Raw genomic sequence first — 114,381 nt, 5'->3', positions numbered from 1 at the left:
ATGGGGAACAGAAATGTCCTTTGCTTAGAGAAAGCACTACCTAGCAACAGGCAAAACATCAGTGTGTTATCAGTGTTATTGTCATACAGAATCCAAACCCCAGCACTATGCCAGCTACTGAGAAGAAAATGAACTCTATTCCAGCTGAAACCAGGACAATGACGTAACATTCTGTAGCTTGTACCAAGTTAAACACTTGGTATACACAGCTTAGTTTCTGTGGTTTCTAAAGGGGTGCCTGTATGAGAGCGTTACTCTCTCTGAAAACAGAACAGGAACAGCAGCCCAAACCAAAAACGTCTGCTTAAATTTGCACTGCTAAATTTATCAGAGGACATCTGGGCAGCTCCAAGGAGGACTATGCTGCTTCTAAAAACCTGATTTGGGGAGTTCACGGCACAGACACTGCAGTTTGATCTTTCAGGAGGCTGCCAATAGCAGCCCTCCTGCACCTCGGCAGGGAAGATAAAACCCATCATTCAGTCAGAAGCTGAACTCAGGTGCTTGTCTTTAGGCAAAGCAGTGGGACAAGTACCCCCAAAAAACATGCAAAAGAATTCAGTTGTGCTTGCAAAATCATTCTTGCTAAGCTGAAATGCTGGACTGGGGTGTCTAAACTCCAACAGCAACCGAAGATGTTTCAGGTGCCACTTCATGGCATCAGCCCATCTTGTGCACAACAGCCTGGGATTTAAACAACTGCCTGCCCCCCACTTCTCTAAATTACAGAATACAAGACAATATAAGTAAAAATCTCCTTCAGTTCCATTGGTAGTCAATGTGTGTTCCCTTAACCGTGAATCCAGTGGTTTGACTAATCTAAATAACCGGCATGGTTTGTATGACTTCTAACACTCTGCTGTGACCAGCTTTGGATTTCAGTGGGATCTGAAAGAGCTGCTGCCATGTTGGATAGTTTGTGAATTTTGAGAGGGTTTGTTTTCACAGCAACACATAAAAGGTAGCACTACATTTTACAGTTCCCCTGCTGGAAAATCCCTATAAATAAGCTCCGATTCAGGCCTGTAACCAATCTTGTGAACTGCACACAGAAAATTTAAAGTGTTTACATAGCAAGTTTTAAACATAAAAGCCCCTCTGTTAAAATACCACAGGCAAAGAACCAGCAGGGTATTTCTGCTTTGTCCAGCTGTAGAAGACTCAACATCACTTGGAATTCCCAGGGCATTTTCTAAATCCAAGCCAGTAGCAGAGCCTGGGTTTGATTTTGAAATGAGAAATACTCTCAGACTCAACATATCATAGGGAGATTCAAACAAGCTCTACACTGTACTGGCTGTAACAGTCCAGCTGGAGATCATCCTTATTATTTCTACTATTAGAAACTAGACCTACAGAAAGCAGTGGCACATTCAGCATGCATTGCCATCCACTGCCAGGCATTGTGGTTCCTTTTGCTAGAATGTGACATTTGGGGGCTTATTATCTGATTAGGAAACTGGAAACAGCATACCTGCTTGTACTCTTCAAAGAAGGAAAGACACAGATTGGTAATATTAGGAACATTATAAAGAAAATATGGTACTTTTCATTATCAGAAAACAACTTTCTTCTTACATCTGTGTTGCTGTTTATTCACTACACTGGGCTAGCAGATAAGAATTTTTATGTCATAATCCATGTACCTGCTTTTAATTATTAAAAAATTTCCTTATACTCTCGTACACTGCTATGACTTGGCAATTCAGCTTTGTAATGTTACTATTAATTTGGTAGATGTTCTACTCACTGGCTCATTTCGTGTCTTGCTCACTTCTCCAGTGCTGAGTGGGCCAAGCAGTATTTTCAAGTCTGTCAGCTGCCAGGTTCTTAATGCACAGGATGAGTGGTTTCTGAAACAAACACACAGTAATTGTACCCTTGTATCTTGCTCCAGTTTTACAAAATATTTTTTCCAGCTGAACTGACCTTACTTGGCAAGAATAGAAGCACAGCTGTCCTGGTAAGAAGATGGTCAGCTATTACCATGGAATCAAAGAATGGTTTGGGCTGCAAGGGATCTTAAAGATCATCTATTTCCAAATCCCCTGCCATGGACAGGGACATCTTCCACTAGAGCAGGTTGTTCAAAGCCCCATCCAACCCAGCCTTGAACACTTCTAGGGACGGGGCATCCATAGCTTCTCTTGAACCTGTTCAAGACCTCACCACCCTCACTGTCAAGAATTTCTTCCTAACATCTAATATAAGCCTACTCTCTTTCAGTTTAAAGCCATTATAATGCATTTTTCTAACAAGTCTTCTCACTTAGAAGGCCTCTTGAAAAGAAAGAAATTTCAGGTTGTCTCAAATCACCTTTAAACAGAATACTTTTTTTGCTTGAGGTGTTAAAAAAAATCAAAGAAAAAAATCAGGCAGCACCTGATAGGAAATACAGGAAATGCAAATATTCAGGTAATTTCTGAACTTAATGCAGCAACACCAAACCAAGCACATGAATACACTGTTTCTTTCACTAAAAAGAAAGCCCATTTATGCATGTCAAACAATGAGAAAGCTTTGTCAATTAAATGTGCCTTTGGAGGAAATGCATTAACCAGGCAACAAGGGGTCACCACCTTTGAGTGTAACCCCCTTTGTAAAGGCAACTTGTTGGTTTTGTTTGGTTGTTTGTTTTTATTTCAGCCACCTACTTGAAAATGAAACAAATGTACCATTAGTGCCCTAGGAGGTTAATATGTGCAACAAACATTCCATTTAAGTTTCCTCACATTTAGAAAAGGCTATTGGAATTTAACATAAAAGGTATCACCTCAGTAAACACCGCAAGATATAACTAGACCATTACATACAGGAACATCAACTTTTTATGTATAAAACCCAGACACACATAAAACAGTTCCAAGAAGTCAGCTGCCAAGTTCATGAGTCATCAGTTAGTCAGCATGGATTCAGCGAGGGGAAGTCACAGTGAGCAACCTGATAAACTTCTGCAGTGAAATGACTGGTCAGAGACTGAGGGGGGAGCAGCAGACGTTGCGTACTCAGACCTCAGCAAGGCCCCTGACACTGTCCCCCTGCAGATCCTCACGGACAGTCCTGTTTAACATCCTGGGGAATGGCGATGGGCAGGCAAACCCCCAGCAAGGCTGCAGGGGACACAAACCCGGGAGGAGCGGCTGATACACCTGAGGGTCACACTGCCAAACACAGGGACCTCTGCAGGCTGGAGAAACGGGCTGGCAGGAACCTCATGGAGTTCAGCACAGCACAAAGCTCTCCACCCCTGTAGGACCAATCCCATACACTGACACATGTGGAGCCATCCAGCTGGAAACACCTTTGGGAAAAGGACCTGGTGGACGCTGAGTCAAACAGGAGCGAGCACAGGGCTGCACGAGATAAAATATCACCAGCAGGCTCTTGTCAGAGATGCCCAGTGCCAGGACAAGAGGGAATGGGGACAAACTAAAACTCAGGAGGCTCCATTTGAACACAAGAACATATTTTTAGTGTGAGGATGACTGAGCACAGGAAAAGGTTTGCCCAGACAGCTGGACATCATTCTGGCCAACAAGGCCTAGATGGCAGGGCTTGAGCAGGTTGAGGTTGGACAGCGTGACTTCCAGAGGCCCCTTCCAACCTCAACCATTCTCTGGTTCTGTGAAGGAACAAAACACAGAAGTTTGGGGGGAAAAAAAGGCAAAATTTATTTTTTTTTTTTTAATATAAAAAGGTCATGAACTGCATAGAAGTATGACTTCAGTCATCTGAAAATGTTACTCATCACTCATTAATACTTGGAAATTCCCAGTAATATGGCAGGAAGCAAGACAGACTAACAGTTGCCTGCAATGTATGCATTTACATCCAACTGAAGTTTATGAATGGACAATAGTATTTTTAAATAAATCAAATGCACTTATCCAAAGTAAGTCTGATTCAAGGTATATTTTTGGTTTATATAAAGTACAAATAAAGGCTTCAAAACTTAAACTCCTTGGAAAAGACCAGTTTTCATTTATTTAAAGATAAGCTAGCTCAAAGTAGTAAGAATTGTAAACATCAGGTACTGTGATAAAAATCTTCAGTAATAACAACTATGTCAAAGTGCTGGCATATGCTTTCAGATTTTTCAGACAATAAAAAATAGTTGTAATTTCAATTCAGTAAAATTTTTGTAGAATTTGAAAGTTTAACCATTTTATAAACATCCTTTTTGCCTTTACAGATTTTGACATTGTCTTTTTTACCTTAAGTGAACTTCAACTTCTATGCAAATATGCAATAGTTTGTGTTTTTAATTTACCCAGATCCAACTGGAATCCATGCTGGTGGAAAAAAAACCAAAAAAGTTAAATAAGACTCCTACTGAGAAAAGCTAAGGACTTTGAAAACTAAGGGTAAAAGGTACCTGAATGCAATCCAAGAACTGCCTCCTGCAGAGGGATTTTATAATCCTATACTCTCAGTACCACTGCAAAAAGTTACATGAGAATCAATAGATGGAGGAGACTGAGAGTGGTTCATTTACACCTCAGCACCAGAGCTTTGTGTGTGCTCAATATACTGTTATTTTAATTCACAAAATTAAGTCTTAGAAAACTTTTACTTCTTCTGGCAAACATAAGCTGATAGATCAGTCTCACCTGCCTCACACCTCAGTCTGCTTTTCACTTGTTGACACGACTGTCACCCAAATTAAGACAACAATCCCAAATTCACCCATGCATTATGGTGATACCTTATACTGAAATCTGTTTGTAAAAAACCTGTTCTTTCCTCGTGTGAAGAAAGATAAAATATAACCTTCTACCACCCATTAATTTCACCTCTCAATCGTATATTTTTCCAAAACACCAATCTGCCTAACTATTGACAAATCCACAGGCACACTTGAAAAATATTATCAGATGGTGGTATTTTATTATAGAAAACAAATCCAAATCAAAGACAAATTTAAGCTCTGAGGAGTGGAAAATCCCAAAAATATATTTTAAAGTGACATTTACTTTCAAAATATCTGTAGGAGTTTTAATAGATTCCCTGCACAAAAAGACTTCCAGCCTCTGTTACAATTAGTCACTTATTTTGTCAGTATTAGTTTCAGGCTGTTTAAGACATCACTGGCATTTGCTCTAAGTCAAGACTCACTACGTAGGCATTATTTCCTAAGAGCCTAGAAACAGGAAGTGGAAGGGACATAACTTAAAAAAAATACCACCGAGCAAACCAAATTAAAAGCCTTAAAATAATTATCAGGTAGTTTGTCTTTAAGTACTAACACACTGCTGTCCATTTCTCAGAGCAGGGATGAAGCTGAGTTGTTAGGGGCAACAACTGACAAAGATGCACTGCACTTCTACATTAGAGGGACGTAAAGAAAAGTAGTTAACTGCAGCTCTGCTGGCAAAAATGATTATTTTCAGTTTATTCAGTTACTACTTTTAGCTATAAAGAGGCTTTCTGTTTTGGGGCTCCTTTGTGTGTTTTTGGTTGTTGTTTTGGAGGGGGGTGTTTTGTGGTTTTTTGGTTGTTTTGGGGAGATTTTTTAAGATAAGGAAAAGGTCAGTACAGGTAGATAATATTATTTCAGAGGTCTTATAAAAACAATCTAATAAGTTCATCAAATATTCACATCAGCATAGAAAACTCATCTTCATCAAGCATAACTTACTGGTAAGAAGCCAAGGACCACTAGCAGAAGGACTGACAGTCTACCCGTTTTCTATTCAGGAGCTGCAAAGATCCAACACGGCAAAACCACAGAGTATGGATTACAACCCCTAAGAGGACCAGGTCCACAAGGCAGAAACACTTGCATAACTACCAGCTGTCCCAGAGGGAAAACAGTTTTCCAAATGCCCCAATAGATTTATCAGTCCCAAACCATACCAACTTTAGCCTCTACTTAAAGTGATGAGAAGGGTCACAAGTAAGTCCAGTAAGACAGCTAGATTCAGTTTCCCTGCTCAGAGCAATTTCTTATTAAGGTGAGTCATAAAAGCACGTATGTATGTAACCACAGTTTGGCAAAGGTTGAGTTTAAACAAACTCATTTTCAGGTTTTGGTTTGTTCAGTCTAGCGTCGTTTTTTGACTAGAACTCGAAAAGTGCAAAAATACTTATTTATATCTTCTTTAAAAAAAATAATTCACTTTATTGGCGCTACAACTCCGATTTCTCAGGAGTTAAATCCACTGCCAGCAATGGATAGAAAAGGAGGCACCAGCATAAAAGAATCAAAGTGCATTTCCAGTACGCCAACGCGACATGAATTGGCAAGCCATAATCTTATTTTCACCACTGGAATAGATTATGATGAATTCATTCTGATAAAAGTCTGTATTACACACTAACATAAGAAGTCTGTCGTGAAGTCCTGGGGACACTGCAATGAATCATCGAAACGGAAACGTTTGGAGAGTGTGCTGCTGTCCTCTGGAATGTTTTCCTTGTCTTCCTTGTCGCTACAGGTACCATTACAACTGGATTTTACGTTCCGCTCTTCCGAGCATTTTGCTGTGTGTCCTGACACCTGAGAAGAGCAACAGGTTTCTTCAGGGCCACACAAGAGCGTGAACTCCCCTTGCTGCAACCACAAGTGAGAAAGGCAGTCCGCTGCCGTGGGTCTTTCCCTTTGAAAAAGAAAACGGAAAAAAAGTTGCTTAGGTTCATTTCATAAATACTAAAAACTCCATTAAAATAACTCTGACACATGCTAAGGAATCTTGAGCAAAGCTGACACTAAAGCATCAGTATCACTGTTTTTTCACCACCACCACCTCAGCTGCTACAAAACACATAGTTAAGGTTAAGCAGAGGCAACATGCATCTAAATTTAGTTGACAGTTTCCCCTGAAGCTGGTAAGCTTTTCATCTGAACAAGGAACATAGTCCCTTGGAATGTTTTCAACACGGTATATATAAAAGTACACATGCTTTTGAAGTCGTGTGTTTTTTACTGACCATTGTAAATAGGGATGCTAATGAATATTCAGCCATTAGGTTTTCAAGGAATCAGTGGTATTAGGCATATAAATTAACATTCACTTTCTCTAGGTACTCCACAAATTTAAGACTGTTGCCTGGAAGAGTTTGTTACTTACTCTGGATTTTTTATGAGAAGTTTTTGAATGAAGTCTTTGGCAGGCTGTGAAACCGATGCAAATGTTTCTTCTGAATAATCCACATTAACTTGAGATATATTAAGGTAAGTTTCCTGAATATCAGCTCCCACAAATGGAGATTCTTGTGTCAGCAGCATGTATGAAATTACACCAATGTTCCTGAGATAAGAACACAATGCATAATCCTACCAGAACATCTGAACAATATATCCTGCATATTTATTGTTCTGTAGATCAAACTTCCTGATGTATCCCACACTTTGAGAATAAAAAGCATCATGTGACATCTCAGTTTTATGTGATTCAAGCAGGAATGCACAAACACACACAAGCAGAGCTATGTATGTATCTCAGTGGAGGCATTTTTGAAAAATTCTTACTTTCAATACACCCTTTTCTTTCCACTGAGATTGATAGGAAAGCAAATGCATCCTTTTCATACAGCCCTCTCTTGGACATACAGCAGTTCTGGAGGACAGGACTCTGGGAAGACAGACTTTCTAATCTGCATGTAAATAACCTCCCACCTTTCACTACAATTCTGGATGAAGTATCAAAGACTGAGGTTTAGTCAACCTTTCTGCACGTTTGACATCCGAGCAGTGTTACAATATCCTCTTGCTGAGATGTGTTTCCCTAAGAACATCACATATCATGGAGTCTATTATAAACTTTAGATGGTTTCCTGATGCATAATAAAAATGGTTTTGTGATCAGACAGATCAGGTCTTAGTACCCATTACACTGTGGAAACTGCAGCTGCTGCTGTGTTTGTCGTTCTGAGCAGAGCACCAACAATTTGGTTTTATGTCTTCCCACCAAAACACGCAAATAATAAGTGGTTAAAAAAACATTCATGAACAGATTTAGTTACTATTCTGAGTTGAAAATTTCAAAGGAGCCATTTTAGATCACAGCAACTTTTAAAACTGAACTTTAATTATTAAGATGCTCAAAGAAGAGCATATGAATATTTTATGTTTCTAAGGAAACATCTCAAAGCTAGTCTTTAAACTGACATAGTTCATAAAATTAGTAAGCCACAAATAAAGCTGTGGATCACTTTAAGGTATTTGTCTCATTTTTTATGACTCATTCAGCAGGTATTTCTCTAAAGAGAAAAACTAGAAAGTTAAATACTTTTTATCATTTGTAAAATAAAATTATTTAACAATACAAAAGCAGGGAGGGAAGAGTGTCCAAGAGAAGCTAATACCTGAAGCTTGTCATCCCAGAGTAAGTAATACTTAAAGTATGCTATCCAGCCACTGTTATTGTTCCCTTAGAACAAATACCTTCACTCCAGGCTCAGAAGCCACTGGCATTCCCTTCTAAGTATTCAATAGACCCATATACAGTAATTCCTTGTAAGCCCTGAGTTATATCCTCCCATCTCTCCCCCTCTTTTAGTCAGTCCAGCAGTAGGGTATTCTTGGAAGCCAGAAAAAAAACTGCATCAACGTCCAGATCTGGCCCCTAAGTTGTTAAGTGGCCCCACCTACCTCAATAAAATGAATTAAGATATGCAACCTACCACATGTCTGTAGCTGTGGTAATAGGGTCGTAGTTTAAGATTTCTGGAGCTAAAGAGATGGGGAGAAGAAAAATGCCTTAATAAATAATATTATTCAAACAGCCTTGAATAGTATAGTACATTTCTGGCATTTTTTTGCCAACCATTATTATGAGACTAAACATGCAGTCTCAATAGTTAAGTTTACTACTTTCAAGCCACGAGGGTGCAAAAAAGTTATTTCTGTTTGACTAGACACACAGATGTTTAACTGATTCACACTTAAACAGCACTACATGGCCTAAAGTCTACTCCTAGCCAAGTCTCAAGATGTTTTCTAATCAGAAGTATCCACATAAAACATTCTTCTAAGAGGTTCTGAAGTATATAGCTTTTTAAGGGGAATGCATAAAGCCTTCAGCATGTTAACACCGCAGAAGCAGATGACCAAGCCAATTTTAGGATCAGTGGTTGTTAGCCTGTGCTAGATAGCAAGTTATTCACTGCAGTTTGAAGTGCTCTTAAAATTGAGTGTTGGCAAGTCATGAAGGAAACCCGTCCCTCGCAGAGGGCCAAGTGTTAACGGCAGTCTTTCCCTTTCCAAGGAATATTTTAATCTCATTAAACCATCATACTAAACAACATTCCTAACTCAAAGAACATTTCTTTGTGCATGCTAATGCTGTATTTCAATCCTAATCAAAAGAATTTAACAGCCGAAATTTTTTGTTAAGGGCAGGCACCACAGCAAGCGCTACGGCATGAACTGAGAGAAGCACTTATTGATTTAATTTGGGAGTTTTTGGTGCAAATATTCAATGACTATTCTGAAAAAAGAACTGCTCAAAACATGCTGCTTTGTCCTATAATGCTCTTTCCCCAGTAATGACTGGTAAGTTCATAAGCACATGACATGAACTGTTTGGTTTTCCCCAAAGCACAAGTCAGACATTGTGAAGCAGCTCCTCCATACCCAGATACTCCGTTGTTCCCATGATGTGCCGCAGTTCACTGGAATTCTCAAGCTTCCGGGAAATACCAAAATCTACAATTTTTACATCACCAAGAGGATTGATGCTGCTCAGCAAAATATTCTGAGGCTAGAATAGAAAATATTTGATTCTTAATTAATCAAACGCAATCTGAAAACAGCCCTGTGTACTAAATGACATTTCAGGTTCTATTCTGCAATGCTTATTGTTAAATTTTATTTAAAAATATTTCCTCTTTAACACACCTTTTTCTCTTCATCTTACTTATTTAACAAATTACTTTGATTAACGTAATAATAAATTGAAGTACTAAAATAAAAAGTCTGCTGCAGTCTTACCTTTAAATCAAGATGAACAATATTGTTTTCATGCAAGCAGCAAAGTCCTTCAAGTATCTGTCTTATAAGTCTTACAATATCCCTTTCACCAATCCTGTAATCCAGATCTGGGACACACAAGTCAAATATTTCTCCTCCAGCAGCACTGAAATACATTCAAGTACATTTACATGTTAAGTTTAAATTTTGAATCTTAAGTGAGGAAAATGTTACATATAGCAACAGATATATATATTTACCTAATATATATTTGTAATCTCAGGTTGAAAATATTGTTATTATTACTTTTTTTTTTTTTTACGTATTTATGCCAAAACACATAATATAAGCACTTAGGAAAGGAAAAAAAAAATCTGATGATGCTTTTCCTTTTTTAGTAGCCGGCAAAAGCAGTTGAGACAGCAAAAGAGAACTTTGCTTGAAAACCTCATAATGCTCCGGTACCCTCAAGCATGTTTTCCTATAAGCAAGAAGGAGTATTTCTGGAGTGAGGAAACTGCATACTTGCCTCCTGACATTCTGAGGGAAGACTCAGAGAGGTACCAGGAAGAAAATCTAGCTTGCTACTGCTGATTAATTATACAGCTGCCTAGTCAGTTATTGAGCAGTCCCTTCCAGAACTCTAGTAGACAGAGAATATTCAGAAATGTAAGGACTGAACTCTGTCACTTTGTTTTTAGTGTAGAAATGGTAGATTTCAAAAATAAGATTGACAAGGTTTACGTTTTTACACAGCATCTCAAGTTCATCTTTCTCAGAAAAAGGCTTCCAGAAAACCCTATTTAGTACCATGTAAAGCAGCATGGAAATAACTGTGTTGCACGTGGTTTATTAGTAACACATCTACCCTTGGCTGCAGTGTCAGCTGCTTCCTTTCAGGCTGGGTTTGAAATCATTACTCAGCCTGCTCTAACTGCCTGAAGTTTCTCTCCCTTAAGAATAAAGGGCTACTTCAAAACTACAGATCAGTAAGCCTAACCTCCACTGCTAACAAAATGAATCTATAAAACAGCTAGATGATGGACAACATGAATAAACACAGTCATAAACCTGCTACGTGACGTGTCCGTAATGTCTCCCCTAGTTGACTTTATGATAAAATGTAGATGAGGGAAGAGATGTGGCTGTCATTTACTCCAACTTTAACAAGGTTTTAACCCTCTCTCCCACAGTATTCTTGTATCCAAGCTGCATTATGGTCTGGATGGGTGGACACCCAGATGAGTAAAGAGCTGAAAGCTCTGCAGGAAAGATTTGTGAGTCCTCAGAGACAGCGAGAGTTGAAGTGCAGGAAAGGTCAGCAGCACCTTGGGCTGTACTGGCAGGAGCACAGCCTGAGGCAAGTGACACTGCCCAGCACACCAGACCACTGCTGGAATGCAGCATCCTGGTTTGGGCTTCCCAGTTCAAGGAAGACACGGACAAGGAAGTTCAGCACCAACAGAGAAAGTGAGTAAAAGAGCAAACAGATAAATAACCTAATGGAATCCCACACAGTGACAAACTCTGGACTAGAAGGGATAGCTCAGAAAATTTTGACTGACAATTATTAAGAAATAATAGGACTAATGTGAAGAGCAGTCAAAACAAAAAAACACCATACCAGGATATCATAAGGAGGGCTACTGAGAACAGGCAACAAAACAATGCTCAGTATAAAACCTTAGCATGTAGTTCTGTTTCTTTATCTTCATTTATGTAGGATTAATGATGATACAAAGAAGGGCAAGTAAGAGGACAGATGTCGTTTCACAACAACAAAAACAACCAAAAACCAACCAAACAAACAAAAAACTCAAACAAAACTAAAGAGATATTGACTCTTCAGTTTGGATAGAAGATTGTGGGGAAATGATGCTTACAAAAACACTAAAGCTGGTTTAGAGCCAAACAAAAACTGTTATTCACCACATCCTACAATATAAGAACTCGGAGGCACCTGATGAAACTAGTTGATTAGTTTGAAAAAGATAAAAGAAAATATTTCTTCACACAGAAGATAATGAACACCTGGAATTTATTACCACCAAAGTAGACAGTATCACCAGGTTCAAAAAAGGACAAAACACATTCACACACTTGGACAGGTCCATAAACTGAAAGGAATAAGCAGAAAGGTATTCTAAGAACAATACCTCTGTTTGCTGCAACAAGAGCAAGGAACACGTGCGGGGGGAAAAGTACAGGTAAGGATGAAACGCTTATAAACTATTTTTTAAACTCCTTTCTTGCAACTCTTTTAAAGTACTGCTTCGGAGTTCTGATAACAAGTAATGAACATGAAAAGTTGTTTATTCTGCTACAGGGGAATATGATTGAAGTGTACAATCCCCACTAAAGTAGGAACACTTTACTGCAAGACTTCTGAACACTACAGTGAAGTTAGACCATGAACACCAATGTAGCATAAGGAAGCTGTTTCATTACAGAGCTTTAATAAACAAGAGAGAGTTAGCTGAGCTGAAACAGAAGCAGGAAAATCAGTCTGGCTTTTATGTGAACTTGCACTTTCGGAAGTTCAAAACTTGCCATCTGGACTTTGTCTAGACTTCTACATTATTTATTATCTTAACCTTCACAAAACAACAAATAATATGTTAGGGATCATCTAGTTCCAGGAAAAAAAGCTTTTAAAGATAGAATCTAGCTACATTCTTTGGAAAATTTGAAGGGATTCATAATGGTGTATGCAGACCACCATTAACAGCACTTCAAATACTCTGTAAGTGAAACTTAAAGCCTACAGAGATCTAATTTCAAAACCTGCCTTTTTGTTTCCTACATTCCAAACAAAAATGTACAACAAATACGAGAGATAATTCAAATTCAATTCCCAAATTAGACTTGTTCTTTCAGAGCTAATGAGAAGCTTCAGGGACATCTGAAAAAAATATGGGAATTTTTTACAAAACGGCTCCAAAAGCCAAACAGTTTTGAAACAACAAAACTACTAAATTTAGAAGCTCATAACCCACAAAGCAACTCCCAAGTCTTCAGCCACCAAAAAGCATCAAGTGCTAACTGAAGTTCACAGAGCACAGACGTGCTCACCTTCTTTGAAGTCTGTGTACTTCGTATCAGGACTTGGCTACTCTATTTCTTTTTTTAATCATTTAAGAGGCATCAAAGCACTCTGGACTTTTGATGGGATTCAAGAACATTATCTCCAATCAGCTTGCCCGAAACACTCTTAAAGCAAAAAATATAAACATGCTTAGAAAGTATATCCTAATGAAATAGTAGCATAATATACACAAAAATGAGTATATTGAAAACTACACTCCAATTGTGGAGCGTGTGATGAAGGCATACTTACTATTCCAACACCAAGATTATTTCATTTGTTGTTTCGTAGATTTCATGGAGATTAACTATGCGAGGATTAGATTTCATTAATTCAAGTACAGCAATTTCATGGTGAATTTCTGCTTTGCAGTCTTGACCTCTTCTTCTCTTCTTTAAAAATTTAGCTGCATACTCTTGGCCCGTGGATTTAGCCACACACTTTCTAACCACAGCAGATCTTCCTCTACAAAACAAGAGGGAAAACATTAAGACTCAAGAGATAAAAAGTACATAAATTGCCACTAGAAATAAGAAGGGCATGGCAAATAATTAGAAACAAACAAAAAATGCATTGGGGAATGCCATGCTTGGCCTGTTCTTACATATTCCCTGAACATTCATTTTCAGCCACTGTAGAAGAAAGGACACTAAGCCAGATGAAGCTTTGGTGAGACCCAGAAAAATTCCCTTTATACAGACTAGGTAAACACTAAATCAGAGTATGGGGTTACAGGGACATTCTCACTGTAGGATCACAGAATAACTGAGCTGGAAGGGACTTCTGGAGGTCTCTCAAACCCCCCTGCTTAAAGCAGGACCAGCCATGACATCTTACCAGGTTGCTCAGGGCTTTATTCAGGTTGGCAATATAACATTAAAAAACCCTCAACCACATTTTAACACCTACAAGACACAGTAATGAACAAAGCAAACCCCCTGTGAAATGCAATGAATGAACACAGAAGATAAAGCATATTTATATGTACAGGGGGGCAGGGAGGTTTTCAGTGCAGGAAATTTTAGAGTCACAAAGAGAATTTCCCTCCACAAATCATACAGTATTGCTACAAAAATCCCAGGTATCTGCAAAACGTTTAAAAACATCTTAATAGAAAAACACCCAATACTTAGCATTCTCTTCCTCAATTACAGTTAGACAAAGTGTGCTGCTTTATTTCCCAGCCAACTGCTTAGGTATAGAAACAAATATGTATTCTGGCAAAGAAATGTTTGTAAAAGAAAACCACACAGTGCCGTTAAAACACCAAGCTGATCTTTTTAAAAAATTAGGGGGGAAAAGTGCAGGTTTTTAAGCCAAGTTATAAACTCCTGAAAAAAACAAAACTTTAAAACCACTACTACTGCATTCCCAGAAAAGCCTAGCTGCATTCTTGGAAAGTGTTTTCAAATGATACAAGAGACACTACTTACAAAAAAACAACTTGAATGGCTAAAATAAATTGTCTGAAGTTCTAAAAACAGTATAAAACTATGCACAAAGTACAAGATTTTGACTTATGTTAAAAAAAAAAAAAAAAAAAAAAGAGAGAAGCCTTTCCACCCATATTTTTGTTACCACAGCATACTAAGAACAAACTTAATGGAACAGTTCAGTATGAGTTATTCGAGCTGTGGGTTTTTTTAACTACATTAGCTGCTTTAGAAGCCCTGCTTTGCCTTTTTCCTAGTGTAAAAGCCCCAAGGTTCAAAAGGAACATTTCCCAAAAAAGAAAAAAAAATTGGCTTGTCCGAGGCTTTTTTGAAAAAAATCCAGACTTCAGTATTTAATCAAAAAAGGTATGAGTACCTCATGAAAAAAAAATTTCATTTCCAAAAACCCAGATATTAAGTGGTCTGCACAAACCTGCATTATTAAACATGTAAAGCTGACCTCCAATTATACTACTATAACTTACTTAAAAACAAATTCAACAAAACAGCTTCTCTGTCATCATTTATTTCTACATAAATTGGTTGTAGGATTTCTCTGTCCTTTTTTTTTAAGCACTAGATTTAGAAAAGTAAGGGTAAAAAACTCAAAGGAAAAATTAATTTAAGTGGTGAAAGTTATTTACAGCCTGGCACATGCACGCTCCTCATTTTAGCAATATTTGTAAGCCTGAAATTGCCAGGTTCTTTCCCAATTGAGAAGCGAGCTAATTATTGCAGAACATTTTAAGTTACTGAGATGAATTTCATAATACACCAAAGTTGAAAATACTCCCTGGCCCAGCTTACATTCTTGTTTTAACATCACATCACCCTGTCAACCACAGAAATTTCTCTAAAATTACCGAAGGGGAACTGGTGGAGTTTCATGAGAACAGTAAGATCTTCCCTGATAGTTTTGGCCCATATTCCTCCCGATTGCTGCGGGTTTAACAGCTTTGAAGGGTCAGTGGCATCTCCAGATTGATGATGCAAGAATTTCCACTTGTTTATACTCTATTTGCAGTGTGCCAATTAAGGCAAAATTAAGACAAAGTAAGTGCCCCAGAAATGCAAAGAAGTCGGGTCGGAAGTGCTGCACCGAAGCAAGCAGAGTAGTTCCCACTCCCTGCTGCCTGCAAAGCAGCTGCGTAACCACCGCTCTTTACAGCCCAGTTTTACAAGAAAAACTGATTTCAAGATGTTTTCATATCTCCAGTTATGAACCACAGAAATTTAACAGCTTCAGAAGAAGCCAAGCCATGCACACACCAGGGACAAAACTACTTAACCCACTAAAGAAAACCCAACCTGCCAGCTTCGTGAGTCAGTGTCTTAAATACCAAAGGACCTGGCAGATAAGGGTGTGGGAGGAAGAAATGGGACTTGGGAAGCTTAAGCAGAGAACAAAAGAACTATTTACTACATAATCTGAAGAGGAAGAAGAAAATTGCAAGTGAAAAAAAAAAAAAAGCATATTGAATCTTTTAGACATGCTACAAAGAAAGATGGATTTTTACATCATTTAAGAAGCATTTATACACTGAAAACATTAAAAAACACACACACACAGGCCAGGAAATATCAAAAGTATGTTTGGAAAACATGGTACTCTGCTTCTGTTTTCTCTGCATTTTGGCACTTGTTTTATTATGCCTGGTTTAGCATGCAACAAAGTGTTAAAGAATCCAGTGTGCTGGAATCCACAGAAAATCTATAGTTTTGTTTGTTTTAGATGTCATCTCACAAGTATGTACAACAAAACCCAGCCTTCTAACAATACTGGAGTTCTAGAGGATGGTGCATATCAGCTGCTTCTGCAGAGCCCAGAATTGAAAAGCAGAGCTGACAATAGCTAAGGAAAGAAGAGAGTTACGGGCTGCAATGTGCACTTCTGTGAAAGTCTACCAGATGAAGCACACACCAGAAAAACAGAAAAAAAAAAACCCAAGAGGACAATGAAGGCTAAAGAGCTTACAAAACCACATCCAGAAGAACATCTCTGCTGACAAAACAAGCTGCAGGTGCAAAAGGGTTGCTGCATAGCCCAGCAAAGCACAACTGTGAGACTGATCCGTGCCAGCTCTGTTCCAAGGAGCTTGGACACACTGCCACGGCATTGTGTCTGCATGGCTTTACACCCAAGTCACCGAATATTTTCAGGGTGTGAACTGACACAGTGATTTCAATAGACACGTTCCCTCGTATGTCTGAAACAGTATCACAAATACCAAGAGTCTGAGGTTTTTTGTTATTTCCTATTTTACTGTTGCAAACGTGAGCAAGGGAAGAAGGCTGCAAAGCTACTCTGAAACTGTAGGTTATTCGAAATTGCTTGAGGGTGGGGAGAGAAAAGGTTTTATGGGCTTCAGAAAATTCATCCAAACAATTGGGATCAGCCAACTCAAAATCCCCATTCTTTGTCTATATCAGTCTATGTCATCTCCTCTTCAGTTCCTGTACCTGGAATCTGATGTGTGACTAGACATGGGAAATGCAAGAAAAGGAAGATAATCTCAAATCTACATGCCTATGAAAACATCTCTCTGATGTGGAAAAAGGCTGGCAACTTGTGTCTCACTGTACCTTTTTTCCTGGTCCCTAGAGAACCCATTGGATGCTGCAAAGAAGAGGACTGAGAAGGACACTTCATTCTCCATTTACTCCTATAAAAGTTTGCCAGAAAAATTCTATCACTGTGCAAAGAATTCTCCCGCAGCAGAAATTCCTCCTGCTAAAAGAGAATGCATAGGAACAATCTTACCTTCCTAGCTGCTTCGATTCAAGGGTATAAAAATTGTGGAAATTCTCTGTCTTGATTGCTGTGTGCAGAGGTGTGTCTAACAAGCCAGAAGGGCTTCTATTCTCCAACTTTCTTCTTGACATTGTCAAGGACAGGTGTCTCCCTTCTACCAGTCACCTGCTAAAGCAAAACAATTAAGAGTTTTGGAAATTCCATAATTACAGCACAGGAAAGTATACAAATATTAGAGTTTAGGTCTATAAAACTAGAAGAGCTGTAACTTCACTGTTACCTGAAAACAACACATTTATTCACTGTAAAAATAAAACCTGGAAGGAATACTAATCAAGACATGCTAATTTAATAATTAAACATTTGAGATAGGTTGGGGTTTTTTTTTCCCCTGAAGCATATCTGTAACACACTAGGGATAGGCTTCAATTCTAATAAAAATGCTAATAACTACTTAACTATTAATTATATGTAACTTCTTTTTAACCTTCCTTGAATATAAGCTTTAACTCTTCTTTGGATTCCAGGTAAATTTCAGTAGCTCCTTTAAGTTTACAATTTTAACTGGTATTCCTGTGGAAATTAACCAAAACTCCTTTCTGTTTGTTGACTGCAACATAGCAGGAATAGGTAACAACAGGATAAAGGTGGGTTTTTTTGAAGTGGGAAGATTCACATTTCTTATTAGACTCATTCATAGCTTATCTATGCTTCATTTTTAAGGTCAGGTTAATTGTCAGAAAGCAGCATGAATGGACAATGTTCTCTTTGCAAGTTCAGATCATTTAGAATCAAATGATGTAGTAATCCTGATTAAATTATCTTAATAAACCAGTAGAACAGCACATTATGAAGATACATCCACCCACATTAAGTCTACTACTGTTAAAAAAAACCCAAACCCCATAAAAATACTAGATTTTGGCATTCACATTTACAGGCCTGAAGCATCTCTTCAGGTAAAATGCAAAAGCAAGGCAGAAAAAGGTTACTGAAGGATAACAGAAGTTGTAACTGATGGTTTTTTTTAAGTTAAAGAGCAGGTTTACCTTTACTAGCAATGAAAAAAACCCACAAACAACAAAAAACACAAGGTAAATTACAGTTTAGGGACAGTTAGCAAATTCACAAAAATACACTTTCACTTTTCAAATGACAGAACTGCCCTATCAGAAACTTCTGGGGGAGCACTTGAACTAGTTATGATTCAAATATAATCCACTGCCCATCCAGCATTGTTCACATTCCCGTTCTTGGAACATGGATGTTCATATTGGCACAATTTTGGGTTCAAAGCATTATACAGGCTTTAGCAGGAAAAAGACCCAAGCTACACAGTTTAAAAATATGTTCGAAGTATCATTTGATAAGCATCAAATAGCTTCTTTAAAAATTATCAAGAGACAACAATACAATCTAACACACAAGTCTTTGAATCACTTTGTAACAAACATGCGTTCCTTTTTCCCCAATTATGTGACAGTTTATCATTTAAGAGGCAGATTCTGATGTCTGAAACTTTACTTGACTCTCCCTAGGGCTGTACTTAGCAGATACACTTGAACAGTTAAAAGTTATCTCCTTACTGCAGTACTTCAGCACAAAAATATTTGCATTAGATAACTGACCTAATTGATTAAGAGCTTACCATTATGAGTTTATTACCATTATCAGGTATATTATGTAAACCTTAATTTTATATCCTCATTCTTACAGAGCAACTATCAAGGAGAACTTTTGCCTTATGTTGCACTGACTTTCTCTGGTAATACACCACATCTCTCGGTTTTTTAGCTCAGTATCACCAAGAACAGAAAAAAACATATATTCATAGCAGGCAGAAACCCACATAAGATCCAGTTATCGATGGAATAAAAGAAGGCACAAACTCTGAAACATTAACTATTTCCAAAATTTAAGGTGATGCCTATGTTGTTACACATCGCACCGATGTGTACCAGACATCAGAAACGTGGCTCTTACAGAAATCTTGCAGATTCTCATTAAAAAGATTCTCATTAAAAAGAAAACTTCCCACTAAACTAAGGAAGTTTAACCAGGAAAAAAAAAAAATCACCTCATTTAACCACTCCCGAAGAAGTCAAGCCCCCGCTCCGGGCCGGGGCAGAGGCGTTTGGCAGCGAAGGACCAGGGGCGGCCGCCAGGGCGGGACCGGGGCCGGTGCCCGCGGTCCAGCCCCGACCGCTCTCACGGGCAGCCCCGCGGGGCGGGCAGGCGCGCACCGGCGGGACCCGGCACCGGGCTGGGGAGGCAGCCCCGCTCTCGGACACACACACACACTCAATCACTCACTCACTCACTCACCGCTCCTCGCTCGCCGGTCCCGCTCCCGTCGCTCTTCCCTTCCCTCCACGTTCCCGCTCCCTCGGTCGCTCCCGGCGTTCGAAACGCGCAACTCGCGGGGCGCGGCTGCCCCGGCCGCGCGCGCGCCCGGCCCCGCCCCGCCCACTCCGCTTCCGAGCGGCCAATCCGCGCCCGGCCGCGCGTGCCAGGCGGCCCCGCGATTGGCGGGAGCGGCCCCCGGGGACGGGGAGCGCCCCCTGCCGGCTACCCCCCCACCTTCCCCCCCCAATCATCCTCGCGCTGGCGGCGCGGCAGGTGCGGCGTCCCCGTCCCGCGGCTCCTTCAGAGCAGCGGCCTCTCAGAGCTGCGGGCACCGCGGCGGGACGGCTCCCTTGGTGTTCCCGCGGGTCGCCGTCCCTTCCCGGAGCCGCGGGACGGCGTCTGCAGCGTTTCCGCTCCGTCGGGATGCGGGGCTGTGCCGGAGCCCCCCCGGCCGCGGCGGCTCCGCCGTGTGCGCTCCCCGGCCTGGCCGATCGCGGTTCGGGTCGTGACGCAGCCGGCGAGGTCTCGGGCGGCCGCAGCGCTGGCTGAGCCCAGATAAAAACAGCCTGGGAAACCATTTCCCACCGGCATCTGCAGGGAGCTTTACACAAGTACACGTCTCACACGGAGCCTGCTTGACAATTTCGTGCATACAAGTGGCAACTGCGTCTTCAGAGCATCGTGCTTCAAGGAGCCCAGAAGGAAAAAAAAAAAGTTAAAAGACTTGAACTTGTAGTTTCAAAGACCCTTTCTGAGGATTCAGAATAGCCCAGAGCGTGGTTTAGAAATTATCTGAAGTTAGAAAGTGTTCTAAAATAGCTGCAATTTGTTTGTCAAATTGATTTTCTCTGAAGCAATCCAACCAGCTGCTCTAGAAATTTGCAAACATCCGTTTTATAATAGATTTGTCATGAAGACAGTAATAGTAATGTAGCATCAGAGTTTAGGAGTTCTGTATTTAATTTCAGCAGTGCACCATTAGAGGTACTGGGTTAATTTTGTTTATGCCATGGCACTGCCAGCGAAATGCGTAATTGCTATGTTAATGGTGAGTAAAGTACATAAGTCACATTGTCACAGCTTGCATGAAGATGAAAGTAGTATAAACGAAGATAAGATATGCAGTTTGAGAAAGCAGAAACTATTCTTGAAGAGTTCAGAATATGTTATACCATGTAGGTGAAACAAGTATACCTACTAAGAGCTGCCTTTCAAGTGTAACTTCTGCTCGCTTGAACTTCCATCTAGATTTTTAGCACTTTGAGCTGTGGGTATTTTTGATAAAATCAGTCTAAAAATCTTTACTCTCTCCCACAGAGTTCCACAACATGACTCGAACCCTGCAGACTTCGAGATCGCACCTTTTCTTCATTATAACACAACCTCAAATACATCTGTCAAATAAAAATACAACACACGGACAAGATTGGTTTTGTTGAGGAGTGCTCTTCGTGCAGTATGAAAAGCAAGCAACATTCCGAACATACCGAATGATCCACAAAATTAAATGATGACCACAATTAAGATGTTTTAGGTTATTATAGCAGGTGGTGCCAAGAATTAAATGACAGTGCTTATGTTTGTCTCCTTAGCTGCTTGTGTGCCTTTTACCGATCCTTTTCAAGATTTGCTCTGCTCTCCCTTGAAGTTTTGAAAACCAAGTAGATGCCAAAAATGCTTCATGACATGCATGTTATTGTAGTCTTGGTTATCTGTTTATATAATGCCATAGAAACATGAATGGCACTTAGAGAAGGGTATAATTGACAGGACTCCACCCTGAGGACTTTGGAATTTTACTTAGATACACCACAACTGAGAATGACAAACAAGGGGTGGAGAAGGGGGAATGGTAGGCTGAAGGTCACAATAGTACAGGATCATGAACTGTTATTATTCCTAATATATGCACCTGGTCTTTGGGATAATTAAAAAATAGCAATTAAAGGTGTTAGCTTCATAATTCCCATTCTTAGTTACATCTTCTCTTGCTTACCTTGATTACTTACCCCATTACAAACCTGGCTTTTTAGAGTCTTTAGAGGCTTTCATGAAAATAGCAATTTCTTCTTGATCAGTTATCCATCTGGCAAAGCTGTGATGTACAGCTCACATCGGTCAGAGCCACAGATTAGGGAGCTGGCTTTATGGAAAAAGCTCTGCTCCCTCAAGGAGCGCTGATTTCAACTCAAATCTGCCACGAGGCTGACGTAGTTTGGACTGAATAGGTGGCAACCCACCCTTCCCAGCAGGTAACTGTCACGGGGGTGGGGGACAAGCAGACAACTTCAAGAGCCGCACAGCTGGAAGCTGGGAATGTCCGATCCGCCTCCTCCAGCTCGTTTGTGGTAACTTCTTTTGACAAGACAACACCCTGAACTGTGGCACCAAAAAAGGTCTCAAAAAACACGAGGCAAAAGAGTAACTCCAGCAAGCTTTTAAAGCTTCTTTGCCACACAGCCCTTCCACAGCATGGTGTGTGCTTAAGTAACACAATATCACGTGCAAAACAATGGCTTACCTGAGCATCTCCAGCGTCCTGCAGTTAAAACTCATGGGGAAAAGATACACAACTTCTTCTGCATGTTGTCTCTGCTACTGCAGCCTTCAAGAAGCGTGAGCAAATCTGCCTGAAAAGTGGGTGATCGCTGTTGTGCAGAGTAGCCAGAGCTGTTTGCTTGAGGAAAGAACATGGAATTGGCAGACCAAAACAGTGCACAGAGTGTGGCAGGCCAGCTGAAAAACGGGCTGATTCAGTGCATCTCAGATCATGGCATAAAACAGCCTGGCTTAGGGGGTACTCCTGTGCTTACCAAATGTTTCTCTCACTCTGTAGGGATAAAATAACCAACACCACCCTACAGATATTACCTGTGCCTCAGATATCCACTCTACAGATATTACCTGTGCCTCAGATATCTACCAGAGCACTGTTAGGTGAAACAACCTCTCTGGTACCAAATTTCAACCTAAAACAGGAAATAAAGCACAGAATCAGCACAACACATCCTGCCATATTTGCAATAGCCAGTTCTGGACGTGACCTAATCGATGAATACCCTTATCCAAAAAGAATTATCCTGTCCTTATTTAATACAGGTCATTAAAAAAAAAAAAATCTGACTTTTTTTTTTTTTTTTACCTGTGCCACAATCTCTGCACCACCTTCTCACAAAAGGCAATCCTCAATCCAGTGGGCAAAGTCTCTGGATTTCAGCATGAGCTCCACACCAACTCCAGTGTTTATACTGAGTGGAAAGTGTGCAGTTGTGCAATACCTGGTGTCATTTACCGGTGACCTGGATGAAAATATGAGTCTAACATCAAGAATGACAACAGAGAATAGATTCTGAAAGGGCTCCAGTCTCAAAGCCTGAACTCTTCCCACAGCAGCTCTTCTTCAGTGATTTAGGTTAGCATGCTTCACAGCTCTGTACCAGCAAAATTTACCTTCTAGAAAAAGATTAAATTAATAGAAATATCACTTAACTGTCAGATTCTACAAAGACTTTATGTAACACAAATGAGAAGTGACAACTTGCCATTTCACCATTCTCCTGTGTCTTGGTGGGGAGTACCCTTGCCTAAGTGCTGATGAAAGACCAGTATCTGCTACCAGAACTCGTATTATCTGTTAGAAAAGTAGAAGGAAATCTTGGGTGGGTGGTGGTGGGGGAGCACTGACTTTTATTCAAGACAGAAAAATGCATTTTTCCCTGAAGATATTTCCCAGTGAAAATACAGTGCCTTCCTGTGTCACAGCCACTGACACTCTAGTCAAAAGCAGAGCCTCTTACACAAAGCCCGGGCCTCTCCAACGTGTTACCTGTGACATCTAATGCTTTGTTCATTTGTCATAGGGGTTTTTTTCATATGTAGTTCTTATTCGAATTATGTTGCATATAACTGCAGAATCCTTACTTTTTCCCCTTCCAAAATGATGATTTGTAATATGCTGGACTCCACAGGCCACCAGATAGGACTTAGAGAAGGTGATGTCACAAAGAGTATCTTGAGGTTCCTCTAAAAAATTTGAAATGCTGCAAGTGGCATAGAATGACATAAAGATAACATCATTTTAAAAATGATGTTACGGTATATTCAGAGGCACAATAAAAGAAGTTATTTCCAAAGTGGATTTTGTAAGAAGATTTATTTTAATTAAGTGATTTCATGATGAAACATGGTCTTAAACAAAATAGAGATCAGTATGAAAATAAAATTATACACAGAAAAATCTTTTCCCCAAATGTTTTTGAGTAACAGGAAATACAACACAACAGTCCTGTATTCAAATTATGTAAATCTGTGAGCAGTCAAACATTATAGTACATTCCTTGAAGCCAGGCACAATGAAACACATTGTGTGCCCCTGTAACACACTCAACACATTTTCTAACTGTTCTCTCTGCCTCAAAGAAAAAAAAAAGTGAAATGTAATGCAATGTAAATGGAGAAAAGGACATAGACCATCTTAATGCTTGAAGCACATATTCCCCATTTAGTGTTTTGTGAAAGACATATACCAAATTCAGATGAAACTTAAATTGGCTTGTAGAAAGATAGAAAAACTTGGTATTGTATTTGATATACAGTCTTGTGAACACTTAACTGAAAAGTATGGAAAGGATTAAAAAATACACCGTGTTCTACTTAAAGCTTAGAAATAAATACGCACTCTGTATTCTCAGTGCCTGAAATTCTTTAAAAACAAAGAATTTGTTATAAAATTATATCAAGTAATTGTCAAAAATGAGGGAGATGCACCTATATACCTGTTAGGTTCTGGATGCCTGCATCCCCACTACAAAAGCTTGTAAAACTATATGCACTTTCAAACATGCTGAATAAACCAAACTGTAGCCTGGTCAGGGCAGGAATATCAGCTGACTTGGGGGTAGCAGTATTCCACACCACATCCCTCATCACCTTCTTGTTCTCCATACTCTGCCAGCCCTTACAAGTACAAATGTTCGGTCACTTATACAAAAAGCAGCCTTTCTGATCAGGATTCATGGATGCCCTCAAGGCTATGTCATTCCAAGGAAAAACAGATTACAAAGAAAAAGCATCCTCCTAATACGATTTATGCACTTAATATTATTAGAATTCTTCCTCTCCCTGCAATGCTGATAATAAACAGCAGTCTCCTGAGTGTTGCAGACTCATTGCAGAAACACGTCCTGCTGTATGGAACTATTGAACCATTATGGTTCAATGTACTAGTTGTCTTCTCATTTAGGACTTCAAGTCTGTATCAATTCTTACCATCTCAGTTACCGTGTTGGAGAAGAAAACTCACAAGGAATTCTTCTTTTGACTCTTATACTGACTCATCCAATAGTTCTTGTATTTTACGTAAAGAGCCAGCTCAGCTTATAGGTAAAGAACCCCATCCTGAAGTCTTCCTACCCTCTTACACAGTATTTTTTTCTGATAATGTCATTAGAGAGTGAATGGAGTCAACACTTGCATCAGCTTGGCTGAGGCTAACTAGGTCATTGAGAATATTTTAATTACCTTAAGTAAGCTTTAGAAATGGCATATCAATCCCTGTCTTTGTGGAAATGCATGGCTCTTACACAACCATAACATCAACCCCAAGCATCTAAGAAAAAAAAAAAAAAAGAATCTGCATTTCAACACATCTAAGTATTAGGGATTGAGCCCATCACATTTAAAAGGAATGTCACCATTGGTTGTATTGATTTAACTTCTTATCAGATGTTATTTCTCTTGCCAAATGCAAATAGCAATAAACAGTCATTATTTGTACTAACAAAACTCAAGAGGACTTCCAGACACCACCCTTATTTTATTTAAAGCCTTCATTTTCCTGAAAATAACCCAAATTTAAAAAACAAAAACAAAAACAGACCCAATACAGCAAGAAAAAATGCACATAGAAGTAAATTTTTTGATTGTGTAATTTCGATTTTCAAAACCTAATAATTAGGTAAAGCACATCTTGCAGTTGCAGTAACACTGTATTTCAAGATGAATAGTAATTTTTCCGTAAGTGCATTATCAGAGCCTAATTTTCAAACAAAAAGTATCCCCTTTTGTATTCCCAGTGATCATTCACAGCTCACTGTCCAGCTCCCTATTTGCAAAGTGCAGTCCTATTTCTGTCTCTACTCCTCCAGACTTATCTTCACTCTACCACCGGTTCAATGGCTGCATCTTGTATGCTCTGTGCTGCATGGAACTGCCCTATCTTATCATTACAGCACCTGCAATTACATTCCTTCCTTAGAATTACTTATGAGGCTTCAGAGATTTATTTGCTTATTCATACAGTAATCTACTTGAAAATTACTCAGCTCCAATACCTGGCTGCAGTCAGCATGGCAATCAAATATGATGTCTCAGCAAAATCTTCTTTTATTGACCTTATACTGCTAGATGAGTATTTCTAATTATAAAAATTGTAATTCTCACTTAAAATGAAAGATGTCGAATAGTCAGTGGAGCACGTCATGAGCTGCTTGTATTGCAATTAGCAGGCATCGCTGATTGGAAGAAGCTTTTGGAACAATCTCATTCCAGGGCTCTATGACAAAGTGCTCAGCTGTGGAAGGCACAGTCCTCACTAAGGTAATGAATCCCTGCTGCTGTGATTTCTGGATCAGCACTCACCTGCTTCACTGCACAGGCTATGCACCCACCTAGCCAACAGCCTGAAGCAGCCCAGGGGCACCACAAATTCTGGCAATATAAAATATTAAAAGAAAAATCTCCTTCCTCGTTAATTTTGCAAAAGCAAAATCAAAGGACATTTTACCCTTGGATACCTATTCAACTGTTTTCCAAAAATCTTTTATGAGTAAATTTCTTTAACCGCTTGATCTGGATGTCAGAGTAACGGTGATCCTATCAACTCTGGACTGAAGGAAGCTGCTTTTAAAAATAAACAAACCCACAGTCTTATTCTGATACTACAGCTTTGGTCAGCGTAGGTGGTCAGCAATTGTCTCTGGGTGTTTGTAGGATTATGGGCAATCAAAAGGGAGAGGAAGGATGGCCTTTGGAAGGCAGCCCAGAATAAAGGAGACCAGAGTCCTGTGGAGTTCTGTAGGTCTATACATTTAAAAGCTAATTACACTGATGTCAGCACAAAAGTATGTTAAATTAGTGGAACAATATACCTCCTGAGTGCTTAACAAAAGCCCTCTAAGTAGAAGAGGCTTATTCTAGAAGGGGCTGAATGAGAAGCTTCTGAAAGTTCTAAAAAAAGTAAGAGCTGAAAAAGGAAAGATGAGTTTCATTATTCAAAAGTTTTTTAATGGGAGGAAAGGGAGCAGCATAGCTTAGCTGCCTTTTGCATTCACCATAACTTTAAGAAATTTGTTAGAATACCTCTCTAGTTAAAATTTTATTATTATAATTATTCTGCAATGTAATCTGAAAGGAAACAAGTTCAAAATTTGAATTACTGATTTAGAAGGGGGGCTAATCAGTGAGTCTAGCAATTATTTCATGTACTTCTTAGGAGGTTTTTTTTAGATGCACTTTGAATACATACAGATACTCAATGGATTGTAACCATTCCAGAGGAGTCTTTGACTGTCATCCTTTTACTTACAGTCAGAAGGAGCCTTCCTAAAAAGTGGTCAGAAAGTCATCATGTCAGTTATACAAAACAGAACTCCCAAATAATGATTTTGCCTTAAAATACCTATGGCATAACATGGCTCTGAGCAAAGCCGATTAAGTAAAGTCCTAAAAGAAGTTTCAACTTGAAAAATACCTCTCTTTCCATAAAATTATTTTTGAAAATAATAGAAGTGTTTAAATAAAAAAACTTCATAGCACTGAACATCCTAAATAGTAGTAGTCTAGTGCCAAAATTAGTCAGTCTAAAATTGAACAGAAGCACTATGAAGCTTACTGCCTATTTGAAAGAGATGCAAAATATAAACCATCTTTCATTGTGAAAATTCTGTGTTTGGATGGTCAGCTTTATAATTTTGCACACTGCTAACAAAAAGGGGCTGTAGTGGCTTTACAATAAAGTTCTTTTCCTCCTCTATTTACCTAACATATGTTTATCCTCCAGCAAACAAGTAATTTTAAATCCAACCTCCGAAATTCTCTTTTATTGTAAATTTTTTAGGCAAAGAATCAGACTAGTCCAAGAGCAGCCACTCTGGTTGTGCTAACAAAACTACAAAGAATTTTTTACTTGCCATTGATGAGTGAGTCAACCCATAACATTTCTGCAGTTCTGTTTCGTACCACATAACTGAGCCAAGATGCAAACAGTTTAAGAAGCCAGGTTTGAGTAATTCTTCTCAAATTTTGCTTGGAGTTCAATTTGCTTGCCCAGAGAGGAAAGGATGAGAAGGAGAAAGAGCAGTGATGGCTGAGTATTATCACTAAGCTATGTCTGCAATCATATGACTGAAAACCAAACGTCTGCTCAGTTCCTCTTACTAAAACAGGAATAAATTAACCCTCCACATAAAAACAGTGGCAGGAAAAACAAAACTACTGTATAATTTAATGCAGATAAGTTTCATTCACTGAAAAGAAGTAACTTGCTTTATGCTTTGGGAATTGAACTTACACTGGCTATTCAAACACAGCTGCTGCAGATTCCCTGTTTGTGAGTAGGAATTCCCTCAGTCCAGAGACAGTGTGCTTTAAGTATCTCCACAAAATTCTGCAGCTACCACTGAAGAAAGTCAGTAAACATCTGCAATTAATACTGCTGAGATTACATTTAAAAACCAGATGATACCTTGTGAATGCTTCAGAAAGAATTTCCCTCCCCCCCTTTTTTTTTCCTCCTTTTTTTTAAAGGACTAAAAATACACAAGCAACCACAAAACTCTTCTCTTTCCTATAATTTTAAACAGAGCAAACTACCAGTCTGGTGCTCTGCCAGTTTAACTCATGCCAGAAGCTTTGTCTGATGTCCTGCCAGCATGCTGCTGCCTAGATTTTCAGTTTCCCCCGAAGATTACATATATTCCCTGTACCCTGTGTGACCCAGGGTTAGCTGCTGCAAAGTGGAGTTCATGTGGTGCCCAGCAGGCCGGTGTGCCCGCACGGATTTCACCCCAGATACTCTCTAAGCCATATTAACAATTTTTACGGTAGGTTCAGCACAAGGATAATAAACAATATGTTTGAAAGCAAAAAAGGCAATTATCTGATGAATATGAAGGTAAAACAGCAGGCAGGGGCTGGGGAACACGGTCTGGGGTGAAAGGCTTTCCCATCTTACCCTGCCAGGTGATGCTGATGGTGTGACAGCAGCTGTCTCCTGCCTGCTGCAGGAGAAAGCACCGCTGTCCTCGTCTGGCTTGCAGACCTTGAACGGGTGACTGCTTGTTACAGGAGGTGCCACACTGAGCAATTTCACTGATTACAAGCTTTTCTGGTGTATTTAAGAGTGCAATGGTTAAAGTGACTGCTAGCAGTACCAGCTGAGCAAAGTGCACCTCTTCTAAGCTGGGATTTGGGACCTGGAAAGAGGTGGATCTGACCTTAGGGTTCCAGGGACGAGGCCACTCTGCTGAGAGCCTGGCTGGGAGAGCTGCACTGACCTGCGAGCTGCCTTTTAGTTGGTGATGAGTGGCTCCACCTGCCAGCAGAGCAGGAAACATGGGCACCTCACTTAAATTCTTGCAGGGACCTCCCCCACCAGACTCTGTCTGATGCTGCAGGTTAAGTTAGAACGAGCTGTCATCACTCTAGCTGAAGAGTCTACTTCAGGTTGACTGGCTTTTTTTCTTCCTAAATTAAAAGCTCCTTTGCACCATCTGGAAAGGCTCTGAGGAGATGCTGAGCTTTCAGCTAGGCTTCTCAAGTCCTTCTCCATCTGGACTCTTGTTCCTGCCACACAGCATGTCATAAGTGAAAGCATCATGGTCAGCTGTGGGACATTCATGTTGGCTTTCGCTTGGGACACATTTAAACAGGAATGGCTTCCAACACCAAAGGGAGAAAATTTCAAGCAGTTGCCAGGAGATGTAGGCGTTTGACAAAGCTCAGGCTTCCTTTCCTATACTCCCTTCTTGCTAATCTCTTCAGGGCACCAACATCATTTTATACCATCAGAAAGAGCCAGCCAAGGGCTCAAGGCACCACAGGTAGCTGTATCCAGGCAACTAACACCTCAACTTTCAAACAGCTTTTTTCTAGAGTCCCCCAGGTGATGCTGGCAGCAGAGGAAGAAGCAGCAGCTTCTCCTTAGTCTCTCTTGGGTTCAATGCTACAAAGATTCTGAATTTTTTTAAATTTATCTGTTTTCTGACAGCTGCCCCACTGGTGACCCTGTCACATCTTTACAGAATACCAGATCATCATGGCTAATTTAAATTATTTTTTCATGCATAAATACAGAACAAATGGGTGCAGTAGATATATTTAAATAAAAATTGACAAGATGCATTTATTGTTTTAGTTTTGTACAAAAGCATAACTTAAAAGGCAAACTAGTATAAACTTACTTTGTGCCAAGTATTTAAACTTTTCATTCCAAAGAGTATCTGGTTCAAAACTTGTAGATACAGTTTCCACCTGGGAAATCTCTTTTTTAGACCACAGATAACACAGTATTGTAAAATGAAAATTCTGTAGTCCTTCAATCATTCTGCTTCGAGTGCCAGAGTTTTAGCTACTCAGTGAACGGATCATATGAAACATGAGCCATGCTGGAGTGACCTGATGAAAAGTCAGTTTGCCTACTGCTCATTCATGTTCTGAAAGAAGATGTGCATTAGGATCTGTGACATGCAATCTTAGCAAAGACTGATAAATATATGTGTAGAAATAGGGTGACATGTTTGGATTTTTCTTTGCTACTTCACACCAGCCAGAAGTAGCGTAAGAAAAGCTATGTTACTTAAGAGAGTCCCAGATGTCATGCAGAAGCTCAATTATTCTTGAAATAAAAGAATGCTTTCACTCTGATTTTGCTTTTCCTTTCCACGCGTAACGTATTTTCATTAATTCTGAAGGGTTTTCTCGGTCTCTGCTGCCACCACCACAGCTGCACCTGCCTTCTGACTTGGAGGGTGGACTGGCAGTCCCTGCTGACGACATCTCCATAGACGTTCCCATCTGTTGGAAAGAACCTCCCACAAGAACAAAGCAGGATACCTCCCTGAGATGCCCTTTCAAGAGTCTCCGACGTGAGAATGATACTTCAAAAGCCACTTTTCCCACAGAACGGGGCTTGCTGTGCTTCGGTGCTACCAAAAGGGCCAGCACAAAGCCAGCTTCGTGTTCTCATCATCCAGAATCCAAGTGCAGCTTCTGGAATTTTAAAATGTGGTGGGGATGCGCTGCGTGCCAGCAGCTGTACAAGACACGGCGCGCAGCTGCACGAGTGTTCCACAAGACCATCTGGAGGAAAGTACCGAAAATAGATGCGAGCAAGCCTCGTGTATTTCAGCAAAATTAAGCGTAAAGAAATCGGTGTCCATGCAGTGTTTGATATGCCGTAAAAACTGTTTCAAATAACATTTGATAAGAAAACTATTTATCAGTGAAAATGCAAGCTCGGACACTACGAACAGTTTACATCTTGTAGGTGTTCACTGATAACAAGACAGTGGCATTATGACCAGTGGCTCACCCTAAAGTAGGTTACTTATGGTTTTCCAAATGAGCTAGTGTTTTATGGTGCTGTACAAATAAAAACTTGTGGGGAGAATATGAAATACCTGTATTAAACTCCACTGCATTAAGTTATCCAATGCATGAAAAATGACCCGGATGCATTTAAAATAAATGCATATTACAAGATCACATATAGTATTATAAAATTATTACTTAAGTGCACAGTCCTGATATCTATAGACATGGCACTGTGAAGAAAGCCTGGTTCCTAAGCGTTTTTATAGATACTTGATAGTGATGCAGTTTGCTATCAGTCAGATCGTAAAGTCCCTTCAACTTTGGTACATTCAGTGCAAAATATTTTCGGGAGTTTTTTTTCACTCTTATAAAAATAAAAGGCATTTTTTTCCCCTTGAGAGTGCTTAAAGAATAAACACTAGCTGAATGTCTGTTCAAGCATGGAAAGTGACAGAACAGAAAGAGCGTTTTAGTTTGCTTGGTTCCTGTTTACACTCTAAGAAACATAATATAATGAACCTATAAAAATAAACAGAAGTCACTGTGTTAGGGTTTTCTTCCTGATATGATGTGATAAATTGCTAGTTTCTTCTTAAAATAGTTTCCATGCAGTATAAAGCACAAAATCAGTCTTATTAAGTTATTAAGTTCATTGTAACAGCTCGTATTTTGTCATACACACCACTGGCAAACGCATTTCCACAAACCTCCTTAATGCAAGCCGTTGTTACATCCTTTGTTGTTGACTTGCTTTCCAATTCACTTCTGCCCCAGGAACTTGAGCTCTATGGTGCACCCCATGCAGGCACTCGTAGTCTAAGGTAAAGCAAGTGCTGGATATGCTTTTACAAAATATGGCATAAATTAATGTACCTTCATGAATTTAAAAAAAAAAATTAAAAAATTCAGTTTTATGCCTTTTTTTTTTTTTTTTATAATCTACTGGGTAGATAAGGGGCTGAATGATTTCACATTTTGCCTTGAATTTTCTATTCAATGACTTTGATGAAATCCAGTGTTCGGGTACGTGTCGGTTTTGCAGTAGCCAGATCGATCACAACATGGCATCACGTTTCTTGTTTGCTCAGAACATAAATTAAAGAAGTGTGGAAAAACCATGGATTGCAAGACTTGGTTTTCCCTGCACATCAGGCACACTCTAGTTTCACTGTAGAGAATTCTGCCACTACCACAACGCTTTTTAACTGCTTCGTAAGCTCTTTCGTGGAACCTCATTATTTGAATTGCACCATGAAACAATCTTCCTCTAGGAAATCCAATACAAAAGTTCATTCATTCCTTGAGAAGACAGATCCACAAAAGTCCGATGAGCTGGGCACTGTGGTTTGTGTATCACTCGAGTCCAAAAGTACTTGTCTCTTCAACTGCTGTCAACAGTTTTTCATATAACATAGAGAATGATGGGTAAGGGGGAAGGTCCAGACGATTGAAACAAGTGTGAGCCCTGAGGGGAAAAAAAGAGAGGAGGTGAAGAAGTACATTATTTAAAAAGTTCAAAAGAGAACACACAGACTGGTATGTGCTCACACAGAGATGAGCAGATAGTATTTCTTTCAGAAGACTGTGTTCTGTCAAATAATGTTTTCCAAATGAACAGGTAGTGAGGGTTAACCTACTTTCTTCTCATTAAAATAAGCCAGGAAGAAGCATTTATGAAGGTCTTTAGAAACACACTGACAGCCCAAAAGGCATAGGATAAATTTTATCCATTAAACGTGCATGAGAAAAAAAATGATACAGCACTCAATTCCAACAGTGTGGTCTGAAATCTTGGCTTTAAATGTGTCTTCTGAGAAACAGCATTCCTTTTCTGTAGTGATGACACTTGAATATTGTATTTATAATAATAAACAAGATATTTCCATACATCTCCATATATATAGGAAACAACCCCAAAGTAGTAAAGGACAGACAAATTAGATGCTTTTACTTCTACAATTTCCTTGGCGTTCAATTTCCAATCGCGTTCTTGGGAAATTACTGCTTGTGCTGATTTTCCTTATGTACATACCTGGCCTTACAATCCAATGACTTTTGTAATTACACGAAACTATGCACGAACCTCTACCAACAACTCTGCTTTCCAAAGAGGGTGACCATGTGCTTTATTTCTCAGTTTTTGAAATCCATCTGCCTCAGTTTGTTGACACGCTTGGAACTGTCTCTCAAAACCTCTTCCAGAGAATGGAAAGGGAGATAACAAAGGTTTCTCTTCATAATAGAATAATGGATATCATTGCCTGACCTCAGGGCAGGCTAAGGATTGTACTTTCTAAAACACTGTAGTGGATGAGCCTGCTCTAATGAAATAGATAGTGTAACTAGGAATGTGATGGGTTCTTGAGGATCAAATGATGCAGAGAAGCTGGAGGAGGCATCTTTTCTGGTCTAAAGCTTTGTATCAAAGTCTCACTTAAGACTGATTTTAGGCATTTTTGTATTTTGGCAGGTCTCTATTTACAAATAATTCATTCTTTTGCAATAAAACACATCATGGAGTTATTTAAATACAACACAGCTGAAATCCAAAGTCTTCCTGCAGCCCTTCATCAGTATGATCTGTATTGAGTGCAAATATGTAGCATGTTAATGGAAGGACTGGACAAGCTCCCTCCTCACAGCAAATGTGACTCCTCATTTAACCTAATCAATCCAGAAATCCAAATGTCTACCAGAGACCTGTGCAGACTTTCTCTGAGCCAGAAAGTGCTGCCTTCCATGTGAGCAAATTCACTCATTGCCATTTTAAGTGGCTCTCAGCTTCCAACTATGATAACAGAACATGAGGTGAAGTGGGTTAATCTCGCTTGTTAAAAATCCTAAGAGTCCATTACAAACCCTCACTGAAGCTGAAACACTCACTGAGTTAAATTCTTGTAGTGTCATAAAAATATTGGGCTGAAGAAATGTATACACAGTGCACAAGGCCACACTATGATTATAAACACAGTCCAAACACTAAATACACAATCACTTTAAAAACCATTGAATTAAGCACCCTCCCCAAATACAGTACTCTTAGAAGTACACTGTTGGCATTTCCCCACCTGGTATTCCAGGAGCCTGGTAAAATTTCTCCACCCAGTCATCTCTCTAAGGCTCCTGGGGGAAACCTTTCATTTTACTCCTTCTTTGCCTTTCCAAAAACCTTGCAAAATAGTCTCTGTCATACAGTTTAAATTATTGCATTTACATTTGAGTCCTTAAAAAAAAAAAATTGAAAATATATCTTCTGAAGAAAGAAACTGATTTAAGCCCAGCAGCAAATGGAACTCAGTGATCTCTTAAATTCAGTGTAGATCGTGGAAGAGTCTTAGGCAATTAACAGTCTGACCACATGCTTCTGCTGCATGGGCCTGACAGCCACTCATTAACTGTGGATCATGCTGTGTGGGCTGTAAAACCACAAATTATAAGAGACACAGTATATAATTAGCAAGAGTTCGTTACTAAGTGGTTTAATAGTAAACCAGCATGTTGTTTACATTTATTAAAAGAACCGAGTTTTATCTTAATTTTGAGGGCAATTTTGAAAATGCAGTCGCTTACTTTGGAAAACCAAGTAATTAAAAAAGACAAAACCAAGACCTTTGTCTTCTGAGGCAATGCATGCTTTTCTAACCCCAGCAAACAACTCTGGAAGTTTGAGAAGAAATGTTTTTTCCCCCTTCTGGACAGTATTTTCCCATTCCAGCATTTCAAACCACATGGGCACTAACTGTTAATCTTCCTGGGCTCACATTTTATGACAGCATTTCAAACCATCTTGGTTTCTAAAGCCTAGATTCCCAATTAATCTCCCTTTCATTTTGATTACTATAATAAAATAGAGTGACTTAAGGTTGAAATCGAATAGTCAGACATAAAAACTATTTTCATGTGAATCATCACATGCATATGTGTATATAATGTACAGCAATGAACCTGGAACTAATTTCTCAGCATGGGTGTGAATTGAAAGAGTAACAGTCCCTCCCCTGATTTAGTCTAATCTACAACACAGTGTAAAAGAAGGAAGTAGAAGTGGCATTGAGGTAGCAATAGTTATGCTAGACCTGTAATAATCAATCTTGTCAGGGCATTTTACATCCTACCTTGTTAGTGTAAAAGACAGTGATACAAGCTAGGCAACCATTTTGATTCAGCAGAACTGATTACACAGCAGTCAGAACAGGGGGAATTAGGTAAACATCTAGTGAAAACTTTTGTGTTTATATTCACAGCTGCTTTGACCACAATCATGTATCTAAGTAACTATACAAGTTGCCCTTTGGGTCTCAAAATCAGGGAGAAGAGATGGGGATGGGTGAAACACTTAAGTGTTTTCACCACTGCAGTAGTGTTCTTAGAAACAGAGGGAAAAACAAAGTCCTCTGACTTGTTAAGCTTTTGCCACCCTCACACCAAGCATTATCAAATTTCACAAGCACTCCTGCCAAAAGGGCAATTTGCAGAGTACAACACTGCTACAAGCCAGTGATGGTGCCTTAACATAAATGCTTTAGCTATCTGAGGATCAGTAAGAGTCACAGAGTCCTAGGGCAGCATTCTCAGCAGACACAGCAATGTGTTTACACACGCAGGGCTTGTTTGGAAACCTCTTGCAAGTTTGCTACTCTGGGTCGTTGCTAACTATTCCTTACCTTCAAGCCAGTCCTACCCACTGTTTGCACAGTGAAGCTTTGAAGCTGGTGAGACACAGGCTGAAGCTGCACTGCACACAGGAACTAGATAGGTAAAAATCCAAACAGTGCTTTCGGCTTAGGGCTTAACCCATTGAAGTATAAACATGTAAGGTGTTTTATTTTTTTATGAGATCCAGGTTCCCCATACGTGAATACCAGGAATTGCTTGCTCATGACAACTGTAGATGTTTGTCATGCACAGTTGTTTTTACTTTAGCAAAAGAAGTGTGTTGCTGGTTGATTTTAACATCAACATTTGTATGTTAAAAACTATCCACAGCGACAAAAATCAAATGTTTCCTAACCAAGGGAATCACAAGTGAAATTTCAAGGACGTGATACAATCCCTCAAATGTGAGGAGGTGGCATTTCCCCTACACTTGATGAACACCCTATGGTAGCAAAGATTCTCAACACGTTTCTCTGTGTCGCACTACAGGAACCATTTTATTCTGCAGTTTATTACAAGCAGGGCTGTGCATAACCTTTTCAGAGGAAATTGTGAGCATCCTGTTCTGGCAGGTCCTGACCTTTTCCATTCTGCAGGCTCTGCTTGTTAGCACTAGGAATTCCAGTATTTGAGAATATATGGAAAAACTCACGTAATCTCTTTTCTTACTTGAACTCACAAAAAACAACCTTGAATTCTGAAGTCAGAAATTATTTAAAAAATAAAAAAATCACAGCTTTTTCTTTTTTTAAACAGAATCAAAGCTAGTTCATAGGTCAATCATAATCAAACTGTAAAGTAGACTTTTTGGGCTACAAGGCAGTACTAGGCCCCCGAGAAGATATTAGAGTATTCGAATTGTAATAGCAATTTCCAGAATTTGGTTTCTTTAATCCTCAGTCACCTGGCTTTCATTTGTACTATGAACTGGAAAGATGGCTTTGTTTAAAGGCCACCTGCCGTGCCTGTGGATTTCACAGCATCACTTCTGCATCCGTGACTTTCTCCATGTGGTTCAGATGGCAGCCCTGAGGCAGGAGCCAACCCAAGAGACGTCTCTGCCTCTGACCTTATGCTGGAGGAAAAAGCTATGGGTTGTTGGTCCGAGAAACTTTCTGTGTGTCTGAGCTGTGAGAAGCTCTTCCCTGTGTCTAAGATGAGACTTTGAATCCAAGTTATTCCTGAGGAATCTTGTTTATGAGGAGCCAGTTAAGATTAGGGTTGAGTTTCCTCCATGGATCATCCCAATCCAAAGCTACCACCACAGGCTGTACATAGCACATTAAAGCTGAGATCTGACTGAGTTAGGTTTCTGACACTGCACACACTAATCTGTGTATAAACACTCTTTATCCATTCTAGAGGCTACAGAATTATAGAATTGGATGAAAGGAAATCTTCCAGAAACATATCAGTCTGATCTCAATATAGAAAAGACAAGAACCTGTCATTTTTTGTCAATGAAGAATCTATGCTAGAAGATGTTTTTTGCATCATTCACAAGTTATTTATCTAGTCCTGGCATTGTTACCATGGACCTTTGATAACAACCCAACTCTTTACAAAATGGAAAATTCAGAAAAGCAATTTTGAAATCTTCTCATCCTACTCCTCCAAACCTGCTATTATCCAATTTAAAAGCTGCCTCTTGTCTGCAAGGGCTTGTACAACTCTTGTCTGCAAGGGCTTTCGTATCTTGGATTCTCATACTGTTCCTTTACCCTGTTCACCTATTTCAATTGATCCTACCTCACCTTCTCTGGATCCTCCTGCTGACTCTCAGGTCAAATGAGTCCCTCCTCCCTCTTCTGCATTCACAGCTCACCTCTTCAGTATTTGTTAACAGTCAATATCAGGTCAAGCATAAAAATTATATCACTATACTATAAAGGCTCTGTCTGATGCAAAAATATGACAGTAGCTTTCACTCAGACACAGTCACAAGTGCTATTTAATTTTAATTCATATTAATTTTTTCCCTTTAGTGGTAAACTGCATGTTCATTAAGTAAACACTTGCACATTTAGTCAAATGTGACAAAAAATTCAGTAGTTATCATTCAAATATAATTTTCTGTTAGAAAAGCACTGCAGTATGGATGTGAGCCACATTTACACTGCCTTGTCCATCTTAAGAGAACAAAACTGAGTTCAAACAAAAACGGATGGATCAGACGCTGGATGAGACACAACGGGGAAGGAAATTTTCACGTCAGGGAAAAGTATATTCAGTTAAACCTTGTTAATGGCTCTCAAACAGCTCATCTGTTATCCTGGTCGCCGATACTCTGAGGTATCTCTCACACTGACACACACAATGCTGTAAATACCTTGGAAGAGCAGTGATCTTCCCCCACTTCTCCACGCAGAACCGTCTTGGACCATTGCTCCCCCGCAGAGAGGCAAATCCCTCGTAAGGAATGCTGGACGTGCCTGTCACAAACTGCCAGCACAAACAAAACATCACGGATTTTGGCTACCCAGATGGCGTGGGTTACAAACTTATTTAAAGCAGCATATCCACTGAAGTCCAAACGCTTATGGAAAAGCATTTGCAAAAGAAGGAAATTTTTGAGGCACACAGTAAATGCTACGTTAAATGGAGGCTAAGGGAAAACAGAACATTTCCTGATAGGGCTTTAGAAGAGGCAACTTATCAGATTAATTTTCTCCAAAGGTTTCTCTTTGAAAGAGCAATTATGATACATAAGTACTGTAGAATAACACACTATTAATATCAAGTTACTTAAATCCAAGTGAGATTTTGCTACTGTCTTTATTCTGCATTAAAAGGAATTCCTAAAATATAATAATGTCTGATGGCTTTGTGCTATGCCTTTTTGGTTACGTGGATTTTATAAACTGCTATTAAATACTGTAAGAAAATATCTCAGTTCTGAAGGTTAGGTAGAATGCCCACTGACATTTGCTGAAATCCTGTCTGTTGAGCAGATTTAGTTATAACCTTCCATGAACAGATGAAACAGTTTTTGACAGATTAGAGGCTACTTTATTTTTAATGATCTGGGTATTATAAAAACTTTTGATTAACAAATGTGATAGGAACATATAAGCAAACATTTCTGGTTCTCCATCAAATGAGATATCCAACACTGCCTTTTACAGACCTTTTTTAAATAACTAAACAGACAAAAGAAGAAAATTCTTTGTAATTCAATGATCAGATGCAAATTCTGAATAGTTATAAACAGTGAATTTCATCACAGATCATGAACATGGTATGCTTTGCAGTGGGGTGTTGTCTGTTTCTTTTACAGATATGATGAGCCTAACCTGAATTTAAAGAAAATTAACACAATAGTAAACCCACAAATATAAATATTCCTCTGTTAAGACATTTTTGGCCTCCAGCAGCAGGGTGACTGGATCCTGCAGGCTCACTTAGTGAAAATGGGATTGATGTTAAGGTTTTCATAATAATTTTCTAATTTGAGGCACTTGAACTTCCATCTAAGTTTTCTTCTTCCTAAGCTGTACACAGTTTTCCTTTTCTGTCTTTACAAGTCTTGATGTAATCAAACAATAGTAAAAGATTATTGACATCAAACATCTTAAACTTATTTTTAAACTTAGAAATCTATAAAAATAGCTGTGAGCTTCAGTCACGATTACTGCATTTAGTCTCTGACTCAGGTTATTTCCACTAGCCAGCATCACCATAATTTCCTGGATGTCATAAACCTAGATGGGTCTAGTTTAGCATCTAATTTCAATGATGCACACTATTTCTACACAGATCAGCTCATTTCTTACCTGTAAAAGTCTTAGTCGTTGTTCATTGTTGAACCTTTCCACAGCGGCCCAGAACCACCGAATTACAATGTGATTGTCATGATAACCTGTTAAGACAATAAGAGCCTTTATACCCTTAGGTGCTACAGAAGTGGTTGACAGAATAGTTAGTTTTTCCTAGTTTAGCCCTAGTCACAATAATCCCATATTTTTTTATCCAATTGCATCAGAAGGCAGGAGATAAGAGAAAAATACCCCTAAAATGCTTAAAAATCCTGAAGGCAGAGAATTACTTTACTATGACAAAAAGAAGTGAAATGTCCTTTGTAAGGATTTCTTCCATTAATCAATCACTAACAGCAAAGCCAGTTCTTGAAATATTCCAAAACAATATCATTTATCTATCTAAAGCTACAAACGATGCTGCAACCGTCTCCCTCAAAGTAGTTCCCAAATCCTCCATTGTTCTCAAATTATCCCAAGTGCCAGCCTGCAGTCACTGGGATTACTTCTCATTTCCTGTTGACTTTGAGCATGTAAAAAAAAGAGGAATATCCAAGTAAGAATGGTTATCATTTCCATTTCTCTCCTATGTCTGAGTGGTACTGTACTGGTGCACAGTACTTTTTGTGCAGAAGACTGGTCTCTCATGCCGTCCAGACCAGCACAGTAAGGGAAGAGCTGCACGGGGATGTAACAAAGTGAAGTAAAATGGACTAAATTACCTTCTCCTAACACTCTTTTAACCAGAGAAATTCAAAAGATACTAAAATATATCCCATGGGATGGTTCTTCAAGCTTTTGGGAAGTGGGTAATTCCAGCCCCTCCCCCAACACCCTCAGTGACAAGTCAAAATTAAAGTTACCTCCTCTATACTCTGTATTATTTCTCCAATCACTCAAGTCAATTTCTGCTGTTCCAGCTATAACCAGTTCCAGTTCTCTGGCATCAAACACAGACACCAGCCTTGCATCAACCACCTGTGAAAGGAAATAAAATGCACAGCGAAATTCCTTCATTTATTGATTTTTGCCTCCCCAAAAAGTCTGCTACTAAGATATTTACCAGGGATCATTTCTGTCACAAAATAATAGATTCTAGTTTTTGTCTTTTCAAAGGAAAATAAATGGACTTGTTTTTCTTGCAGTGCAATTCCATTTAGTTGCACTAGAGGATCACATGACTGGGAGGAAATTTTATTGGCAAATAATATTGAATTATTTCAGGACAAATTAAGTTCATGACATTCACTTTAACTGTCTGGGTTAAAACAGGTAAGAGACAAATACCTTGAAATACACTTTGCCAACTGTGTTATACTACGGCATGCATGCAAAAAACCTCAGAGACCCAAAGAAGAAATGAGTCACTTAAGCAAGAACTGTCTGCTAATCATACCAGTAGTGATCAATAGTATTTTCCAGTGTAAAGAAGACACATAACCATAGTGTTTATGCCAATAACAAAATTATTTTTAACCCCCCCCCCTTCCAATTTCTGTAGGGACACTTCTGATTATATTTGAGACTCCAAATCTTGGAAATGTACATGAGGAGAAAAATATTTTGGAAGGAGAAAGAAAATAAATTTCATTTTGGAGCTTTTTACCTCATAGAAACCACGAACTAGACTTTCTGTTTGTTGTACAACTCCTCTCTCAATTCTCCATTTCACCATTCTTTCTATGTATTCCTTCTTGTTCTTTTCAGTGACTGGGATGTTGGCACCTCCTGGTTTTAGTTCCCGTTCTGTGATCTTAGGAAAAAAAATGACCAAGTGACAACATAGTATTATAAAGACAAAAAAAGGAATTGTAACAGTTTTAAATTTTAAGTTGATGTAATTCCTCAAAATCATTAACCAAACCTGACTTTAGCAAACTGGCATATGTGAAATAGGAGAACATACCAAAAAATATTTTTAAAATTAATATTTTAAATCCCATTTGGTCTTAGGAACATTCATTATTAATATTAATAAGTTAAGAAAAAGAAACGATCTTTACAGTAACTAAAGTAGTGAAGCCTTCTAATGGCAACTTTGCTCCAATTAAATTCAGGTAAACTACCTCTAGCAAAGTAATCCTAAAGTCTGATATTTCAGATACTCTCCAGAAAATCTCCTTAACCAGAAAAACACGTTTGACCACTTACAAATAATAATTCCTCCTTAGATTTCAACATCAGTTTCACCAAGTGGAATTTTATAAAAACAAGTTCAAAGTAGCATGGAGGGACAATCATTCTTCTATCCAAATAAATTTTATCTAGCAGCAGAATGCACTAAGGAAATTAATAATCTTGCACACCTGTCCAAAAACTTCTTCATTTACAGTAAATGTGAGATCTAGGATATCGTGTATATCATTGTCTTTCATCCACTGCAAACTCTGGTGAAACTCCTCATCGAGATATTCCAGGTCACTCAGGTCACAGAGTCTAAGAGGAAGAAGACACACAAATACAGATGATGGCAGTAGCATGTGCTCAGGAACTAAACTCAAATAGGACGGTCCTGAAAAACAGACTGTGAATGGGAGCCAAGAGGAAAGTCAATAAAAACGACAATACTTCAAATCTCTGTTTATTTGCCTGGTAACAGCAGTTACCATATAACACAAAATAATTTTCCTTACCAGGTCCTTCTTTCACAAACCCAACCTGTAAGCCAACTGCCCCTTGCTGTCTATAACAGTTACTACTCCAAGCTTTGAACATGTCATCTGTTAGTAATATTTAACACTGTGGTGGCAATTTCTGCCATCCTTCTTAACTCCTTAAATCCTGTTTTGTGAAACAGGACACTGGGGCTATTCATTGAGTAAGGAGCTTTTCAGCTGCAGGGTTATCTGCCTGTTTCTATTCTTGGGCCAGTATAAAGCCAGAAATAAGCCCTGCACTTGTAGTTGGATGCTCAAGTGTAGTTCAAGTGACATCCTGCAGTAACAGCCACTACATCAAAGCTGATGGATTGGGCACCACGTCCTATCTGCAGAGGTAGTCTGGATGGTTCATCAGTTGTGAGGAAAGCAAAGGTGCAAGGCTTAGGTGGAGAAGTTGTGTGAATTAGGCTGTGTACAAAGGTGCTTGCCCCTCATTTTTAGTTTTACTGTTTAGAGAAACACCAAGTTAAACAAGCAACGTAATTTGGCAGTCACACAATACCAGTGCAAAGTCCACCTAGGGTAAGTCCTCATTCTAACTAAAATGCTGCTGTTAGCATTTAGGTATTTTTAAAATATATGTGCAATAAGAATAGATGCATTAGTCCACACAAATAGAATATGTGGTGTTTTATAGAAAAAAAATATGTTTCCAGACTTCTCAAAACCACCTTTCAAATGGAGGACAAAAGCGAAGCCACCTTAAGTTCATTAGGTCTTAAATTCCAGACATGCTGAGCAAGTGCAGCTCTCATTGTTGCAGCCAAAACAGGAGTAGTAGTTCTGAAAAACAAGTCTGAAGTATATCAGAGTACAGCTACTCAAAATGAAGATTGCCAACAATCAGTCCACCTCTGAGAATGGATTGTGCAGCCTAAGTTATGAAGTGATTCATATCCCATCCTGTGAGTCATTATACAAAAGAATAAGAACTCTATTAATACCTGGAATAAGCCCACAGCATTTCATTATATGTCTTCCAATCTAAGATTTTACAGAAGAAAGTTGATAACAGGGCTAAAACAAAACATGAGGTTCTTCATAATGATCGGAAACAACATTCTGAGATAGTGGAAACAAGTAAATTTTTCAAAAAAGTCCTGGATCAAAATAAAATTATTAAATTAGAAATAATAGCCCTCCTTCTTTGTCAATAAAGCATCATAAATGATCCATACACAAAACAGCACCGCTCATATGGAAAAAACCAAACAAGAGAAGACAGTATAATTCTACTCACATTCGGAGGAGGGCTTTATAAAAGGGTCTGGTAAAAAAGGCATCCAACAAATACTGATGTATCAGAGCAAGACCAAGAATTCGACCACTAAACCTGAACCTGGAAGAGAAAGAGTTACAGTCGTTATATTGAAACTTTGTGGTTGGTACACTGCTCTGTCATCAAAATTTACATGGATTTCCAAACAACATTATTAAATCAGACAGCTATGTCTAAATTGTGGCATTTTTGTTTATTTCTTGTGTTTTTTTGACATTCTCAGTAAGGCACATTAATAAAAAAAACCCACAACAACAAAAAACAAAACAACAAAAACAAACAATAAACCCCAAGTCTGCAGGGTGTGGAAAATCCCTCAGATAGCTAAGTTGCAACTGCTCAAAATTGTCAAATCTATATTAACCTAATCAAACCTCTGCCAGACTAGCCACTTTATAAATGCATTATCTTCCAAAATGATAGCCACTGTCTATTTTTGTTACACACTCTATATAGGATTAACTTGGTTTTGTGTTACTGGGAGGCCAAAAGTTTTTCTACCCTTCCCCAGCCTGTCAGTTCTCTCTGCCTGACAGTGGTTCCTTGCTCCCTCTTCTGACTGGTGGTTAAGGAATTCTACATATATTTTCACAGTGTCTGAAAGTTTTTTGGTGTATCGCAGTGCTCTCCAGCCTTATGTCAGTGGGATCTAAATCTCCTTCTCTCACCTTTCGCTTTCTTCCCTATCATCTTCATTTTGTTGGGAGTGTAAGGAGGAAGCTTGCCAGAGTTGAGATCAGATGGCAGCAACCTTGAAATAGTAGGGTCTTTGCAAATATTCCCATGAGAATCAAGATCCATTGTGAAAACTCCTCCACAACTCTGGAACTAGATTAAAATCTAGCGTTTGTTTTCAAAGAAAATGTTTCTTGAACTTTCTGTTTATGCACCCTTTACAACATTTTCCTTGGAAAAGTTAGGGCTTTATTATACCTGCTTGTACAATGTTTGCAAGATGAGGATGTGACACGCACAGCCTTCTCCTTCCATGCATAACTGCTTGTCACAGCTGCATTTTTGGAATTCCCCCTGAGGCTGTACAAGACCAGTGTTGTCACTGGCACCAGCACTCCCAGAAGGAGATAGGGGTCATGCCTCCTCTACCCCTGAGGTCTCTGTTCCAGCACTGCAGAAGCCAGGAATGAAGACAAAACGCTGGCAGAAGCTGCACAGCACATAAGGATTTTCTCTCACCTTTCTGCCAGGCTGTTCTGCCTTTGCAATACAGCATATGCTATTTATTGTTGAACTACTGGAGTTCAACAGGCAGGCTGCTTCAACTAATTGAACTGGAGGCTGCCAACCACTTAATTTTCTATTAATTTTTAAAATTAGCAAGGAGATCCCCCTCTGATATTCATTCTTCATAACTGGCTTTCAATAAATAAGAACTCGGTACATATCTGTTCTACACAGATGAGCAGCTGTCACTTCAGTATTACTGTAATCCAACTACTTACACAGCAGAATTCTCTGTTAATAGTCACAGCACAGCTTTACAGATTTATGGTGATGCCATGGCTTAAATCAACTGAGGGTGATTTAAACTGGCTTATAACTGTGAAAAATGGGATTATGTAAAAATCCTCGATAACTATTTTAGAAGCATGTGTGTATGTACAGACTTGCGTAAAAGCTGCGTGATCAGCAGTCTTCCCCCTGCCCCCAACTGAGATACCTCCATAGATTTCCTTCCAATAGATATGTTGGGTTTTTTCCACTGAGGAGACCTCTGCACTCTTTAAGAAGACTCATACAAACTACATTCAGTAACACCTGATTGAAATCTCTCCTAATCTCCTTAGCTGACAAAAAGTCAATGTGTCATTATTTTTTCTTTTTCTTTTAATGCCAAAGAGTTTAATATTGCTTTCATGAAATGACTGCTAATGTACAAGAAATGCAGAGAGTTGGGTTGTGAGATAATCCCACGGTACATGTTCCAAATCATAATTTTGCTGACCTTGTGAGAAATAAGATCATTTAAAACGACAAGAGAAACCAAATTCGGTAAAGTCTAAAAAAAATGCAATTATTTTGCTGCTGGTTAAAACGATCAGATTCTGTGTTACGTGTCTGAGCAGATTTGAGCAGCTGTCTGCAAGTGGAAATAACAGAAAATGGATATGAAAAACAGAAAGAAAAATAATTCTTACCACTCATGGTGATTGTCTACAAAAGCAGACATGGGACTTATTTGTACTGTGTAGGTATCGTTGGCTGAATATTCAAACAAACCATAATACGGATTGAAGAGCTCTCTGGACACCAGGAAAAAAAACTCTCTCGATGGTCCACTGTAGTCCAACCTTTAAAGAGAAATCCGACATTACTATAAAGAAACACGTTTTGGAATCTTCACTCCTTACACTATATTTTGATTAAAATTTCGTAAGATTTGGACCAGAACCCTTATCCCGCAGATTGCTTAATGCCAAAGTATGTGAAACTCTCGAGGGACTATTCTAAAATGGAATGGTTTGGAGGATTGGAATGAAGTGCTCCATGTGGGTTGCTGTCAGAAAAAATTTTGGCTCCAGTTGTAATGGCCTCTTTGCCACAGGAATATAACCAAATAACTGGGGGCAGCCAGGCATGGGCGAGGGAGGAAAAACATGAAAACAGCCAACATTAGCCCTATCTGCATCTGACAAATTAAGAATGAAAATAAACAACAGTCATATTTTGTCTTTGCAGACTTACAACAATAGGACAGATTGGTGGATAGTATTTCTGTTTTCCCTAGCAATATAATCTGAGATCACTTTAGTGATTTATATTTCTTGGTCTAAATTTTCTTGTCTGTCCTCCAAACTTGAGTGCATTTAAACGTCTTTTGGAGAGTGCACTTCCTTTTTTTTGTTTTCTTTTTTTTCTCCTACTTCAAGATTCCAGTACTAATGAATCTAAATAACCCTTTCTTCCTGCATGATAAACAAACTCACTGCTGACAATGCACTGAGACTGAATTTTGACATTATGCTACAGGTCACCAGTGAAATGAGTTAAGTATGAAGTTAATGCTCTATTAGATTTGGAAAACAGAAAAGTAGGGATTTTCCAGTGAAGAACAGAGATTATTATAATCCTAACAAACAGACATAAAGATATATCTTCTATAGATAGAAGATTTCATACTTGACTCTTAAGAAGGCTTTGCTTTAGTATCAAGACAACCCACAGATAGAAGTGTCACAGAGAAGGGCAGTTTTCATACAGATCTTTTGCTACTAATGTTTGGGATCAGAAACTTTTATAGATGACAACCATAACTGAGAGTTGTTTTTGAGGATGAAGTTGCCAGGAAAGTAAAGGCCAGGTACCATTATCAAGCTGAGGACAAACTCTCTTTCCTCTGTTGAATGAAAAACATTTTCCTTTCAGTTATTTGGAACCACTTCACGTCTGTTAAGCTTTAGCAATGAAGTGCTGAAACAGATCCTTACCCTGGCAAGAAGGGTAGATTCCATCCTCAAATTACAGGAAAAAAAAACTCAACCAAAAGTGGTTTGATACCACGGACAACTGTTGAATTTTAATCTTGGCACAAATACCAGGATCAAGTAAAGGGTCATCTGGAAGACCCCTCCAAACTTCTGGGATGGTCAGACTCACTATGAAATCTTAAGATGGAAAGGAAACTGCGTGCTTGACTACCAGCCATTTCACACAGCTCCCTGTGTATGCAGAGTTACTGTGAGTCATGTTAACTAAATCAATCATGAGAGTCCTGCACTGCCAGTCAGATTTATCCTACAATTAAAGGCTTGGCACAAGGGTGAGAAAACTTCATAAAAGAGGTATGCAACCACACAACAGCTGCAACTGTGGGGCATTTGGATATTCAGGAGTAGAGTAATATGTTGTTGGCAACATGACTCATGTCTCCTAGGAAGCACCATAATACTTCAGATTTACCCCCTTAAATGCAAAGCAGCTTCGGCTAAAAGTTCATAGAACTTAGGGAAAACAACTTTAAGGAACCATATTCTTTCTATCAAAATTTTCTTAATGTATCCTCCGTGAAGTATGAGTGTATAAAACCATTAAACTGACATCACAATTGCACGACTGTGGAAACTGAAGGTTCAAGGAAGATAACAAACATTATGAGACTTATGATAGAAATCACATGAACAGCAGTAACTATGTCTGAGCTGCCCCACTTACTAATTTATACACTAATAAATTAATGACTACCAAAATGCTGCAATTTGTGAGGATTTTATTACCCATTACTTTATGACTTGCATCTCTTTACCAAGAGGAAAAGCAAAGCAAAAGCAAACTCCTACTTAAAATCTTAAAAAAGGAGGAGCAAATAGGAAGCAATTAACTTTCAGTATTCCTCCTCTCCTCCACCCTGACCTGTCTTTCTACACCTACCCAAATGAATAGTTTGATGTGATACATATCCTTGCACCATCTCTGACGAAACAATGCTGTTTGCACACATCCTTTCTTCATTCAAAACACAGGTTTGTAAATAGAGAACTGACATCACTTTAATTTGACTTTGCTCTTAATTAACCGATTCTTTTCCATTAAGACTAGAGTCTTGTGTAAAGCTGGATATAATGGGGACAGGATGTGTCACCTCCATTTTGAGGTCACTCTCCATGTTGCTGAGTGGTGAAATGCAAAAGCCTGACGTCTGATGAAAGGAGACAGTCTATCTGCATCAATCTCTATCTCATGTTTGATTTAAAAAATTTCCCCTTAATTTTTAAATGTGAGTTGAGGTTACAGCTGTGAAAGTGAAGGCTGGTAGGGGCTGTGTGAAACAGGCCTCGTTCCTGCACCTCCACCCTACTCTGTCAATACAGTGTAATCTCATTCTGCACCAGCCTTGTCATTCCAGTTCTGAGTTTTTCCTCAGACAGCACGGTGACATTATTTATATGAACAAGTCCACACTTGGCTCTCAGCTGTCAACATTCTTTATTTTAAGGCTTCACTGGGTCCTTGTAAACGCTAAGTGCTTCAGAGTGAACTTTAAACAAACAACATGATTTAAGGGTTTTCAAAGACACATTAATTTTATCTAATCTTGTAAGAGATATTTCTATTACAACTTAACATTTTAAAGACTCACACACTGCATGGCAATAACGCACATTACAGCATTCCAAGAGCTGTGCTGCAGTTTTCTAAATATCAAGGAATAAAATTTTGAAAATATTTACAAACATATTCAGGAAATACATCAATAACAATATTTGTGCCAAAGGCAAGTAGACTTTACGATCTGACAAATGGGGCACAAATCGAGAGACAAAATCAGCAAATAGTACTTTGTTTCAGTTTCACCTCCAAAGAAGATCTAACCACATCTTGCTTTGCAATGCACTTCCCACAACCTGTAACACTTTAGACTTTAATTCATTAGACACAGACTGAGTATTCTCTGAAGTGGCTTTGAAATGTCAGGAATATTTGTGTTTATCTGGCAATTGGCAACAGCCCAGTTGCTTTTATTTGTGATGTAGGCCCTGGCCTGGAGAGGCAGTGATCCACCTCTTGGAGCACAGAGGGCTTTCAGCTCCCAGTGCCTCAGAAACAGGAGCTGAATTAAGGATTGAGCCTCAAGCCTGCTGGTGAAGGACTCTCCCTCCAACAAATGGCAGCTGTCTGTTAATAAGCACTGGAGATACAACAGCACTGACAGAAAACAAATATGAATACCACATGAAAGCTATTTGTTTTTTTCTTTGCTTTCCCAGCAACATTCTGAAACACACACCAGCTATTGTGAAAATTCACATAAACACATGTACCACTTCTGCAAAGGCAGGATATGTTACATTTCAAAATGCTTAAAAAGTCATCTTGAACAGCTGTATATTCTAGGCTTAAGTATGTGGCATTTCCTTACTGCAGCCCTTCCTCTTTTCACTCTACATAAGTTTGGTGAAACAGCATCTGCAAGACATTGAGATCACATTTATACTTCCCTGTTCTACTCACCCTTCTTCCCCAACAAACGTGACATAGAGTTTATTTCTCTGCAGGTCTTTTCTTGAGTAGCCCATGATCTGGTTAAAGGCATCTTCTAGCAAGTGATCTCTCCGGATGATTAATCTGAAGAGCAAAATTATTTTGAAACAGCAATTTGTGATCATGAACCATAGTTGGAAACAGCTATTTACACTGCAAAGTAGTAACAGGGGAACTTTAGAGATACATGTTGCTGCTGGATAATTTTACCCAGATCCAGAAGCTTCTGTCTGTTAGTCTATCTATCTCCTTCAATGCTCTACTTTAGATTTCTATAAACTATCTCTTGTACAAAGAAGTGTAGTTTTGTCTGCCCTGGTTCTTCCTTAAAGTCTTAAGGGGAAAGGTCCTGAAGCAGGCATTTCCATTCGGTCTGAAATACTTTTGTAAAGCTGGGTCCCTAAGTGAGTTTTACTGTAAGCGGCAAGAATCTAATCTTTTATGTAAAAATCCATTTCTTAACGAGGAAAAATATAAAACATGGAAAGTCACTGTGTGGCAACTCCAGAACCACACGTCCCTACATTATCCTAAGTGTGACAGTACAAAAAGTTTAGAAGGAATGGCAATCATTTGTACAAAACCACACTGAAGCACCACGTGTGAAAACACAATGTACTTTCTAAAGGAAAAATTGTGAAAGTGAGGAAGTGTCATAGAGGTCTAAAATAAAGAGGTGAAAGAATCCTCCTTGCCTAAAGATTTTATCTTCTGCCAAGAGAATGTGTTTAATTAGTTTCCTGAAACTTAGCTTGCTTTATATTCAAATACTGCTCTGTCAGAGCAAAGCTGGGGAGCTGCTGCTGCCTGCAGAAAGGCAGCTGAACCCACCACACAGCCTCCTGCAGAGCCCTTGCTGGCCTTGTGGAAAGGTCAATGACTGCACTGTTCCCTCCTGATGAGGACACAGATGTGGAGAACTGAAAAAGTGAGTGGGCAACAGGAGGACCCAGGCAGCAAGCAAGTTGTGCTGGGGCCCTGGTTTGCACAAGTCCGTGTGGTATCCCTGGGAAAGGAACCCAGGGAAAACTTCTGTTCAAAAATCAAGCTGTTGTTCTGCTTAAAAATCTACAGTGGGATGGCAAATAGGTCAGGAAAAAAAAAAAACAAAAAGAACTGGAAAAACAGGGCCAAGAAATGTAACAGATCTTAGAGTGAGCAAATGCCATCCTCTTCTACCAGTTATTTGCCCAAGCATTCATGACAAAACTTTCATAGATAAGGGTTTAAGTGTTTATGGTTTCATTATATTATTGACAGACATTGTCCAACCCCTGGCCTCTTAAGCCTGTCTAAACCATACCATTTTGCTCCCATTTCAGTTATGGAAAACTTTTAACAAGTTTACATAAAGTCTGAGCTTAGCTTAAATTTCTACAAAATGTGAGAAGGGACTGTCTGGGGAAAATAAAATAAAAAACAAACAAACAAACAAAAACTCAAAAAAGAAACAAAAACAAACAAAAAGCTTACCCTCTTCTTATAATGGTTAAAGAAGAAATGGTTAAAAAAAGTTCTAGTGCCTTATGACTACTATGAGAGGATTCAACTACAAGAGTTTGACAGCTGGCAAAGAGTTGGTAATGTACAAAATTATTAAAGTATCTTGTGAGGACAATCCTCAACATAACCATATGTAATCACATGATTACCAAATAAATAGAGGAGGGAAGACCTCACTCCAAGCACTGTAGCATTCAGAGTGCTAAAATAAAAATATTAGCAGTCTTTTAAAGCAATCCTTAGCATTTAATAACATTTAATTGTATGAATCCTCTTCACTGGAGAGGACTATGGTATCAATACAGGCAATGATGGACAAAATAGCTTATCTAGTTTTTTCAGTGGAAAAATACATGAGAAAATATAACTGTTTATATCATAGCAGTTGCTATAATGGAAGAATTCAGATGCCTCCTGTTCTGCATGCCTCTGCCCAAAGCTCTTTTTGGCACTGTATTGCTAATATTGTTTGTACAAAAATATAGTTGGAGGAAAACACAGAAGTGCTCAGAACTTGCTGTATCCTCTGCTATGAATCACATGCTGGCATTAAGTCTTTTATTACAAGCTTTATATTTCCAGAAGTGCCTGGGTAACCAAAACATCTGCATTCCATCTAACGGGAAGAAGCTCGTAGATGTGCAGGGCAAGGCAAGCTGCCTGAGAAACAAATCCAGTTTCATGAGATGCTTCAACATACTTCAATTTCCCTGGACCTTGTCCATATCCTTTAGTCTCCAACTTCCTGTAAAAGTTCCTCAGCTTGGCTTCAAAATCTCTTTTGTACGGAGCTGGAGCTCGGGCATTGGCACGCTGGGTACCTGCAGGAAGCAACAAGCAAACAATGAGCAGTACTGACATGGACTGATCACTGTCCCATCTGCTACTGAAAAGACTCCTTAATAGCAAAAGGCATGGTATGTGTTTGGTTTAGTCACCTTTATAAAGAGTAAAAGCTGCACATCTTCAAAACTGCTCTGCATCCAAGACTTTCTGGTTGCTCATTTCCAACAGTATCATCTTTCAAAAGTCAATCTTAAAAGAGCAAATCCAGGTCAATGCAAAAGATGGATTAAAAAAGAACAGCACAAACAACTAGGAAGACTTTACTTCTTGTTTTTCAAGTACACTTTATATCTAACCTTTATAATAGCTCATGCAATAAATGTTCTGCTCTGTTCTGATTTTAATATTATCAGGGAAACAACAACTCGTTAATGAAACATAAACAGACTGGACTCTGCTGTGCCCCTGTTGAGTACATCAAGATGAAGGAAAACATTTGGAAATTCCCTAGTAGAAGTTTTTGCTTGGGGAAGTACAAGGAAGAAAAATATTGAAAGAACTGAAAGACTACCAAATTTAAGTTTCTGGAACTTTTCACCTGTGGCTGCAGAAACATATATGATGGTGATATAAATGAATTTAATTCTGAAAGACTGTTTTTTGAGGATCAGTTTCTTAAAAGCAGGGAGAGCTGAGATCTGAAAAAATGGCATAGCCCATAACTGCATGTACAAGTCCTGTATATATGAATTAGGTGTTTATCTGTTCTATCCTGAATATAACAATCATTAGACCTTCCACTGCTTCCCTGGATAAATTACTTCCACCCATTTGACTGCAAGACAGTGTGCCAAAGAGGCAGTTCAATTTCTTCCCTGCATAGCTGTGCAGACATCCTCCACAAAAAAATTCAGAGGACACTGAAAATTTTTCATGCCCTACAGTATACAGAAGTTGCTAACCATTTATCTGCAACCAGTGGTCACCTCACATGCCCATAATGCACTGAAAGCACAGATGAAGAGCTTAGAAGCATTTATAGATAGAGTTCTGTCTTTTAACTGGTTCAGTCAGTTCCTTATGTGAGTTTACTTTTGGCTCCTGGCATGAAGCTAAGCCAAAACAGAAACATTTACTGCCACTTTGGGTGAAGGCATGAGAGTGTCATGTTTCAGGTTATAAAAGAGAGAGAACATGTGTGTGTTCAGCCTGTGGGCAGAGAGCAGCTCACTCAGCCACAAAGCACACGGGTCTGACGGAAAAGGCGACAGCACATCCTGCGGAAGTGGCTGCTGGAAGAAGCTGCAGAGTCTGTCTCTGTGCAGAGATCAGAGAGAACAAGGGAGATCACTATTAACGCTGAATGCCACGTAACACGTCTTTGAAAGACCTGTCTGACCAGAAAGACACTTGGCCCTTGTTCCAGGCTTAAGAGTGATGTGTGGGAGGAATAGAAAGTATCAGGGCTCCAACAGGAACACGAAGGACCCCTCTGTAAAAACAAATCCTGGTCATTAATTCACCTATAATGGTTTTCCATTTTTACTGGGAGCACTAAGGGCTTCTAATGGTACACTCAGCTGAATTCTCCTGAAAACAGAAACTTGAAACTGTAAACAGCCTTTTAATTACTGGCCTTTCCCCCCTTTGTTTATTTTGCTTTGGGTCAAAGTAGGTACAAAAATGCAGTCACAAACAAAAAAAAAAAACAAAACAAAACAAAAAAAAAGAGGCAACAATAATATACTTAAATCTAAACCCCCGAAGGAAGATACTTTTTTGAAAGATACCACAATAAATTAATCTAATAGCACATTACTTCATGGTTCAGAAAACAGCATCATAATATTCTGTCAGCACATGACAAGTCCTCACTGCAAATCAGATGCACATGCCAAGAAATTCCTGGGCAATTACAGTGATTACTTCCGCCTTGGGAACAAAAGATGTTAATGGAAGAGCTAAAAAACCCCAGTGATGTGATAATCGTATTTGATTTTCAAAGAGGTTATATTCTAAAGCAGATATAAAGAGTAGCTTCATGACTATTCATCTTTCCCAAAAGAGAAAGTACAAGTGATTGTGACTGATCTGAACAATGGATCCTTAACACGCAACCTCGTGCAGCGCAGCACAGCCAGTTTAGCTGACCAGAAAAAAACAGAGCCTCTATAGAAAACATGGGCTATTTACAATTTCTCATCAAAAAAGTCATTTGTACGCCAACACAAACATACATACTTGCAGACTGACAGGGAAATTCAATGGTCTCTCTATATTTTCCTATGAACCAGAATAGAGATTACAAATTTAAGGAGAATGAGACTAAAACAATCAATGTTCATTCTTTACTATCTGCTGCTGCTTTGTGTACATGAGAATATCACACGTTAAAGGCTGAATGTATTTTGAAATTACTTTGTTGGAATGAAGCCCTGCCCAACATGCTTTGGAGCATGTACCAGTAATGAAGAAATCGTAACTCTAGAAGCCAAAATTGGTTTTACTCATAAAAGACTTCCAGGTTTGCAGCTGGAAATGAGATGCACACATGCAGATTTCATTCTTCCTTTCTTCTCAAGTAAAGGGAAACAGTTATATCTGAAGCATATATGTATTGAAAATATCAATACATGTGAATATTATATTTTGTTGCTTTGCAGAATGCCATAAGATCATTAAGGTCTTTGGATATTTCCTTCAAACAGATCTTACAAAGGTCCTATGTCCAGCAGCAGGAAAAGCTACCACTCAGGACACGTTTATGAATGCATTTCATCTTGTTTCTTGAAAAGGCAAAGCTTTTTATTATTGCGGACTTGGAAAAGCCCATAAAAATCACAGTACTTTTTCTGATAAAAATTTCTTATTGTCTGGAACTATCTGGAGTTGCTTACATCCCAAATGTTCTCTATTTATCTACACTTTTGTTCTCAAATTTGTAGAAATCCCCTTCAGAACTTCCAATTTTACTTGCTGATTATCTTCTTGAGAAAATCAAGAATAGCAACATCTATAAATTTGAAATTGCTTATCTTGGCCTTCAAATGGAACCTGCCACATTTGCAATAATTTCGTTCTGATCTGCAACTTAGTTCATATCTGAAATATCAGTTTTATTCCATTCTGACATGAATTTTCAGAGAGCTGCAATATGCTGTCTCTCGAGCTAACGTACTAATAGCAGTCTGGTTTTACATATAATTGTTACTCATTGCCCCACAGCCTCACTAACACCCCCATTTCAATGTACAGCTATTAGATCCATGCTTAATTCTCCAGACATCAGGATACTGGCATGAGCAGTTGTTTCACATCAGTGCAAACCGAGTTTGCATGTTTTACAAGTCAGAACAAAATAACCACTGAAGTTGCAATACACCCAGCAAAGCGTCTTGTGAGCCCAAGGCAAAGGTTCAAGTTTGACAATCAAATGCAATCATACTTGTTGACTTTGGTCAAAAATAGGACTGAATCTTTGTTGTTGCTGGAGCAACAGAACCTGGATCTTCAAACAGGTGAAAGGCACTGCATGCAGCATAGCCAAATTATGGGACTAGCTCTACTGCAGTACCTTACAGATACCACCCTCATCGCAGCACTGCAGCGACAAGCTCAACTGGCCATTTAAAAGGGGCTTCAGCTCATGTAACCTTACCCACCTAAAAGCTGGGAACCCCAAAGGCAAATAGGTTATAGTTTCTCAAGAGGATGTTCTTAGCTTGAGGCTGCTGTGAATTTCAATTGGTAAAGGAAGTAAAAAGTTATAGTAAAACAATGTTTCTATTGTTTCTGTTCTCCAACTTCTGGGAAGGCAGAAAGAGCATGCTACTAATTTTATTGAGCTGGAACTGCTCTTATCAAGGATGAGAAATGTTTTCATAGAGCCCCTGCAGAAGCTTTGCCTGAGCAACTTACCTGGAGAGTTCTGAGGCGAAGACACCGGCGAGCCTCTTGGGGACTGGCAATAACTAGGATGAAGTAAGGCATGTGGCGGCACATATGACATTATCTCCTCCTCAAACAAGCTGGTAAAAAGGAGCAAATAAGAAAGAACATGTTTATTTGAATAAATGGTAGTTTTCACTTTCTAGGAATAACTCCCTAGTTAATAAACTGCTTTCTTTGGTAGTCACTCACCTATTTCCACCATGCACACTAAAGTGGTACAGAATATTTTACTGCCATTCCCTCAATCAGATCTTGAATTTACTGGAAAGCAGTAATTGCTACGTTTGTGGGACACTGTTATATATAATGGGGTATTTGTTTTCAAAGTTAAAATATAGTTAAACAGCCTTTAAAATTTGTGGGAGCCCCTCTTTTTTTTAAGTTGTGTTCTCATTACAAAGGGGTCAATAACCTTAGTTGCACTATCCTGGAAAAATATCCGCAATACTGCACAAAGAACAGGAATATAAACAAACATTCTAAGCCTCCCGGATTAAGAATCACATCTGAACTTGTTGAGCATATTGAATGGCAAGCTTGTTAGCATAAGTTATTTCTTCATTTTATCTTTAACACTGTTGCTGAAACAGGAAGCACATCTAGCCTGGTCGAGTTATTTCATGCTTCACCTGTTATTGCTACATAATTTTTTAAGAGAAAAAAAAAATACAGCTTGCAGCTTAATCACTGCATCTGTGTACAGAGTCTGTGTGTTTACACTAAAATTTCAGTCTTTTCCCAAATTTGACACAAATCCAACAAGGCAGAGGATATCTAATATCAGAATGGATCTGGTACTGAAGGGTATGTTGAATGTTCAGCACAACACAGATAAGAATAAACTGCTCAGATAATAGGTAAAAAATGTTTTCAAAAATTGAGCTATAGGAAGACTTGCAAGCCAACCTAAGGCAACGAATGAAAAAAATGTTCAAATAAAAGATGTTTCTTACTAAGTCTGTTCACCAAACAAATACCTAGAAATCTTTTTTCAATTATTTTATCTTTTTTTTTAGTGGTGTGTTCTAGGTGTTCTTTTTACATTCATGACCATGTGTAGTTACATAAAGAAACAAAAATTTTCAAAGTTTTTTAAGAAACAATATTTGTGTTTTTAAAGAGCTCAAGCATGTTTTTAAAATGAGAATTTTTTTATAGCTGTAATTAAGTTGGAGATTTAGCTACCAAGAAGGATTGACATTATGCAACCTGACCTCAAAATACAACTACTAAGGACAATCCTATTTCACTAGATTCAATTTTAAAGGTACTTGTGAATGTCTTGATGGAATGGATGAGAATACAACATCAACATAAAAGGGTTTAGTTCTAGCAAAAAAAATCTGCCTGATTTTTTGAGTTAGCAGCTTAAATGAAAAATAGTAAAGAAGCAGCTTCACATTTTGAGACATCTGTAACAGTATTTCCTTTATTAAAGGGGACAGTGCTTGACAGCACAGTGAAGAGGCAAGCAAGACATTAAGTAATAAAAACACATCTCAAGTATAGACCTTTACAAATAAGGGCTTCCCAAAATACAGAACTTAGCAGATGCATTCTAAAAATAGTAGAAAGCACATCCTTGAAATACAGTCTAAACTGTACCAGCTATTTAAGCATCAGAGCTGGATGCAACAGGACAATAAAAGGTAGTCTGGGCAAACCCATATAAATCACAAGCACAGTACTCTTGCACTTGCCTTTCCTCAGACAGGATATAACATTCCATCATTCCTATGAAAAAGTGTGACCTCCAAATACCATCAAGAAACTGAACGTGATGAAAATAAAATCTGACCCCTGAGCTGTTGCTCTCCCAGCTGCAGCTCCAAGGACTGAAGGGGAAATGACTGGGTCACTGCATCAGCACTCACTACCCATTGAAAGGCTCCTCAGCAGCTGTCACAGCATATTCCATACACCATAAGCAGCAGTGCCTACCTGAGTAACATGACAAGGTCTGCATCGCTGGATAAACGCACCAACCCAGGTGTTCCCTCTGTCCGGATGAACTGGATCTTCTCCCTGGGTAAGCAAAAATAAAAAAAAAAGCTTCCAAAATACCTTTTGCAAATAAGGCATCAGTGTATACCACAGCAACAAGAAAAAGTACAGAGTACATAAGAAACCTCTGGATTATGCTTTTCCCTATTTTTTTTTTTTTGCCCTGCCACACCATGTCCATGTGAACAGTAAAATATTACAACCAAAAAGCTAATTTGTCCTGAGGAACAATTCTTCTGTTGCTCTCATCTCTTCAATGCTCAAGCTGTTTCAGGTAGTACAGTCATGGGACCAGGAAAAAAAAATAAAAATAAGAAAAAGAGAACTCAGTCCTTCAAGTTCACACTAGCCATGTCTCTGAATTTCAAGTAGGAGGCAGAGCCCTGCGGGAGGACATTTCTACTGTGAAAGTGAACTGTTTAAAGAGGCACTGTCTCTTCTGAACCTTTGTACAATTGCAAGCCATACATTACAATGCATACTTGTGATTTTAAAAGTGTGGGTTTCATACCTCACTGCATTTAAGTATCACTGCATTAAGGTATCTTCTGAAAAAAATCATTTAATTCTCCCCTCTCTCTCACCCAAGTGCACATCCTTCCTCCTAGACCCAATGTGCTCACTATTGTAGAATCTATGCATCCTAAATTCTGAGCATGATAACATAGAGAATTTTAGGATTTATATTTAATATAAATCCTTTGTTGATTCCTGTTATTTTTCTCTGCAGAGATTTTTCCTGCATTCTGAAATACAAGTACATCCCTCTTATTTTCTCTCATCAGTACAAGGCGTATGATGTTACAGAAGAGATAAATTCTAATTTGGCTTTACTCTTCTAGAGGAAAAGAAAAGAAAAAGAAACCCATGCAGTAAAACCTGTCCCAAATTCAAAGGAGAAAACCCCTAAACAAGAAGAAAAGTAAAGAACTCCCCATAAGAACAGCAGCACTGGCTCAGCTCAGAGGTCTTTCTATCCTACCGTCTTATTACTAAAGGTGACAAGAAGGTCCAAAATACTCCCTGCAATCAGCACTGTAATGCAGCTGCTGGCAGCTGCACACAGTTCAAGCTACAATGTGAATTTCGGGAACACACCATTTCATGCACAGCACTTTCAACAAAAGAATCAAACTACATTCCTTGCCATCTCTCTCTAAAATCATGGTGCATAAAAATGTTCTCAAACACACACTCCCTGGTAACTTGCTCTACATTTACAGTATATTCAGGGGTGAAAAAGGGACACACAGCCAGGCTGAGCCCAGATGCCCGGCTTGCCAGGGTGGCAGTTGTCTGCAGGAGGACCATGTAATTCACTGTTTCTGTGTGAAAAGAGGTACTGAAAGCCAAGCACCTGCTTAGCCAGCACTGTGGCTGCAGCCAGTCAAGACTCGAGTTCAGCATGGAAGCCCCGCAGCCCCACGAGCACAGCGCTGAGCCAAAGCCAACACGCGCTGCCCCAAAGTGCCCAGGGCAGGGGTGTCAGGACACTTCCTGAACCTCCTCCAATCTGTGTCAGTGCCCAAATGCCAAGGTTTGAGGAAATAAACAGGGGATTAAAAAATATATATTAGCATTTAGTTGGCAGCAACACCTGAAACCAGAAGGACGTTTTCGGGGTTAACTAATACATGCAGCCCTCCAAATAAATGCAATCCGTGACTTCCTGGGGTTACCAGTGAGAGTTGTGATTCAACAGTGTTTTTTTTAATATATGCCCTTTCCCTTCTTTTAAGACATAAATTAGTGTATAACAGGTGCCTTTGCCTGAAGCCTTTTACATTATTTAACAGCCTCTCAGTTTTACCTGCAGTGGCTTGAAAGAAGATTTGATACTGGCTACATGCCTAATGACAGTACAATAAGTCTAATGTTCTCACTCCACCGTAAAACCTCTGAACAACAATTTTCTACATGCAGTATACTTTCATTGCATATTTTAATAGACCCTCAACTTCTTATCTCCTTTTTCTTTTTAGGAATGAGAAATTATTTTAGACAGAAAACATCAGAGATCTTTTCAAATTATCGCTCCCCTTTTCCACTGGCCAAATACTGATTTTCCTCCTGACTTATGCAATAATTACAATAACATTAATAATAATATTTTATATAATTATCATTCCACTTCAGTTGCACTGAGGTTCTCAAAGGAAGAGATTACTGACAGTTGTACTAATCACTATACTAAAACAAAAAGAAAAATTACACAAAGAATTCATAGTGTGGGATTTCACTTAGGTCTTAATGCATCACATATTACAGCAACATTTACGTAGTAGTTTAGTCTCACAATGTGTCAAACAGACATGGATTCCAATAACTTGCTAAATCAGGGTCTTAAAAGACTAACTAAGATCTTTATAAAAGGGTAAGAAATGTTGCTGAAGCATCAGCTGTATAAAAATATAGGAGATGTATAATAGAAGATACTGTACCTTAAGGAAATACACTCATTTCAAAGACTAAGACTAGAATGGAACCAGTCGACTTAAAAGAGTGGCTTCTCTGACCAATCCCATTTAATGTAAAATAAGACTATGTTCATTAAAATCCTCAGCCATTCTGCTGAAGTAAGTCACTTAAGACATATACCTTCAGTCTCCTTACAAAGTAAGGATATATAGTCTCAAGTAAATGTGGAAATACAGAAAAGAGTATCTTTTATCTTCTGATCTTCCATTTTTAACCTGAAACCCATCTTCCCATGAGAAGGGCCCAGCTTGTGAGAAATTATGAATCTGTAATCAGCAAGGTTCTACTAAAAGCAGAATTTGATAGTACCAACAAGTCTTGTAAACAATCAGAATTCTAACTTATTAAAAAAACACAACACACATGAAGAAAATTACTCAGATTGCTATCCAAGTACAGGAAACAAAGCACCCTGGGGAAAGGAAAACAAAATGATAAAACTACTAATAATCCAAAATTGTTTGTATATTATTTCCCAACAGATGAGTTTGCTCACATTTCAAATCAAGCCTGGTGAGACAAACTTGCCTGTATTGATATGGGTACAACACAGGAACTGTTTTGAAACACTGAGAGCTGTAGATTTTTCTTTTCCTTTTTTCTGTATTTTCTAGTGAACATGTATTCTGCTGGTATGTCATTTCAGGTTTGTCAGCCAGGATTTCTTTACAGGGTAACACAAATCTTTATCATAGAAGATGCATCACAAAACTTGTTACACAACACTTTGGGAAACTGCTTGTTGAATTTTGGGAACTCGGAGGACATGGAGAAAAAAGGACCAGTAAGTAACTGTGAAAAGGGAAAAAAAATGAAAATCAGTGCTGGCTGCCATGCCAGGCATCTGGAATGCAGAGCACTGCACTGGCAGCTCTCTGCACAGGACAGATTGTCACCAACAAACTAGCATTTTTTAAATTTAGGGTCCAAGGAAGAATAGACACATTCATTTCAGCCCTGGTCACTAATATTCAAGTAGTCAGTGATTCCATTTCCAAGTCTAGACAACCAATGGAGTTACAACAACCATACAAAAATCAATCAGCCTTCATTAGATCTTCTTGGACTATGCAAAAACCTGTAGATGCTCATTTTGTAAATTTTGGACAGACACCAAAAATTCTGATTGATGTGAGATTACCTCCAGCATCATTAGGTCAGGACAACCTTTCTATAAATGTGCTTTGAGAAGGTAAGGACTAAACCAAATGCCATTCTGCCTCATGCTCCCAGCTGTACACATTCCCAAATAAACGGGCACATTTGCCATGCCATCCAGCTGTCTTGGCACATTTTGAAGACATCAGCAAATCTCTTATGCCAGTTGTTCCAGACATTTTCTTGTAGGTACCTTTATTTGATAATAACACACTACCTCTGTTGTCCTAAGCCTTATTACACAGCATTACACAGAAACATAGTAAGTAACTACTTCCCACAGCTTTTTATGGTATGTCCAAGTATGTCAGAAGTCTACAATCTGTTATGTTCCACTGATAATCTCAATAAAAGTGACTAATTGTAATTAGCATTTTGTATTGAAATGGGAATAGCTAGCTTCACCTATTTTCTTACCTGAGTGAATGATTCCTGGTAAGATCTGGTTGACGCTCTTGTAGAATTTCAAAGATATTGGGCTGCCGCAGAAACGCAACAATCTTGTCATTGTAAGCTGAAAACATCAACAACAATATCATGCTGAAGCAAGGAGATACCAAAACAAAGGATGCCATTCCTTCTGAGTTTTGAACAATAATGACAGCAGACTTTACCTTTGCAGTTTTAAGTTTATCAGTATTGTGTTAATGCTTTTTTATGTAAGGCTACTAATTCTACTGTCATTTAAAGAACTCACTTCTTGATTATGAACCAAATCTTATTGAGACATATCCCTTCCACTATTAACAGCTAGGACTCTGTTAGCAATTTCTATTATATTTTATCTCTCACACTCTTAGCTAAGGTCAAACCAGAATATATATTGCAAAATAAAATTGCAGGGACCTTGATTTTCACTGCACTGAAATCTATTCTCAGATATTAAACAGTCATCAGAAACACCCATATCAAATCCTCACTAACGGCTGAGCCTGCAAGGCATGCACACCATGTCCATGGCAAGGAGAAGGATTTAAATGGGCAGAGGTTTTCAAGTAAACATGCCACAGTCCAAAGAGCCAGTTACAGTCAATCGGATTAATTTATCTTGATTTAGCACAATGTGACAGCTGTTAGATTTAATACGCTAAATTCTGTACGTGGTGGCACAGAAGTCAGTAACTTTGTGTGTATGTAACTGAGAACAGAAGTTAAGCTAATGACTAATTCCAAGCTGATTAACACTTTCTGGAATCCTGCCAAAATAGATGCTCAGAAGTTTGGGGGGGGGGGAAAAAAAGCATTTGGAATCCATGGAGTCCAGTTAAGACCCAGTTTGACTCACTGGCTTCAACTCATCCTGTCAGCAGACAGAGTAAGTAAGCTGGGAAGGTAAAATACATCGATTATTTGGTTCTGCACACTTTCAGTCCCAAAGGCTGCAACTGAACAAGGGGGAAATGCTGACAGGCAGAAGAATCATAACAAATGAAAAACCCAGCAGTGCACACTGATGTGACACCCTCAGTCACAGAGAGCTTTTCTGAGAAGAGGCTGTTTGGTGACGTACCCACTGGAACCACATCCTGGTACTGAGCTCTGCTGACTGTATTGAACGTGCTCGACGGTCTTGGCAAAACCGGTGGTCCCGAATGACGGGAGTCCTCTCCAACCTGCAATTGTGCAAGTAACCACAGTGAGTGTCTGTGTGCCAGCAGAAAAGTGAGAACTGATATGGCTTAAACCCAAGCATGCACATAAAGGCTTTGTTTGATTGCTATCCCCAGTAACCACTGCAGCAGGAGCAGCTGTGCTGTATGACAGTTATCAGTAAAACGTTATTTAGTATACTGGGCCCAATAGCAGGAAGAATCTTAACCAAGGCAAAGTTTATTGTTATTTTTAAATAGTCCCATGCTGGGGAAAAAAAAAAATTAAAATTGGGATTCTTTCAGAGGGTCTTTTGTAATTCATGGACAACTTTATCCATATCAAATGCTCTGGAAATCAAATACTGTTTCTTCATTAGCACCTCTATTACCTCAAATTCTACTCTTCCATCAGCATCTCTGTTACCTCTGTGCATGAATGGAGTTTCCCTAAATTTGAAGTGAAAACAAGTTTGTGGCTGAAGCAGGAGGATAAAGAAGTGAGTCCACATTCAGGCAAGGAAAACAAGTCCAAAATTGGTAAAAACACGGTTCCTAGAATCATTCAGTAAAACTGTTCTGATTTTTTTTTTTATTCACATTCTGGTATTGAAAAATGTTGTATCTGAACATTTTTTAGAGTACAGCCAAAAAATAAAATTGTTGTTAGTAACATTTGTGATGTCAGGGCAACTGCTGCAGTTTACTGCATGATAAGGTTTCAGTTATTTCTACAGTGTCAGGATAGTTTATCTGTATAAAACATTTGGCCAAACTCTCTTTCATCCTGCTGGATTTTTATGTTTACTCCCCAGTTTATCTGCCTACATGTAATAGTTAGCATTTGAACTACACTTCCAAGTTTCAAAGATCTCTAAAACATCTGACTACAAAAGATCAAATAATTATAAAGGTTGCTTTTAAATCCTGTCTCTTAAATCACAAAGAAGCAAATGTCCTGAGATATCTCCCAAGACCTTTGTGCTCTCTGATAATACTCTTTCAGGAAAATGAAAAATTATTTCCTGTTAGGCAATGTCCTGGAAAAGGAATGCCATTATCATTAGCTCTGGCTTCACACTGCAGTTGAGCTTTAGCTAAAAAGGCATTCCTTACACTGGTTCATGTTTGCTTTAGAGCATCTCCCTGTAAAAACTGGGTCAGTGGCTTCAAAACATCAAAGTTCACGACAAGACAAATCCAAAGAAAGCATTTTGATAATTTTTTTTTNCTGTAACACACATCTGGCAGAACTTCATCTGCCACAAGACTGAGCTATAAAAAGGATAAATCAGAGCACTTCTCTTGCTATTCTGAATTTTATTATCTTTAACTCCTGGCACGGAATGGCCCTCCCCTGAAAAGACAACTTACAGCCGACAGTATGGAGGTTAAATAAAGTACAACCGAAGTCCAAGTCATTGTACATATTCAAGGTCGTAAGTAAAAAGAAGTGAAAACAAAACCATGGAATCTGCTGTTGAAAATGGTCCACAGTGACATATCAACAAAACAGTGGTTTCCATTTATTTCTGATCAGAAAGTAGAGATGAAATACATATGCAAATGCATATGACAGACTGATTAGCCTGTTATGTGGTAAGATTTTTTTATACTTACTTGGAAAGTGGCACAACTAGAGGTATAGTCACACATGCATCTTTTCCCCCCTCTTATATGCAGAGTTATATATCAATATAATTGGAGACAACAATACACATTTTGTCAGTGAAAGACAGGCTATAGGTACTGGTAATCTGTAATCAGATGCTCTCCTGTGGTTAAATGGGGTTACTGCGAATCAAAAGTAGGAGAAGCTCGTGTTTGATATTTTTCCTCTGAATAATACATTTTAAAAGCAACAGTGGCTAGCAGATAAAATAATAAATCTTTATGGATGGTTACTGTACACTTACAGAAGAATCAGGCTCCTCACAAGATGTTTTGGAATTGTGAATGGAACATTGTGAAAGAAGATCATCTTAAAAACCCGGTGGTTCCCAAAGAGAAGGCACAGGGATGCAACTCACCTCACCAGCACTGTGGCTGCGTTGTCTGGTTAAGTGCTGCCGATGGACTAACGCACTAGTGGGCCTGCTACTCTGCAAGGGGAGCCGGGGGTCAATGAACGTCGTGGTGCGGGAGTTGTGGTCAACAAAGAAAGCCTGGAGAAGGGGAAAGAAGAAAGAATTTATAGCCAATTTTTTTTTTTTAATTATGTCTGAAGTTAATGCCTGTACATTAACTTTGAAGTTCTCATCTGACAAGCATCAGAAGTAGGAAGCTTTATTATGAGTGTCAAGAAGAGAAGACTTGAACGTTTAATAAAAGTAATCCTGGTGTATTCTCTGTTTCATTTCCTTATAAGCATCTAAAAAGATGTTATTAAGTGGCAAAGCCATTCCCTTTTGTGATGTAGTTACCATATAATTACCAACACAACTGGGTGTATATATGTCAAGTGCACACTTGCATCCTGTAATGAACCATGATTACAGGTCAACAAGTATTTTTGCCATCTTCCTGATATAACTATTTTAAGTTCATTAACCTTTTCTTAAAAACAAAAACAAACCAACAAAAACAAAAACAAACAAACAAACAAAACCCAAACACAACAAACCCCTCAAAATCTCTAAAGCACCACCCCAAAACAACAACAACAACAAAAAAGATCCCTCGGAACAAAAAACAAAGTTGAATCAAGGACAAAAGGATGATGGCAACAAAAATATTTACATCAGGCAATTGATGAGAACTACCACATATTGGCCAGTCAGCTGCTTGCTGAAAAGAAGATCATGGAAACATGTATCCTGTAAAATGAAAACCTCCTACAATTCTGTCAGATTTGAACAAAAAAAAGGGTTTTAAGCCCTGAAATTTAAACTTTTTGCAGTGTTAGTGTTGCACTTGGAAACCAGCACTATTCTAATTCAACACCCTTCATGTTTTCAGTCACAATGTGGGAAACATGTGGAAGTGGCAAAAAAAGGATCTTGGTTTTGAGCAGGACAATTACAGGAAAGTGACATCTGGTTTGAAGATTTAAAGAATCTGGACCAGCAGAGAAGTGGTCAGGGACTGCAGGAGCCATTTCTGTGTTTGGCTACTAGTGAGGTACCTCAACCACAGTTTCACAGGCAATTTAGTCCTGCGCTGTCAGCAAAAACCAAGATTCTCATCTTTCCCCCTCCTGACCACTTGTTTCATCCCCTGTGTGCCCTTCCTGCCTTGAGCTGGCACAAGTGTTTGCGTGGCCATGCAGTGAACCCAGCTGGGGAGCTGGTCAGGCTAAAGTTACTCTCCTGTTGTCCCTCTCCCTGCTGGCTCCTCTAACCTCGGTCAGCTCACCAGGGGTGAGAGCAGAGCAGAACCAGCTCTCCTGGCAGCGACACCAGCTTCTGGTGTTCATGAAATCATTGCTTCAGGCTGCTTGGTATAGGCAGACCAGAGCAAATGCAATTCTAACTTCTACGAAGGTAGATACACAAACCAGTGTGTCATGCTATACAGCAACTAAACGCCATTATGGACTGTGGGGAGAGAAAACGTTCTTACTTCCATTTCCCAAGGAAGGAGAAGCATATGGAGGGACACCACAGTTTCAAAACCCTAAAAATACTCCAGATGAGAGCAGCAAGCCTCTTACAGCACTAACAGCAATCACCTGTACCTGTCATATGTGCCTAAAAGGAAGGAAGCACATCACCTAAGCAATAAGGACCAAATGTCCATTCTGACCATCTGACATAGTCACAGATATGCAAGTGAAACCAACAGTTTCGCAGTTCAAACACTATAAAACAGCTTCAATAAATGTAATTTTAATTGAAACATTTGAGCCTGAGGCAGGACTTTTTTACCTCCACAAACAGTGACGGCACCTGCAATGTGCCAACAGCGCACAGATTAGAGAATATGAAACCAGTGTGAAAGCAGAAAACTATCATGAAATTTATGTTTGGGGCCTGGAAAATGACTGAGACTTTTGGAACATACCTGGTCTTTCTCAAACTTTTCTCCTGATTGATAGGTTTATTTACCTTCCTAGCAAGTGGTTGGTATAGCGTTTGGGTTTTTTTTTTTAATATCCTTCTAGCAACTATTTTACCTAGTCTGTCTGTGTACATTTATAAGTGAAGCACTTTCATCAGAACAAAGGTTGATTTCATTAAGTCAACATCACACTGAAAAATCACTTATAATAACAATACTGACTTGATATAGGAGGAGGTACCACCTAGAGTTGCACTACACAGTTGTTTGAGGTAATGCAGCACTCTAATATTGCATGCAGTGTTCCTTACCATTATATTTAAATAAACAACTCAGTTGAACATGAAGTTAAAGACTATCATGTCTTATTAAATATGAATGGTTGCAGGCCAGCTTGTAGTAGCCTACTTTAAAATAAAGCATAAATTACCACTTTGAAGCTTCAGTGAAGATAACCATTGGAGCTTCAAGGCTTCAGGCTAATCTGGACACTGGCACACAGCTCAAAATACAGTGTGGTTCACAGTCTCCTTTCAAAAAAATTCCTCTCATAACTCCTGCCTAGCTATAATCCATAAACCTACAATGCTTGAAGAGACTGACATAAGATATGTAGTGCCAAAATGATATTTAGCCCATTAAACATGGATAGCTGCCCTAGTTATCCTTCCCAATAAAGTCTACGAAGCTTGCTAAAAAACCTTTTTTTCCCCGTTGAAGACATCAGTAATCAAATACTATGGATTCTTTAACTGTAGAAAGAAAAAAAACAAAAACACCCTCCGATAACTTCTTATGTATTTGCACATCTTTCAGAGATCTAACTAAAAGTATATACACTTGCATCTGTATTTAAAATGTGCAGGAAAGAGTAGCCAGGGAAAGGAAATATAACTACGTATTGTGGTATGGCTAATTTCTACTTGCTTCTATTTAGGTTAATGCTTTAGTAAAGGCAGGTCTGGTTTCAGTTTGGTCTCACCAAGCACTGGTCTCATCATGTATTGGCCATCATCTCTCTTGAGGGCTGAACAGGCTTTTCTACTGGCCACAAGTGGTACTCATGACAAAGGCAGTTCTACATAATGAAAATGAGCAATGCTGAGCCTAATTCAAAGTGAAGAAATCCCAGTGGGAATTTATTCAGTGCTTCCTCTTGTTGATTAATGTTGTGGTAGCATTGCTGTTACCAAATACCACACCAGAAATTCAAAGCTCTGATTCTCTCCATGGAGGACCTATTAAAGAAAATTGAAAATTGCTATATTCTTCAGGAGAAAACAGGCCTCTGAAGAAGTGAACAGCACAAGAATGACTTCATCCAGAAAACAGTGAGGCAAAGAACAACTTAAGTGTAATTGCTCATTTGCAATTGTGTGTCTAATGAAAAAAACCAAAATGATAGCCAAAGTTAAAAAAAAACCAACAAAACAACCAACAACAAAAAGAAAACAACCCTCAAGCACTTCTTCTACCCTTCAGTCTAGAATTTGTCTGTAATCTTTCCAAGCATCAAGATCATTCATTGTATGGACCCTCACAGCTAACAGTACTGAGAGTGTTAAACATAAGAACCAAGAAGCTTTATATGCCAGTGGTCCTAACTGGGACTTCTCACATGAACTGATAAGCCTTATCACTTGCTCACATGCTAATCACAGTCTGTTTTTAACCCTCCTAAAAAAATATAATATTCCACATACTGAAGATGCACTATCATAAAATTACTTAAAAATAACATTCTACTACAAAAGTGGCTGTTCTTTGATTTCAAAATATTTTTTAAGAAATAGAGAATTGACACCTGTTTAAAAAAAAAATAAAAGCAATGAGACATGCAACTATTTAAGATCCCTAATCCCTACTAATGAAACCACCTACATACCATGCCTTTCCAGTTAACCAATACATAACCAACACAGTGATCTCACCCCAGAGCTATCCCAGACCATCCGTTTTACCTCAAGGGCATCCATTTTACCTCAGAAACTGATGAACACAAGGCCCACTTCGCATCACCCAAGTTACCTTGCCCTGATGGTCGTGTTTCATTTCCCAACCCCTGGGCAGCTCCAGCTGTTTGTTGGCAAACATGTTGAGGAAGCCCACCAAGTCACGATTGTGCTGGTAGCGCTCGAAATGGTGGGTGTCCCGCCGGACTTTGGTGATCATGTGCTTCAGACACGTGTTATTTGTAAACATGCGATAGGCACTCTGCAAAACAAAAAAAGCCTTCACAGTAAATTAACCACCTAATCATGAATTATCTCCCACTAAGTCTCAACGGTATGAAAAGCAGTGGCTCTCTTTCTGAGGTCTTGGGATAAGTGTTTAAAGTTTCTTATTTCAGTTGAGATGATACACAAAATTACAAACTGACTCACTTCAGTTAAGTGTGAAATACATTAAAGATTGCATTTGCCACACTTTACCCTGGAGCTGTGAAGAATCCTGTAACATTAAAACTGCTTTAAAAGCAATTATTTACTCATAAATATTTCCCAGTTTCTGGAATAATGAGTCAATTAATTTTGTAACATGAGAAAGATTTGAAAGATCATGAGAAGAATTGAGTGAAAAATAAAAACTGCAATAATGCAGAACTAGGATGGCTCTGATAGCCCAACAATTGCAAGGAACAATGATAAGTGAATTTATTCAGCTTCCCCATGTACTACCAATATTTTATCACCAAACACTGAGCAATATCTTTATACACAAAACAACTGTATTTATAAGCATGTATTTATGAAAGTTTTTCAGCTGTAGCCACCATACTCACAGGGTTAGAATGCAGCACTGTAAAGAACTCTGGGCTGATAAGGAATTTCACAGGGGGAGACTGGAGCAATAAAGTAAGTCTGGATCTGGAGGTAGAGTGAGGCAGCACATTCTCTCTTCGAAAATCTAGCAGCAAAGTAAACGACAAAGACATCCAATAATTACTACCAAAGCATCACTGCAAACAACTATATTGGTTTGAATCACAATGGCAAAAAAACCACTAAGCATACAACTATTTCAGATTGACTGAGTATTCTCCACATAAGTGTACCTTTCTTCTGACATAGCACTGAAGTGCCTGCAAATATTACAGATTTAGTTTAGCAATTTTTACTTGCTGCTTTTGGTGAACCAAAATCGGGTTTTTTTTTTCAATTACATCCAAGTATTGTATCTGTGTACAAGATGCAAGAAGGTTCCTGTGCCATGCCCACATTGCTATATTGTGGCTGTATGCAGGTAAGTTATCTTTTAAATGCGAACTCATGGATATAAAAGTCATTGCACACTTAAAACAAAGAAAAGAAAATGAACAATAAATCACTGCCATTAACACAATCCTGATACAGTATTTAAGCAGCTTATGCAAGTAAGAAGCAGGTTGCCAAGGAAGTACCTTTCAAGTTTCAACTTCCAGTAAACATTTGTGTCTTCTCCTAGCAACTGCAGAAGTGCACTGATTTTTCTACAGTAGCAGGAACTGAAAATATATTATTAGTGGTGTTTGCTACGTCAAAACTGTTCCCCCCCAATTACCTTTGAAAATCAACAGGATACCTGGATGCATATTTTGATAGGCATTTTTAGGTTCAGGCTGGGTCTGCAGTGATTTTACACTAAAATGTGTGTTGCCATCTACATTTCAGAGTTTCTTTTACACATTGCAGTATTCGCACACTTTTCCATCAAATGAACATTAATCATGTAGAATACAGCTATTACAAATAGAAAAGATCATAACCCACAAGCAGAGCAAGCAGTGAATAGGACTAAACTGCGGGAAGAGTAAGAATTACAAAAGAAGAGGAAAATAACATGACAGTAAAATTGTAAATATGGATGAGTAAACATGGAATAAAAGGACTAGGGAAAATAAAGATGTTAATTCTAAGCATTAGATGAAGCCAGAAAGTGGATGAGTAATAGGTAAAACAAACAAGATTTTTAGAGACATTTCTTCAACAATAGATCTCAAGCTCTCTCACATGAGGCGTGTCAATGGCAAAGGCAGAACAGCACAAAGGCTCCTGAAGCTCTGCCTGAATACTTGGGCTGGGAGTGTCTTCCAGGCCTGCACTGTGGTTACACGTCAACTCTGCACTGGTACAAAACTTGGCTGTGCACCAGTCGACTCTCACAACCTGGAAGATGCTGTGACACACTGCAGATAGGCCCTCTGTCATAGTCTGGGTAATCTGGAAACCAGAATGACCAGGTGGTCCATTACTGCAGTTTAGGGGGTTGCGAATTCAGTTTATGAAAAGCTTATTCAGCTGAACTTGCTGGTTTGGCCTGAATTTGCTGTAAACTGAATTGTTTACAGCACAACAAACCATCTGGCTGCACGTGCACAAAGACAGAAGAGGAAAAACCTACAACAGCAGTGAAGAATACAAGTAATAAAAGGGAGCACTTGGCTAAATCTCAAGTTCAACAATGACTTGAAACTCAAGACAGGGTGACACTGCTTGCATATCAGATTAATTTAGGAGAGAGTATTATAAGAGAATATCAAGACCACCTAGAGACAAAGCCAAAGCACATGACACCACACAACTACACAAGAGACTGGATGGGTAACAAACTTTAAAAATGTATCAGTAGGAAGATGATTATGGAGAGAACTGCTGAGTGAAAGGTAAAACTAGTAATGATGCTTAGAACTCAAAAAAAGACCTTTTTATCTTCGATCAAAAGGTCTGGCCAGACAATCAGAAAAACACCAAAAAATGGAAGTGAAAGAGAGCTTTCTTTTTAGGTTAGGATAGATAACAAGCAGGTTAAAGAGGGTGGTGCAAATTGAAGGTGTTCAATCCCTTTAGGCCTGGTGAAGTGCACTCTAACAGTCAGGAAACTAGGGGCAGCAGTCACTGAGACACTGGTGGCTCTTTTGGAGGTGTGAAGGAGTTCTCAGAAGGAAAGGCATAAATCTTGTAAGGGTACACTAAGTGATGTTTCACCAAGATCTGGTCCTATTCATTACTTCTACTAATTACTGGATAGGGTGGACAGAACTTGCTCCAATTAGGAGATGCTGCAGTACTTGGACAGCAGGATGGACAAAATTAAAAACTATAGCAGCACATTAGGAAAGCACAAAGACCTGTGTGCAGGCAGGGAGAATCAACTGCACAAACACCAGATGAAAAACAGGCGTCTGTGCCAAAGTTCTGCGCACAAGAATCTGGACCCAATTTTGGCAGAACAAGGACTGAACATTAGTGGTCAGTGACAAACTACCAAAAAGAAAAGTAAAATACTTGTAGTATATTCCTGCAAAATTATATTGTAAGAGACATGTGACATTCCCATAGCCTCTTCAGTAAGCAGAGTCGTAGCTTTATTTGATTTTTTTAAATACTCCTCAGAAGCTGAAGACCAACTCAAGACATACCTGAGTAGGTAAAAAAAATAATTTGGAACTTAAAAACACAAGTCTCAAGGAGAGACTAGGAAATAATGGATTTAAGGATATGTTATAAGAGAAATAATATGAGCAGACTGTCTAAAAAAGTTAAAGAACCTAGACTTTCAGAAGCAGAAGTTAGGTTCTGCCTTATATCACTTTCACTAAATCACCTATGAGATGAAAATTCCCTCCTTTAGAAAAGGGGAAAAAAATATTTAGGGTTTTTTTTAACCTGCATTAGAATGGTGAAAGTCAGCTTCCTCTGTAGCTCCATCCACGGCATTTGTATGCTCTTCAGGCCTTTCATTAGTCATTGTTCTTCGGATGCTCTGGTACCTAGGGTTGGAAAACTGGACTTTATATATAGTATATGGTAACTATGACCCAAGTTTGGCTCCAAGGGAGCCTGCCCACCTTCTCTGCCCCACAGGTCAATACGCAGACCTCTAATTTCTCCATTTCTAATTTCTCCTTTTGAATTTCTGCAAACTGTTACAGACGTTATTTTATTTAGCCACGCAGCTTAAGATCACAGGTGGAATACAAAAGTCGCAGAAGCCCACATGCAAACTAAAAGCAACCGCCACATAAAAATAAACACGTTAAGACCAACTGTGGTAGCAACTGTGCCCTCGCCCCCTCCGTGCTGGGTGTTGCAGTGGTGAATGCAGCTCTGCAAGCACACGGAATTCACAAACCACAGGGGTGATTCTTACCGGCGATTCAGCTGTTCCATCTGCTGTATGGAATTTGACCTCTGGAGAATCTGTGGGGCTGGGGGGGCTGTGGGTCGCTGCCAGGTCGTTGTCCTGTTCACGTGGTCCACGTAAAAAATCCGTCCGTGGCTGTCAATTCGAGCCTCCCAGTCTGAGTGGCAATAAAACACTGTAAACTATGGAGGGCTTGGAGTTTATTTAGTTCTTTATCTTAGCTCTGTCATTTTTGTAACAAAATCTATTGTTTCAAGTTTCTATTTCTCTTTTACAGACTGACTTCCACACAGAACTTTAATGTTAAACCTGAATGTTTAAGAGAGACAGCTTTTCCCTATTTTATCCCATAAATGAAATTCCCCACTGTAGGTAAAGGTTCTGTGGAATCCATACCGAAAAATTCTTTTTCTTGTCTCTATTTTACTTCCCACTAACTAGTAACTGTCCAAGAACAATGAAACAAACAACATACAAAAAACAAACACCAAAAAAAACCCCCAGCAAAACATATGGTACATAGTAATTCTCCTGGACTGAAGTAACTCAAGATCCAATCTCTGAGGTTTATTCCAGTGCAAAAGGCCTATGGGTAAGTACCAAAAACCTTGCAAAGCTTGACACCTGCCACTGTTTTTCCCCAGGTAATAGTAACAGTAACAGTAATAAAACAGATGCCAGTCCTCTTCCTGGGTTTAAATTTAAACATGTTAAAGGTAAACAGACCTGCCAAAAAGATGGACAAGTATAAAACTCCTCCTTCACAGACTAAATGCATGTTCCAGAATTGCCAATTATGCAAATACCATGGTAAATTCATACTTCTTGTGTAACTGTAATGCTGTCCACTGGTTTTGCAAAAGAAGCTGCAGAGAGTGTTAGAAGTCTGCACCATGATGACACCCTGGGAGAGCAGAGAGGAAGGCACTGGGACCTTTCCCCAGCCACAGCAGAAACCAGGTGCATCACAACACCTAGGCCTTAAGTATAGAGGCTTTTTGAGTCAGGAACACTGTCTGCCTCATAACTGCTTATAAAATGAGCAGGAAATCAAGATACTGATCATAGCTGGGGGCCATGTAATAATAACAATAATTAAAAAAATATATACATAAAAAAATAAGTATCTATATGGAAATAGACATGCCTGACTCTTGGATACCAGCAACATGCAAACCATTTAGCACATCAGATGAAAAACAGTCTTTGAGAACTCAGAAGGTTTCTAGATCAGACTTTCTGTATTGCAAGTCTAGGTGAAAACATCAGTCACTGCAATAACGTTTTAAAAACCACTGGCAAGCAACCAATCCTAAATGACTGTCACTCAGTGAGGAAAGAGGGTATAAAAATGTCTTGACAGCAGAGAAGAAGTAAAGTCTACTACAATATAAAGGTATCTGCTATACAAAATATAACACATTTGAAAGCTATTTAAAAATAATTTCATTTGTATCTCAAATAAGCAAACAAGCATTTCAACCTTTTCTGAAAAATGTTTTCATTCTTTTAAAAAGAGAAAAATTACTGAAACGATGTGCCTGTGCAAAAGTCCCATTAAAAAAAAAAAAAAAAAAAAAAAAAAAAAAAAAAAAAAAAAAAAAAAAAAAAAAAAAAAAAAAAAAAAAAAAAAAAAAAAAAAAAAAAAAAAAAAAAAAAAAAAAAAAAAAAAAAAAAAAAGGTAGTATCTGCTGACACAGAAAATTTTTAACCAGGATTTCTAAACAAAACAAAGAGATTGAAGTATTCCAGGAAGAACAGAATTGTCCATTGGGGAAAAAAACACACCAAAGCAAAACAAAACAAACCCTCCAACAGCTTAAATTTGTGAATTCATTATCCTGCTTAAATGTCAAACCCTAAACCACTGTATAATAAGTTGAAATTTTTGTGGTGTTTATGTCCAATTCTGACGCAATCACCATTTCTGTAACATAGTTTTGCAGAAGAAAAACATTTTTGCCCAAACTCAGTTTAAATAAAACACAAGTTTAAACACTTGGGCACTGGTTTCCAAAGTAAAGCATCTGCATTAGTGTTGTGATGGACAAGGATATCTTCTCTTAGTCAAATCCCTGTTAGTCAAATATGTTACAAATAGCTTGTGGAACTCCAAAATTATAATTTCTCAAGGTTTCATGGTCAAGCTTTGCTAATTTTTCCCTAGGAATTATGGAATTGGAGCATATCATTGCATATTATAGGCACAGATATAAGATAAATATGTTAATTCTCTTGTTCTTTAACTTAACCTACACTCAACTGGAAGAAATTCACCTATTATCCTTTCTTACTTCCAAATTCTGGTGAAACAAATAGAATGCAACCCAAATTACAAAGAAATTACAGTTTATAACTCAAAACCAGATTCTCAATGTTTTCTCTATTTTTTCAGTATTTAAATATTAAATTTGTGACATGCCCATGTATGACTGTAAAATCCCAGCCAAACCTTTTCCATTAATATTCCAATAGTTTTTCCAAGTAGTTATTGTAGTGCACAGTTTGCTTCTGAAACACAACAGGTGACCTAGGTATAAACCACAGAACTGTGCATTTCTCATTCCACCAATCACTATTTATTTCCTGTAATGGTCTCTGTCTTTCTCAGTATGAAAAGTGATAAAAAGCGCAACTCTGCTCCCAGACACACTTTTGTAAAAGGTATATTGAGGTGGTAGTTAATTAACTGCTAACACACAGGACTAATTTGTTAGTCTGTTAGGGTATTTGTTAGCACTGATTATAACAGAAGCAGCAGGGATTACAACCTTATTATCATCCTGGCTTTCCACACACAGTTATATTTATGTTCTGCTACTACTACAAAGCTCCTTCGAGTTACTCATTCTGATTACAGAGCAAACACAGTCCCATACCATACTGGGAAATAGGGATCTATTCATTTTTTCCTAAATATGTGAATTCAGGACTCCTTGAAAGTAACAGAGCTTTGCCAGTGGGTCTGAATTTAACTTTCTCTAGCCATTTTTTTGCTTTGATGCAATGCTTTTCTATTAGCTGTGTAGCTTTTTGTGGGGTCCTTTCTTTAAATACCTAATACTGAATAGATTTCCACTGCCCAAAGTTTAAGCAAGTGAATCAGTTCAGTAATTGAGACCAATGCATTTTCTATATGCCTTAGAGAAGTTACAACTTATATGGTCATTTAGGCTCATCTAACTGTTGCTTAATATCCAGGTTTATTTTAATATAAAATCTTCACACTGCCTCAAAAAATGCAAGGAAAACATAGACAATTTTCACATAATCTGCAGCAATTAAAGATATTATATGTTTATTTGTAAATCATTACCATACAAGTATTCAGAGATTTCAGGGTGCTTGACACCTCCCAGTGCCTCATAAAGTGTTATCACTTCACCTCCCTACTCTTGTGCACTGCATACCAAAAAGGCAGCACAGTGCCTTCCTACTTCTCCACAAGTGACACTAAGCAAGTCTGTATACACCAGGTGGAATTATCATAACACATCCCGAGAGTTTGCAGACTGAGCACAACGCCTTTTACAACAACAACACTAGACTTAATCATCATCACTCCTCACTTCGAACTTCTTAGCTGTTCATTCTCAGTTGTCACATTTAAAAAAGAACTGCAATGAGATCTCAGTAATGAGATCCAGGCAGCTAATCCCCCAGTTAAAGTATGAAGAACCTCACTTGGTGGTAGAGCCTCATCCACTCTCTGGTAGCGGCTGACATCCTGACGTACCGAAGGCAGAGACCTCAAAGGTTGATGGCCATTGGCGGGAGAACCTGCAAACAGAACACCCACAAATTATTTTTCAGGTAATGTGGGGAAGCCCTAGAGTTGCCTCTAAACTGAGCAAGACACGTTAAAGCTTCTGCAGGGCTATGATATTTTAGGGTATATCTAAAAGTCATCTATTCCTTGGGTCAGAATAAGCTGTCCTAGGCAAGTGATTTCTCTGGGATGTGCCGCAGTTCTGGTCCTGAACATGTAATCGCTGGGATATACTGCATCTACCTGTGAGCAGCAGAAACCAGGACACAGAAACAGCATGTGCCTGAGCCATATTTCAGGACAAAGCTCCACCTGGCCCACTCAGAAACAATGTTTAAGAGTGGGAGATGAAACTGTCCATTGACCTCCCTCGCTGCAGCCACAATGATTTGCAAGATGTGACGCAATCTGACAACTGATAAAGAGCATCCCTAATATCTAGGAAAAGCTGTAAAGTATTGACAGTACTTGAAGTAAATACCAAAAATTTTATTTCCAAATCAATGAGCTGTTTATGAAGAGAAGAAATTAATAGATCCTAAAACTCTTGATATGTTATGAAAAAGATGCATTCGGAAACCCACTTGATAGATACACTTCAATCCCTGAAGAAACTGAACAGATAATCCATCGTTAAATGTGCTTGGAAACAATCCACTAGGGACATATTTCTACTTTCAGTGATTTTAGTGAGACAGAAAATTTTCAGTTGTTAAAATAATTTTAAAATCAGTAAGAGTTTTACAGTGTAAACTTGGGCAATACATTCCTCTCCTCTCAAGGTTCCAGTGTGCTACAATGTGTCTATACAGAAAACGAATTGGGAAAGGGAAGATAAATAGCCTGAAGTATGACCAAAAAGTAATTCTTTTTCTTTTCCACTTTCTTTTGATTACCCTCATGTTTTATTGCTAATATATAAACATTCAAAAGAAGAGAGCCCGATATAAATTTTAATTTGCATTTCAGTTTTGGGAGTTTTGTCCCTCCTCATTACCATTTTTATTAGTGAGCAGGGTAATATTCCAGATTTCTTTCCTCCTCTTCATCCTGCTCACTACTCTCTTAAGAATTAAAATGTATTGAATTTCAAAATAAACATGTTTTGGATATTTCAGGTTTGAATTTTTGTTACACCAAAAATCTCCAAGGGTCTCTTGAAGAAGAGAATAAATTCAAAGGAAAAATCGTGAAATATAACAAAAATGAGAAATTAAGGATCTTTATTTTCAGACATTAATTCCTGCAGTATTTTTTTACTGGCTGCAGAAAGGTCACTTCAGAAAGTGCCTCCTGAAGTTGTTACCTCCGGTAGCTCCTTCAAGCTGTGCCGTGGCACCCTCACAAGCTGCTGTGGCTCCTTCAAGTTCTTCATCCTGAGACTGGCTGTGGGCAGCTGCTGCCTGCAGGCTTCTTCTTCTTTGCCAGATTTCTTCTGCTTCCTCTTGGTCTTGCAGTTCACCTGCCTCAGCCTCCTGCACTTCCTCCTGAGGTAATTGCACCGCAGGCAGAGAACCAGAAGTACTCGCAAAGTCCAGTGTTTCAGCACTTGCCTCAGCTCTAGGTGCATCAGTGGCACAAGCTCCCTCTTCATCCTCCTGAGAAGAAAAGGCTGGAGTCTCGGGAAACCTGGCACTCTCACAGGAAGAACAGCGCATTTCAACCGAGGAACGCCGCACGGTCGCGCTTTCATTGCAAGAGCTGTCTGCCCCTTCCACGTCACTCTCCCCTTCTGGACGGGTACTAGCCTCGCTGACGCTTTCCGTGCGAGCAGGATCGCTCTGCTCGGTTTCTGATGACAGCTGGGAAGGTTCAGACCCTTGATCAGTGGACTCTGTTTCACTAACACCCCTCCTGCTCCCACCAGCGGCATCGGCAGCCCCCGTGTCCGCAGTGCTGGGGGTCTGCTCTGCCTCCTGAGCGTCACACAACTCGCTGCCAGCCTGGTCTGCTGGTGCTTCAGTCTGGGAATCTGGAAGGTTTTCGGGTCCTGCCGACTGTGACAGGGGAAGCTCTGGGAGAGTCTCTTGCTGGTCATCAGCTGATGGCAAAGGAGCATCAGAGGCTGAAACGCTTTCATTCTCTGCAGGCCCTTGCACCACCTGATCTGATGAGGAACTTACACCATTTCTTTCAGCATTTCTTGTAGCACCATTTAGCATTACCAAACCACCATCATCTTCCAAGGAAGATGGAAAACCCAGGTCTTGATGTAGCTCATGCTCTTCTTCATCTGAGTCGATGTGAAGCATAGCATTAAGTCTTGTGTCAGTAGGGAAACTACTCCTCAGTTTGGGGGAGGCTCCACGTGGTCGCTCGCCACAGGCAGATGTCCCTGGTCTGGGATGGTTATTGTGTTCTATTGCATCCAGATAATCATTTAGTGAGTCCTGGCGACCTCTGGTAGGTGATGATCTTGAAGCACCAGAGGTCAGCTCGTCCTGGTCGGTTTCCAGAGTCCTACTAGTCCTTAAAGAATGCCTCAGGATGGCATCTCCAGAAGATTCGTCAAAGACTGGACCATTGGAACATACTGTGGATGTATCGTGTCCTGCTGGCATGTCCTCATCATCAGAGGGGCTCCCCAAGTCTCCATTTACAGAGTTTGTTCCTAGCAAAGTGCCAACTGTTTCTGGTGAAGCATCTGCAGAGACATAAAGACTGAATGTGTAACACCACGCAGCAACAGACTGCATCCCTGAAATTATTTTAAAATGCACATCTTTCAAGATGTTTGCTTATTTCAATCAGACAACTAAGGGAAAAAAATTCAGTTAAAATAACAGAGGTATCTACAGCATGGGAACAGCAATTTTCTCTGTATAAGTCTACACAATTGTGTAGGACACAGAAAATTTAGGAGGTGTGAAGTATGACTTTAAAGGATTCCCATTTTGCTTTCTAAGACAAAGCACTGCCAAGCATCTTGCCAAACTGTCGGTAAAGCCGGTGTCATAAACAAGGAATCAGTTTTTCACAGCATAGTTCTCAGATCCAAAAGTAGGATTTACACAAAGCTAATCACTGACACCAGTTGTCATTACACCCTTAGCAACATGCAAACCAGCATCTGAGATCATATGGGGAATCCCAAATTGTGTACAGATACCAAATTTTATACACAGCATTTATTTTGACTTGGTTTACAAGACTTTCCACTGTGAAGAATGGGAATCTACTTCCACAATGTTCTTGAGATATTAGGTATGCTACGGTAATAATAATAGTAATAAAAATATGGTAATACATATAAGAGGGAAATAAAAATAATCAGTCCCATAAAACGAGAATCATAAGCAGATTCATTTAGAATCAATCTAACAAAATCAAAAACAACATGCCAAGTGTTGGTGTTTTGGTACTGTCATCTCCAAAGCTGCACCTGACATACCTAAACACTGAATCCCAAAAGAAAAAAATCTATAATAGAGGCACTGTACCCAATTGAAAATGTATATTAGCTCTGCAACAATAGAAAATCCTAGACATAGAAATACATAGAAACTCTCTCCATTTGGAGATCCAGATCACTGACAAATTCTCACCTTCGTGAACAGAAGATGTGATTTCCACTTTGAATTGGAGATACCCACTAACATGATCAGCTGGGAGCCTTCTGCCAAGATTATAGCTGAGAACCTGGTCTCTGCAAAACAAAGATATAGGGGCTTTTTAAATTTTAATGGGTTTTATTTTTCCAGAATTTTGTATCAGACACCCTTATCAGTTAAATGTCAGTGTGATAGGAAGTGATTTCTATTACAGTCTTCAAATCAGCCACATACTCTGAGTTGTATGGAACACTAACAATGGTGTAAAATACCTTTTGTTAACAGATAAAACAGCCTAATAAACTATTTTTTATCAATTCCAAGTACGCACTGTGTTCCACCATTTCTCACACATTCCTAAATATCTTAAGTTCTAAAGAAGTCAAACTGCAAAGGATCCCTCTCTCCTAAACTCCTTCTTCCCCCAATCCAAAATGTTTTATAATTAACAAAACCTTTCTGCCCCCTTGTGGTTTTTACTATATACAAAAGTCACAGATGGTCTCTTCATATTTTAGTTGTCATTCAATAAAGCACTTCTGAATTCTGATTTAGAAAAGCTTTTAATGCTTAGATTTAATTTCAAATACATTCCTAAGAGTTATTGAGTTCAGATTTGATTACAGCTTGAGACTCAGGATCAGATCCTAGGCTATACATTCTCATCAGGCACAGCCAGAATTCACACCCTCAGCCCTCCTCAGCACATCTGGGAGAGCTGAAGGGAGAAGAGGGAGCTACTGAAGATCTCCCTAGGAAATTATTGTTATTTATGCATATAACTTTGTACTGGTATAAACACCTCTCCTTTACTGGGAGCACTCCTACTGCAAAAAGAGTGACAGACTAAAACAAATGCAACTATTATTGAAATAAGCTGCAGCAGTTGGCTTAAACTTTTAAGAAGTCCTGAGTGGACACAATAAGGCAAAGCAGCCTCCTCTCTCCATGCTGCTTTACAGCCCTCAGGACACTAAACTACTACAGAAGTGTCTCCAGGACCTGTCACAGACTCATCACTCTGTATTCCAACTACAATCCTTCAGCTAGAGACGCTTGGGGTTCCCACAGTTTTTACAGTACTCTAGACCACTCAAGATTAGAGGAAGCCATGGCATCAATATACACCTGCACTGCTCTTTGATACCACTACAAAAAAATGGGCAGGCTTTTTTTAAAATATTTTTTAATAAAATGTGTATCAGAAGACACTATGAAAATTTTAAGCTACTCTTACAATTTTATTCTTACTTTACTTACCAGTGTAAACACCACTTTGGAAACTTAAAGCTGAAAACTGTTTTCAAATTGAATTTGATTTTCTCCATTTACAGAACTTGTTACTTTGATGAGAATATCTGTGAAAAGGGAGGCCAGCTGATTATATCCTAATTTTTGTGCAAAAGTGTGATGATACTGCCACGCCCTTAAGTTTTCAGGGAAGAGTATATACATTTTACTTCACCATCATTCCTCATGGGCCTCATCCAGCGGCTTTTTTAAATTAATGGAGACACATTAACTTTAGCAGACTTGGAGTCAGGGCCTATACAAAAGGCACTCGAGTAATTCAGTTCCTCCGACTGTGTTTCAATGAACTATTTTTTTCTAATTTGTCAAACAGAGTTAATAGATATTAACAAAAATAAGACCCCTCACAATTACTGCTGTCTTGGATGTAAATGACATTTTTGCACACATCTCTTGCAGACCTGGCTTCACACCTGCAATGTGCCACAGTGCCTGATGACCAAGTCTCAAGCTTCTCTCAGTGCCTGTGGTGGTTTGAAGGTCTCGTTGGATCACCCAGCTAGGGATGCCACCATCCTCTCCAGTAACCATCATAAACCATCTTAAATGTTTCTAAGCGACTTGCATCTTTACACCAGAACAGTTAACGATCAAAACATGAACAGAATTTTTTTTTTAATAGCACAGCATATGAATTTTGAGTCCCACCAATGTGGTATTCATAGCAAAAGGCAATTTCAATTGCACAGTACCAAGAGCACTCGAAAATAAGGGGTCACAGCTTGCAGTGCTGGCCAATTAGCTGAAAGGATAGTAAATCTCTGATTATTGAACCAATCATTAAAAACACTTGAACTGCAAAAGAAGTCAGTCAATGAAATCTGCTTCTTCTAAAAAATTTGCACACAATCACGTAGTAATGTGATAATGTCTTGCTTCTGGACTACTTAGCCAGAGGGTAACATTTTTTGTGAGAATAACATTTTTTATGTAAAGAAATGTAGACACACAGAAACCGAAACGTGTACACGCATTCAGGACAAGGTTAGAAAAATTAACATTTTCCAGTCAGGCAATAAAGCTATTAAATTACTACTAAATTTTTTACTACAGAAGTAGTCAAAATTTGCTGCTCTGTGCCAGCATCCCAGATGCTGAGTCTTCCTGATCAAAACAAGTTAACATTAAGAATCTATTAATTTACCCGATTGCATGTCTCTCCAATAGCCTCTGAACTGGTATGGTTAACTTCCCAAGGAAGCGCTTGATGATCGGACGACTCTTGGCAAATTTGTCTTTAACCTCAATTTCCAGGACATCCGTTAGAAGTGCAACAAAAGAATATTTCTGGAAGGAAAGAACATGTTTGACATCACATCAACACACCTTTATTCAGAAAGTATGTGCCAAAGCACTACTAATGTGCAGTGAACTCCAAAAGTAATGACTGATGACAGCAGTTTCCATATTGCAAAATAAAGTCAACATCACTTATTAAGCACTGCATTTTTTCATATGTCACCAGCTTTTTACTGTTACCCGTAACCTTTTACCTGTTCCTTGAAAAGAACTGCCCAGTAAGAAACTGCATCAGGTAAAAGCACTTTCAGGGTCTACATCAGAAAGGAGGAAGCCACATATCCTACTGCTTTCTTTCATTTGCATAGTAGAAAGCAAAAAGAGAAGGAATCCTTGCTGTGCTGTGTCAGGTTATAGAAGAGTAGCCAGGTCAATACAGGAGGAAGGAATAAGTGTCTCACTCCAGACTGTGCTTAGAAGTTCCCTTCCAACACCACGCTTTGCATTACATTTTGAATGCACTGAAAGGAAGTCAAAAGGGCAGTGTGGATATGGAGTATATTCAGAAGTAGCATAACTAAAGGAGAAGAATTTTCTATGGAGTTTTGCCCCAACGTTCAGAAAGGTTTTCAGTAAGCTCTAACAGAACCTTTTCCTGCACTTGGGGCCTTTAAACAACATGGTGCTAATTTACTGAAGATCTCTTGATGTCTGGTAATACCACAGTTACTCTCTTCAATCTTCCACCTTTCCCTACAAGGGGAAAAGGTAGCCAAAAATGTACTGAACAAGGAACAAAAAGCAGGAACTTTCCAGTTCAGGTGTAGACATTAGAAAAAATACTCAAAAAAGACAATTAAACTGGGTCAGGAATAAAAAACACTTCCTCATGCTGCACAATCAGAGCTGGGTTCCTGTGATAAACAGAACTTAAAAAATTGTCATTCTCAGTTTGCTATAATACTGTGAATCATTTTGCAGAAATTATTAGATGGAAAACAGGATCAATTCTGCCCCACTAGGACAGCATATGTAATGGGATCATAACTGCTGTTGTCAGAGAATTGCTACAGGGAAGATACAGCCGCTAAAGCACGCTGATACAGTGTGTGCACCACTGAATATTATCACTTTTCTAATAAGCTTCAAAACCAAGGAGAACTGGAGGAGAAAAAGGGGGCTAAAATATGAGTAAATTTTCTTTCTAACTACTGGATAGATGGATGGATGGAGAGAAGGGTGAAGAATCAATTTAGAGACCAGAACTCTGACTTTTTTTTTTTTTTTTCTGGAGATTTTAAGACTTTGGCACATCTACAATCTGTCCCACAACCAAGCACCCCAAAGCAGTGCTAATGCTGGCCCTGCTCTTTACTGCTTGTTTTGTTTGACCATGATTTGTGGGAACACTTTCCAAAATCTGCCCAATTTTCATCTTCCTAAAGAAAACATTAACATTCATCACAGTACAGGCATCATTAGAAAACAGTCACAGATCAAGAAGGCTGCTTGCCAGTCCTGAAAGCGTTGTGTCAGTACTTTCACCCTTTTTCCCACATAAACATTTATCCTCAAAAGCACAGCCTGGCTCTTCTGCACTCAATGACAATTGTTGGACTGAGTTCCTTCTCTGAGATCTGAACACTTCACCCGATATAAACACATTTGGAAAAGTGGCTTCTGCCAGACTGCCTTTCCCCCTCCTCCTTCCTGAGTGGTGCAGTAATGCCTTCCTGGGTTTTCTGTCCTACAGCAGTGCAAGCAGAGGCTGCACCAAAGAGCATCCCATCTGCATGACAGAACTGAAAGCCTGCCACCTGCTACGCCTAATGAAAACATCATTTCCAAATGAACAGTTGTTGCAATCACCGAACATAAATGCTCATATACCGTAACTTCCCTCAAAGGGTCTTCTCATAATGTATAATCCATTTTAGTTAATTTACTTTTGCAATTTCAAAAAATCTACAGGGTGGCTAAGCAAGTTCAGCCCTTTTTTAGCAGAGAAGGGAATGAAAACCTCACAGCAGTGCAGCTTAAATACACAGTTTTAATACAGAGGTGATATCTCTCCACCAACAGGGTTCCTAAAATTACTACAATTACTGTGTCAGTTTAAATAACTAGCTACAAAATAAGCTCACAGCTTTCAGAGAGGAAGGACTAATGCATGAGGAGAAAATGCAAGCCTGATACGCTGCATCAGCTGGCAGACAGCTCTCAAAAGGGATCCTTTACCTCTCTGTGCCAAACAGGATTAGTCGTGTTACTGATGATGGTCGACCTTCTCTCCTGGCCATGATGAGCAAAAGTAGGAAATGTACTTTTCTTGCCTGGCTGAATGGACATCTTTAGATAAGGATCAGGGTTGAAGAACATGCCTTTTTTAAGTCCAGCTGCTCTAATATCTATAAAGCAAAACAAGAAGGAAGGAATTGAGTAAATTGAAGCCAGTTCACAAAGTAGCACGTTCCTAAAATATTACCCAGGAAATCAATTCACTATAAATTACTAAATAAAGCAACTTAAAATTACTCATACATTAACTGGATACACTGTACATCAGGAAATAAATGTCTTCCCAAAAGAATATAGGGAAGAAAGGTATCAACATCCTCATTTACATTTTAACCCACAGTTATTTGTGAAATAAAAAGCATAAACTTCTAGCTCACCTACAAATACTTTCCTTAGTAAGGCATGTAAGGTATTTCCACTCAAAGAACGAAAAGAAAGACAGAGCCCCCCCCCCCCCAAAATAAATCACACAGTATTTCTTTTGTTTCTGGGTAAGGAGAAGAGATAAAAACCTAATATCCAAAATTAGGCCACACGGTAGAAACATGATGAAATGAAGGGTAATGTGTAAATGAACAATCAAAAGCATCACAGGAAACACGTCACAGATTGATCAGTCAACACACCTTTCAAAATAATTTTATACGACTCCTCACAATGAGTCACAACCACCTATTAAAAAACCCCAGGTTTCTCAGAATTCGCAAAACAATTATTTGTATAACACTCCACGTGATTCTGTACGACCTATCAGCTCTATCTCAGCTAACTGCTGAAAGTTCACGGCAAAAAGCAGTGAGTTTTTCTGCTCTACCCCTACTACCTCTAAATGTTTTCATCGTCAGCTCTTCAAGATTCAGAAGCAGGTTTCATCTGTCTTTGCTCAAGCTGAACATGCTTTAGCCTCACACAAGACTTCCCTGGAATAAAGTGTTAATCAAAACAAGTGAAGCTGGTAGACTGCACCCCCCTACAGCTATTTTTCTGTAGTGACAGCTTAGCTCCGTCACAAGTAAAGATTTTTTTTTTCCTTTCTAAACCACCATTTGCAGCTATTGCTTTTTTTCAAGTGATGGAACCAGCTTGCATTTTAGTTAGAGGTTACATTTTCCACTCTTCAATCTGAGAGGAACTGTCCCATGTGCAAACTGGAAATTTCTCTAAGTTTTTCATGCTGGAATCCATCAAATCCACTTCTTTCACTCCTGGAGATTCATGATTCTGGCTGGTTTTCAACAGACAGAAGTTCTAAAGAAACGACATCTTTCAAGCCACTAGAGTGTGCTCCTACAGAGGCTAATGAAGAAAAGAGTTCCATCTTTGATGTTATTGAGAACAGTAACTTACTTTTTTTTTTTTTAAACAATAATTTGTAAAACACAGAGTAGTGTTGTTTCTTACCTGATAGGGTAAAGCTGACTAATTTCCTAGAGTGCTGGGCTCCAGAAGCACCTTCATCCGTGCCTTCTACTCCCATCTTAAGAGGAGGGGAAAAAAAAAAAAAAAAAAAAAAAAGAAGTTTTTGTTTACTTCGTACATGCTTGAGGACGATAAGGCAGTTTTAGGTAGCATGCCAGGGAAGGATCTGACAAATTACTGCCTATTACCATAGACAGGCTTAGCTTGTAGCATTTGTTTATAACAAAATATCTACTATTTATGCCACACAGTGTTAATCCACCAGTAGGTCAAATCTTCCAAATAGGACACGTACAGGCTAATACACATGCAGAAACTGTTAATCAGAAAATACCTGCACTTTTTTACAAGTCTCCCTTCTGTAAAATAAGAAAAACAGTGTGGATTTTCAATACATACCGAAGCTCTGAGCTGGCCAGTGACAGCATATGGAACTTTTGTCACTTTCCACAAATAGATAATTTAGTGTGCAACAAAAAAAGCAAAGAGATCAAAGAGAGACTAACAAAAGCCTTCAGATCTATGAACAAAAGCTCCTCTTAAAGAGAAAAGCGCATCAGATATCTAAATATAAACACGGTCTTAAAGCTTATGCTTCACAGATTTTTAGGTTTGGCTTCTACTGAAATCCCTCTCTAGGTAAAGTTCCTCATGTATTAATGTCTGTCTTTTTCAACTAGCAGAAGAATTTGTCTTTCAAGACAGAGGAGATGTGCATCCAGCTGAATAATCTATCATGGAGACATCAATGGAGCTATCTTTAAAGACAAATGGTTCCCCAGGCAGGCACTGCACTCATTCCCAGGCAGAAGAGGTGACACAGAAAAAGTTTCAGCCAAACACAGCACTGGGGATTAATACCAGCGATAGAACAGAGTCATCTGATCCTTAGAATGATTAAATAAAATAAGCTGAATAAAAATTCGCACACCTATGTGCGTAGATGAAGTATGTAAGGCAGCCCTGAGCAGCTGAACAGTGGTTTGAAGTTACCAGATGGAAAAATGATTCTGGAGCTGCGGAAGCCGCAGGGAAGCCACTGTGCATTAACCGAGCGCGTAATCATTCCTTTTTATATTGCTTTAAGCTATTAATATTATTAGCTTTCAAATTCTTCCCACTATGATCAGCAAGCACATTGGAATTTCACAGGAATTAGAAAATGTGCAGATTTCTCCCGTTGAAAAAGTCAAATACTTCGCACGTAACAAGCAGTCAAAGTGATGACGAAATCGCAGTGACGTTGATGCCTGACATCCCCACGGGCCTCAGTGCTCTGGTGAGGGAACACACCATGCCAGCAAGTGCTGCCACTCACCAACCAGCCCATTCCCTTTCCTCACTGCTGGCTTCATCATGCACTCCTCATTCCCAGGGCAAGATGCGTCTCGCCAGAGTGCTCAAAACTATCCCTTTCCCACCCAGCATGACACTATTCTGCCAGTGATTTTGTATGGATGCATAAGCAGTGACAGGTGGCTGTAAAATTATGAGGGCATCAAAAGCAATGGGTTAATTCCAGCTGGATCAGTGTCCCCTCATCTACAGACAGACACCCTGGAAGCAGCAAGGGGTGCATCCCACTGTGATAGTGATGCTGTCCAGGTAAGGTCAGAGGAATTCCATGTACTCCAGTTTATTCTTTTGGGTTTATTTTAGCACACACTGTTTTCTTGTTAAAAACATTATCCATGAACAAAAAAGGTCTTCCTCACTCTATCCCTCTTTCTCTTTTTAAACCTCTTTTCCAAGCTACATATTGGGCTCCATATAATTTACATTACTAATCACAACTTCACTTTATAGAAAACAGGATTTGTCCACAATTCAGCTATAACAAAATGAATGGTAACAGTGCTCCCTAGCACTTCCATAGTTTCCCTATATAACCTTTTCCTATTTCATTATGACCTGAACAGCAATTTCAATTTTTCTTTTCCAAGTAAAAAAATTTCATCCCAGCATACATGCTCAGAATTTTGCACGCAAAGGCTACCTCATCTGGTTTAACACAGTGTTTCTGAATGCTCAATCAGGCCTTTCATCTTTCCTGGTTCAATAGAATGTTAGCTGCTTATCCAGTAATGTGATGGACTGAAATGCCTGGTGTGATGCACCATCAGTATGAGAAAACCCAGAAACGTATCTCCCACTGAAGCATGTAAAGCAAAAACACAGAACGATCCAAGTAAGGAGGTAATTTATTGAAGCTTGAAAAATGGGAGAGGGAAGGCCATGACTCTCTTACCCCTTTCCCAAGCAGCATTTCTGTAACAACAGAAACAACCAGTAACAGGAGAAACCAATATTGTCTACTGCACAGTGCTTAAGCTCAACACCAAAACCACAAAAATGATGTGAGGTATTAAGAGTTAGAATAGGTACACTTATGTATAAATAACCCAGTATGCCATTTTTAGAAGTATCATCTGACCTGTCATAAAACATTCTCATCAGGGAAACTAACAGCTCACTCTTACTGGAAGTCTATACTGTTAATGCAAACAAAAACATTTATGTTAAGTTACTCCCTCTAGCAGGTGTGTAAATTTTGTACAATACCCAGGGTCCTGAGTTATCTTTCAAAGGAAAGAAATTTAAACAAAAAACCTTTAAGATCGACCAAAGACTCTGCAAGACATATCTTCAGGTAGCTACCAAGTAAATAAATGCATAGTCAGGTGACAGAAGTTCAGATGTCCTTTTGTTCAATGAACTTCAAAACTACTGGTGGCTAGCACGGTAAGATCAAGAGAATGCTTCTCAGTAATGATCTCGTGCAGCATGCAACCCATTTGAAGAGTTGAGATGCACTTTTTCCCTTGTTCAAAATAAGACTCCCTTACTGTCTTTAGTTTATAAATTGATATTGAAGACAGCAGCTGTCAAGCTCATTCACTATAGCACATTTTCTTCTGTAAAATATCAAGGGTTCATTGCCTGCTGTGAAACTATACTATTCATAGTCAAATCTGAAAAAGATCTGACAATTAAATGATGCTATCACCTACATTTTTAATGCTAAGAGAAAAAACACACACATTTGATGTATTGAGATACAAAGTCTAGTATAGCACATATAGTATCATATAGCCATAGCATGAAACTATATATAACATACAATGCTGAAAAAGTATGAGTTCAGAATAAAAGTTATTCAGTCTGAATAACTTGTTCTCTACTCCACCTTCAACACCGCCGTTGTCAGGACACTATCCCGACAGTTGTGACCCTAAATATTTGGCAGCTAATATCAATGAATCAACTGCACTGTGAAACTTGATGTCACCTGAAGAGATAACCTGTTAGATAAATTACTTCCATCATAAGCACCGCGATACAAGTCTGGAAGGCTCTTCTTACACTACTTATTTAAAAAACTGAAAAAAACTCCTCTAAAACTTTTACTGTTTCAGAAGAACAAGTCTCATAATGAAAGCACAGTAAGAGAATACTTTTTGATAATCAGGGAATTACTAAATATCAGTAGTATATGAACACTCAAAAAATTCAGTAATTTTTACAAGAGAGGGTTTTGTCCTGTTTCATTTACACTAACTCAGCAACAGTTTCATTATTAGTATTAACAAATAAGAAGAAATTGAGACTTTGGATAAGGATTCAGTTCTGGTTATATAACCAGTGTGAAAAATTTCTGCTATGGTGTTAAATTACAGCAAACTGTAAGCATCAAAACTGGAAGCCTGTAAAATCAAATTCTCAGCATAAAAGAGTTCAGTTGAGCTCACTGACGTTTTACTGTTATTTTACCATGAACAATACAAAACCATGAAAAGCATTTCCCACCTTTTGTAAATTTTGTGAAAATTTTTTGAAAAAAATTTCTGTTAATGGTAAAACTAGGATACTTATATTGATAGGTTTGTTTGACAGTTAACACTATCATCTTATACAAATATAATAAGCAAATGGGCTAAACTTACCATCACAGCAGGGTTTTTCACAGTGATACATGGAGTAGTAGCTCGGAGGGCTCCACTAACACCATGGTAGTATTTAAAACAGATCTTTATTTCGGCTGAAAATAAAATAAAAGCCACATTAAACACTTCATGACTGATCCCAGGCAAAAGAGCAACAACGAAAGGATCCATCATTCAGCGATCCATCTTCAGGTGGATCTTCAACAGGAAATCAAAAATAAAGCAGCTGGTTATCTCTTTGTGTGTTGGGTCCTTCTGTTGCTTAAAAGACAAAAAGTGTAACTTAGCTAATTCTTCAACTTGTATTTCTCCTACTGTATCAGCATCATCAGCCCTGGAAAAGGAGTACCAAGACATTTGCCACTAGGACGGTTTTGTAGGACTTTGGAAGAACGTGATGCATATCTGAAAGAAGATGAAAGCACTTTACGTATTGGAACACAGGAAGGTAAACCTCGTACCATGTTTCTGGCCCCCCTGAATAAAACTTTGTTTGCTAAACTGCATTTACAGCACACAAAAGAGTATTATGTTTAACTGAAGCCTGACCTCCCTTGTTGTTTCTCTGCATTCTTCCAGACAAGCAGAACAGCTATAATTACAGCTGCCCTTGATCCTGTGGGATTTTCCCTATCAGGAACAATGTCTGTTTTCCTTCTCCACCGGGATAACTCTTCTGTGTGAGGCTCATGAGGGTTTACCCCTGGGTACAGAAATGGCCACAGGCAGACAGCAACGGCCACGGGCAGGCAGGAATTACAGCAGCCAGTTCAGACAGACCAGAGGATGTGCATGAAAGTCTTGGCAGTTCAATTCCTCCGCTTGGTTTAACAATATGTTGGTAGTCCTGAAGTACTAAACTGCAATATTTTGTATAAGGTTTTGAGACACATATGGCATGATTCCTTTAGGGCTGAGGCATTTCATCACTGCAAGATAAAATACTACTTATCCATGTTCAGAAGGATCAGAAACCCACCTTGCAAGCCTGCTCAGCCAAAAGGGTTATTTATTTTTAAATTTGCTGCAGTTACAGATCAACATTTATTTACTATCTTCCTCCCAGAACAAAGAGGAGACACCTCAGAACAACCCTTCAAAGGAGGCTGACAGTGCCTCCAGGGAATCAGAAGGTGGAGGAGCTGCAGATCCCACTTCCTCCTCCTCACAGATGAGTTCACACACACAGACAAAACATGCTCTATTTACCAAAAGCTTTACAGCAAAATTCAAAATGCAGACAGGATTTCTGATCACCTGCAAAGGTTTATCAGACCTAAAAGTTATGGGTCAGGACCTGCAGTTTCTTTCTAAACTGAGCAATTCTGTCCATCTACCAACAATGCTTATATACAGACTGATACACAAGAATTTCCAGCTCACATAAAACTGAAGTTTCAGCACTCACAAAATTTGACAGGATTTGTATCAAGTGTTGGACTCTCAACATCGTAAAATGCACATATTAAGTAACCAAAACTCAAGTCTGGAGCACCTCTTATTCACACTGAGAACATATTGTGACTACATGAAAGCAGAATAAGACAATAAACTATTTCACCAAGACTTCCAATTTGCAGCTACATTGCTTACTTTCATTGCAACCTAAGGTTTATTTTTCACAGAGTTTCTGGAGCTGTTGTTTATCCAGTCTGTTGTCACTAACTATATTCCTTCAATTCATCACTTCTGAAAAAAGCCTAGCAATGGACAGGTTATCAGCTGCTGGTTCTGTCCACATACAGTCCATAGTGTGAGGGTGGACAGATATTCTCACTGCACTGACAGGTACATTCATCTAAAGGCTGAAATGCCATGCTACGAGTTTTGCATTCTCATATTTCTTTCTCTCAGTGACTTCTGCAAGCACACAATACTTTTCAATAGCTGTATATGGCTGGTGATAGAAGAAAATGTTTGAGTCAAGAAATTGATTTGACAATCCCTTTCAGATATGCAAAATTAAAAACCAAACAAACACAAACAAAGAAAACAAACAAAAACAATCAAACTTCAGGACTAACTGATAGAAATATTTAGAAAGGGTAGAGCACTTAAAAACACAAAATGGAGACTTTTCCCCCCACTTCCCAACAGAAGCAGCACTTCAGATTTATTTTTGGCTTTATAAAGCACTACAAGAGGAACAGCAGATCTGCTGTTCGCATTGTGCCAATGAGATCAACACAGGAGAAGCTGGGCTTGAAATTAAGCACAAAATTGAAAAATAAGCTACTCACCACATGCATACAGATGTTGTCAAAGTGTACATGGGTTTTTTGAAGACTGGATTTTATACACAGCAACAATACAAACCCTTCATAGGATAAGAGGCAGCTAAGTGATTCTTTTTCATGGCTATTAATGCTAGAAACTGCAGGTAATGTTAACAGAAGAAGAAATCTCAGAGGAACCCTGTCAGTTCAAAGCAGCTGAGGATCTAGCTTTTTGACATGTCTTGTACTGTGCTATCAGAACAAAAAGTTGATTAGGAGCAGTTTTTTCTTGATGATTGATGGATTCCTGAGCTCCAGATATATTGAAAATAGGTATCTTGATACTGTTCTTGACAGTTATACATAGTAAGCTGAGATGTGTTCCAAGGCCCCATAAATATACAGACCTCTTCAGAAACAGTAAGCTCAATTACCTGCAAACAGAACTTCAATGTTTTGAGAGTTGAGTTCGATGCCACATTAATACACAGGCTTCCTCTGAACTGTCCCATACTATAAATGCAAAACGTTGACAAGAGTTTTTCCCAGTTTCTTTCATTTCTCCTCCAACCCTGCTTTCATGTGTTTCCTTCAGGAGAAAACTGGCACTTCTCTTTTTTTACCCACTACTTCTTCCTCAACAGGTTAATCAGATTGCTTTGAATGTGACCCTTAATGAAGAAGTTAATAGTAAACCCAGCAAAGGAGAGACATCTGTAGCTGACCACAGGACCATTTGCTGTATCACTAAATAAAATATGACATTTCAGAACACAAAAATATTTTCATTTGGGTGGGTGGGTGGTGATGTGGAAATTATTCTTGATACTACACATGCCCTGTTGTAATTGGCATTCCTCCAGACATCATACGGACCACAATAAATTCCTTCTTCATTTAAAAATAAGCCAAAAATGAAATTGAGGAATCTATAATTCTGTTTAAATTATCACATGGCCATATAAAAAGTGATATGTTCAATAGTCACAACACTCTATACAACTATAATCCCCTTCTTTAAAAGCTATTGGCTGGTACCATTTTATAACTATAGTTTTATAGCTCAGGTCTATTACATAAAAATGTTGGAATCAGTAAAGGTTTCTAGGACTCCAACACTGATATTTGAATTTCAAAAGAACTTCTGCATGAAATTACAGTGCTGTTCCCTCTATGGACCATATACTCTTGCCTCTTCAATACTAAAGAGACCAGCTTGCACTAAATAATAGCTTGCTTTTAAAATATCACTAATTCCCCAGAGTTCCTCCCTTTAAGTGCTTTTTTACTGCCTTTAATACCCTACCTTTGCCCATCAAAATAATGTTTTGTGAAACAAAGATACTAAGAATACATAAAGACATGAACATAATCCTAGAAGAATGCATTCTTTCCAGAAGACTGATAAAGCAGGAAAGCAAATGTGTTTGCTGTAAGAACAGTTTGCTCCAACAGACAGATTCTAGTCAAATGAAACGCCTATACTGGAGGTGGAATCACACCCCATTGAGAAGGGATGGGCAGAGACAACTCCAAAAGACAAGTCAAATCCTAGTTGGGTTACAACAGTCTGTGGAGGCCAACACAGTGCTCCCAGTCAACTGATGGAACCTGCACAGCAGCCAGTACTTACTGAACACCTCAGCTGTCCAGATCCTACTTGGGTTGAGCCTGTGGCTATCTGCAGATAGAAACGTATCTCCTCCAACTTTCAACGAGGAAAAAGTTGACAGCACATGAACTCACCAGAAAAATACGAGAGCACGTTCTGCGCAACTTATTTAAGAAAACTTTTTTGCTAGAACAAATTGAGTCGCTCACATTCAGGCTTTACAAAGCTATAAAGGGAGATGTAATCCATGGAAAAGGGACAGTGTTAAATCCTATTTGTCTCCCATCTGAAATCAAACACCTCACAGGCAACTGCAGGAATGTTGAAGTGCTCTGCATGTCCTGCCAGTTGAATTTCTTTTCCTTAGCGTGACAGTTCAGGGCACCCTACGTTTTTGTTTGGACATTTAGCATTCTCTTCCCTGCATCATTTTAAGCATGTACATTTTCAATTTCTTCCTACTGGGCAGTAGCAAACACACCAGCAGAATGCAAGGGCCAAAGCTGGCTGCCTCTAGGTACTTGCCATCTCTCTCAGCAGGTGTATCACAGAATTTGTTTTACAAAGGGAACGGTAAGAAAACCACCTGGAAAGTGACTTGAGCAGACTTAAAGAAAGCTTTTTAGATAAACTAGGATCAATACCAGAAAATGCTTATCTCCCAGTGGTCTCTCCATCTAAACTGCTTCAAAGGAAACTACTTGGACAAATGGGAAGTAACAGAGTTTACCTATCCCTGCCAGCACCGCTCACTTTGCCATCACTGTGAGATGTCCTTATTTACAGCCATGAGCACTGACTATTCTGCTCTAGTTTGGCAAAGCATTTAATTATAATCTAACCTTTAAAAAAACCACTGGGGGTATTATGTGCTTAAGGAAGTCAACAAGGCCTGCCACAAATGTAAAAAATAAAAGACTTGATCCCGTTTCAGTTGTGATACTCAAAAATAGCTGCTAAGAGACAACAGATAAAAACAGCAGAAGAATAATAGAAGTATTTCTAACTCAGTGAATATGTTTATAAATAGAGTAGGGACAATAACCCTGAGTCCCCAGATAGAAGACTGAAAGGGCACTGATTGCAGGGCACTACACAGATGAATGTTCCAGGCACAGAACAATTCCATGTGAGAAAATCACGACCTTTACAGAATTTAATTTAAATGGTAAAAAACAAAGACGGGATAAAAGTAATGAATTACATTCACTGAACATTCATTAATATTGACCAGTTTGGTCACAACAATTAAAAAAACCTAAACTCTGTTCATACCTCTAGTAACAACTCTTTGCTACAGCAGCCCTTAAAAGTTAAAAGCATATAAAGTTCAATTATTTAACTGATATTTTTTCCCTTTGATATCTATCAGCTTTTTACAAAAAAGAGAGCTGTGAGTCTGCTCTGCTAGCTACAAAGTATTGCAATTTCAGTCCTCGTACACTACTTCTGCAAGTTATAATTTCATGGAAATAGGGACTGAATACTCCTCACAAAACCTCATTTGTAACATTCCAGTGCAATGGAAGACAAGGCTCCAAGGAGAACTCATTGCAGCCCTTCAGTACTTGAAGGGAGCTTACTGAAAAGACAGGGACAAACTTTTTAGGAGGGCCTATTGTGATAGGATAAGGGGTAATGGTTTTAAACAAAAAGAAGGTAGATTTAGACTATATATAAGGAAGAAACTATATAGGGAGAGTAGTGAAACACTGGCACCTTCACCAGAGGGGTGATAGGTGCCTCTTCCCTGGAAGCATTCAAGGTCAGGTTGGATGGGGCTCTGAGCAACCTGATGCAGTTGAAGATGTTCCTGCTCATTGCAGTGGGATTGGACTAGAGTCCTTTAAGGGTCCCTTCCAACCCAAACTATTCTCTGATTCTATGCCCCACACATGAGATTTTAAGTACAAAACACACAGCATCTGTGCAGTCACTGCATCCAAGTATCGCAGTGTGGCACCAGAAGTAATTTAACCACCCAGGGGTGATTTGGAAATGATTGATGTGACAAGATGGGCAGTCTCTGGATAAATCCCAACAGCTGCTACTATGGATTACTGCTCAAGACATAAAGCCATAGCATTGGTAAAGTAAATATATGCAAATCAATATATTTCTATTCTACTCACAGTAATGACTATGACATCAAGAGTTATAAATAACAACAAAGACAGGGAAAGTAGGTGAAGGTGTTTCTTGTGGATACTGTAATTAACACTATAACTTATAAATCCAAGGCCAATACAGTCTCAAAGCAGGCCCTTGGCCCAAGCCCATATTAATAAACCAGGCAAGAGCGTGGCAGAGACTGAAGGGTGAGCACACAACCATACATACTGCTGAGTGGTGGCCCCTGACACAGGGCAAGGGGCAGCTGCATGGCTGCAAGTCACAATGTCACTTGCTCACAGCTGCAGAAAATAGCCCCTGGCCTGGTTTACCTACTAGAACACGTGCAGCTTTTAACTTCTGGGCACAACGTGTATGGAAATGCATAAGCAACAGTTACCTGTTGTGTAGCAGTGACTGTACTACACTGAATCTCCCTCCCATGGCATCTCCAACACAATCTGTCCTTGCCCATACTGCAGAAAACTGACTTAGAAACTGCAGATTATGAATGAGTAGCAGCTGTTATCAACTAGTTTTAAATAAAACTCAAGCTTCCTTTCATATGTTTTTTTCTATCACCAGCCTTCTTATGGATCATCTCATTTTATCTTTCTGCTAGCTCTTTTCTCCATAAGGAATACCATCACCATCATCTGTCTCCACTACAGTGCTCCAAGGGAGCCCCTGACATCCCAAGGAAGGGGGACCTGAAGGGCCTGATGCCTCGCTAAATACCAGATGATCATACCAAATGCAAAAGCATTAAACTGTGTTGCACTTCCACACTATTGCCACCTGCTCAGAATAACTGAACCTTGAACCTCTCTCTTTTTACAGGAGAAGGATGAAAACTCTAGAGCTGTGTTTAGCAATCCTTCTGTAGTTTACGGGGCAAAAAACTTGAGGGAGCCATCTAGTGAGTCATTGTTTTCCTTGCCTCACCTTTTAGCAAGCCCCAGAGCAGGATGTTTGAAAGCCACCTCTACTATGTAAGGAAAGAGCATATAAGGCACATTGATTCTCAGATTCACCTTCCTGAACCTCTAAAATGACTGAGTTCCCTTTCATGCCTACGTAGCACTTCTCCTTCCCCAGGGAGAAGAGGAGCACCTGCAGTTCAGCGCCACTCACTCTGTCTCGAGGTGACAGCTTAAGGACACCAGCGTTTGTGATGGTGAACTGGACTTTGTATTTTGCAAGTATTCTCCTTCTCCTCTGAATAATCTCCCCCTGCTCCCTTTCCTCAGCCACTCCCCTCAGAGGCTGCTTATTTTTCTGGAATACATTAAATTCATTTCTCATTACTCCACTGTTGATCCCTTTGATTTTCCCTTCTCAGGGTAGATCCTACAGAATTTTTGTGTTGATTTTTGTCTAAAGCAAGTAGAGTGTCCTTTGATCCTCCCTGTTTTGCTAATTTTGGATGCTTTGAGGGGAATTAATGTCTATTTTTAGTATGAAGATGAGACTTTCTCCCACCCTTCTTTCTGCAGGTTGTTTGATCTGAATAGAGCAGATCGCAAACTATGCCTTTATATGTTACTTTCTTGAAAAAAAAAAAAAAACAGAAGATGTTGAATCCACAGGGAGGGATTTTAAGAGGAATAAATTAAATGACCTTAACATTGAGTTGCAATACTGAGGGCACACAGTAACACAATATTCAGAAAAATGCTTATTCAAGGCCTACCTTTAAACATAAGCAAAAATTTGACAGACCTTGGTGAAACTATAAATAAATTTACAATTATGCTCATGGAAAAACAGCTTCCCAAATTAAGGCATAAGATGTTTTTCTTAAAAGATACGAGTCTTTTTGCAGAAGGAATTTGCAGAAAGAATCTTAGACCTAACCCAGCTGACTCCCACTGATTAACATTAATGCAATTAAAATGGAAATGCTCCTTCTGCATGAGATTTGTTTGCATATGGCTTGTTAGCGATGTTATAATCCTCTGCATTTCGCCCTCCAGAGATGTTACTGGTGAAAAGATAAGTAATGTCCCTAAGCTCTGACACAGCTAGGGAAAAACCACATCCAAAGTCTTTGGGATAAGTGCACGCTGTGCACGCTGACTGATCACAACTCATCATCCAACATTAGTAACTTAAATTCCCATTCTTGCCAAAAAGATGCGACAACTTTAGGCCAATTTCGACTGTAAATCCTAAAGGATTATTGTAGTTACTTAGCAGTTGTTTAGCTTAAATCTGTTAACAAGCATCATCAGTCCTTATTGCCAGAGCTGGTTCAATGAGGCTTGCAGCACACATTCTGCCTCTCTCCTTGTGTAGGGGTAGGGCAGAGAACCTGCAATCATTGAAGTGTATAGGTGGTAGCAATTAAGTGCTGTCCATGCTCCAAACATAAAACGGCTCCAAGCCAGAAAACCCTGTAGGGACAGGAATCCAGCTCCGCCTTGGTTCCATACTCAGCTTTCCATCAGCCTCCTGGAGCTTCTCCATACCTCAGAGAATGAGCAATAGGTAGAGGATGGGTCAACAGCAATGTCACCAAGTTCAAGAGCGAGACTTGCAAGTGTCTACCCCGGGGTGGAGCAATCCCAGGCATCACCACAGCCTCTGAACAGACTGGCAAAGCTGCAGCCCTGCCGGAAAGGAACCGGGCTCAGGATGGCTACCAAGTTAATGTGAGCCAGCACATGCTCTCACCACAAATAAAACAAACCACCTCACAGGATACATTAAAAGGTGTGTGACCAGCAGAGAAATGGTCACACTGTCCCCCTCTACTTGGTACTGGTGAGGAATACTGTGCCTAGTTTTGGGTCCCTTGGTTCAAGAGCACAGAGCAAATGAAGAGTGGACAGCAAAGGGCTACAAAGATGACTGGGATGGAGAAAATGTGACCTGTGAGAAGAGGCTAAAGGAGCTGTCATTGTTTAGTCTGGTGAAGACTAGGTTGAGGCAAAGCAAATGTTACTACCTCATGTCTTTCCAGTTCTATCAGAGATTTTAAAAGGGACAATAGCCCCAAATTTAAGTGATAGCCATTCATATTGGATGCCAGAGAAATCTTTTTAGCTGGGAAATACTGCAGCAGGTTATCTACAGAATCTGCAATATCTCTGTCCTTGAGGGTTTCCAGGAATGTGCTTCACAAACCACACTTGACCGGGCAGGTCAAGTGTTGGTCCCAGTTTGAGAGCAGGAGGTTGGATGCAACCAATATTACTATGCTGTGATTAGTCTCCAGATGAGTTTAGATCAATCCATTTACCCATTTTGTCCGTGCCTCTTACTGGAGCTGCTGCTTCAAAAATTCAGGGACATTGCTAATGGTCTGCTGCATGTCATTACTGTGAGGAATAATTATGACAAACCCCATGTACCACGACCTGTATCTGATATATTCTGCCTCTCAGCAAAGGTATTTCTAAACAAGAAATCTACAGTTCTAGAGTTCTTTCCCAAACTTGGAAAATAATGGCAGATTAAAGCAGAAATACCTTATACTCAATAATCTGGCACCTATTTACTAGGAACATTAGCCTCTGCTTTTGTTTCTCCCTCTTGCTATGACAGTAGCATCACATGCAGTGTTATACTGAGTGACAAATTATATCTGCACCACAACAGAAGAAAGAGGCCAACAGGGGAGCTAAGTTTGTCTTTGTGGCTGGCACAGGCTGGGCAGTGACAGTGTCTGCAGAGCATGGTGAGAACCCTGACAGCACAGCTCTTCCCACCCCTGACCTGGTGCAGTAACACTGTGGCTGTACCTGAACTGCACAGCCACCTGCTGTGTCTGCCTGAGCTGGGATTTAGTGATCTCAGGAATAAAAAATAAAAAAAGAAACAAAAAAAAGGGCAGCTGCCTGTAGTTGCATCAGAGTTGCTTTACCACCTATAAGCTACAAGAAAAAGGTTTGCAGAGCAAACACGGTCACATATCTGTGGAGCCCTCTAGTTTAAAAAGTGGAATCAGAAACTCAGATAAGTGTTTCAGTGCAATTTTTGGCCTCTCACTAGAAATACAAGTGTCATTGGTGACATATTTATCTTCCATACTATGTGCAATAGCAACATATGCTCACAAACATTCCTTTTTACAGCTCTCAGCTGCTGCGTAATTGCTTGTCTCTTGTCCATTGTATGGCAGCAGAACCGCTCCCTAGAGAAGATAACCATGATCAAAGAACATATATCCTGCACTCCTTCTATCAGCTGATTGCGAGGTGCAGTCAGTGGCCAAGTGCAAAGTCGTTTGCAGCTGATTTTAAGTCCCAACTACTAGTCCTTGAAGCATTAGTTTGGTTTACTCACACGAGCTGAAAATGTTCAAGAGTCTCATCTCAATACATAATGGAGCAACACATAACCAGCTTAAAGATACGAACATCCTTGAAGTCCAACTGCTCCTATTGGCAACAATACTGATGGAGTACAAGAAAGATGAGGCAATGAATTTTACTAACAGACATTTTAATCTGCTTTAATATACCACTGTCTTTGGCACAGGACGGTTAATTATTTTCTTGATCATTATCTTCAGTCATTTTTTCCTGTAATGAACTCCTGAAATGGAATTAAATTTTATCCTACTAAAGCGGTTTTTTTTATTATAAAGAGTATTGTGTAACACATAAGGTACTTGGCAATATTTGGTGATGAGTTCTAGAAACAGGAAGATTTAATAATTATTTTTAGTTCAGAGTATACAACACCTCTTGAAATACATGTATTGCTGTTATATCAGTTAATTAGAAAAAAAATTTCTGCCAAGACCTACAGATAGCAGCACTGCAGCGTACAGTGAAGAGTGGAAGTATTTTTATTTTTTTTTTTAACTTGTGCGGGAAGATTTGTTACTGTGAGGCTAAACAGGTGGTTACAGCAACTCACAGCTCTTTCGGGACTGATTGCCACTTTGATGCTTGGCACATCAGAGTTTCCAGCAAGCTCTGATATGACATCCTAGGATTTGAATCTCGGTTTCTTTAGGGAATCATATACTTCAAATGGTAAGATAGCTTTGCTTCATCAAAAAGCAAAAAACACAACAAAAAAATAGCACAGAAGAGAGTAGCTTAGCTTCCTATAAATCCTGGCTGTCTAAGGGAGTGGCACAGCTCTCTGATTTGAAGCTTGGCTACTGATAGTCCTTACAGAGTCCAACTGAAGACTTTTTATTTCAGTCACACAGAGACTCTCAGTATTTCCAAACTGCCCAGTGGATTTCCCAGCGCAAAAAATCTTCAGCTGAGAAATTCTGATGCAACAGAACAGGAGGCTGGCACTTCCTAGGGACACATCTACCCTTCATACTAACAAACATTAGCAAGCACTACTACATTATTATTTTTCCTCCACATGTGTTTATCATTAATATTTGTCCAGCGGAAACTTGAAGCTACCTTGGGAAGAGACTTCAACCTTCCCTCTGTATATACTATATGACACTGCACAAGGCCATTTCTTCCTCCCTTAAACTGCAACATACTCAGAACACCCCTAGAGTACAAATGTACAGCTAAGATCAACTCCATTTTTATAATGTCCAGAAAAAAAAACATGGGAAAATGCTGCCCCTCGGGCAACGCAATCAACTCCCTTAGTTTATCAGAGGGACTGATGAAATAGATATCAAATGCCATGCTGTTGACTTGCCTTGACACAAAGGCACTTTTTCCTTGGGATACACACTGGATAAATAGGTACTCACATTCCATAAAGTAGGGGCCAGGTTCAATTCGCCATACAATTTGTCCTTTCTGCGTGCCAGTCACTCCCCGATTCTTGGAATCCCAGAAATTGGCTGGAGAGTTCTCATCTGAAAAAGGGAAGGAAAAAAAATAATTTCAGCAGGTAGTATTTATAATAGCAGTTTTCTTGGTTCTCTGTTTCAAGAGGTCCAGACACAAAAAATTACTTTTACTAAATAAATAAATCAAACTAACTGGCAAAAGATAAATGGCTTCTCTTTTACAGTTGCTAGATCAATTTATGCAGAGGGAGCAGACAGACACACAGCCAAAGTAAATATATGGTTTCCTGTAAGAGGTGACCTGCCAAGGCACAGTATTAAATTCCCAAACTTCCCTAACTCAACAGAGAGGCTGTTTGGAGTGTATAGCTGATAGAAACTTCATCACAGAGTTTCCACACTGTTTTATATACCAGTCCTGCTCTGTGATGTTAAAATCCAGCATTCATTCCCTAGCTAGGAAGCATGGAATTGTAACTAGAGTTAACAAGTGAGAGGCCCCAAGTGCAGAACTCACTTGGTAAGCCAGAGCTAGAAATGAGAGATTCAGCAAAATACATTCAAAAGAGAACAGAAAAACAAACAGTATCTGCAGAGCAGCTTAGCAACATCAGTATTTTCCCCTCTGAAATCAAGATTTTTGTCCTAACAGTAGCAAACATAGGCCTTAGGACCTTTTTTTATTTACCAGCCTGCACTCAGACCCCCAGAAAGCTGTATGAATGAAAGAAAATCAGAGTGAGAAGCTGCTTGAAGGGGCACAAAGGTTAGTTACAATGACACAGACAAAGCTGACATAAATCCAACTGAATTCTTTTGTACAGGAAGTTCTTTGGAACATTCATTGTAACGTTATCCCAACACATTTTGGCAGCTATTTCTTAACAAGACAATTTTACCTGTGACCTCAAATGCACCATCCTAATTTTCTCCAGTGGTTTTGGACATTCTTTACTCTTAACTCAAAAAAATATAAATTCCTGTTTTATTGTATACATTTGAATGCATTCTGTAATTTTAAAATTCTTCACTAACAACCGAGCCTACTGTGGCTTTGTGCATGAAGCTCCTACCCATTCAAGCACATTCCTTTGCCCTTTGGTAGGAACTCCCACATAAGATTACAGAACTGTCACCTACATTTCAGAAATCCATATGCTATTTACGGAGGAATAACAAACAATGCCGCTTTCTTACTTCCATCTTAAAAATATAAACTTACACTTAAAGCTTCTCTTCTTCCTTTTCATTCTGACTGCTCATCTCAGTGTGTACACGGTGACTGCACAGAGTCGGGGTTACTGCAATCTGTACATCACATCCCACCAAGCTGACACTCAGAGCATTACCAGACATATGCTGGGCTTCTGTGGTTGCTCAACAGTAACTTACACACTCTGCCCAAAACCTCAAAGAGCTCTGGAGAGTCAAAGAAGTGGCCATGGAAAGCTACTGACATTTTTATGCCTCCAGGCATGGGTGACTTTGAGAATTTTTAGAAAGCTGTGGTCTGAACACCTCAACATCATGACAGGCCCAGAACAGTTTCATAATTATCTCAATGACAACAAGAAGGGACAGGAGTGCTCTCCTAACACCTGTGATTCTCAAGCTTGTAATACCCCCAGGCTTAACTTTTCGTGTGGAATCAGCGTGATAGCACATAAACTGCGTACACCATTAAGTCAGGCACACAGGCAGTAAAATCTTAAACCATGCATATTTATTCTTCATTGCTTTTGGAGTAAACAAAGCTGTATCTTCCCCAAGCTTTTGGGTTTTTTCAAAGCTATATAAAGAGGAATGCTGAACATACAGCCCGTAAACCATGCCACAGGCCTTAAAAAAAAAAAATCTCTATGTGGTTTGCAATGACACTCTAACCAAAACAATACACTGTTGATGAATTTATTTTCTTTTTTTCATTTTTTAATGTGCCTTCCTAACCCAAGGCCCTATTATCTTCCAGACAGAACTCTGGCAAACCATGAGATATACATTTGAACTGCCAGCAACACTACACTAGTGCCTGTTTTGCTCCACCATACACACTTGGTTATCCAAAACATCTCTACCAAAGGCAAGCAGATTCTTTAAAAATTCCAGTTATCTGAAACACAAGAGTTTTAAACTATTCAGCATTAGTATTTCATGTATGTAGATGAAGATGTACTGATGACAATAAACACCTCACCTAACATGCTCTAGTCCTGATTTTCTCTATTCAATCAGTTGGAGAAGAGTCTGTTCATAATTCTAAGAAGGGCAGATGTGAGGTATATTATAACCATAAAAACGAATATTTTTTATTCTTATCTTGTTCAAGTAATGAAGGAACTCTGAAGCAATGAAATATGCCTTTAACAGTGAGATTTCCAACAATAAGGCACAAGCAGTTGTCCTTTGTTTTTTCAAGTCAGACACTAAGTAAAGTCCATGGTAATGTTTGCAGGGACATTAGTGAGCTTCAGAAAAGGTCCTCCATGAACTAAGTCTTGAACTCTGAGCTGGTAGTTACAAGAATGTAGAACACTTTCTTTCGCCTTATTTAATAAAATAATTTTATGGAAGTGCCTGGATTTTCAGCCCTTACATTAAGAAACAGATTCCTTTGCAGCAATGAAGACTAAATCATTGATACACTGCCCACAGGCACACTGCCACTGCAACAGAAGGTCCTGGAGACAGAGGGATGGAAAATGCTGACAGACCACTGCCTGTCAGCAATCAACTCAAATTACAGAATTTATTTTGGTCAGCTTTGATTTTCTTCTGAAACAGATGGGGTTTTTTCCTACTTCTGTGATGTTATTTACGTAGGGGAAAAATAACATTACTATGTTAAACTGTGAAAAAAAACCCTGCAAACCCAAGTTCATGGGTTTTAAAAAGAGAAACTGAAAAGGAAAAAAAATGCATAGCATGAAAACATTAAAGTACACAATACTGGCAAAAATACTGACAAAAAAAGAGAAGTTTGAGAGCATAAAAAGCATAGATCAGAATGATCACTGCCTCATTTCTCCACCTCACCAACACATATGTATGTATGTATGTATACACACACACACACACACACACAATATATATGCATTCCACAGGGAACTTCAATTCTACGCAGTTCTATTCCCTTTTTAGCACATTAATCATTGCTGTTTGTGAAACTGGCAGTTGTTCCAGAATCTGGGCCAAAGAGTAGATATAAATATCCCTTCCCAGAACATAAAATATGCAACAAAATACTGTCTTACTGCATCAGTATCTTGCCCAGTGAGTCTACACTTCTGAAAAAAATTAAACAATGCAAGATATCCTTCAGTAATTCTTGGGCATAAAATATCACAGAACATAACTTCTGAGAGCTGCAACCCCTGTACAAGTGAGTGCATTTGAGACAATGTCCTACAATGAAAAGTGGGTAGCAATAAATGTATCACTGTGCGGAACCTGACACTGAGTAGAGCTCCTTGAAATCACTGCGCATTCTGAGTAACAATGTTTTCTTTATTTAACTGCTAAGCAATCAGCCAAACCTGGCATTAAGAGCTGTACTCATTTTTTCCCCCATTTTCAGGCTTCACCGTCATTACAAAGCCCTTGAAGTTAAGTTAGACACCGACAGCACCTGCAATACCCACAGCTTGAGCCCTCCATGTCAACACTGTGGTTCTCCACTTGCATCCACAGCCCTGATGCAACAGTGAATCCAGCTACAGGATGCAAATCCCTCTGGCATGTGTCAATTCCATGCAGCTACGCTATGTGAAAGGGAATAAAGTAGTACTGGATAAATGAATGAATGGTGCAGTGGAAGAAGAAGGTGTCGTTTTCATAGAAATAATTTTTAACAGTAAAATTATACCCATAAAAAGAGTAAGAGCCATAAGAAACTCCAGTATGTCCTGTAGTAGTAGCCCAGAACTGGGCACAGCACACAGATGTGTCTCACCGTGCTGAGTAGAGGGGAAGGACCATCTCCCTCAACCTGCTGGCTCAGGCTCTTCCTAATGCAGCTCAGAATGCCAGTGGGTGACCAGGGCACACTGCTGGCTCTCGTTCAACTTCTTGTCCTGCGGGGCCTCCCGGTCTTTTTCTGCAATGATGATTTCTAGATGGTCAGCCCTCAGCCCATCCCGATGTCGGGGGCTATTTCTGTTTGCCCATTTCTGCAGCCTTGTGCTGAATGGCAGCACAAGCTTCTGCTCCATCAACTGCTGCTCCCGCTTGTGCATGAGGATGTTACAGGAGCACTGAAAGCCGTGCTAAGCCAGTATCTGACATCAGGGGTCAGGAGGCCCCTGAGGAGATCACATTTTGTTCTTTGTGTCCTATATCTTTCACTATTTCTCTCTTAGGAAAAAGGATAAACTACCGGAATTCAATCACCTCTCAGAGTCATTTTGCACAGTTTAAAGCAACAAATAAATAAGATACAGTCTCTTATAAGACAGATAAAGAGGAATGCCACAGATTAATTATCTGAAACAAGCTTTACAGTCCCAGTGCACAGACTAGTCGTATGCAAACTATCACTCTTCTTCTGGTCCCAGTTTCCATGGTCAGTAGTGTTAGGTTATGTAATAAAAGGCTTGCTTCCATGAATACAAATGATTTTTACACTTCAAAAGAACAAAGCATTATAGAAGTCACGAATTCCTGGTGTAGAAACATCACTTTCTTACTGCATAGGATAAAATTTAGAAGCTCCCTATAGCAATCTAAGAGGTTCCAACTTTTGCATGCTAAACTCTCTCTTTTCTGTAACACATTTATAAAGATGTTCATTTGCAGAGCTCAGAGAGAAAGTGATGTTAACAGATTTTGATTGTCAGTGAATGGCTTTAATTATACACAACTTTACAATTTTCATCTTTCGCTACCATATATGGGTTTTCTAACTCACAGCTCTTGAAAAATCCATGCAGTTCAGCTCAGGAAAGATCAATCACGTTGGTAACATCATTGTGCCCCTGCATAATTCTGTTATCCTTATTTGGGACTTACATGCCAACCTCCATTTTTTCATCCCTTTCAGGGAAACGCTTTACACAAAATCTTTTGAGGTATTTGTACTGTTCAGTCTTGATTTAAAAATTTAAATTAAGTATGGATCGTCAAAATGCTGGCTTCTTTAGCATTTTAGTTTAATTTCAATAAATTCTTGAGCACTGAAGATGATGCAAGAAACACAACCAGTTATTAAGGAGGGGGAGGTTGTACTCAGCCCAGGGAAGCTTTCAAAGCATCAGTCTAATGTTATTTCTCTTGTCAGGTGTTCTCTTACAGCGTGTATCAGCGGAGCTGGAAGGCTGGTAGACAGTAAGGCTACGTCTGGTTCCATCTCAGGCTGACATTCATGGATTTGCCATGAGTTCCTCTTATAAACGTGGTATCAAGGACAGCCATCCTCCACCTATTTTACTCCGCCATTTCACTTGGTCTTTAAAAGTAACAGGTTTTTGGGTAATCTGCATCAGAGGATATTTCTGAACTTAATTTTGAGCCAATCATCAGGAAATTTCCAGGATGGCATTTTTGATATAAAACAAGAAATTTACATGCATTTTACTGCGTTGCTTCCAAAACTTCAATCCCAGTGCCAGTAACTGCACTCTGCTTTTTGGTGTGAGCATAGACTTCTAAGCAGTAAAACAGACTGTCACCAAAATGTAAGACTAGCAAGAACATTCCAAAGAATACTTACTGTGGATTTTGAGCAACCGAGAAAGTTTGTAACACTAACTTTTGCGCAACATTTTCGCTTTCATAACCTCTGATAATTTTAATTCTAGAAATACTAAAAATAAAAATCTATGGGTAATCATTAAAGAAGTAGCAGAGTGTTTACCGAAATAATGAACTAAATACATTTCTTCCTTATACCCAAAATATGCTTGAAATCAATTGAAAACTGAATTAGGACACATTTTAAGGAGAAGACAAATTTTATCACCTGAGGCCTCACTCCTTTTCTAGAAAGCCAGTAAATAAATAAACAAGTTCAAGACAGGGTTTCCAATGCAAGCAATTACTATAATAAATCACATTACGTCAACCCCTTTAAAATAATCTACAGATCAGTTATTACCACACAGACAGCCCACTACGCCAAAGCTTATGTTCTGTGATTTTCAGAATCCCCCATCTCAGTCTGTGAACAGTTCACAGGTTATCTGGTGCCAGAGTATTTCTCATGAAAGATAGCACCAGTCTACACAGTACATTGCTGAAATTAAAGATCAACACTCAGCTGTACCTTCTAGCCTTACCTGGTCGTTCCAAAGGATGCCTGTGGATCTTAAACTGCATTCCTCCATCAGAGCCCAATTAACAAACTGAAGAATAAAAAACAATAACGTTTTACAGGATGGATACTGAAAAAAGCATCCTTGTTCCCAATCACAAACGGTATCTTCTACAGAAGTTGCCTTCTGCAGCCAGCCTGTGCAGCTCAAGTTTGGAGGCTTTAGCTCTGTATTAGCACTGTTGCATAATCTCAGCTCCACGAGGCACGTCTGTCCTCTCCCTTCCTCTTGTCATTTGAAGGAAAGGGTTTCAGAAAGATGTTCTCAAACTCTGCAGTAGTTTCTAGCGGTTACACACCATCGTCTGCCTCTTCTCCTTTAATCAAGGGTTTATCTAGGTTCAAACAGCCCGTGCTAAAACATATAAGGTATTACGTCCTTCAAGCTCAGCTATTTGCAGCCACTCCCCTCTGAAGGGTACAGGATGCCGAAGCCCCATCCTCCCTCCACTTCCTTCCTTGCCTTGTCCATGGGAGGATTCCTAAGCACAGCCACAGCCCCGCAGCATGGGGCGGGCTGATGTAAACAGGAGGATGGTTAAATCCTAGAAATGACGGCAAGGCAGCCACAGCAACGAGCACAGCAGGAGCTCACTGGAAGTGCTGGCTTTTGTTTACACAGGATTTTGCTCTCCCGCATGACTTCCCCCCAAATCCAGTTATTTCAGAGAAGACGAGACTGCTCCATGACATTTGGCTGGGATGGAGCTGCCTTTAACCCAGGGTAACTCTGCACAGGGTACTCCTGAGAAGGAGGGTGGGCAGGTGGCAGAGAGCTTTTGTTACTACCTCTCCTCTTTCAGGTTGGTAAATGCCACCTCAGCACAGAGGCTTGGACAAGACTCGATTCTGCCAGATGCTCTGACTGCTCACAGGTCTCCTGGCAGATGTGGCAGCTGACCTACAACTACTCCAACTTTCGGCAAAAACCCAAACCGAGCCAAAGCAGCCCCAGTACTGCATGAACAAAAAGGGTACTTAAAGGGGTATCTGGTCCATGGTTTGCAGATTGAGCTTTTTGCAGCACACATTTCATGAAATTGCACGCTTGAACAGCACCCAAATCTTGGTTTTCCAGCAATACTCGGATTACAAAAAGCAAACAAAACAAAAATAAAACAAAAACAAACAAACAAGAACCAAACCAACCAAACAAACCAAAACACCAACAAAACCCACTGGGGGTGGGGGAAAAAGCCTCCACCTCTTCCAGAAGCATCTGCTCTTGCTTGGCTTGAAAATTTCCAAATGGTTCCAGTCAAAGAAATTAAGATGGACTCTTTGCTAATGAAGAACTGAAAGCTACTGCATTGCTTTACATTTTCATGAGAACCTCTAGGATTGTATTTTTAAAGGACAGAGGGGGAAATAACACCAGAACTGGACTAATGTAAGAGAAAATTAACACACTGACGTGCATTCAATGGTTGGAAACTGTTCTCCCTTGAATGCCAACAGCAACCCCAAAAAGAGTTGGGAACAAAATTATTGAACAGTCTTAAAAGCTGCCTAAGCAGCTACTGGATCCTACTATATGCTATCACGGTTGTCTTTACTCTTCATAACATGGAAAACTTGGAAGGTAATGAAAATATAAGACACAGATCTTCAGCTGAGAAAATCAAGAGCAGAAAAGAGGCAAAGAACGGTACAACAGATGCTCTTACAGCCTCACATAGGAGAGAAGCAGCTGTTGTGGCTCTTCCTGAAGGTAACTGTGCACTGCCAGAGGGTGCAGGGCAACACAGAACTCCAAACTGAACACAAATCTTGCTCTTCTGGTTACACAGTCCTGCTATATTAGCAGTGAAGGATCATCATCAATCAAATTTAAGGTTCACATACCTTCACTTACTGCCCCTGAGCTGTGGGCAAGAAGCATCTCATGTGCCCCTCATGACCCGCTATATACCACAAATACGTTGCTGACTTGTATTGCACTCTATTACTTTACACAGCAAGAGCAATTATTAATTTTTCTACTTGTGACTGACAGGATGGTCAGGAATAAAACTAACTTCTCTAGCACTTCTCTCCTGCTTCAGCTGCAGGAGCAGAGCATAAAGGCCATACCATACACCCCATTCAAACCCTAAACCATGAAACCTTTCTGCTACTGAATTTTAAATTAATAGGGAAAATTCTTGCTCCCATTTTTATACACACCTTTTATTTTGACACTAGCCATAAGATAGACTATTTCTTTTTTTTTTTTTTTTTTTTTTTCCCCAAAAATTATACTACTACATCTTGTTTCCTTCTCTATGTACAATAACAGTTCAAGATGGGGATCAGGGCATCTCTATATGCCCTCACACAATGTGATATTACAAGGGACATCAGCAGCTCAAAGGATTAGTTAACTAGAATGCAAGACACAAAGATATTGGAAAAAAAAATACAAGTAATTTCTTCAGACGTATGACACAGTACAATGGCAGGAATAAAGTGGAATTCCACTTCTGTGTATTCAAAGTAAAGGCATCATTGAAATTCAAAGCATTCAAAGACAAAAATAAATCCTTTCACCCATCTCACTGGCAGGGATTCAAAAGCATAACAAGAGGAAGGAAATGACCTCAAGCTTAACCTCTTTCCTGAAAATCTTATTAATCCTTCTCCATAAAATGATGTGCACTTCTTTCCCATCTATACTTCAGGTTTCACATACGTGCCACCCCACGGCACGAGTGCTCTGTGCATCATGAGTCACCTGCCAGCTGACCCGGCTCACCTGGAAACCAGATCCTCCACAACACACGTCCACAATGCCTGGCTGGTTTTGCAGTGCACCACAAAAGAATGGCTACTACAAGAAAGGCATAATGTTAGACCAAAAAATTCAGCTAGGGAACTACACTGAATGAACTCTGACAGATGGTACTGCAATGCCCTAAGACATAAAGACTACTAGATACTTAAGTACATTGCAGAAAACTCCCAACATCTTTGCATAATGCTAATAAATCTCCTACCATTTAGTTCAGTGAGGTCCAGCTGGTTTTATGTGGGGGTAAATATAACATAGGGGGTGCTTCCAGCTCCTCCTGAAGGAAGCAACTGAGGCTAAAGCCGCACTACCTCTCCTGTCAACTCACAATCCTCTCAGCTGCTGATGGTTTGGGGAAAGGGATGTCTGCAGAAGACGGGAATTGACAAAAGCAAGGCCACCAAGCAGGGAACAGTTTGGAAATTAGATTTAGGCCACTAATGGGTACTGGAGTTGGACCACACCTATAATCTAACATACTGCACTAACTCAGTAGGCAATTATATTATAAAGATTAGAGGACAGGAGGATAGCAAAGATGCAAGTAGTACACTAAGGAAAAGAGGAGCCTGCCTCTCTCCTGCAGCATTGTATTTATTTTTTTTAAGCACTTCACTGCATCTCACGTCTTGTTAAAACTCCGATACAAACCCATCTTCACAAACATAATTCCTCTTCAATATCCTCTTCTCTGTGATATCCAGTTCCCCACCATATCTCCAAACACCTCCCAACACTCCCACAATCTTGTATCCTGCTTTTAACAGTAGTAAATCCAAGAAAGAAAAAACAACCAACCAAACAAAACCCAACAGAACAAAAAAACCCAAACAATAAACCAAACCTGTGTGCACCAATATCCTAAAGGCTATTATTCTGGGACAGGATTGTTTAGCATATCTATATACTCAAGCCACTTTTTTCTAATTAACTGTAAAAACTTATTTTGGGGGTAAATACTGTCAGAGTTAAATTAAATAAGAAAAAAAATTAATCTGCATCTAAGCTTTTCTGTGCCATATTTAATCTGCCAGTCTAAGTTTATTGTGGAATGTTTTTCATCATTTTCCTCCTCAACTACAGCCTTATATGGTGTCAGATAAGCACTTGTTTGCTGGCAGCGCTCGAGCTGCTGAGCTGGCTTTAGCTGCACGCAGAAGAGGATTGCAGCTTCCAAGGACAAAGGGCATGCACTTTTATCTGTGACCACATTCCCATCACAAGTCTTTGCCAGAAAAAAAACCTCAAAAATACAACAAAGTATTCCTGCTGTGGAAGACATGACACCAGCAAAGCCATGCTCTTGTCAACACAGCCTATCCTGCCCCCGGGGAAACTCTGTTGGTAAATAAACATTACCAACAAAAGCACAATTTTGCTAGCACAGCTGCACTTACAGAGAGGGCTTTCTCTGGTGTGGTTGTCTTGATACAGATCATATGCAATCTCACGGCCAGCAGAAAAAGTGAGGGGTCATTTACTTTATGGCCGTCATGCTGGGTTTTTCATTAACCAGCAAGCATCTGGTCATATATGCAGACACCCAACACAGAAAGGTCCCAGAGAAAATGGGAGATTTGCTTAGTGTTTGGTGGGTTTTTTTGGTCAAACATTTCTGAAGCGGAAACAGTGGAAATCACTTCAGGAAGTGCCAGATGGTTATGGCAGCCCCATAAAGTCTAGCATTAGGGTCTGCATGGTCATCCCTCTTCCCTCCTTCACTGCCTCGAGATGTACTTGGAGCAATTCCTCCTCTGCCATAAGACCATAATTACAATTCAGTCTGCTGCTGCTCTCTGACAATGGTCACATTTTCATTTTCCGAGAGCAGGAATATTCTGGCAAGGTGAAATTTGGACAACACTGAGTGGCCTGTAATACACAGTAAATCAGACTGAATGATGTAATTATCTCTTCTGGGTTTAATTTCTCTAAAATGTAGGCTCATTTGAGAGCCATTACTGGCTCATAAACCAGCCTTAAGCAGACTTTACTCCACATGCAGATTTTCTGTAACTCACTTGCCCCTCAGAAAGAGGTTTTTCTTGTGGAACTGTCAGCAAACACAACTGCCATAACTGAGACGGCTTTAAATAGAGTCAAGATGACTGTATGCTATTTTTACTCCTTTTTTTTTTTAAATCTAAAAATAAAACACCATTTTAAATCATTATGAAATGTACATCTACCCTTTAAACACCACAGTCATCACTGCAATGCACATATATGAAAAGTACAACAGACTAGAAGAGATTTCTAAAACATATGCATGTTATTTTAAATCTGTAGTTTGAAACCGCTGCAAGTGCATTTGTTCTGTTTATGTTTATGGAATTTTAAAATCAGATACCAGCAAACAAGTACTTAGCCATCCTTGTTTACCTTGCCCTACAACTTAATAATGATAGGCTTATACTTCTATTTATAAGTACTTTTATTTTAAAGTATATAATATATATATATAAGTATCATAAAGTACAATACATGATTATAAAGTATTTTTAATTTATAAGAGTACTTTACTAATTCACATAAATTTGCAAACACTTTTTGACAAGTTCTGTGCTTATTTCCCTTTTTCATCCTAATCCTCTGGACTTAAAAGTGAGGTGATGATAAACAGTAAGACACTATAATTTATTAACATAGTTTTTAAGTTAATAAATTCATCAATTAAAAAAACTCACCTAACAGATGATCCTGAAAATTGCTGAAAATCCAGAGCAGGTTACTGACCACAGCAATAATTTTAAAAAGCCTCATTCTAACTTACTCAAGTGACACCAATTCCTCAATTTCTGCAATTATCCTCTACAAAAAGTGACCTGAATTCACTGGTGCATTACCCACTTGATGTGGTGTTTTCCCATTCATGTTCTGAGACACACTACTGACGGAAATATTTACATTTTACAGATGCTAGAAAATATTCATACAGCACAAAGGATGAGCTCAGTCACTTCAGAGCAGTCACCTACTGCATGTCCAATATCTTGACCAACAAGACCCAGCAGGCACTGCAGAGATACAAACACCAACCATAAGC

The 114,381-nt window shown here is 39.2% G+C and overlaps 2 protein-coding genes across 6 annotated transcripts; both read right to left on the bottom strand.

Annotated features, from left to right (window-relative positions):
* Positions 1–4,183: 4,183 nt before the first annotated feature.
* On the bottom strand, positions 4,184–19,540 carry STK17B (serine/threonine kinase 17b). 5 transcript variants are annotated; one of them, XM_027905659.1, is made up of 8 exons: positions 19,509–19,540; positions 17,193–17,348; positions 13,251–13,463; positions 9,935–10,079; positions 9,578–9,704; positions 8,626–8,674; positions 7,071–7,250; positions 4,184–6,599 (listed from the first exon to the last, which is right to left on the bottom strand). In XM_027905659.1, exons 2-8 carry the CDS (start codon positions 17,312–17,314, stop codon positions 6,317–6,319), a joined length of 1,119 nt encoding a protein of 372 aa, XP_027761460.1. In that variant the 5' UTR covers positions 17,315–17,348; positions 19,509–19,540; the 3' UTR covers positions 4,184–6,316. The 5 variants fall into 5 exon arrangements, with proteins under 5 accessions (XP_027761460.1, XP_027761457.1, XP_027761458.1 ...); XM_027905656.1 differs by having other exon boundaries at positions 17,193–17,351; positions 19,509–19,530; XM_027905657.1 differs by lacking the exon at positions 19,509–19,540 and adding an exon at positions 19,261–19,368 and having other exon boundaries at positions 17,193–17,351.
* A 12,138-nt stretch (positions 19,541–31,678) lies between these two features.
* Positions 31,679–108,614, bottom strand: HECW2 (HECT, C2 and WW domain containing E3 ubiquitin protein ligase 2). Its single transcript, XM_027905655.1, has 28 exons — positions 108,531–108,614; positions 102,220–102,327; positions 90,591–90,685; positions 86,629–86,704; positions 85,168–85,337; positions 82,835–82,977; positions 80,374–80,474; positions 78,135–79,472; positions 76,744–76,839; positions 73,066–73,216; positions 72,582–72,685; positions 69,719–69,843; positions 68,965–69,150; positions 64,968–65,102; positions 62,859–62,961; positions 61,766–61,862; positions 57,650–57,733; positions 55,676–55,785; positions 51,672–51,792; positions 49,439–49,552; positions 45,628–45,780; positions 43,433–43,531; positions 41,839–41,968; positions 41,139–41,285; positions 40,396–40,510; positions 39,551–39,636; positions 38,107–38,219; positions 31,679–32,586 (listed from the first exon to the last, which is right to left on the bottom strand). Exons 1-28 carry the CDS (start codon positions 108,568–108,570, stop codon positions 32,475–32,477), a joined length of 4,452 nt encoding a protein of 1,483 aa, XP_027761456.1. The 5' UTR covers positions 108,571–108,614; the 3' UTR covers positions 31,679–32,474.
* Positions 108,615–114,381: the final 5,767 nt, after the last annotated feature.

This window comes from Empidonax traillii, unplaced genomic scaffold (assembly GCF_003031625.1).
Source record: "Empidonax traillii isolate 1590-97213 ecotype Southwest subspecies unplaced genomic scaffold, ASM303162v1 scaffold1190:size157544, whole genome shotgun sequence".
In the NCBI taxonomy this organism is placed as follows: Eukaryota; Metazoa; Chordata; class Aves; order Passeriformes; family Tyrannidae; genus Empidonax; species Empidonax traillii.
The sequence above is the reverse complement of the archived record's forward strand: the minus strand, read 5'-3'. Positions and strand labels throughout refer to the sequence as shown.

Coding starts and splice junctions, on each gene's coding strand:
- HECW2 (XM_027905655.1), bottom strand. CDS start 108,570: ATGCAGTTTAAGATCCACAGGCATCCTTTGGAACGACCAG. Junction 57,734..61,765: donor ACCAGGAATCATTCACTCAG/GTAAGAAAATAG, acceptor TTGCTTACCCAG/GGAGAAGATCCAGTTCATCC. Junction 41,286..41,838: donor ATGAAGAAGTTTTTGGACAG/GTGTGCAAGATT, acceptor TTTTTTCCTAAG/ATCACAGAACGGGAACTAAA.
- STK17B (XM_027905659.1), bottom strand. CDS start 17,314: ATGTCAAGAAGAAAGTTGGAGAATAGAAGCCCTTCTGGCTTGTTAGAC. Junction 10,080..13,250: donor ATAATCTTGGTGTTGGAATA/GTAAGTATGCCT, acceptor AATGTATTTCAG/TGCTGCTGGAGGAGAAATAT. Junction 8,675..9,577: donor GGGAACAACGGAGTATCTGG/GTATGGAGGAGC, acceptor CCATCTCTTTAG/CTCCAGAAATCTTAAACTAC.